The sequence below is a fragment of the Crassostrea angulata genome, chromosome 6 (genome assembly GCF_025612915.1).
Source record: "Crassostrea angulata isolate pt1a10 chromosome 6, ASM2561291v2, whole genome shotgun sequence".
NCBI classification, from domain to species: Eukaryota; Metazoa; Mollusca; class Bivalvia; order Ostreida; family Ostreidae; genus Magallana; species Magallana angulata.
The window spans coordinates 60295810-60427384 of NC_069116.1; the positions used below are offsets into that span (position 1 = coordinate 60295810).

The 131575-nt window shown below is 35.0% G+C and overlaps 6 protein-coding genes across 13 annotated transcripts; 3 read left to right on the top strand and 3 right to left on the bottom strand.

Annotated features, from left to right (window-relative positions):
• Positions 1-10753: 10753 nt before the first annotated feature.
• LOC128189292 (uncharacterized) lies at positions 10754-15369 on the bottom strand. The gene is made up of 4 exons (XM_052860841.1): positions 15247-15369; positions 14218-14374; positions 12919-14018; positions 10754-12739 (listed from the first exon to the last, which is right to left on the bottom strand). Exons 1-4 carry the CDS (start codon positions 15313-15315, stop codon positions 12494-12496), a joined length of 1572 nt encoding a protein of 523 aa, XP_052716801.1. The 5' UTR covers positions 15316-15369; the 3' UTR covers positions 10754-12493.
• A 12966-nt stretch (positions 15370-28335) lies between these two features.
• Positions 28336-63690, top strand: LOC128187837 (PH domain leucine-rich repeat-containing protein phosphatase 2-like). 2 transcript variants are annotated; one of them, XM_052858462.1, is made up of 18 exons: positions 28336-28788; positions 29975-30077; positions 47896-48554; positions 53168-53302; positions 54057-54238; positions 54513-54688; positions 56077-56223; positions 56675-57126; positions 57491-57551; positions 57664-57759; positions 58080-58238; positions 58807-59001; positions 59277-59439; positions 59688-59818; positions 60125-60259; positions 60477-60671; positions 61011-61230; positions 61552-63690. In XM_052858462.1, exons 2-18 carry the CDS (start codon positions 30037-30039, stop codon positions 63526-63528), a joined length of 5124 nt encoding a protein of 1707 aa, XP_052714422.1. In that variant the 5' UTR covers positions 28336-28788; positions 29975-30036; the 3' UTR covers positions 63529-63690. The 2 variants fall into 2 exon arrangements, with proteins under 2 accessions (XP_052714422.1, XP_052714421.1); XM_052858461.1 differs by lacking the exons at positions 28336-28788; positions 29975-30077 and adding an exon at positions 44300-45813.
• Positions 63691-72605: 8915 nt separating this feature from the next.
• LOC128190910 (adhesion G-protein coupled receptor D1-like) lies at positions 72606-81932 on the bottom strand. 3 transcript variants are annotated; one of them, XM_052863154.1, is made up of 11 exons: positions 81837-81932; positions 80587-80670; positions 79963-80066; positions 79775-79874; positions 78930-79022; positions 77569-77699; positions 76483-76549; positions 76306-76391; positions 76005-76131; positions 75237-75412; positions 72606-74964 (listed from the first exon to the last, which is right to left on the bottom strand). In XM_052863154.1, the coding sequence occupies exons 2-11, from the start codon at positions 80626-80628 to the stop codon at positions 74829-74831; spliced, it is 1062 nt and encodes a 353-aa protein (XP_052719114.1). In that variant the 5' UTR covers positions 80629-80670; positions 81837-81932; the 3' UTR covers positions 72606-74828. The 3 variants fall into 3 exon arrangements, with proteins under 3 accessions (XP_052719114.1, XP_052719115.1, XP_052719116.1); XM_052863156.1 differs by having other exon boundaries at positions 74827-74964; positions 75241-75412; XM_052863155.1 differs by lacking the exon at positions 81837-81932 and having other exon boundaries at positions 80587-80773.
• Positions 81933-101503: 19571 nt separating this feature from the next.
• On the top strand, positions 101504-109382 carry LOC128188677 (fibrinogen-like protein A). 2 transcript variants are annotated; one of them, XM_052859882.1, is made up of 4 exons: positions 101504-102312; positions 102538-102634; positions 107912-108076; positions 108571-109382. In XM_052859882.1, the coding sequence occupies exons 1-4, from the start codon at positions 101728-101730 to the stop codon at positions 108819-108821; spliced, it is 1098 nt and encodes a 365-aa protein (XP_052715842.1). In that variant the 5' UTR covers positions 101504-101727; the 3' UTR covers positions 108822-109382. The 2 variants fall into 2 exon arrangements, with proteins under 2 accessions (XP_052715842.1, XP_052715843.1); XM_052859883.1 differs by lacking the exon at positions 108571-109382 and adding an exon at positions 108327-108495.
• A 3379-nt stretch (positions 109383-112761) lies between these two features.
• On the bottom strand, positions 112762-125941 carry LOC128188675 (ileal sodium/bile acid cotransporter-like). Of its 2 annotated transcripts, XM_052859879.1 has the most exons (4): positions 125774-125941; positions 124186-125560; positions 114967-115138; positions 112762-114762 (listed from the first exon to the last, which is right to left on the bottom strand). In XM_052859879.1, exons 2-4 carry the CDS (start codon positions 124456-124458, stop codon positions 114065-114067), a joined length of 1143 nt encoding a protein of 380 aa, XP_052715839.1. In that variant the 5' UTR covers positions 124459-125560; positions 125774-125941; the 3' UTR covers positions 112762-114064. The 2 variants fall into 2 exon arrangements, with proteins under 2 accessions (XP_052715839.1, XP_052715838.1); XM_052859878.1 differs by lacking the exons at positions 124186-125560; positions 125774-125941 and adding an exon at positions 117093-117978.
• On the top strand, positions 118222-128378 carry LOC128188681 (RING finger protein 151-like). 3 transcript variants are annotated; one of them, XR_008244181.1, is made up of 2 exons: positions 118222-118711; positions 119871-120200. XR_008244181.1 is itself a non-coding variant. In XM_052859886.1 (2 exons), the coding sequence occupies exon 2, from the start codon at positions 126935-126937 to the stop codon at positions 127751-127753; it is 819 nt and encodes a 272-aa protein (XP_052715846.1). In that variant the 5' UTR covers positions 118257-118711; positions 126933-126934; the 3' UTR covers positions 127754-128378. The 3 variants fall into 3 exon arrangements, 2 of the variants coding, with proteins under 2 accessions (XP_052715846.1, XP_052715848.1); XM_052859886.1 differs by lacking the exon at positions 119871-120200 and adding an exon at positions 126933-128378 and having other exon boundaries at positions 118257-118711; XM_052859888.1 differs by lacking the exons at positions 118222-118711; positions 119871-120200 and adding exons at positions 125612-125632; positions 126933-128378.
• The last annotated feature ends 3197 nt before the right edge of the window (positions 128379-131575 follow it).

Sequence of the window (131575 nt, forward strand, 5' to 3'; positions counted from 1 at the left end):
ATTTGAGTACAATGTGGGTTCATTAAGGTTGGGCATGATCAAATCCAAAGGGCTTTACGATAGATTTGATCACATGCCCTGACCGTACCGAACCCCTCATAATATTCAAAGAATGATTCTCTTTTACTTATTTTTATATAATTTTCAGCAATTGTTATTGAAGTGTGAAATTATTGACATTTTTATATAATTTTCACTTTGTATAATCATGCAAATACCGCTTGCGTTCCACAGTAACGTCATTTGCATCACTGATGAAATGTATTGTACAAATTTGATTCGTAGTGTTTTCACAGACTAGGGCATGGAAAATGTTTGTTCTTTAATTGACAGAAACATCTCATGTTCAGTTGAGGTGAAAATAAGAGTTTTTAAAGACTTGAACAAACTTAATATTGCACCACCCTAGGATGCTTTTACACAAATTCAGTTTTCCTGCTTAAACGATTTTTGATAGGATTTTTTTTATTTTAGATGCCAACAATTTTTCAATGAATCTTAATTATTTCACTTTGAAAGAGTGTGTGGTCCTTCATTTTAATAAAATTGAGTTTCCTTCACCTTAGGATGCTTCAGGCCAAGATTAGTTGAAATTAACCCAGCAGTTCTGAAGAAAAAGAGAAAAACATGAACAGTTTAAAAACGGCGGACAGACGGACGATAGACAAAAATTGATCGGAAAAGATTATTTGGTTTTTCAGGTGAGATAAAAAAGTTGTTCAATGCTGATTACGTTGTTTAGATTATTCTCTCTACCTAACCTGACATTCGCCTTAAAACTATGAAATTACTTATTCCTCACTGTAGAATCTCAGTTATCTAGTTTCTATGCTTAAAACATAAGGATTGTAAGGTTTTAAGTTTGCTTGAAGTTCAATTCTAATACTGACAACTTTACTTGTATAAACAATATATTTTAGGAGTAAGGAATCATTCTTGAGTATAATTGAAATTTGAACAATAACAAGAATATTTCATGCTCAGGTGTTTTGTTAGATGACGGGCCCTTTGTAGCTCTCCTGAGCTGAAAGCTCAAGTGAGCTTTTCAGATCACTTTTTGTCCGTCTGTCCGTCCGTCTGTCTGTCTGTAGACTTTTTACATTTTCGACTTCTTCTCCAGAACCACAGGGCCAATTTCAACTAAACTTGGCACAAAGCAGCATTGGGTAAAGGGAATTCAAGTTTGTTTAAATGAAGGGTCATGGTCTTTTTCAAGGAGAGATAACTAGGATTTATTGAAAATTTGTTGATATTTTTCAAAAGTCTTCTTCTCAGAAACCATATTGCCAGAAAAGATAATGTAGATTCAAATTTGTTCAAATCATTGTCCTCGGGGGTAAGGTGGGGCCACAATGGGGACTCAAAGTTTTACATAGAATATATAGAGAGAAGGCTCTGGAATGCTTTAAGGTCTGCTGGGGTAATAATTGTAAAGCGCTTTGAGAAATGGTTCGCCAATTTTAAAAGCGCTATATAAAAACTTGCAATTATTATTATTATTTATCTTTAAAAATCTTCTTCTCAAAGCAAACCGAACAATCAGCAAGGAATGCTGAAACTTGTTTGGAAGCTTCCTCATGTAGTGTAGATTTAAAGCTGTGAAAATCATTGTCCCCGAGGTTAAGATGGGGCCACAATGGGGGTCAAAGATTTACATTGGAATATAAAGAGTATAAATTTAAAAATCTTTTTCTCAGAAACTAATAAACCAGGAAAGCGGAAACTTTGGTGGAAGCATCCTTATGTAGTGTAGATACAAATTTGGGCAAATCATGACTCCTAGGGAGGGTGAAGCCACAATGAGAGGGTCAAACTTTTACATAGGAATATAGTATAAATCTTTAAAATCTTTATCTCAGAAACTAATCAGCCAGGAAAGCTGAAACTTGTGTGGAACATCATTATAGTGTAGATACAAAGCTGTGAAAATCATGACCCCCATGAAACTAATCAGCCAGGAAAGCTGAAACTTGTGTGAAAGCATTCTCAGGTAGGGTAGATTCAAGTTGTTCGAATCTTGGTCCCCGGGTCCGGGGGGGGGGGGGGGGGGGGGGGTCGCAAAAATTTACATAATATAAATAGAACAAATTTAAAATATCTCTTTCTAAAAACCATTTGCCCAGAAAAGCTGTAAACTTATTGAAAGCAACCTCAGATAATGTTGATTTAAATTCTTTCAAATCAAAATCTTGAGGTGTATGGTGGGGCCACATTAAGATTCCGATTTTATGAAGGAAAATATTTTAATTATTCACAGAAAATGAAATGTTATGATATATGGTTTTACTTATATGCAAGCGTCTTGACATATTGCTGATTCCCTCCAATTGATAAGACGTTGGCCCCTGGACGATTCTTGGGCCTCACAAGGGGTTCAGAGTTTGATGTATGTTTATATCCTTTATATAAACATTTGTTTAGGATCTTTTTAAGAATTACAATGCTCAACAGGTGATATGACTATAAAATCATCCTTTTAGAAAAGGGACTTGATTATAAACATAAGAATATCCAGGTAAAAAATGGACTCTTATACAGGATCTACATGTATTATACTACATTGCCAAGATAGTTTGAATTATGACTCTGTTATGCTGATTTTACCATACCTATTGTTGTTCAGGTGAGCGATGTGGCCCATGGGCCTCTTGTTTTTTAGGTGACCCTTTTTCAATGTTTTTTTGAACTGCTTTAATTTATTATAATAAAAACCATGATATAATTATTGATATATTAAATTTTTAATTTAAAAAAACATCTAATCTAAATACTAATGAATTGATAGTTAACATAAAAAGAAACATCAAAGTGATATCACTAATTACGTGTATGCCTAAGTATTTACATTCAAATTACATCAGTATATTAGTCGCTTATAATTACATAAGGGGGACCGATGGAAAAGACTATAACTAATGGATCAAAATTGCCCAGAAAAGACAAACGTTAATTTCATTTGTAGCCCAAAAACCTGAGGTGTTGAATAAATGATCAGATGTTTCGATTTTTTGTATTTTTTTACGAGAAATCAACAGAGAAAAGTTTAGTTTATGATCGTCGTTAGCGAGCGATAGTCAAGTACTCGAATACTCATTGACACCCCTAATTATATATTTAACTAAACCTTGTATGGAAAAGGCTACCAACATTTTTCCGAATGTCATTTTCATATTGTAAAAATTTAACGCAGTTTCAGTTTTAAACCATGTTAGGCGCCAATTGTAACAGGTGGTGAAAAGCCAAGTCTCAATCTAGACTCGAACCCAGGACCTCTGGCATACCTCTGATGTAACCACTGAACCACTGCTACCAGTGATTGATAGTCGAACACCAATCTGATATTTAAACTGACCAATACCTATAAAGCTATATTTCAGAGGCAAAAATTGAATTGTGACAATTAAAAGCCATTAGTAGATAAATGTTTATAGTTTTTCCTCAAAAGGGTTTGACAGTCGTGGCTATTTCAGACTATATTAATTAAGGTGGAATAACACATCATCACAAAATGGCTGACCGCTGATCGAAACGACATTTCGTTTTATTAAAAGGATTTTATGGACTGAAACATGTAACTTTCTCCATAGCCGAGTGGAGAAAGTGTCGGACTTGTGATCCGTACATCCCGAGTTCGAATACCATCGGGACTTTTGTTGTTACTTTCTGGAGTAATTATTTTAGATATTCATTTTTATCCCCAAACTGCAAATTTTTCGCTTATTTGACATTTGTACAGTTTATTTATCATTATATCTTTCATTATCAAAAAAATTCCTATTAATTTGAGTGACTTTTTCCAGGTGTGTGTTATTCCACCTTAAATAAGAAGAGCTCTGAATAAGATATCGGAAATCTTTTAATTTTTTAACAGAGTATTTATGGAATTTTTCTTTACAAGATAAAAAAGTTTATAGTTTATAAAAAAAAATCATATATGATAATTTAAGGTAGATCTGATGGTTAATTGGTTGACCGTCCAGTCTCCTTAGGAAAACGGTGTAAACATAGAGAATGGCTTTGTATAGAGAACTTACCAATACCTGTACAGCTGTCTGTAGGGGTAAACATTTAACAATGTGGGCTTCAGGAGACAAGCCTTCATTGTTTTCCCTAAGAGAAACAGTAATATTGTGCTTAGGAGAAAATGACTTTTTGTAAGAATTTAAAAACAAAACCTGTTAAATGATTATCACGCTGTTTAGAATTTTTTTCCCCCTGACCTGCTATTTACCTTTATAACTAGGATTAGAAAAATTTAATAACATTGACGAAACTGATTTCTAACTGTGAAATATCACAGTTTTCTACAATTATAACATAGGGATTGTTGGTCCGTTAAGGGTGGGTGTTTTTTTTTTTTATTTTCATGGAAGTTCAATTCTAAAACTCCGCAGCTTAACTGGTTCGAACAGGAATTTCATGTATCAAGAAATTATAATGCACTTGTAATCTGAAATGAAATGAATCTGTTTAAAATAACTTTTTGCTAGGCTGTATGGTAGATGTACTTTTTTTTAAAATGCATAACCATTATATAATATAATTTGTGTTGTACCATGATAAAAATTATGGTGCTCTAAATGATAATTAAATAGAAGACAAAAAACTATACATTTATTTTTTTTAATTCTGTGTGTAGAAACATATATGTACTTGTTCATATAAAAAGTTCTGTTTGAGCTCACTTTGTTATCTGTCCTTCTGTAATATACATACAAATAGGAATTATATAATATAAGGGATTTGGGAAAGAAATTATGTTAGTGTCTCAAAAAGTCTCTACCCCCAAACCATTTGTGTATAAAATTCCAAGAATTATGCAGTCTCTTCAGTTATATCTGATAGCAAAAAATTAATTTATACGGAGTGAATTCAACTAGCAACATGTATATACCCAATTTATACTCATAAAAGCTGGGTTAAAGGAATTTACGCCTTTTTATAAACCGCTTCTCGTTTCATAAAGCGTAAACTGTCAATAATCAGTTTATGCTCGTATAAATTGTGTAAATTTTGATTTCATTCCTAAAATGGTCTGCTTGTTCGTAGGTCCGAGGTCGAATACAGCATAGCCTATTGTATTTATGAATAGCAATATATTCTCTAAAGTTGAAGTTTTCATCAATTTTATTCCTGGCAATTTTAGGTCGAACGCATGCTAGAATTCCATTAAATTTTTTCTCACAGTTAAAAAAAAACCTCAATTATAGTGTGAAATTTTGAGGGATATTTTTGAAAGAACTTTATGTATAATATGATTTTAAATTTTGCTCCCATAATTCGCCATTTTTAATAGTGTTTCGGGTACAATAAAATGTTGTGTTATTTTTTAGAAGAGTTTATATAAAATATATATTTTACTTATTTATTTGATTTATTTGCACTCACTTGCAATATATGACGTCAGAAGTGACGCTATTTCTTCAATACAATCAAAATCGGTCAACAATTTACATTTTTCTTATCTTTTTACGAATGGGAAATAAAGAGCGCATGCTTGAACAAGGAAAACTTTTTTGTCACTTATTAGTCTTGGCTAGACATATCTCTGACTAAAATAATTTGTTCAAGCATGCGCTCTATGTTTTCTGAGAGACGACTATGTTCATTTTAGGGGGCCATTTTAGGCCCATATCATATATAGTCCTTTTCAAAATATATTCAATGGCCAGAATTTCAAAAAGTAGTTCATTGACCTAGTTTATCAGAAGTAAAAACTAATGCTACAATCAAAGCTTTATGTCATACAATAGATGGTTTAAGAAAACGGTATAAACATAGAGAATGGCTTTGGATAGAGAACTGACCAATACCCGTAGAGCTGTCTGTAGGGGTAAACACTAAACAATGTGGGCTTCAGGAGACAAACATTTATTAGTTTCCCTAAAAGAAACAGTAATATTGTGCTTAGGATAAAATGACTTATTGCAAGAATTTACGGTGTAATATCCCTCTGCTATTAATTTTACCATATCTTTTTTAGAAAATTTCATATTGATTTTCATGAAAGTCAATATCAATAGATTCAGATGAAACAAAGTTGAAGTAATGAAGCGCTGCTAGATTTTTCAAAAATTGATAATGTGTCTAATCATGATATAAAGAAAACTAGACATAGTGTACAGAAAAGGCAAACTTTTATCATCGAAGCATAAAATTAAAAATATTAACTGTATATGAAAATAATATATAGTTATATACACTGCCAATTCATATTAGGAAACATAATGAAGCGCTGCTTTTTAGTTCAGAATAGCACTTTGTTGCATGGGTTTGTAACAAAAAATGCTTCAATTAGCTTGAGTTATTACTCATTATGATAGATTATTGAAGGTTTAACATACATGTTTTACATACAGTACATGATAAATTGCCACAGATTCTAATTAATCAGAAAGGTTTTTTTTGTTTTGAAAATTTTGATAAGATGATAGTACATGTAACTGGATCCATATGTTTTAGAAAAGCTAAAAATGTAAACAAGTCGTAAGAGCATTTTGTTATAACAAAAAAGGGGATCAAATGAATGATCTTCCAGTAATTGATATGATTGTAATATATATGAATCGCTTCTTGCATTTTTTTTTTTGGTAAAAGTTTCCTTTACTTTTTTTCACTTGCCAAATGTTTGGGTTCAGTTCGTTTCGTTCATCTTTTTTTTACAATTGAACATTAAATAAATGTCGCCTTCCAACATAAATTAGGGCCCAGCACTGCTTCCCTTAATGCCTTAATAATTGTAAGTTAAAAGAAACAAAGCGAGATTATTTTCTACAGAAGTTATCTCTCTTATCAGAGGGACATTCAACCTTAAAAAACAACAAGAGGCCCATGCGCCACATCGCTCACCTGAACAGCAGTTCCTTGTAACATTACATTTCGTAGCATATGCTTTTTCTATTTTAAACATTGAACCCCTTTCTGGGGACCCAGTTATGGTCCGAGGTTTATGGTTGGCTTGAACAACATAAATAGTAACATAGGAATGAAAATGTGTAGCACTGCGGTGGGACCGCACGTACACAACCTGAAAAACTGAACGTAGAAGAGTTCCACTTCAAGAGGAATAACTCTCAGACTGTACAGAACATCAAGAAAGATAACTCTTGGTTCCACTACATTAGAGTTTACACAATTTGAGGATCCTTGCATTGTAATCTCACAAACTGTAGCATTATAGTTCTCGAGAAAAACTTTTTAAAAACATTTTCAATATATCTTTCTATGTTAAACTTTGAACCCCTCTTGGGGCCACAGTATTAGTCCAGTGCTAAAGTTTTAATTATTTGGAATCTACACTATTTAAGGATGCTTGCATAGTTATCTCACAAGCTGAAGCATTATAGTTCCCTAGAAAAAGATTTTTCAACATTTTCCCTCTATATTTCTATGCTAAACTTTGAACACCTCTTGGGGCCCCAGTATTAGATTGAGGTCACGGCTTTTATAATTTCGAATCTACACTATTTGAGGGTGCTTACATAGTTATCTGACAAATTGATGCATTGTAGTTTTCGAAAAGAAGATTTTTAAACATTTTCCATATATACCGGTACTTCTACATTTAACTTTTAACCCATCTTGGGTCCCTAGTATTAGTCCAGGGGTCACTATTTTAAAACTGTCGAACCTTCATTATCCAAGGTTGTATGCATGATAGTAATCTCACAAATTGAAGCATTGTAGTTCTCGAGAAGAAGATTTTTTAACATGTTACCTTTATATTTCTATAATAAACTTTGACCCCATCTTGGGGCCCCAGTATTGGTCCGGGGGTCACGATTTTACCAATTAGGAATCTACATAAGCGAAAGATGCATGCACAGAAATTCCACAAACTAAAACATTGTAGTTCTTGAGAAGAAAATTTTTAAACTTTACCTTTATGTTTTTTAAAATGTTTAAAATTTGAACCCCTCTTGGTGCCCATCAATTGTCCGGGAGTTACAATTTTTTGAATCTACATTATTTAAGGATGTACATGTATGCATAATAATATCCCAAACAGTTGCACTATAGTTCTGGAGAAGATTTTAAAACATTTTCCTATATATGTTAAAATCTAAACCCCTACTGGGGCCCCACTTTTTGTTCGGGGGTCACGATTTTTACAATCTTCACTATATATACAACCTTTTGTGTAAATATTGGCATTTCTGGTGCAGTGGTTCTTGAGAAGAAGATTTTTTAAACATTTTCCTATGTATTTCTATGTTAAACTTTGAACCCCGCTTGGGGCCCCAGTTTGGTCCGAGGGTCACAATTTTTACAATTTAGAATCTTCACTATATATACAAGCTTTTGTGTAAATATTGGCATTTATGGTGCAGTGGTTCTTGAGAAGAAGATTTTTTAAACATTTTCCTATGTATTTCTATGTTAAACTTTGAACCCCGCTTGGGGCCCCAGTTTTGGTCCGAGGGTCACGATTTTTACAATTTAGAATCTTCACTATATATACAAGCTTTTGTGTAAATATTGGCATTTCTGGTGCAGTGGTTCTTGAGAAGAAGATTTTTAAAACATTTTCCTATGTATTTCTATGTTAAACTTTGAACCCCGCTTGGGGCCCCAGTTTTGGTCCGAGGGTCACGATTTTTACAATTTAGAATCTTCACTATATATACAAGCTTTTGTGTAAATATTGGCATTTCTGGTGCAGTGGTTCTTGAGAAGAAGATTTTTAAAACATTTTCCTATGTATTTCTATGTTAAACTTTGAACCCCGCCTGGGGCCCCAGTTTTGGTCCGAGGGTCACGATTTTTACAATTTAAAATCTTCACTATATATACAAGCTTTTGTGTAAATATTGGCATTTCTGGTGCAGTGGTTCTTGAGAAGAAGATTTTTTAAACATTTTCCTATGTATTTCTATGTTAAACTTTGAACCCCGCTTGGGGCCCCAGTTTTGGTCCGAGGGTCACAATTTTTACAATTTAGAATCTTCACTATATATACAAGCTTTTGTGTAAATATTGGCATTTCTGGTGCAGTGGTTCTTGAGAAGAAGATTTTTAAAACATTTTCCTATGTATTTCTATGTTAAACTTTGAACCCCGCCTGGGGCCCCAGTTTTGGTCCGAGGGTCACGATTTTTACAATTTAGAATCTTCACTATATATACAAGCTTTTGTGTAAATATTGGCATTCTGGTGCAGTGGTTCTTGAAAAGAAGATTTTTAAAACATTTTCCTATGTATTTCTATGTTAAACTTTGAACCCCGCCTGGGGCCCCAGTTTTGGTCCGAGGGTCACGATTTTTACAATTTTGAATCTTCACTATATATACAAGCTTTTGTGTAAATATTGGCATTTCTGGTGCAGTGGCTCTTGAAAAGAAGATTTTTAAAACATTTTCCTATGTATTTCTATGTTAAACTTTGAACCCCGCCTGGGGCCCCAGTTTTGGTCCGAGGGTCACGATTTTTACAATTTAGAATCTTCACTATATATACAAGCTTTTGTGTAAATATTGGCATTTCTGGTGCAGTGGTTCTTGAGAAGAAGATTTTTTAAACATTTTCCTATGTATTTCTATGTTAAACTTTGAACCCCGCTTGGGGCCCCAGTTTGGTCCGAGGGTCACAAATTTTACAATGTAGAATCTTCACTATATATACAAGCTTTTGTGTAAATATTGGCATTTCTGGTGCAGTGGTTCTTGAGAAGAAGATTTTTTAAACATTTTCCTATGTATTTCTATGTTAAACTTTGAACCCCGCTTGGGGCCCCAGTTTGGTCCGAGGGTCACAAATTTTACAATGTAGAATCTTCACTATATATACAAGCTTTTGTGTAAATATTGGCATTTCTGGTGCAGTGGTTCTTGAGAAGAAGATTTTTTAAACATTTTCCTATGTATTTCTATGTTAAACTTTGAACCCCGCCTGGGGCCCCAGTTTTAGTCCGAGGGTCACGATTTTTACAATTTAGAATCTTCACTATATATACAAGCTTTTGTGTAAATATTGGCATTTCTGGTGCAGTGGTTCTTGAGAAGAAGATTTTTTAAACATTTTCCTATGTATTTCTATGTTAAACTTTGAACCCCGCTTGGGGCCCCAGTTTTGGTCCGAGGGTCACGATTTTTACAATTTAGAATCTTCACTATATATACAAGCTTTTGTGTAAATATTGGCATTTCTGGTGCAGTGGTTCTTGAGAAGAAGATTTTTAAAGACATGCACCCTATACTTACTGTTTGTAATTATCTCCCTTTTGAAAAGGGCTGTGCCCTTTATTTTAACAATTTATAATCCCCCTCCATAAGGATGCTTTGTACCAAATTTGGTTAAATTTGGCCCAGTGGTTTTTGAGAAGAAGTTGAAAATGTGAAAAGTTTACAGACGGACGGACAGACAGACAGACGGACGGACGGACGACGGACAACGGGTGATCAGAAAAGCTCACTTGAACCTTCGGTTCAGGTGAGCTAAAAACTGTTCAATGATTATCACGCTGTTTAGAATTTTCTTTTCTCTAACCTGTTATTCACCTTTATAACTATGACATTAACGGAAGATCAGAAAAATCAAACAACACTGGAGATATTAGCTGGCCACAGGATCATGAAAAAAAGTAGACTTAAGTCAAAATTTGTAAACTGTCTTGATATCTCTTGATTGAAAACACTGACAAAATTGAAATGCTATTTAAAAGTGTCTTAATATAATGTTCTCAATTTCCATTGTCATTTTATGAGAAACCATTATTTTATGACAGGTTATGACTGGTTGAAATTTTGACTTAACGAGGCCGAGTACAGAACGAGTACGCACGCTTTCGCGCAGCGTTTCATTTGTATTGTGACGTCATCTTTTTGCTTGTTTGACGCCATGGCGTGATAGTTTTATCTGCAGATATTTAGCGAAATTTGTTGAAAATGGCTCGTTTAATGCGTAAAATTAATGTTATATTGTGGAATAAACATAACTGTTTCGAAGTATAAGCTATATTTGGGCTCGGGTCGAAAAAATGAAGAGGGTTCAGCAGGCCAAACCCTCTGTCACGTTTTCTTAACTCGCCTAAATATAGCTTAATTCATATATTTCAAGACAGTAACCATGTATTTTATATTAATGACCCTTAATATGTGATGTTATATATTTTTTTATTACTTAAATATGTCTGAAGGCTTTAATAATACTATAAAGATCACCTTTTCCGCCTTTGTCAAATAAAAAATAGCCATTACCTGACAAATCTGGGAAATTGGGCACACAAAAATCAACTTTGATAAGACCCCTGGAACAAACCAGGAGGTAAAGGGTTTTTATTTATTTGACCATTTGATGCCTTTTAGCAATAACTTTAACATGTAGAACAGAAAAAGAAATCCCTAGGGCAGAAGTTTAAAAAAATGTGCAAAATTGATACATTTCAAGCGAAATCCCATAGGGTCCTATGTTAAAGATTAACAAACTTTGAGATGACCCCCTAAACAAACGGTGTGGTAAATGTCTTATTTTTTAATCTTAAAACAATAATTATATCAGTAGAAATTCAGGTAAAAAATTTCATTAAAAAATCTAGGGCAGAACTAATTAGACCCGGCCTCGTTAAGCCTGAAATTGCTTCATGATCCTGAGGCCTGATTTCTAACTGAAATCGCACAGTTTTCTACAATTATAACATAGGGATTGCTGGGTCGTTAAGGTGGATTGGCTATTTTATATATTTTCTTGGAAGTTCAGTTCTAATACTGGTGGCTTTACCGGTGTTGCAGAGCAGTTTTACCCCCATAGTAGCATTGAAAACCTGCTTTATAGTAGCCTTTCCCCGAAGGGTGGGACGAAGGGGCCGGGGTACTATATAGTAGTTTTCCCCCATAGTAAGGTTTATAAAAGTCATTAATGAAAACCCAGTAAGGATTAAAATCAATGTTTGTACACCCCCATGTTGCATATACCTGTATTCATCTGTACAGGTTGAGTTTCGTTTTGCCGATTATTATTTGTTATACATGTAGACATTGTTGAAAATTGAACATACGTATTATTGAATACATAGAACTTAATTTAGGTAAATATTTGATAAATTACCTAGTTTGACAAGATGTACACTCAAGTGCATAACGATGTGTTCTGAATTTGTAAATGAACAAATGTTCGAGAACTTTTAAATAAAATAACAGTCAGACTATCTGTATGTGCAATTTTGTCCATACTAAACCTTTGTTTTAGAGAATCTTTGTAGGAACTGAAGGATCGCTTATGCCGTAGTAGTTTGTTTTTTAAAAGACCTTAACCAATTTTTATCGAGGCAAGATGATTGATATTATTCTAAAGTATGTATCTCTTTCAAATAGCAAAAGAAATGAATTTTATGAATTCGTTTGATTTATGATTAAGTTTACTCTACTGGCCTGAGACCTATTCACACCAAGAACCTAATGTATTATCGACACCACACTACTTAGCATGTTAAATTATGCAGTAGTGAGAACTAGTACTTGACGAGAATTGGTTCTAAGCCAGTCAAGGGGTTAGCATGTTATCGATGGACGTAATGTGTGTTGTGGTATCCATATTCATCGCGGACAGTACAAAAGTAATCAAATGGCCGCACGGCTTCCGGCGGATATCGGTACGTAAGCGTCACTTCCTTCCGGTGTAATGTTGTTGTGGTCGGCTGCTCCGATTTCTCTGCCTTGTTAATCAGGACCATGTGATCTGGGACCGGAACATGACAAGATACCACCATCTGTCCATTGCCTTCCACCACCAGACGAAGTGCCAGCTACAGCAAGAGAGGACACTCTTCAGTGCTTATCATTTAAACAACAGTTCTCTGTTTTATACCCACATTTTCATTTCTACATTTATACTGTATTTCATGTTTGACGAGGATATGAATAGCTAAATATACATGTAGGTTACATGTCTCTTTAAAATAGGGTAAAAGTATCATTAACTTACCTCCCCTGGAGTCTGTTCTGTCATCCTGGTCTGATCTTCTAGGAAGATTGGTCTCGTTAAGACGGAGAAATCACTGAGCTTGACGTCACCTTGTGGGTTGTCATAGAAACAGCTGTATTGACCGTCTGCTTCTCTGTTAACCAAACTTTTCTTTACGAAGGTGACGTAAGAGGTAGAAAACAGAGGTGACCTTATCTCCTGAACAGAAATATTCTCAGTCTTTGTAACTGTTTTGCCGTTCTTGGTTATGCTCACCTTAGGTGGGTTGTTCCCGAAGGCTTGGCAGTTCACGACGGAAGGCTGTGGAAAGGTTTTACCCCCGTCCTTCTGTAGGTATACCCCAGAAGGTAAGTCTTTGCTGATCGGAACTTTCTGTACGAACGAAAATACCATTGCAAGACCTATGCGAAGAGGGGCATCAAGGGTGGTCTCCAGAAACACAACATTCTCTTTAAGAAAGGTGCTTGAAAAATCGAGTTCTGCCCATGGTGTTGCCCCAATGGTTATTGTTGCTAGCTCGTGCTGGAGAGACAATGTATTTTCAGTCAAAGCGGTATTTCTTGAAGGAGTTAACCCTCTTGGCGACGGCCTTGTGTCTTCGCCGGGAAATGCCATAGTGTCCTCGCCGGGAATTCTCTCGTCGGAGGGAAATCTTCTCAAGCTTCTGGGTGTTCTTGAAAGTAATAGATCACCTCTTTTGTCGCGGATTTCTTCTTCAAGAGGTTTATAATAAACAGTGTTTGCGCTGTCGTTAAATAAGTACAATCCAAACTTCATATTCCAGTACACCCGGGGGTAGTTGTAATAATTTGCAGAAAATGGCGGGTTGCATTTGAAGTCTACACGCATTGTTTGTTGGTCGGGGACTTGTGAATTCCCCAGTGTTGCTGTGGACGAACATTTGCTGAAGCGTATCGGAAAGGAAGAAGGGCTTGGGTAGTCCTCGGACCAATCAAAGGACTCGAAGCGGATGCTGCTGGACCTGTCCGCCATCCTTGTGGTGAAGAAGACCTGTCTGACGTACGATGTATCCGCCACCAGGAAGTAGGTGGTCTGTGTCCCACTTCTGGTCAGGGATGTTCCAAACGAAGCTTCATCCACTGGTGACACACAAAATCAAAGTATAATTAATAAATATATACATTGTTTATAATCCCAATGAAGATTCATCCACTGTTTATAATAAAAGCTCTATTCAGATATTGATAAGACTGTGCATATTTTTTAAATGATTCATGCAGGTATAAAGGTAGCGAGCATTGCAGAAAGAATACATAAACCGCGTGTAATGTTGCTCACCCCCTACCACGCCCTCGTTGACTTGCCAGTACACGGCGAGGGTGGGGCCCGACTCGGGGACGTCCACCAGTACAGACAGGTGAACCAGCCTACTGCTCTTGTCGTACCGCTTACTGTATGACGTCACATAGTTCACGCCGAAGTCCATTTCCTGTCCCTTATAAGAAAAAAAAATTATTTTAACATTTACATTAAATTCTTTTTTGGCATGTGTCTTTTGGCATGCAAGAATTTTTTTTTTTTTGCATTAAATCTTCCTTGAGATTGTGACCATATATTAAGGTACCATACTACATTAATACTTTTTAAGACACTTTGTCACAAGACGGGGATTGAAATGTTTTGTTAGATTGTTTGTATCAATCCAACTGGTTGCATATCATCTGGGCTCAGTGGTTACAGTATCATGCTTGTGAACCGCAGATCATTAGTTCGAATTCGCCTTTGGCTTTTGTTCATATTTACTGGATAAGTTTTTTGAAATTCATATTTTTTTTTATCCAAAATTGCATATTATTTCGCCTATTTGACTTATTTTTTTCTTATGCGTCACGCTATCTTCTATCATAATGAAGTAATATTTTGGCTGATTTGAGAAACTAGTTGTAGTGAACCACCATAAATGATCGCTGTATGTAAAGGCAATAAGGACCAGGCCATAGCATAGGAGTGTTGCACTCTCCATTCATTGAGGACTTTGGGTAGTTGTGTCAAACAGCAATATGACGTAGGACTGTCTATTTCATTGCTGGCTACTCAGTCATGGCTCTTTGAAATCAACAAGTTTTGTCTGGCTTTTGATCTAAGACTACGCAATCTGTGTATTTTTCATTTGAAACCAGCGTCATTTAAACTTATTTTGACGCAAGAAATAGATATATAGTTACGTCCTATCGAAAGTCCAAGGTCTTGTTAAAATGGTTCCTCAATCATCAGAGCAAGTTCGCCTCATTAGCAACGTAGTTCTTTTTAACAAATCTGTATTTTTCTGGCTTTTCATGTAATTAGAAGCATGATATATAAGTTTACCTTTATCGTGTTGATAATCACCAAAATCGGCAAAAATTGGAGAAACATCCATGAGTTATTTGAACTCATCTTCCAAATAGCTGTTTATCTTCAGTTGGTGCTTGCTTGCAACTGAAGTGCTATATATATATAGGGACTCTGGTATATATATTGGTACACTGATGTATATATATATGGCCACTGATGTATTGTTGGGACTCCCATAGCCAAAGGAGCAGCATCCGTCATGTTGGTAAACATCTATATAGGCCACATCTGGTACGGTTTCTGTTTTTGATGAATTATATTATTGAAGCTATTCATTATGAAATGACACATTTGAACTTTATAATGTTTTTTCTGAACTCTGTGTCGACAGTGAATTCAATTCCTCGTTTCGTTGCCAGGTGGGTATAGCCTCATCGGACATGTATGTACCCCACCTGTGGCACTTACGATGACGTAAAAAACAGTTCTCTTCAAGGATAAATATTTCTCCGAACTATGATTAATCAAAGATATATATATATATATATATATATATATATATATATATATATATATATATATATATATATATATATATATATATATATATATATATATATATATATATATATATATATATATATATATATATATATATGCTCACAGACATAGTAAATAATCCTCCATACTACATGTACAATATTTACATTTCCCAGTGTCCACTACCAATCAATTTTGTACTGTATGGTCCAGTACATTTCATAAATGACTATATTTTAATACGACGCAAAATCGTACAATTGCTAAAAATTACATAAATATAAGTCATAAGGAATTATTCTTTAAATATTATGAGGTGATCAAATTTATTATAAAGCACTTCGGGCTTAATTGGATTTGATCACCCCCGACCGTGTTTGATCACCTCATAATACTCAAAGAATGATTCCTTATTCCTTAAATAAATCATACAGTAAAAAAATATATGATCTTAAAATTTAACCTCCTCAAAAATCTCTGTGAATGTATTGCCATACTATAATACGAATTGACTATCGACTCTTGTAAAAAAATAATTAACCTTGTTTGTGACGAATAGAATTAAGGAATAAGGAATCATTCTTTGAGTATTATGAGATAATAATTTTGGTCGGGGCGTGATCAAATCCAATAAAGCCCGAAGGGCTTTATGATAGTTGTGATCATATAAATTTTTCAGCAATTGTACTACTAGTATTAAATATTTGAATTTAAATAAGCAAACCCCGCTTGCGCCCCCATTATACGCCATTTGAATTTATTGGACTGTACAGTACAAAATCGACACATAGTGTTATCACAGGCAAAGACACTGGCAAATGTAAATATATGTACATAAACACCTCAGGCACCTGACGTTATTTATTTTTCTCATAATAAAAAATATATATACCATCTTATATTAGGTAAATGGTATATATTTTTATTATGAGAAAAATATATATCGTCAGCATCGAGGTGCCTGTGATAAACCGTACACACCTGTAAAATGTTTGTTAAAACTTGACTACTTTGAGTACAAACACCCCCAGCTAATTGGCCGTTCCTTGCTACTCCCTGTATTCAGGCTTACGTATTTGCTTATTATATGTTTACACTGTGATATATCAACTTAAGTGTTCTTTGTATACAGTAATCTGAAAATTTTGTATTGCATTGAATGTGGCATTGTTCATTAAAAATTTTCAATTTATGTAAAATTCAAGATCATTGTAAAAAGTATAGACATTTCTTTTCATATTTTTATTTTAAAAAAGTGATCACATTGATCGAATTACACAAACACTTTCAAAATATTCATAGATGATGCTTTTTAACCAATTTATGTGCCTTATATTCTGTAAAAAGTGTACGAATTCTTTGATTTTTAAAAAAAATATATATATATTCGTGGACAATCAAATTAACGTTCGTGGAATTCGTGGATACTCGTTACTAACGAATGTAAGGTTAAGGAACAATAATTCACAACGGTGTTTATACACGGTCATTTTTGTTCACTAGCAAATCAACATTCACTGAACATGCTGATGAATCTTTACAAGAAAAAAAAAGTTAATTTTGATCGTTCTTTACACTAAGGTTACAGTGACCTTTCGAAGAGAATTGTTGCCACTAAATTTAAAACTGAATAAAATACGACGGAGAAATATGAAATATTAAAAGATTATTAATAAGAATTCGGTTTATTAAGATGTGATTTTCTATAGTCTTAGAACTCATTGATTTTATGTCGTTATGCGTATTTTTGACTTTTGAGTTACATGTTAAATAAATGCACTTTTTGGTTCCGTAACAGTTGAGGAAGATTGATGGGGGAACAATCTAAAACAACTTGTATTTAAAACATAATTAAACGAACGATTTACATCCCAAACAAGTTTCTAAATTACAAGAATAAATAAATTCAAAATTAGATTTAAGAAAAAAATAAAAATCTGTTGATGATCGTAAAAAGATCGGGCACGAGAAACAACAATAGCACTTGGAGATGGCGGTAAATTCTAACAGCGGCAGCCTATTCAGATTCTCCAATGCTTGCCCCTGGTGTGTTAAAACTGAAAATTCCAATTACTAACATTTTACAAGGTAAGTCTGTATTTGCACACTACTAGGAAGCCCCAACTAATTCTGATACAATGTAATGATGATGCATGGTATCTGTTGTACCACAGCCGAATTTATCAATTTGTTGTAAATAAATGAGAAACAGGCAAAATCCAGTGAGCTTCGCGAGCAAAGCGAAGCTCACTGGTAGGATTTTGCCCGTTTCTCATTTATTTACAACAAATTGATAAAATCGCCGACTCCTGCAGTGGTTATACCCTACACTCAGAAGTGTTTCTGAAGCATGCCGTTTCTTTCTTACAGACTGTAATAGATCTACAATGTTTCGCTTTATCAGTACTTTCACCATTATTTCAAAACCTTCTTTTATCCTCAGTGACTTCACGGTAGCTTGAGGACAGGACCGACCTCCCCCTTCCATTCCCCACCCCTAAGTGTCTAGACCCACCGATACTTATTTACTTCTTTTTTCATTAAGTTATCATTTTATAACAAATTTATAAACTAATTTATACACTCATCGCACAAAATTACTTAAAACAAAGATTTTTAACAAATCAGACCCCCTCGCTCTCGCTCGCTCTCTCTCTCTCTCTCTCTCTCTATATATATATATATATAATACATAGAGAGGGTCTGATTAAAAAAAAATGTGTTTGTTTTAAGTAATTTTGTGCAATGAATGTATAAATTATTTTATGAATATGTCATAAAAGGAAAGATAATTAAATGAAAAAAGGAGTAAAGTCTCGGGGGAGGGGGGGGGGGGTCTAATCTCAGCGAGATTCGTCGAGACTGAAAAATTTTTGACGGACGTCTCTTCAGAAGAGACGTCCGTCAAAAATTTTTCAGTCTCGACGAATCTCACTGAGATTAGGGGGGGTCTAGATACTTGGGGGGAGGGGGGGGGGGGGAGTGGACAGTGCAGCACTGTCCTCAAGCACCTGTGACTTTGTTAAGGTCAACATCTATTAGATGGTATATTAGTAAGAGTGTCTCTTTGATGCTGTATTAGTTTATCAAAATTATTATCTTTGTTTCAATAAATAATCCTTAGAGGATCAGAAAGACTTACAAGTCACTTATTATGATATACAGCCTACTCCCTACTCCGGATATACATGTATTGAAATTCAGGGGACCATGCAAATTATTTCAATATATCCGTATTTCAATATAAGCAAAATTGACTAACGTGAAGCCGCCATTATTGAAAGTTCAATCCCAATGTCAGCATAGAAAACCAAACCCGAACAAATTATTTGGTCACCATTTATCTATTACAGTGGTCAGATTATATGGATATTTGTCCTTGAAAGTTTGATGAAAATTATATCCATATTTTAAGTAAGTTTCATTTTGTTACTACATGTATCTTAAACCTCATCATAATCTCCGATCGCATTCTTTTTCATTTTATAGAGAAAAATCACTACTTCAAATACTGCTGTTCACTGCTTGTATATCATCGTAAGTGTACTCGCGATAATCTCAAAATCCTTAGCTATTTCGTATTCAGGCTTTGTTCTTTTATCAATAGCCATAACTAGTTCGTATTTAGTGTCCGAAGATAAGGTTTTTTCTTTTCCGTTGAGTGTTCATATTACGTCTAGCCTCAATACATCCGTATGCATAAAAACAAAAAATTCAACAGTGAATAAATTTTACTTTTTAAAGGAAGTATAAAAACACATGATGAGAACTTATCAATTCACACCTTTGTATATCAACAGGTCAGTCTGGCATAATTACCGTCACCATCCGTGACGACAGCCGCCAGGGAGTACTTCAATATAACCGTTATAAAAACAACTATATATCCCCTATGGGGACCGATCAGTGGCTTCAACATAAGCGATATTTCAAAATAGCCAATTTCATTATATCCGTTAAATCAATGCAAAGAAAATGAGAGGCAAAAACTGGGGATTTATTTCTATTTCAAAATAAGCGGAATTTCAAAATAAACGATTTCAATATAAGTGGAGTAAGCTGTAAATTACCGGTACATAGACCATAACCAACTTTTTCATTGGCTTATCTTGGTGCTGTGAACTTCGAGAAATTCTTAACAATTAAACATGTTAAAAGCACATCACTTATAATATGTTCAAAGTTATTGTTCCCATCACATTTGGATGAATTTTAAGTACAATTGACTTGTTGGCAGAACCTGAGACAATGGACATTATCAAATTAACTCAAGGTTTAATTGAGACTTAGCGCCATATGTATCATTCTTCAATATCTGCACCAGCATTTGAGCCAGAAGTATCAAGTGTTACCATATCGTTGATTGAGAATCCTCATATATTAGTTATATTTCATGTGAAACAGAATGGATGAAATAATGACGTACAAGATGGGGATTCAATTCTGGATTGAAACCCTGGTCCCCGGAATCTCTCAGTATACAAATAAAAGCCACCCGGCACCAAGTGTGCCGACAGATGAGGACTTAATACCTGAATCGGTGTTTCTAGCACATGTAGGAGATATTCTAGGGTCTGCCCCTCATCAGAGGTCTAACCCGGGTTTTTGTTTTTAATTTAACATAGTAAAATGTACTGTACATCAGTCCAAACCGATCGGTATAAGAACTGAGGATAATGTTTTATGTATTATCAAGTAATACAACATGTTCATAAAAGGTTCTGTGAGTAAAACAATATATTTTGTCTAAGAGAGATAACATTTTCTAATGTGCGAGTATTTGCTTGTCATGTTTTGTATCACGTACGAGTTGACCTGAGCAGCCTTTTTATAGAACTACCATATGTAGGCGGGGTGAGACGTCACATCAGCACACTCGAGGAGTAGTTTGCGCTCTTGGTGTAGGAAGATATTGTTAGTGCTCAGTATGAAGCTCCCTATAATCTTAGATACTGTAATTCATGGATACCTGTTGCCAATAATATCTATACTTGCTTGAATTTCCTGCTTTAAAAAAATACTTGATAATACAGTTTGAGCACAGTTATCTCTCTTTGTTTGAGTTCCCCTCAAAAATCATTTTTCATGCAGTTTTATTTGATTCTCTTTATAAATAAAATTTTAAGGAACCAATTACTTGGAATCTATGGTGGGATACAAAAAATCGTATCATTTGCTGTGATTTGCAGAGTCATATATAGGGCAGAAGTGTGGTTAATTTGACATTTGATGAAAAATGTCAAATGGTCTACAGAATTAGTGGAGATGTTTGACATTTCTGTGAGATCAATCAAATTGGGAATAATTAAGTCTGCATGCACTCATAACTTTGTTCCCAGCTTTCACAGTTGCCTCTGAATCTCACTCTGAAATTTGAAATGTTTGCCAGCCATATAGTTTGTTCCCTTTTATCAAGTGACATGTACAGTCATGAAGTTTCTACAAGTAGACCTATAAATTCTTCTTTTTGATATATAATAGAGATATTTCAGCGATAATTTGTGGGTATGCAATTGCCTATTTGTAATGAACTTTAGGGTAGGGTATCCCATAGGATTTTTAAAGCATACGTAACTCAAGAAAACCCGGCCCATGTTGCAACTCCAGGGTCACTCAGCACTCAATTAGTGAGGCCATCCTTCTGTTTAACTTAAACCCAATGAGTCTGGCAGATGGTTGATATATCAACTATTTGACTGTCTCATTGTACTTTGTAGTTTTTTTCATTGGTTCTTTTTCTTTCAACTTGTTAAAATATTTAGTGGATATAGCCTACAGGTGTTAAGTGTGGTAAGTCGGCTAGGTGGTAAACATGGGGAATCGGTCCTCACTAATAACCTGTATTCACACCATTATAGCAATTTGGCAAAGGTTTTTATACCCCATACAACAAGCTGCAAGGGTTACATAATGTTTTTGACCCGGCCGTCACTCAGTCAGTCTGTCCATCATTCCGGATCCTCCTTTTTTTGTAGGCGCAACTCCTCGTAAACCGCTGCATGGAATTTCAAGAAACTGTAGATAAAAGAACACAATGTTTAGATATGCATATTACCAGAAAAATCTTATCATTCCATTATTTTTCTGGAAATTTGGCCTTTTAAAGTTAGAATTCTGGCCATAAATTGAATATAGTTGTAGTAGGAAAGGAGGGATGAGTAAATAAATACAATGAAAACATATGCTGGACTGGGAATCGAACCCGGAACCCCTGCAACTCTAGTCAGGAGCTCTACCACTGAGCTACCCAGGCCGATATCCACGGTCCATATAGCCCCAACTACTACATAGTAATGAACAGTTTGTAAGTGCATTTCCTCTTAAACATTTTTCTGGAAATTTTGGCACTTTCGACATAAGAATTTTGTTTGCTGTTAAAGACAAAAGTTTAGATGTGCATTTTTGGGAGTTATGCCCTATTTAAAAGGCTGTTTTGTGCATTTAATGCACACTGTGCCATTTATTATGTATATCATTTTCAAATCAAATTAATCATTAATGGATCTGTAAACTACTTCATTTAAAATAAGAAGCAGTTAATACTGTCTCATTATGTTTATTATATAAATATCCAAATCTGGTTACTTTTTCAGCGTGAGGTATAGACAAGGAGTGATCGGCATGTGATATCAGTTGTCAGCATGAAATGTTTTTATGTTTAATATGCCAAAAGTATATCATGCATTAAATAAGATAAATCGTGTTGTTTGTTAATTGCTTTCCAAAATAGCAAGGAACGAATTGACTTTATTTTTAGTAGGCGAGGTGTACTTCCTAACAAAAAGAAAAAACATGATTTAATCATTATGTAACTGTAAAAATGGTCAAATCTCAAGTCAAATACATCAAAATAATATTTCTTAGTTATAAAACTATTAATTAAAAATATACATGAAGCTGTCACTGCATATAAGTAACAAAGTAGTGCGAAGCGTAATGTGTGCGCAAATAGTGTAGTTTGCCACATGCCTCATATGGACACAACTGTGATCAGCTGAAGGCCTGAAGCTGATCACAAAAATAAACAATTTTAAAAAAACAAACCACATACACTTACTGTATTCATGTTTATTTCTCTATGAAATAAAATAAAAATGAATTTAATTAATTATACCCCCCGCAAACAAAGTTTGGGGGGGTATATGAATCACCTTGTCCGTCCGTCCGTCTGTCTGTCCGTCTGTCTGTGCAATCGTGTCTGGTCCATATCTTTCTTATGGAGAAACATTGGAAGTTCTTACTTCACACAAAGATTGCTTATGACCTAAGGGTGTGTCATGACCTTGACCCAAGGTCATTCGGGCAAGGTCAAGGTCACTGGCAGAAAAAGTGCAAAATTTGTGTCCGGTCCATATCTTTCTTATGGAGAAACATAAGAAGTTCTTACTTCACACAAAGATTGCTTATGACATAAGGGTGTGTCATGACCTTGACCCAAGGTCATTCGGGCAAGGTCAAGGTCACTGGCAGAAAAAGTGCAAAATTCGTGTCTGGTCCATATCTTTCTTATATATGGGGAAACATTGGAAGTTCTTTCTTCACACAGAGATTGCTTATGACCTAAGGGTGTGTCATGACCTTGACCCAAAGTCATTCGGGCAAGGGCAAGGTCACTGGCAGAAAAAATGCAAAATTCGTGTCCGGTCCATATCTTTCTTATGGGAAACATTGAAAGTTCTTACTTCACACAAAGATTGCTTATGATTAAAGGGTGTGTCATGACCTTGACCCAAGGTCAATTGAGAAAGTTCAAGGTCATTGTTTCAAAAAAGCTAAATTCTGTCTGTGTCATGTCTTGTATTAATGGAAATATTAGAAGCTAAAATTTAACAGTTTTCAAAAATAAAGCAGTTGTTATTTATAGAAAATGGACAGTGAAATAGATTCATCCAATATTTTCTATAATAGCAAAAATACACGCGTTATGATTTTTTTTTCTTAGCAGGGGGTATCAATTGTGAGCTTGCTCACAGTACCTCTAGTTTTTTATTGTATTAAATAATGCATATTTTGTAATTCTATCTTCTTGATAGATCATACATGTAAGTACATCTTGCAAGTATTTTTCAACAGATTTGTCAGCAACTGACTACAATAAAGTAAGAAAGGACATTGGTCTGAACCCCCCCCCCCCCCCCTTCCCCAAACAAATGCACGTAGAGATGAATGTGACATTTTAATGACAAACAGCATTAACCTGTAGATGGACCATCAAGTCTGACAGGTGTGTAGGTGACCGCTTAGAATATGCATAACTAATGAGGCCTGCACATCTAATGAAGAAAGGTGTAGAGTGATTAATTTTGACAGAATGGGGGTTTATTACTGGAAATCTTCACTCACTAGGTCCAGTTCTTGCTCTCCTTGTTGTTTTTTTGCTTTTTTTCAATCCATTAATTGTGAGTTAATTGCATAGCATATTTCAAATAAGGAAATGTGGGGTAAATTGCAACATTTTGTTTTTGTTTTTAACCAGGACAAATATACTTTACCTTGGTGATACAGAAATAAAACATTTTATGAGAAAAAGAACAAATAAAAGAGCTGAATGTAGACAGGTGTCTGGTCGAGACTGGCTACAGAGTCTAAATATAGCTTTACAGTCTACAACTTTATGAGGGACAGCTTTTTTATTTGTAAACAAAGCTCTTAGATAGGAAGTATATTCTAATGCCTGGGTGTAATGTGTTTTTTAGCTCACATGGATTGATGGAGTTGGAGATATGTATGAGACATGGATATAGTTACCGGTCAATGGAGGAGCTGCTTAAGATAGCTCACTACATCAAGGCTATACTTTTTATGACACAACTTTTCAAGATGGTGATTTAAATAATTTTGAAATTGTTTGTATTGATCAATTGTTTGGATATCATCATGGCTCAGTGGGTAAATTATTGAGTTTTTGAACCGCAGATCCTGATTGAGGCTTTTGTTCATATTTGCTGAATTAAATTTAAAAAAAAATCATACCCCTCCCCCCCCCCCCCCCCCCACAATTACTTGGTTTTTTTTATACTTGTATTTCATTTATATACTTGTGTCATGCAGCTAGCTGTCTTTGATAATTCATTTTCTGCTGGTTTAAGGAACTATTTCAAGGTATAGCAAGCCACCTTAAGGCAAATCTGAGGTGTCATAAGTTATGTTTGTTTAGCTATTTAAGTCATTGCCTTGTTAAATAAAACTTAAGTGAGGTCAGACCGTCACTTTTGATCTCAGTCTCACTTTTCCACTATATTTATTCCTGAGACTGAGATCAAAAGTGAGATCATCTAAAGTTTATGACACTGAAGGTACACTTGTATATATAAAAAGAAGTAAATTGTGTTATGACCACATAGAGTCAACAGATGAGTGCATCTAAGTGGTTAGTTAATCAGCAGATTTTCCCTGGACCAGTGTCAATTACATTTATTAACCGTTACACCTTATTTGTGTTAGTAAACCTTAGTGATGCATCAATGTCATATAAAACTGTGAAACAATTCCACATGTTTATTCAGTTCCAGGGCTTACTTTTATCAGGAGAAAAGCAACACAAGTTATCTGGGATTCTAATCTGTGAAAACTGTGTTGTTTGGTTTGGCTTGGCTTATATTTACATCTACTGAGTAATTTCTCCTCTGTTTCTCAAGATAACTGATTGTGATTCATATATTAGCTAGGACAGCTGGGCTGAAATCTACAGATCCAGTTTTAACCGGTTTATTGGTTCATCTAAACCTATTATTCAGCAGCCTCAGAAAAATCATGGACTGTGCAAAATCAGACTCAAATTCCTATATACGACGATCATTTGGCTATTTCTGTTTAAATACCGATGTACATTTAGTTACTTTTACTTACTCTTTATGATCAATTCATTTATAATTAGTTATAAGAAAGATTTTCTCTATTATATTTCTATATACTTATATTTCTATATTTTCTTCATATCATGAACACCAAAGAAAGCTTTTCATTGTTGAATTGTTTCTCATCAACAAAACTTTGAAGATTACACAGAATCTAGCTAATACTGTGTTTTTATAATAGTAAAAAAATTGAATCATATCAAATTAATTAACAAACTTTCAAACCAGAAATCAAATTCCTTAATTTAATGACCTTGGCAACTGTTTAATTCATCATCTGAATTAAATGCTAAAATTTAAATACAGAAAATGTGCCTTTGATGATTATTATCTCTATAAATAATCAGAATTAGTAAAAATTAAATCATTTTGGAATCATTATGTTCATTATATAGAAAAAAAAAAGATCCAAGGTATATTGACAAGTCAAAGCCATGATTGATATAGACTATGTTTGGGGTTCAGAGGAGAGACTCAAATTTGACAGAGATGTTTTTTAGCTCACCTGAACCGAAGGTTCAAGTGAGCTTTTCTGATCACCCGTTGTCCGTCGTCCGTCCGTCCGTCCGTCCGTCCGTCTGTCTGTCTGTCCGTCCGTCTGTAAACTTTTCACATTTTCAACTTCTTCTCAAAAACCACTGGGCCAAATTTAACCAAATTTGGTACAAAGCATCCTTATGGAAAGGGGGTTATAAATTGTTAAAATAAAGGGCACAGCCCTTTTAAAAAGGGAGATAATTGCGAAACAGTAAGTATAGGGTGCATGTTTTTAAAAATCTTCTTCTCAAGAACCACTGCACCAGAAATGCCAATATTTACACAAAAGCTTGTATATATAGTGAAGATTCTAAATTGTAAAAATCGTGACCCTCGGACCAAAACTGGGGCCCCAGGCGGGGTTCAAAGTTTAACATAGAAATACATAGGAAAATGTTTAAAAAATCTTCTTCTCAAGAACCACTGCACCAGAAATGCCAAAATTTACACAAAAGCTTTTATATATAGTGAAGATTCTAAATTGTAAAAATAGTGACCCTCGGACCAAAACTGGGGCCCCAGGCGGGGTTCAAAGTTTAACATAGAAATACATAGGAAAATGTTTAAAAAATCTTTTTCTCAAGAACCACTGCACCAGAAATGCCAATATTTACACAAAAGCTTTTATATATAGTGAAGATTCTAAATTGTAAAAATAGTGACCCTCGGACCAAAACTGGGGCCCCAGGCGGGGTTTAAAGTTTAACATAGAACTATATATGAAATTCTCAAGAAATGTAATGTTACAAGGAACTGCTGTTCAGGTGAGCGATGTGGCCCATGGGCCTCTTGTATATATATATATATATATACCTGAAGACTCCCTATTTCTTAGCCCCCCCCCCACCCACCCACAGTGTAAATAAACATAGTCTAAAACCCCACAAACGTCCCTTCCCTTTAACCCACCCCCTCCTTTTTGAGTCCAATTGATGCGACAATGTAAGTAGTTTTAATAGAGACTATTTGTATTTCTCTGACCTGTTAGTGCATAGTTTTTTGATAGTCTTTAGAAACAAGTGACTGGCCGTCCTTATCTATCTGTGTTTTTCAGTGGGTTTAAATACAGTCCATACATGTACATCTTATATATATATCTCAGGTTTCTCTGTGGGTTCCTATGTCCTAGCTCTAGCCTCCCCCTCTTACAGCTCATACATGTACATCTTATATATATATCTCGGGTTTCTCTTTGGGTTCCTATGTCCTAGCTCTAGCCTCCCCCTCTTACAGCTCATACATGTACATTATATATATATATCTCAGGTTTCTCTGTGGGTTCCTATGTCCTAGCTCTAGCCTCCGCCTCTTACAGCCCATACATGTACATTATATATATATATCTCAGGTTTCTCTGTGGGTTCCTATGTCCTAGCTCTAGCCTCCCCCTCTTACAGCCCATACATGTACATCTTATATACCGGTATATATCTGAGGTTTCTCTGTGGGTTCCTATGTCCTAGCTCTAGCCTCCACCGCTTACAGCTCATACATGTACATTATATATATATCTGAGGTTTCTCTGTGGGTTTCTATGTCCTAGCTCTAGCCTCCACCGCTTACAGCTCATACATGTACATTATATATATATATCTCAGGTTTCTCTGTGGGTTCCTATGTCCTAGCTCTAGCCTCCACCTCTTACAGCCTGCCACAACAATTCCCGGATCGTACAGTTGGGTTTTACGTCTCTCACTTGGGCCATTAACTAATGGGCGATGATTCTAATAAATTAAGGCAACAGGTAGCAACAAACAGTTGTTTGGGTGTCAATATAGGCATGTTTTGTTTGATAAGACTCGTATGTTGTCTAAACTTTACTATTGCATTTATATACTTATATAGTAGGCTATAAGCACAAAATATGCACACTTCAGAACAATATATGGAGAGTTGTAAAAATACTTAATAAATTACATATTACCAGGAATACTAGTATTTTACATCGACAATTACCAGTAATTAACATTATTAATGACTGTTTATGACCAACACTGCAGATGCATGTTTTTCCATAGAACCTGCATGTGCATCTATTTCTAGAGAACATGTAATTTCAACTCCCTGTACAAACAGTTTACATTAATGGTGAATTAACTGTGGAACTTTATTTTAATCTAATCAAGGTTCAATAGTTGTTACAAAATGTTACTGGAGATGACAGTTGATCCTTTAATACATTATCTAACATTCCATGGGATAAGTGGATGAGCTATAGGGCATCCGTTTTATCTGTTGTAATATTTTTCCATTTTCAGACACGTTATTGAGTGTGGTCACACCTGAGTGAATGTGATACCTTCATCCAGTCACCTGTGTCATACTTGATATTGCAGTGTAAATGGAGAAATATATGAATCGGTGTGGTGCGGAAACCCAGAAAAAAATCTATTGTATTGCCATGGAATTTAAATGAAATCTTTTGTGATGTTGACTTAAAGCGAACAGGATTTTAGTGGAAAATAAATACAAAAGTTGAAAGTTTTTCGTTTAAAGTTTTTGCTGAACTTCTTGCTGTGGCTTCTTTTAATAGTCACCAATATTCTTAGGAATGGATTAAAGTTTGATTCCTTAACCTCACATGAGTGTGTGACTTCAGAACTTATCTGCCAGTGTTTGACTAACCAAACAGTACCTACAAGTAAGTACCTGCAATTTATACTAATTAAGTACAACACAATAGTTGAAAACATTGCTGTGTAAATGTTTAACAGTTCAACAATGATGTCTGTATATAGCTGACAAAATGATTGTTGAGATAAAGACATAAAAAGTGGATTTTGAAAAAGGAAAATTAATATAAAGTTTGAAATCATGCGCTTTTATGTGAAGTGAAGCACATATCTCATGCACTTTGTGAATGCTTAATTGACTGTGTGCATTGTGAAGGCAATAGTGAAAAGAAGTAAATGTCTTCATGATACTTGCAGAAACTCCTTTATTTTCTTTATTGGTCTATTGATTCAAAGATGCAATGATGCATGCAGTTATTCGCACATATCAGTTTTATGCCTATAATAGTGATACTATATTTTATGTTTTTCTGTCCTATTTTTCCAAACAGTCAGAGAATGTTCTACTACTATAGGTTAATGAATCTGTTGTGCTGCTTCCTTTATAATGCTTATTACGTGAGAAAGAGCTCGTCATTTTTAGGGATGCCAACCAGTGTCATTCAATCACCTTGAGAAAATGGGTGAGAAAAAACATACTGAAGAGTCAGATTACCAAGTTTGTTTTATCAGAATGACATTGATAAGCTAGTGGGTTGGGGATATAGTCTCCTGATGCATCTACAATATTGTAGGATCTTTTATAGAATTTTTGTTAAATCCAAAAGGTTGGGACCTATGACATTTTTGTATAGAGTGTGTCTTGCATGATTACAACATCCCTAAAGCCGTGAGACAAAAAAAAATCTCTGCGCTTTATATGGACTCTATAAACAAGGCTGGGAAATTAAACTGTCTGCAAGCTAGGCCACATAAATTATAATGTAAGGATTATCTTATGATTTCCCTCAAATTATACAGATGTGCCCTAGGTAAATCAACTTCTTGTGATTTTAGAAAAAACCTTTGTACGAGTAGATGCTGGTCTTTCAGTCTAGTCAGGGATGACTTGTTATTGTACTGTGCCGATAATCTGTAATCTAATGCACCGATCTATTGAAGTCATGTAAGCTTGGGGAACACTTTCATTTGCAGGCACGATTATTTCCATCCTCATTTTAAATGTATGATGGATTTATAAAGATGATCCGTGTAGATAAGTGTAGAATTTCAAAGTTTTGGAGACTGATCTGTGAGTCACTTGTTTTGTTGCAGGACGTTAACCAGTATCCAGCATTCCATGGCAACGAGTGCAAGATTGTCCTGATAGACCCAATATGGCTGATGAGGAAATGAGATCCGAGTCGACCATTGAACTGTATGTAGGCCTTGATATGCATAAAAAGTTAAATTAACATATCAGACTCTATAATCTAACAGTAATTTATTTAACAGACTTTATGAACCTGTAACCTTAAAAGTGCATATCTTCTCCATCTTTCAATGGGGCATCTTTGAAAACCCACTGTCAGATTTACTTGCAGTTTGACTTCCACTGACTGTATGCCAACTTGCTGAATTTTAGTTCGACATGCTGATGTACATGATTGTATATTTATTGTAGTTTATTAGTGAGACAGTGGAGGTATGAAAACAAAGATAATGTGAGAACATTGCAGTTGTTTAAAGATGCTTGTGTAAGCGTTAATGTGATTGTTGAGATTTCCTTCACAAAAGTGTGAAGGAGCCAATCAGAATAGGGTATGAATTATTCATTTGTTATAAAGAACAAGACTAATTTAGTGAGTTGGCCCTGGAGTGACAGTAAGCATATGGGAGGTTGGTTCCAATGGGGTAGATAAGAAGTGATCATTCCGTACAGTCTGACAAAGATTGTACACAGGGGGATGATGGTACCTTATATCCCAAGCAGGAATAATTTAATCCTATATATGATAATGCACCCAATTTCGGTGTACTTTGCAGCCTGAGATTACAATTTGAGAAAATTCACATCTTAAATGAGCAATTTATGAAGGAATGGTACAGTAAGAGTTATTTCTCATGGCACGGAGTTAATGTACATATTGTTCCTTTAATTAGAATTAACCAGTATTTATGATTTCTAACAAAGTGCTTTTTTCTTGAATAGTGATTGATTTGAGAACAAGTGAGGTTCCTCTGATTGAGGGTTTATATCTAGCCATCCGCATTGTACATGTATCTGTATAAAGTAAAGATTGGGCGTTGTATCCAGCCAACTATCTGAAAGTTTTATGGGGTTAGAGTTGATCAAGATGCCAAAGTGGATCAGTTTCACTGAAGTGGGTTCCTGTAAAGTTGTTAATTGAGGAAGGCTAAATTTACTGGATTTAAGTATCATTAAATTGCTTTTAGCTTTGATTGTCTGCTTTGCTGACCAGGTCAAACAGGTAAGAGATAAGTGGACTGGTCTCCCAGAGAGTCTCTACATCGGGTGGGTGGGAGCTCAGTCACTGTAATGATAATGACTGCAACACATACTAGTATCTTGGAGTTTAGACTGTTTGCTGCAAGTGGTGGTTTGATTAACACTTAAGACTAGTTCAGTTCAGCTCAGTTTATTTTCACTCAGCACCATATAATGGTACACGAGGTACATGAAGAATACATACATGTAACATATTTACTTAATATATACAGTGTACAATATAGTTGTAAAGGCCAAGAAAGTAAATGGGGTGAACAAACAGTTTGATTAATTTTGAAGTAGAGAAACACAATTTTCTTAATGTAATATAGTTATTTGGAGACATGATTTCATAGAAGTTTTTAATGTTAGGAGAAGAAGAACAGTAATATGTAGCTAAGAACTGACTTTGAATTTATTTAATGCCTTGCAACAAGTGTCTGCCCCTTTTGTCTGTAAGGCTTTCTCTCTGTCAAGGTGCTTAACGGTCCCTATCTCATTGAAAAAAGTTTGAAGGTGTGTTAAATAGCCTTTAGTACAGAAAGAAAATTCTTGTTGTGTAATATAAGTTTGAAACATTTTTGTTTTGTTCAACTGCGAAAAACTTATAATTGTTGACTGTTGATAATTTTGATATTGTAATACACTTCAAAGTGAACAGTCAATATCTTTGGGAAATGTCTTGTGTAAAGAATGTTTTTTTTGTGCAGTTACATCAATTTATTGCATTGTTTATCAAACGTACTCGCCATCTCATGTCAATAGGAAATGTTACACAAAACATTTTAATCTACATGCGTTGAACTAGCATTAAAGCTACTAAGTCTTCTTTCCTTTGAAGCATACAATATACTGTAGTATCTGATAGACTCTTCATACTGGGGGAAATCAAATGTTGGTTTAACTTTTATTTCATGAATCCCCTGAAAGATAGAAACTCTGACACAGTAGTTTCTGCAAGGTAAATCCTTTTTTTGATGTTTGAATCTTAATACTTTCTCGAAATTTCAGGAAAGACTATTATTAATCTGAAATTTGCCAGAAACTGTGGTTGCCTCCAATGGAGACGACTGGGGGGAGGGGCTTAGACTGCTTCCTGTATAGAGCTGTGCCATCCTTTAACTTCTTCATACGAATTTTGAATTGAATTACTGTAAATCACATAAAATCCATCACTGTTCTCTCAAGAACATTGGTTGACAATTTCAGTTTGTTGTCTGTTGAGGCCAACTATAACAGGTACTTGTCCTCTGAGGTTCCCTGGTCTACCTGTGTTCTACAGTATATAACAGGTACTTGTCCTCTGAGGTGTCCTGGTCTACCTGTGTTCTACAGTATATAACAGGTACTTGTCCTCTGAGGTTCCCTGGTCTACCTGTGTTCTACAGTATATAACAGGTATTTGTACTCTGAGATTCCCTGGTCTACCTGTGTTCTACAGTATATAACAGGTACTTGTACTCTGAGGTTCCCTGGTCTACCTGTGTTCTACAGTATATAACAGGTACTTGTCCTCTGAGGTTCCCTGGTCTACCTGTGTTCTACAGTATATAACAGGTACTTGTCCTCTGAGGTTCTCTGGTCTACCTGTGTTCTACAGTATATAACAGGTACTTGCCCGCCGAGGTGTCCTGGTCTACCTGTGTTCTACAGTATATAACAGGTACTTGTCCTCTGAGGTTCTCTGGTCTACCTGTGTTCTACAGTATATAACAGCTACTTGTCCTCTGAGGTTCCCTGGTCTACCTGTGTTCTACAGTATATAACAGGTACTTGTCCTCTGAGGTTCCCTGGTCTACCTGTGTTCTACAGTATATAACATGTACTTGTCCTCTGAGGTTCCCTGGTCTACCTGTGTTCTACAGTATATAACAGGTACTTGTCCTCTGAGGTTCCCTGGTCTACCTGTGTTCTACAGTATATAACAGGTACTTGTCCTCTGAGGTGTCCTGGTCTACCTGTGTTCTACAGTATATAACATGTACTTGTCCTCTGAGGTTCCCTGGTCTACCTGTGTTCTACAGTATATAACAGGTACTTGTACTCTGAGATTCCCTGGTCTACCTGTGTTCTACAGTATATAACAGGTACTTGTCCTCTGAGGTGTCCTGGTCTACCTGTGTTCTACAGTATATAACAGGTAATTGTCCCCTGAGGTTCCCTGGTCTACCTGTGTTCTACAGTATATAACAGGTACTTGTCCCCTGAGGTTCCCTGGTCTACCTGTGTTCTACAGTATATAACAGGTACTTGTACTCTGAGGTTCCCTGGTCTACCTGTGTTCTACAGTATATAACATGTACTTGTCCTCTGAGGTTCCCTGGTCTACCTGTGTTCTACAGTATATAACAGGTACTTGTCCTCTGAGATTCCCTGGTCTACCTGTGTTCTACAGTATATAACAGGTACTTGTCCCCTGAGGTTCCCTGGTCTACCTGTGATCTACAGTATATAACAGGTACTTGTACTCTGAGGTTCCCTGGTCTACCTGTGTTCTACAGTATATAACATGTACTTGTCCTCTGAGGTTCCCTGGTCTACCTCTGTTCTACAGTATATAACAGGTACTTGTCCTCTGAGATTCCCTGGTCTACCTGTGTTCTACAGTATATAACATGTACTTGTCCTCTGAGGTTCCCTGGTCTACCTGTGTTCTACAGTATATAACATGTACTTGTACTCTGAGATTCCCTGGTCTACCTGTGTTCTACAGTATATAACAGGTACTTGTCCTCTGAGGTTCCCTGGTCTACCTGTGTTCTACAGTATATAACAGGTATTTGTACTCTGAGATTCCCTGGTCTACCTGTGTTCTACAGTATATAACAGGTACTTGTCCTCTGAGGTTCCCTGGTCTACCTGTGTTCTACAGTATATAACAGGTATTTGTACTCTGAGATTCCCTGGTCTACCTGTGTTCTACAGTATATAACATGTACTTGTCCTCTGAGGTTCCCTGGTCTACCTGTGTTCTACAGTATATAACAGGTACTTGTCCTCTGAGGTTCCCTGGTCTACCTGTGTTCTACAGTATATAACAGGTACTTGTCCTCTGAGGTGTCCTGGTCTACCTGTGTTCTACAGTATATAACAGGTACTTGTCCTCTGAGGTTCCCTGGTCTACCTGTGTTCTACAGTATATAACAGGTACTTGTCCTCTGAGGTTCCCTGGTCTACCTGTGTTCTACAGTATATAACAGGTACTTGTCCTCTGAGGTTCTCTGGTCTACCTGTGTTCTACAGTATATAACATGTACTTGTCCTCTGAGGTTCCCTGGTCTACCTGTGTTCTACAGTATATAACATGTACTTGTCCCTTGAGGTTCCCTGGTCTACCTGTGTTCTACAGTATATAACAGGTACTTGTCCTCTGAGGTTCCCTGGTCTACCTGTGTTCTACAGTATATAACAGGTACTTGTCCCCTGAGGTTCCCTGGTCTACCTGTGTTCTACAGTATATAACAGGTACTTGTCCTCTGAGGTTCCCTGGTCTACCTGTGTTCTACAGAGCCATTTACTGATGCCTTTTACCATAATGTAGTTTTAATGAAATCAATTATATATTTTCTATCTGAACATGCATGCTTCAAAATACACAAATTGAAACTGATTTTTCCATATTTTTTAAGCCACAGTCTGACAGATATCTCTGACATAATTTACAGATACTGTATTAAGAATTATCACTCTACTTAAAGGATCGATAACTTTTTCTAGAAATTCACCAGTATGGTTTATTCTGTGAATTGGTTTGGTCTTAAGGGAACTAACAACTACATGTATTTTAAAGGGGTTTAAAAAAAGATAGATTCTGTTGGCAACTGAACTGTAGTGTATTAAAGTGAGACTGAAATGTGATGGGAATGTTATACGAGATGAAAGGGAGATAACTGCTGATCACGAAGTACATTCAGGGTGGTACATTATATTAATGGAACACCTCAAAACATTAATGTAGATGAGAGTTTTTTGTGACTATCAATGAAGTTGGGTGTGTGGCTGTGTCACTTTTCATTTAAAAATCCTGACGTTTTGACACTTAAACTTTAGATAAGTTTTAAAAGCAGTGAATTGCATATGTTTTAAAAGTCGGATTCAGACAATCTAAATGGACAACATCCTGAAGGAAATTAGTTTTAAATCCCACGTATAATTAGTCCTCACACAGATCTTAGCAAATAAGTCCTCACGCGTACAGATCTATTAAGCAAATTTTCTTCATATTCTGAACTTTATGCCAACTTTCAGATTTAATAATTATTAGCAGATCATACCTATATATACCCACAATGCATCATGCATATTGATATGACATCTGAGATATAATTAGTTCAAATGTTATTTAATAATGACGTACATGTATACACCTTACCTACCCTTTGCTCTGGTAATGAATCAGCAGCAGTAATAGACCACTCTCTCTCATTTCTATTTGTCTCATTCTTCTCCACTTCTCTCTCTCTCTCTTTCTATATCAGCTATGTCTCATTCCTTTTTCCACTTCTCTCTCTCTCTCCTATCTCTCTTTTTTTCTCTCTCTCTGTCTCTCTATTCTATGCCTCATTCTCTCTCATCTTTCTTTCTTTCTCATATATGCCTTATTCCTCCTTCTACATTCAATTCTATGCTTCTCTCTCTCTCATTCTCTCTCTCTCTCTCTCTCTCTCTCTCTCTCTCTCTGTGTGCATGTTTTTTTTTATTAAATAACTTTAATTGATGTTTAAAAATGAATGCTTATATGCATAAAGCCAAAGGAATTACTAGTACATTAATGTGTAGCCACAGATCTTATAAATAAGATTGTCCTTTGAATATTTAGAGGAGGAGAGATTATTAGATTGTTTAATAACTGGTCCGTTTTATATGGACTGTACAGTGAGTTAGGGAAGGGGGGGGGGGGGGGTGGCAACGTCCCCTAGCAGTATGTTGAAAATGAGTTAAATAAACGTTTGATTTGTCTATTATAATAACATAAATGCAGTTTTTCAAAGTTTTTCCCTATGATATATAAGAAATAATATCTACTTCCAATCTGGCATATTTTAATATCTTGCTGATAATTTTCTGACAGCTGTGAATTGTATGAAGCATTAAGGCGTATTAAATATTTGACATTTGCATTTTTGTATTTTCGCAAATTGAATACTAAATGACCGAATTGTGGAATCAGTATCGTGCCGTCATGTGTTTCCGATAGTTGATTTCTGCCGCATGAGTTCATTCCAAAATGACATCACTTTTTCATTTACATGTGAAACCGAACGTACAAAATCTTCTTTCGCCTTTATACATATGTACCCGGTACTACCAAGGTTATGCTGCGTGAAATGGTTAAAATCACACAATTTCTAAAGGGACTCATAAAAAACTAATTTTTACGACATGTACTACTTGAATTAAAGTCCCTTAAATTGCCCAAAATCCTAACTGTAATATCACAGTATCTAAAATTACTAATCGTCCGGCCAAATAGACCTCTGATGACGTATTTACATGCTTGAATTATCATATGACTTAGTATAGTTTTTCTATTAATTTCTTTTTCTATCTGGATGCCATAGCGGTAGAAACAAACAGAAGACCAGGGCTGCGTTTTACAAAAGAACTTACGACAGAGTCGTAAATATTTTCAGTCTAATGGAGCAGTCTTTGATGAACAGAATTTATATCAACCATTCATTTACATCCATTTTGATTTCCATAATTATATTTTACAACTATTACAATAAAATATTGATTAGTTTGTGATTAATAAACATTCATTAATTTGGTCGTAAGTCGTAAGTTCTTTTGTAAAACGCAGCCCAGGAGTTTGGGCAAAACCATGATTTATTAGGCACACAGGGTTTTCGTATTTTGCAATCCTAGGAGCGCTTAATTAAGCTTCTTCTGAAATAAAACGTATCATGCAAACATAAGATGGTATTGTAATCATCATAAGTGATAAAATGCAGTTATGGGGAAAATTAAATATTAATTTAGAAAATTAAAGTTAATTGAAATAAAAGGCTTAGAAAACAGTTGAAAATATTATAGAATATATTCAAAAGGTAATGTCACATTTATGGTAAGTATTATTTAAAAAAAAAATGTTGATTATTAATACTATTGGAAACACATGACGCCCATTTTCATTGGTCAAATGCGGCATCCAGTTTATTTTTAACTAGAAATTGCATATGATGAAGACTAACTTTGATTTTGTATCGGCGATTTTGGATGCTATGTCTGAGGTTGGAAATGATGTAGTTACAAAATAGTTAACTAAAGAGACAATCAGTAGGGGTAGCGTTTAGTGTACGACTATCGGAAACCCATGGCGCCAGGATACACATGTGTAAAGGAGGGATCTTCTGTAATTGAAAGCCACCTAGGACAGGCACAAAAAAGGGTGACTTACGTGGAAAAGGTTAATAATAAATCAGTGTTTTCACTTCATGTCAAGTTTGCAGTGTGTCATATTGACTGATAACAATATTGCATGTCATTTTAGCCCTCTGAGAAATTAAATTGCAACTTTATTGTATATATTTACACTATCAATAATCTTCTAAAATATTTCATTACCTCAGACTTTTTAAATTAAAGTGGGGTGAATAATATAATGACAAAAAAATACAGCAATGTTCCAACGTGGACAGCTAGAAAATGGTTTGGGGCAACAAATTGGAGAGTTTTAAATTCAATATTTACACTTGCACATTGTTTAGACATGAAGTCATGTGGAATTTGATTGGAATGTTATCTTCAGGATTTGACAGATGTATTATAAATGCCAGTCTTTGCACAACTCAACTTAAAGAAATGTTTGAAGGTTAAAGATAAAATGAAGTTTGAAATGTCCTTTATTTTGAGTAGAGAATATATTGATGAATTCTTGTGTTGAAATGATAAGTACAAATTGAGAGCTCTGGAGGGCCACTGATGATTAATTTGTTTGCCAACAACACCTTGAAACGACAATGTCTTTGTGGCAACTGTTTCAAAGAGTGGCCCTTGATTCAAGTTGTGTGATGAGAGCCGGTAAGATCAACAGTAGCCAATAGGACAGTATAAACAGGGTTACCTGTAACGGTGTAACACTGGTCAGGTTCCAAGCTTCATCACTCTTCTAATTACAGGCCGGCTCTACCTGTGTAACACAGGTGTATAATACAGGTGTATAATACAGTCCACCCCGATGTCCACTGCTGCTTATTGTGTGTAGGAAATAGGAACAGAACTGGAGCGTGAATTTTGACTGCTCGTTGATTACATTTGGCTATTTTTCTCATTTACGACTGATACTCAACCAATATAGATGGATTTTGTTCAGGTGTGCTTCATCATTGCAGGTAAAAATCTTGTTTGCTAGTAGTCTCCCTTTGAACGGAGTGGCATTTTATTAAAGGTTCTAATAAGTCTGCTTAGTTTATATATTTTGGAAGTTTCTTTAAGAAAAAAACCTTTTCTTGTGCTTCTAGAGCCTAAACCTATTGTGGTATTGTAATGAGCTATTTGTGTCCATGTAAACATGGGTACAAGTAATACAGATTAATTTAGAATTTATTGATACACATCTTGGAAAAAATAGAACAAAGTTCCAATTTTTTTTTTATTTACAGTGATATTAATATTATATATTAATACCCTGTAGGTTGAAGAACAAATATGAGTTTATACCCATAAGTTAAAATAGGTTTTCCACAGCAAAAAGGCGGCGTCTATTGGAATTGTACTTTCATTGATCCTTTCTAATCATGCAGAATCTAAGGGAAATTAAATGTCAATTTTGAGCTGATAAAAAAAAATCCATAATTTTTATTTGGAAAGAGAGTAAAATTTCACATTAAGGTTACATACTTTAAAATTGAAATAATTTTGACAATGTAGAAACTAATATTGAGTGTTGAGGTGACACAATATTGAATTTTTCATGCTGAAATTGAGACTTATTAATAAAATAAGTTGTGTACATTTGCTTAATATCACAGGAACTTGGTATTAAGTTAGAATTTGTACCAAGTGATCTTGGATCCAGTGTATAAATTGTAGAAACATCCAATCTTAAGCCTACTCAATATTGAAATATCTCAGAGCTATTAAAATACCTGGGCAATTTCAAGCGATTCAAATATTTTGATAAAAGAACAATCAATTTTCATTTTCCTTAGAAGAAGGCTGCCGATGTTTGGCTGAGGTTTAACACTGACACAGGGCAAACATATAAATGAGCAGTTTCAACAACCACTTGTTGACCCACAGACGGTTAGCGGATAAAATCCGTAATCCATGAGCCAGCTAAATCAGGGGGCTGACTTTTCGACATAAAAAGAAAATGCCTTAGTCAATGAAAACTGTCTTTTGTGTACAGATTAGAATCGAGAGATTATGTCAGAAAAAGTTGATCTTTGGATTACATGAGTAATTTAGTATTACTCCATTTATTATTATAGGTAAGCGAGCATTTATCTGGTTTTCACTTATTGTCTTAGATCGGCATAAGGCGGTTAATTATGACAAAGATCCACGCTAAAGGCAATAACTATGTGATTAAATAACTATCAATAATCAGGATTTCTAGTGATCAAAGGGAGGTAAGTTAAGATAATTGATTTGTATAAATTGTACTCTACAGAACTCTGATATACATACTTATATATTTTATGTACAGCATTTTTAAAGTCCTGATTTGTGAGAATACAGAATTATAGTGACTTTGGAATAGCTGAGGCAATGAATAGAACATAATTTAAAAACTTTATAGTGAAAAAAAAATTATGGAAGATTTATATTTAATATTTAAATTTTTGTGAATTTTGAATAAATACATTGCATCTAAGCATCCTGGCCACTTTTCTTAAATTTGAAAAAAAAAATCAGTTAGTTACGAGGATTTTTGTTTGTTGTTTATTTAATTAATTAATCCTTTGTAAAGCCCTTAAAAGGCATAGTGAAGTACAGGTACACGGTTTTTCACAAACTTAAAATTAGAAAAGAAAAAAACTGAACATGAAAGAAATCTGTCTAATACTCCAGGGTTGCCATTCTTCTTTCACTATTTGACAACTTTGATGTGCAAATTATCTAATGGAACCTTTCCACTCAGAAGACATACACTCAATAATGGTCACTTTTATCACTAGGAACACACTGTTTAATTAAATGGGTGGAGTTTATCAGAGCATCTCAATGTCTGGAGACATTTTTTAAATGGGGCTTTCTACAGATTTTTTTGTACAGACTTTGTTTTTGATGACAGCTAGGCTTTGTACAGTCTTTTTACAGATAATGTACATAGATTTTTATTGGATGTGAGAGTTTTATTGAAAACAAATTTGGTGACTTGGATTAGTTCAGAAAACAGCACTCTCTTGGATAGAATCTGAATATCCAAGGATCCAGACGTACTCAGGTCCCCGCGGCCCACTCCTTATGTTGATGTACCGTTTAATCGCGATGGATAACTTCGTTGTAACCAAGATGAAAAGTACTTACTAGTTTTTTGTTTCTTAAATTTTTTATTATGTAATAATGATGCAGTTCTTTAGGGTGTATCTAGAATTAATGTAAGAATTTGAAATAATGTTGGACTCGATACAAACTATTTGTGGAGTACAAGTATATGTAGTAGATAGTCTGTATTCCATTTACCAAGCAGGCTGACATAACCTGAATCTGATTATATTTTTAATAACTTATATCAGCTATACAGCTTATTCAAGCTTATCAGAGAAGCTTAATTAAGAATGCTAATTTCTATGCAGTTTTGCACAAAAAATCAAAGTGTTCAAAATTGCAACTTTTCATTTATGGGGTAATTATGAAACTGCAATAAAGTACAACACTTTTATACATTGAGGTGAGGATAAGTATATATATAGCTTATGTGGCTAACACTAATGTTTTCTTAAAAATTGTAAAGCAGAGGTTGTCTGATGTTTTTATACAGGAAAGAGACGCATTCTAGTCATCCTCTAAATGTTTATTGTACAGGTATCTGCCGGACACTTTTTCTTACAATTTTATTTGCATAAAAATATTCCGGAAAACCTTGTACTTTTAACAAATAATAGACTGTCATTGCTTATGCTTTTGATAGAGCAAGGCCATAATAATGGAACTGTCAGATCGATGCGTATCTGCAAATATGGTAATTTAGTCGAGGATGAATTCCATTTTATACTTATCTGTCCTTTTTATAAATGTCTACGTGTATTGTATTTACAAAAATATTACTGGACTCGTCCTTCAATGTTAAAGTTAGTTCAACTCCTTGCCATTCATATGCCATTCATAATCGCAAACATGTGCCATGTCGCAATGTATCTGCGTGAGGCTGGTAAAAAACGGGAATGTCAAACTTCGCATATCCAATTAATGTGTTACCATAACTATTATTATTAACATAACTTTGATTTATTGATTTATAGGGTCTCTCCTCCTATGAATGTGCAGTTATGAATAATATTTTTTGTACAATATTGTATAACCTTTTTACTAGTAATGACGTGTGCTTTTGCTTTATTGAGATAGAGTGTATGGATATGTTTATAATTATGTACATACCGGGTACGTTACAACTGCTTATAAATCATATGAATTTTAGCAAGTAAACAATACAATACGTACAGCATATGAATCAAGATATTGTGCTGGACCTGATAATGGCAAGTGATAAGTATCGTACAGAATATTAATCAATATAATAATGCCTGCTGGGGAGGTGTTAGAACTGTCCTCTTTGAATAATATATGAATTCTATATATCGTCCAAAGGATAACGATAGATAGGAATATAATTTTATGATTTGTAGGTAATAAACTATGGGTTCTACATTATAAGCATAAAAAGAATATAGTCTGCACAGTGTTTATAAATCAAGAAAATTGATACCAAGTTGAAATTTGTATTTTCATTTTAATTTCAAGATCAGATCAATTTTGGGATGGATTTTTTTTATTAAAAGAAAAAAAAATCCCTCATTGTACTGCATTTGTATAATATTTGTACAATATTTTTGTTTATTTTTTGAAAAGCAATTAATTGCACAGTTTGGCTTGGAGAAAAGTAATTTTATCTGATTTTTGAGATCATTTAAATTGCATAGAATATAGACAACCCATATGCATTATATTATAAGGAAGTCTCAATGAGTGATTTAATGAAATTACTAGAACACAGTCTTCTGTGTTTCTAATTTTGTGTGTCTCTGAAACAAAGCAGTGTATTGCACACAGTAAGGCACCTTAAATATCGGAATAAATCTCCGGGGATTTAATATTTCCTAAATGTAAGCTTAAATTTCTTGATGTTTTAAAGGTCATTACACCCCACTTGTTGTAATCTCCCCGTAAATTCTGGTAAGGTGAGAAATCTCCAGATCTGATCTTGCCTTGAAACTTAATAGTTACAACTTTAGTCTATCTAAAGCAGTTTTTCCCAAGGATTCTACGCATTGTGTTAATATTTAAAGCCAAGGGGCCTTTTGATACATAACTGTCACCCATAATTATAACTGGATCAATTCCGCTCAATTATAATCATAGCACTTCAGTCCGGTCTCAAGCTTGCATGATCCCATTACTTAAGCCAACCAGTTTGGATAAGTGATTTTTTGAACGGTATGGAGAGATGTATCTCCAGGTTATGAACTGTCAAATCAAACTTGGTTTTGTTTAAATCTGGACTCAATACATGTAGGAATATAAAGGCTGTCATGTACCTGATACAATCATCCAATGTTTCTGGGTCAGTTGACTGAGAGGAGGGCAGAGTATTTATAAATTCCTGACCACCCCAATCAAGACAAAATATAACATTAATTACTTCAGGTGGGAGAAAGGCAAAATCATAAAGTAACCAGCAACTTTTTTTTGATTGGGAGTTACAGGTAAATTTAATCATTGCTAACTTTCATCTTTATTACATATTTTGCAGCATGTTTGTGTAATAATTAAGTTAATTTAGTTCAAGAATATCATTTAGATAAGTGCAGACATTTTGTAGGTTCAGAAGTTTTTGAGTAGTTTTATGGTAACAGGTGTGCATACTGGGAAAGTAACCCTGTGATTTAATGCAGACCTATCTTGTGTCATGGTATTCATCCTGATGAACTAGGGGTGGGGGAATATACAATGGATGTATGTAGATCACATACCTTCACTGAATACAGCCTGGAATGTTATACATATCACAGACTGTCAAAGAATATTATACTCCTTGTGGTCCTCTCTATTCCAATGTAAACCTGGTAAAAAGATGAATCAGTACAGAGTCTGAGTCAGATTGATATGCTCCCTGCCATGATCTTTGATGTGGTTTATGTGCATTCAGTATGTATGTCACAATATTATATCAAAATGAAATTATAAGCACTTTGCATTGTAGATGATGCAAATTAATATCTGGTTTAATTTTTCAAGAGAAGTACATTGGGTGAAAACCTGTAAAGTATGAACTAAAGGTTTCTAAACTGAACTCTTTGGATATTTGTTACAGCTAATGGCAATTAGTATGATTTATAGTTTTACAAGAAAAATACATCGGGTGAAAACCTTTACTACTTAATGTGACAAAACTCTATGCCAGATATTTGTTACAGCTAATGTTCATTTGAATTCAGCAGTATTTAGTTTTGTTGACTTTGGAAAGGTTGATTATGGTCAACCAGTCCTTCCATTGATGGTCCTCCTGTCTCCCTGTATATACAGTACTGTTAGTGTGTATATGTGAAATATATAAAACAAACGTTGTTAGAAAAGAGAGGAAAATAGTCTATTGAAACAAAATAAAGAATTAGAATGTACTATGAAATAATTACGTATATATATTAATATATATTAGAAAATAACATAAAATGTTGTTTAGCCCGTTTGGTAAATATTACAGTATTAAGTGGTAGACCATGTATTTATAAGTTATTTATATATAAGGTTAAAAACATGAACATTTCCCAGGTTTTTTTTCCCAATTCTTTCCCTTGGACCCAAGACTAATAGAGGGTGACAAAATTATCAGCCATAATGGGTCTCTAATTGCACTGAATGGCCAGCTATTCTCTGGTAGTTGACAATAGGAGATTGGTCTAAGTGTGGCTCCTGGCAATGAGATTTATCGCCATGTTGACAACTTTTCTAGACCAGAGATGAAGTATAGTCACAATTGAATGTTCTTGTATAGCTCCTGTGGTTTCTTGCCTGGCATTGATCTGTTTTGTATGCACAACAAAATTGTTATTGTGCATGTGAAAAAAAGTAAAGGCTGGCTATGTAGATTCTTCGGTCTGCATTAAAATGGGTTCCTGGTTATAACCTTTTTTTTTAAGTGTGAGAAACTAGACGATAATTGGCTTTAAATGCCCGGACTATTCCTTGTGGAGCCAAGTTACATAAAGTGAATGGATCTGCGAACAAATTAGAAAGGACCGTGTTGACAATTCCTTTATATCAGGGGATAATGCAATCAATAAGCATGCATCACTGGTTCCTATTGACAGTGATATGGAGAGAGAGGGATGAATAAACCTCTCGTTAGCTGCATGTTGAGGATTTTGTCTACATGTCTAAATGTTGAACACCTGTCGGGTCCTATGGATAGAGATACTTAATTTACTGTTATGTGGTTTACCTGTGGGATTGGCCATTGCTTACTGAAGTGAAGTCAAACTTAAACAGATTCACAAAGATGTCATACTCTAGTACTTCTAAGCACTCTCTGTGAAGTCGGCTGGAACATTTGAATATTTCTGTGATTTGGAGTGAACGTGTGTTTTTTTATTCCCTAAATACTGTGGACTCATTGAGTGGGATTTGCTGGGTGATTGTAGTCGGTGGGAGTCTTTGGAGCCCTCTGTACCTGACAGTTGGCTGCTCCATCCACACAATGAATCGCCGTCCCTGATGACTGAAGTGTACAGTGTACACCTATTCCACCACTGCTGAAGTCTGGGGCCAGAATCTCATTTATTGGTGGCCAAAGTCCGGGGCAAGAATCTCTCAGAATCTGACCAGCCCTTGCTATAGTCTGGGGACAGAATCTCACTCCCCAGTCGCCGGCAGTCAGCCAGGATAAACAAAACTTTTAGTGTTGATGTAAGGAGATAATTCGTGACTGATTATCCTCGGGTTGATTGGCCTGTAGGTAGGCCGGCTTTGTGAGAGGTTGTGTATATTTTGGTCAGGTCTTTAGATACAGTGTCAGACTTTTGATAAGACTTTAGGACACCTACGTTATGTATTGGTGACGCCCTGATCCCATTGTACCTGCTGATCAGCGGATTAGGATTACTGTAAAAACAGCCATACACTATCGGACACTGGCTGCCTGACCACGTCATAAATAGAGCCACAGTCAGCGAGATGAAGGTCTCCTGAATGAAGACAGTGATTCAGTGACTACCGTTGGGATAGTATCTACTATTCGGTGAATACAGACACTGAGTTTATGACTGTAGTCTGAAAGTAGTAGCGACAATTTGGTGAATGAAAGTTAAGGTTAGTAAGTGAATTTTTTCATGGAGGAGTGTTGGTGACATTTTCCGGTCAGTAAGTGAGCGTTCTCTGGGAGAGACATGAGTGAGGATACAGACACGGTCCGCCTGGTGGAGGTGGGACTGGAGGACTCATCCTACGAGGCCCCCACCCAGGCCCCACAGTTCTCGAAAATCGTGTTCCCCTTCCCAAAGTAAGTATTCTCCCTGTTGATCAAACTACAGTACATCCATTTGTGATGGTATGGATAGCACTCTCTCTCTAAATCTAAAGTAGTTGCGGTTACTTGTGTCTTTTGATTGCTGTCACAAGATGATCTTTTGCCTTACATGATTTTGTATGTTTTGTTTTGCTGAAACGTTTGGATATTAATGGCTGAATGTAATGATTGGTCATGGTTTAACGTTGTGGTTCGTTATGAACAACTGTATTAGTACCCGATAGTCTGTGATCGGTGTACTTGAATGTTGTTAAGTTTTTTGATGGGGAAAGTGATCCTGGTTTCTAGATCTATTTCATTTGCAAAACAATTTTTCTTCCTGCAGTCCTCTGATTACATGTTTTTTAATAGAAGAGAGTTAAACAGTTTAAAACTTATAAAGTAAGATTTTTTTGGCACAGTATGCATGACATGTAATTCTCTCTGTTAAGGACCCGCAAAGACATTTGATTTATGTTGGTGCAAGTTATTCCATCCCGTCATGTTAGAACAGTATACCTTTTTATTTTGAATTTCTAATTATCTATTAACAATATAATACCTCTTCTGAGTTTGATTTTCTTTTGTGTTAAACCTTAGGCATGTAAACATAGTGGAAGGGAAGTCCATTCAGTCTTAGTAGTCTAGAAGTTCATTGAAGGGGCAGAGACAGAGAGAGTGTCGAGTTTCTTGTTGTGGATTCATTGTGTTTAAAGATTTCTCCTGATATGTGCGGAGAGACCTGGAGTAGGAAGTATCAAGTTTTAAACTCGCCTGTCACAGTTTGTCAACATGATTACTAAGCTATTGGCCTTCTTAGGAACAGAATAGACTGTTCAATACACATTTTGAGTCTGTTGAAAAAGACTCAATATATTTCGACTTAACGTACTTACATTGGGTACAATCCCTATCTTCAATTTTAATAAGATTTTCTCTCAGACTGACAAAGAAAGTGTTGCAGTGAATTAATACTCAGCTGTTTTCATTATATATTTACAAGCTTTCAAGATGAATTAATGTTTAAAGTATCGATATAGAGACATTTATCAAAGGGGTATTATTGAAATATTTCGTCACATTAAATATTGAGGCCTTGGTGGTAAATAAGTTGCAATTTTCTCTGAAGAATGATATTGTTTATTCAGGGTATATCTAAAAGTCTTCTGCGGTGTCTTTAGGAGTTTATGAGGCGTTGAATGAACATGAATCCATATCACAAAAGAAACTTTTTAATAGAGTCTGAAAAAATGAGTCACGCTCTTTCGCCTGCTGTTTTAATGGTAGTCATATACATGTACATAGCCATATATCATAATTTCAAAGAAAATGAGAAGTCATATTTTGTAGAATTATTAAAACTGATGGATTGGACCGGGATTACTTTTATATGGCAATTATAAAGTTAGCATTGAAATATTTGTTGGGGAAAAATGTAAAAAATGTGACATCGATTGTCCTGCCCCAGATCCTTTAAAAGTAAATGTTCAGTTGATTTTCATTTCATACTAAAGAATGTAAATGATGTGTAATATGTTAACTTTATTACTGAATATATAGAGATTCGTTTGCCATGTAGAAATTAATATAGAATAAAGTCTTAAGCATGAACTGTTAAAATCTTTAAAAAAACAGAGCAATTGATTCAGAATTTGAGAAAGAACTTTTGTTATCATTTGTTTTGTAATTTGTGACTGTTCCGGTTACTGAAGCTAATTCTTGATGAATCTTTTCCTCTGGTGAGACAAATTGAAGTTTTTTTTTGTAAACAAACGAGGCAGAAAGATCATTTTGACAGAAAACGAATATATCAACAATTTTTCTGGTCGTAGCTTCCTGGTGAAATCTGTGGAAAGTACGGGTTCTGTATAATGTGCGCACAATGCATAGAAATGTGCAGTGGTACAGGCCGTAACTCCTCCTTAATGAACGATCAGTTCACGGCTTTCTGTCAGCGGAGTAAATCGTCAACCGACAATTCATTACTCTGTCATTGTAGTGGTATGATTGATTGACGTCCTATTGTTGTTTCTCTCCAGGTAAAAGTAATCTTTTTATCTCCATTTTGGATTTCAGAACTAATGTCATGCTGGAGATGCCTCCCGACAACCAGCCATTGACAGGGCACCAGAGTCTCAACTCGATCTCCAGCAACAGCACAGCTCAGACTCAGCCACAGAGTGAGTCAGGCTCGAGTTTGTACGGGACTCAGTATCACGGAGCGGAGGCTTGGTGGAGTATGGGCGAGTTCCTCCACCAGGGGCTCACTCACCAGAGTGTCGGATTATCCATCCACGGCAAGAACGATGACGACACATGGGACCTGAGTGACTCGATCGCTGATCTGTACATGGAGGTCTCGGAGAGGGAGGAACAGGAGAGGGACAAGTCCAAGGGCCAGCTACGCGAGTCAAAGACCGAGGTGGACAGGAAGTGGCTGGAGAAGGACACCAGTAATGGATTCGTGCGAGTGTTTCAGCCGGACTCGGAGGTGTCTAAAGTGTTCCCCTGTACTCTGTCAACCTCCGCCCACAAACTCTGCCTACAGTGCGGGCGACCCCCCAACTCCATGCACATTCAGTTAAATGGGGACATTATTCGGAGGCTGGAGCCGTTTGACTGCCCGCTGGCCATTCAGAATGAATACCTTCAGAACGTGGGCTACAAGGACACCAAGAAGATTCAGCAGATGGGGCTGTGTCCCGACCTCTCCTGGCTTGTCAAGTTCTATGCAGGTAAGACGATGATTCAGTCTGTTAGGTTATTTGACAGGTGCTCATAACATTATATGAGATCATCCTGGGTGTTTTTAAGTTAAGATTTCAGGTTTTAAGTGGTTATGCAGGTTACCAAACATACAGAAATCCTGTTATTCCGGGTTGCACTTTATTATCGTTCTTAAAATCAAACATTAAGAGGACATGGTAATTTTACAGTACAGCAATAATTAAGCTGTTTACATTGAATTGATGTCTGTCAGGATGCGTCAGTTTCACACTTCAGTGAAGAGGACTACCTTTAATTAGGGGCGCTTGTTTTTTTTGTCTATGTTGATTTTTCCAAATACATGTATGGACTGGGACTTTATAAGCTAAGAGTGAAAATACAGGGTCATGAATAAATTGCATGTCTGTCAGGATGCGTCAGTTTCACACTTCAGTGAAGAGGACTACCTTTAATTAGGGGCGCTTGTTTTTTTTGTCTATGTTGATTTTTCCAAATACATGTATGGACTGGGACTTTATAAGCTAAGAGTGAAAATACAGGGTCATGAATAAATTGATTCATCCCACATCAGCCAATCAGCCCGGTCCTGTCACAATCAGTTTGTGTTTATAACAGTAAGCTAGGGCTTCTCCAACGGACAACAGTAAATATAAAGAGCTCCTCTATCAGGCTCTGTATGAGTAAACCGAAGGCTTCTTTAACAGACGACAGTAGATAGTGGTCCTCCATTAGTCTACATATGAGTAAAGACTTCTTTAACAGACAACAGTAGATAGTGGTCCTCCATAACGCAGTCAGATCTCGCTCCAATCTCTGAACTAAGAGCTATACATTAAAAGCATCAGCGGGACAAATATTCGAGTCCAGATAAGGCTGGGGCTGGCCACTTTGTGCGCTGGTTGATGGGTTTTAGAGTAGAGGAAGTGTCCTGTTAGGTATAGGGGTGTTCCAGCGGAGCCCTGGCACCATCCATATCTAGATCAACTACATGCCATTCCAGGGTCGTTAGACAGATAAAACATCTCATAAAAAATGTCCTCAATGAGGCCTGATTGGTAAGAAAATGCAACATAAATAAAATGGACCCTCGTAAATATGGTCTGTTTATCTCTTGTTTGTAAACTATTTCTGAATCAGTAGTTTTGGTAGCGCTAAAAAATAAACAGGTATTTAGTGATAGGGAAGACCTTCAACAACTATAGAATTATTCTTAAGAAATATTTTGTGCTCCCTGTGTATTTTAGGATGGGGGGGGGGGGGGCATTGTTTCTAATGTCCATGACAATAAAGCATTCCACTGATTTGCTTAAAATGAAATTAGATACCAAAAAAGAAATGAATGAATTTATCGATATATTAACAAATAATTGATTAAAATACCCTTGTAACTTGCTCAAGATATATTATGCAATGTAACGATATATTTTGTGAGTGACGATTGTGAAATACTTACAGATATATATCTTAATCATGTCCCAATTCTTTTGTGATGAACAATTTGTTATGAGTACCACAGTGACAAGACAAATAAGTGAACATAAACCCTGAATGATTGGACAATTTATTACAATGTTCAAAATTCATGTAAACCAAACTTGTTCCGATCCATCTAAATTATGTCTCAGTCTATTAAAGTATTTGTTGTAATTGGATATACGAACACCGATTTATCATTGGGACCTTAACGCACGGGTCAACTCTGTACATAGAAATTGTGAACTACATTTCATTGAATTTCTCATGACACTTCAGCCTTCTTTATGAAACAAGATATTTTTCTCAACAATAAAATATGAGGTGTTGTGAGACCATGCATGTCTCTTTGCTTTTACAACTAAGAAGAAATAACGAAGGAGCTATTTTAAAAATGTTGACTTTTTATAGTTGCATTAGAATTAAATGTGATCATAAAAAGCAGTTGAGCAGAATAATTGATGTGGTTATGTTGAACTTTAATATGATAGTTATTATCACTATTCACAAGGAGGATTACTCCAGAAATACCTTGGAAAAGATGGATTCCCCCCTCGCATAGTAATTTGTACATGTATAACAAACCAAATTGAGGGAAATCCCTAACCTAGTAATATGTAATAAGTAAAAACAGATTGAGGGGTACCCCTAGCCTAGCAATTTGTACAGTTTGAGGGATATCCTTAACCTAGTAGTGTGTTATTTATAAAACAACTACCGATAGTTTGAAATGATTTATAAGTCCTCACTTGTACACTATCAAGTATGTGTTGATTTCAGCTTAAGCACTTCTTGACCTCAATCATCAGATGATAATTACAATGTCAACCATTAGTGATATGACACAGGGACCTGATGTACTGTTACAATTACTATAACACCAGTACATGTACTGTGTAATGTTGTAACACAGGGACCCCTTATGTACCGTTACAACTACTGTACACCAGTACATGTACTGTGTAATGTTGTAGCCTAGCTGTTATCAGATAACTGCTCAGCACTTACAATGATGTTGGTATAATGTTATAGGTATATGTAGAGTACTGGGTCTTTAATTATCGGTGATTATCTGGGCGTGAGTGATATTGTCAGTAGCTGTAGGCTATGTTTTTTTTAATTTACGTGTTAGTTTACGTGTCATCAATAAGATATAGCCACTGATTTTATCTATGAAAGAATGCAATTTCATTCCATTTCTATTATGTAATAATTATTGTAATTTGATATGTAATTAATTGTACGTTTGCTTTAGATCTGGTTAAAATGGCGGTTATATATCTGCTTCAAATGGGTTGGGGTCGTAATTTATAGTTGTGTGCATGTTTAAAGTTTAATGAACAGTTACTGGGTATACGTACAGTTTATTTATTCTCAACCTGTTATTAACTTGATCTTATCATGACTTTATCAGACTTTGTGAATCTGTCTTGTTCTAAAGGAAATATTACTTTTACATTATTTTCCCAAATTGTATACTAACATAAATAATACAACATTTCATCTGAAATAAATCAACCTAGTACGCTCATTTCATAACATCCATTGATGGAATTAATTAAATGCAATAAGCATATATATATATGTAAACCTACGTACAAATGTAGGAAATAAATTCACCCCATGGGCTTGAAATTTCATAAATTATTCTGTCTTTCAAACCACAAAATGAACGGCCTGTTTTTCAGGGGACTAGGGTGAACCAGTTTATTTACCTGATGAGTATGTGTAATTAATTAGCTGTCATTGTGACGTTAATTATTGATAAACGTTACACTTATTTACTTTTACATTGCTCTACAAAGATTGCATCCAATGTTTAATTTCATTAATAATGGTAATTAACTTGTAATTATATGAACAATCTATTTGTCACAGTTTTTACAGCTAGCACAATAAATCTACTGGGTAATATACAAAAAACATGGCAGATATATAAACTATATGCTATGCATCTTTATGGAAAATGCTAAGATGTTGTTTTCTGTTAAATTTGTGTTGATGGTTAGGATGGAAAAATTCAATCTAGACCACCTTTTTTTATAAACATATAAATTGCTTTTTTGTGTGTGTTGGTTTTCAACTGAATTCATTGTTGACAACACTTGTCTAGTCTCGCCATCAGGCTTAAATATCAGTAAATGTGATCCTAAACTAAATTCAATATTTGACCTAAAATCATATATTCTTTTTAATTATCTGTACAGACTTAATTTACAATTAGACAAAACCAATGCTTATATAAATTATATTAATTGTCAGACTTCTATCTGTGTGCTTTAATTTTAAGACTTTCGAACTGATTCATTTTCTCTTTATATTTTTTAATTTTGATGAACTTTAATTTTCCAAACTTTAATGACCTTTTATTGCCCCAGATTTTAATACCAGTTTTTTGACTGACCAAATTTTATTGACCTTTTATTAACCCAGATTTTAATAACCAAAGGACTATGTGCGGTATGATCAAATATCTGCCCCCGATTTCAACCAATTTTTAAATAGTATCGTATAAAAATGAAATCTTCACAAATCATTGTAAAGAGGATGCCTATAACTTTTATCTTGATTTTAGTCATCATTGCTCACTCGCTATTTATCTATGACATCACCTAAATGACCTCATTCCCGCAAATTTGCAAACAAATGAAGATATTCTCATTTTTGCTCTATAATTTGCATTTGAAAGTATAGAGTGCAGGTCTGCTCAAGTGCAATTTTAACATATGTTTTCCTTCAGATAGTTATACATATTATACTAAAAAATGGTACTTGAGCAAGCCTGCGCTCGATGTTTCCCAGTCGAAAAACCATCGGAAAACACCCATATTTTGCTACAAAACATCAATTTATCAAAATAATGCAATATTCATGACGTCATTTCTATGTTATGACGTCACTGTGGTGATAACCTTTTACACCTACATTTCCAATATGATTTTAACTATCTTTCATCTTATTTTAAAGCTCTTTCTAAAACTTTGATTTTGGGGGGCAAAAATTGCATAAAACCGCACTTAGTCCTTTTATTGACCTTTTACATGTATTAACCCAGCCGATTTTAATATCAGTTTTTTGAAATACAAATATCAATTACCTTTTAGTTTGTCCAGTTTTCAACTACCTTTTAATTGTTTAAATATTCCAGGCAAGCCGATGTCAGACGGTACGTACTCCCGGAACCAGCTGACGAGGTACGCATACGTACGAAAGGGGAAGCTACTCCACCAGTGGGTCAGACGACTGTGTGTGGTGTCGGGGACACGCCTACTTATATACAGAGGTCAGAGTCACTGCTGTACTTGTCTTGGGGAGGGGGAGGAGTCAGGGTGGGGGGGGGGGAGGGGGTATCTATGATATTATTTGATGTATATATAGCATAATGGCATCTGTAGCATTACCAGAATGTGTTTACATGGGCTATAGAATGTCCAGTACTATGAGATGGAGGTGTCATCTATAACAATTTAAAAGTAGAGAAGACTTAGTATCATAGTATTATCAAAGAATTAAGGATGTCTGGGTCACCAGAGCAAAGAATTAGTACATATACTATGATGATTTAAGATTTTAAAATATCTAGTATTTACCGGTATATTAAAAGGCAAAGAGTATCTATACATATCTCTATATTTTCATAAGAAAGTGAGAATATCTCGATAGCAACATCTAATATAGTACTGTAACACATGTATCTACAATAAAAGCTTTAGAGAGAGAAATTTGATTTAACTGTCAATGATAAAGATGACCAAGTCAAAGAAAAAACACTTAAAAGAATATCAAAGACTTATTTTCAGGTTAAATACATAGTCAAAAAAAAGATCAAGATAGATAATTATATTAACTTGTCTTAAATTATAAGCTCAAAATAACTATATATAAAAATCTGGGATATAAATTGCTGACCTAAGAGGTTTTACATTTACTGTGGAGTACTGTGATTTTGGGGGGCTTTTGATCCCTACAATTGATGTTGTAGCTCCATAACAAGCTTTTTAATGCACCACGCCTGACTCGATTTCTTTGTTCTGCAGACAAAAGCAAGAGTACCAAGCCGACGGTGGTCCAGCTCGCGAAGGGTGAGGTGGAGGAGGTCACGGTCAAAGGTCACGACCGCTGTCTGAAGGTCACCTCCACCCAGCAGGGTGACCGCTCTGTTTACCTGTCCTTCGACAGTGACACAGACTACTCCAAGTGGCTCCGCAAAACCAAAAAGGTCAGAGCCGAAACTTGAGTAACGCTTGCTTCTATTGTTAGTAGAGTTACATTCTATTATTATTAGTACAGTAGATTCCTTTTAAACTGATACATGTAATACATTTATTATAAGAAAATTATCAGATTCAATGTCATTTCATTCATGGGAACCATTTTCTGTTTTGTTGTTGTCTGAATGATGTTTTTATTTTCGTCCACCTCTTTGGTTGTAGGTGGTTTAATGGACATGTGGTTCAATGAATTGATCATTTTGTTTCACCTTTAATCTATAGGCTACAGCAAAGCTCCCCTCTAAGGCGGATCTGTCCAACTGTCACCTGGAGTTCTTGCCGGAGACAGTGTTCATTAATGAGGACCTGAAGTGTCTGAACCTGCGACACAACGCCCTCAAGGAGCGTCCTATTGAGGAGGACATCTACACCATCGGGTGGCTGGACGACCTACCAAAGTAACTAACTGACACCGTCTCTGGTCCTATACACACTATATTATAATACCTATACACACTATATTATAATACCTATACACACTATATTATAATACCTATACACACTATATTATAATACCTATACACACTATATTATAATACCTATACACACTATATTATAATACTTATACACACTATATTATAATACTTATACACACTATATTATAATACCTATACACACTATATTATAATACCTATACACACTATATTATAATACCTATACACACTATATTATAATACCTATACACACTATATTATAATACCTATACACACTATATTATAATACCTATACACACTATATTATAATACTTATACACACTATATTATAATACCTATACACACTATATTATAATACCTATGCACACTATATTATAATACTTATACACACTATATTATAATACCTATACACACTATATTATAATACCTATACACACTATATTATAATACCTATACACACTACATTATAATACCTATACACACTATATTATAATACTTATACACACTATATTATAATACCTATACACACTATATTATAATACCTATACACACTATATTATAATACCTATACACACTATATTATAATACCTATACACACTATATTATAATACCTATACACACTATATTATAATACTTATACACACTATATTATAATACCTATACACACTATATTATAATACCTATACACACTATATTATAATACCTATACACACTATATTATAATACCTATACACACTATATTATAATACTTATACACACTATATTATAATACCTATACACACTATATTATAATACCTATACACACTATATTATAATACCTATACACACTATATTATAATACTTATACACACTATATTATAATACCTATACACACTAGTTCCTCAGAGTATTCTGTATCAGTAGACACATTTACTACTCCATGTACTGTATATATGTATCATAGAGTCCAAGTCACTACCTCACACTATTCAGTATCATACAAACTCTTCGGTTACTTCAAATAAATCATTCACGGTAATCAAATCTTCATTTACTTTAAATACTGTTCAAACCTGTAGAAGTACATGTACTGAAGAAATGGATTGGAGCAAATATTTCAAATATTTAGGGAAGGTGTAATTTCATGGAATCTAACAATAAATAGATAGCATGCATCATGATTTGTTAGGTAAGGATGTAACAGTAAATAAGCGGGGAAGAGGTATCAAACAAGTACAGGCGCCGCCACAATTTATAGATATTCCACAGGACTAATAATAGTAATTACTAATACTTAGTAATACTAATGATGCCTCTGTCAATAAATGTGTTTGGTTTCTTTTGATTTCTGACATTTTCCTTGTCTGCTGTAGATTCCACAGTCTGTGTAGCCTGAATCTAGCAGACAATAACCTGTCTAACTTCCCAAATGCCATCTGCCAGATGAAGACGCTCACCGAACTCAACATAGCCTCCAACAAAATCAGAGAGATCCCTTCCGAAATAGTCCACATGTCCAGGTAAGAAATTCATAGACTCAATGAAATATTCCACTTGTCCAGATATGATAGACTCAATGGAATATTCCACTTGTCCAGATATGATAGACTCAATGGAATATTCCACTTGTCCAGATATGACAGACTCGGTGAGATAGTCCAGGTATATTAAATACATGTAGACTCCATGCAAATTCTGAACAGAAAAATTGTGACTCTTGTTTCAGTTTGTTCTCTCTAATGCAGTATCATGCTGAGGGTACAGTGGTACACTTGTTTTCTGCTATTTACTTGATACAGCTATCATATCCAAGTGGCTTTGCAATATTTGGTTAAGTTGACTATGTACTTAATCTAGTACATTTTCTGTATGACATAGAAATGGTTGTACCTGAAATCTATATATGCTGATCAATCTCCTTATTTCACATGTTCATCGTATATATAATCTTGTATTATTTTTGATTTTCAGCCTGCAGATGTTACACATCCACAACAATCACCTGAACTCACTACCCACAGAAATGAGTGAGATGAGCTCGCTCAAGATCCTGGTTCTTGCCTTTAACCACTTTACCACAATCCCAGAGGTCCTCCTCCAATCTCAGAATTCCAAATCTAATTTGGACAGCATTATCATGGCAGGGAACAGGGTGGAGAAATTACCACACGAGGTGTTGTGTAGGATGCAGCACATCAAGAAGATCGACCTCAGAATGAACAGCCTCTCCTTACTACCGAGTGAGACGGCCAAGTTCCACTTCCTGGAACTGGTGACCCACTTAGACGTGAGGGACAACCAGATTAAGGACCTGGACGTCCGGTCCCTGAAGTCTCTGGAATACCTGAACTGTGAGAGGAACGGCATGCAGAGTCTGCAGGTCAACGGCTCCTCCCTCAAAAACCTGTACGCCACCGATAACGGTAAGACACATGTACAGTACGACTGGGTAATAACGCTTAGGTGTTCACAATTTGATATTCTCACAAAACAAAATATCTTGAATCCCAGAAATAAGGAGTCAAGGTAAATTACTAAGAATCTTATACACCACTGTCCCGGTAAGATGTGTTTACATATGGGTAGTTACATTTTAAAAGTGTTCACAATTTAAATATATATTCATGATTCGATACAAAAGGAAACACAGAATTAAGAACAAAAATTAAAATTTGGAATCTTCAATATAAGACTATCCAAAAGTCTTCTGTTTGTCCTTTAACCGCCATGTTCTACAAATGTTATGATTGGTAATCAAGTACAATATTTTGTTTTCCTTCTTTACAGTGTTGGAAACATTTTCAGTCAATCCAAAACCTGAGTGGCTTGTCAATCTGGACATCTCAAGGTGAGAGAGAAGCTTACAATGTATTTTATGATGAAATGTTTGAAATGTGATATATATTGAGACATCTTTGACTTTGAATCTTGGTGTGTAAACAACAATGTTACTTTGACAGAAACAAGCTGCCCTGTCTCCCCTCTTGGGCCTCCGAGTGCTTCTTTATGGTCAAACTCGATGCTAGTCATAATGTGATAACAGATCTTCCTCCAAGGTGAGTCGGAGTTGTCCCCCTTAAAGTGTGATTTATTTTATGGTTCCACAAAAGAGAATCTGCTTTTAAAGTTTGATTTGAAAGTCTTTGTATTATCAACCACAATTATAAAAGGTTTTCTTTTAGATAGTAGAGTATTTTTTACATTTTATTTTGATAAGTAAGGAATCGTTAATTTATGTACATTGCTGATGTTTTTGACATTTAAGAAAATTAGTTGCTGTAAGATGTATTTTTTAAAATTATTTTTTAAAGTTTTCAAGGAACAAGAGAATAAGTTGCTGTATTTGTGGGTGTATATTTGTGGGTGTATATTTCAGGTTGTTCTGTGACGCCCGTAAGCTAAAGGTGCTGAACCTAAGTCACAATAAGATCTCTGAGGTCCCCTCGGACCTCCAGAACTGTGTGTTGGAGGACCTCCACTTGGAGCACAACTGTCTGACTCTGTTACCTGGCCACCTCATGCTGCAGGCCAGCAAGTAAGTTAGCCCTTCAGATCCACTTAAAAAGGACAACTTTAATTATTTGAATTCATAACATGCAAATGTTGATCCTAAAATTCAGAAACATAAAAATTCTAAATCAGTTCGAAAATCAACTTTGAAGAGAATAGTAAGAAGCAAAAAAGAATTTCAAAATAAGCTCAAACCCATTAATCAAAGAGCAAGAAACAACTTTTAACCACCAGACCCAAAATTAAGAACTTACAAATATAAATCATTTTGAACTCATCCCTTGAGGGGGAAATTCATACAGATCAAAACCAACTTAAAAATATGAAATCTTTACAACTTGCAACAATCAGTCCCAAAATTAAGAACCCAAACAATGGAAATTATTAAATAATGTGAAATCAACTCTGAAGATAAAGATAGAAATTTAAACAAACCAAGGCTAATTATAACACCGCCTTAAACCCAAGAATTTCACAATTCAAACCAATCAAGAATTCCACAAATTAAACCAATTCAAAATCAGAGCTTTAGATATGAGCCCTCTAGTCATACACTGGCAGTCTTCATGAGTTTTCTTTCTGTTGTTTTGCAGGTTGAAGTATTTGAACCTGACAGGAAATGACCTCCAGTCTGTCCCACAATTCAGTTTTACCCACAGTTCCCGGCTGCATGAGCTGTACCTCTCTGACAACAGATTGGAGGATGACTCGATCCCCTTCCTGTGTACCTTCACCAAGCTCAGAACTCTACACATCGCTCACAACAGAATCACAGAAATCAAAAACAGGTAAAGATACTTCCTACCATTTATTGGTTGTAGTCAGAATCAATTTATTTTGATGACATCATGCTGTGAATTATTAAACACCTTGTTATCTGCTCTGAAGTTTCTTTAAAACATTATCTTTACTACTTGTACTTATACTAGGTTAAATAAAATCTGCCTTTCAGTTCACAAAATCTAATTGCTTTAAATCTTTAAAATGAAGTTAGGGTCTTACATGTACAGTAAAGTGAACTATAGCTTTAGCATCTATCTTTACTGTGACCTTTCTTTTTCAGAGACATAGTGAAGCTGGAGAACTTGCAAGAGATCAATTTATCAGGGAATGACCTTCGAACTCTGCCCTCTAACCTGGGGAAACACCCCAAGCTCCAGATCATCAGGGCCAATGGTAACCACCTGAAGGAACTCCCCGACTTCAAACGGGCCAACAACCTCAAGGTGGGTACCACGGCAACATCAGAACAATAGAAGGGGCTAATATAAAGACTTGTAGAGGCAAAATTTAGACACTCCCAAGGTCTGTTCAGCAGAGCAGGTGCCAACAGGAGCTCAACAATTTTTATTGGATGGAACTTTGGCCAGCAGTGTGAGTGCCATGCCACTCTACTGAACAGTCCTTAGGTGTGGCTGGTGGTGTTAGTGTTACATAGTTCTACCTCTGACAGGTGTTTGTTGTTCTTCCACAGGTGCTTGAGGTTGGATCCAACCGTCTGTCGGATGTGTCGGTCACCAATCTTATGGGGTCACAGGTGAAGCTGCTGGACATCTCAGGAAACCCAGACATCATGGTCAAAAGTAGTGAACTGAGGGGGCTCAGGTAATGATATCACTGACCAAGCTAGCTCTGTGTGTGTGCAGAAACAGTAGTTCACACATACTGGAAATTTGGAAGTAGCCTCTGATCTCTAATATTTTTTCATCAGACACAAATGCAAAAGCATTTTGAGAAATAAAAAAATGGACTATTTATTCATAGATTCTAATCAATGTAGATGATTTCTATAACTTGTTGTAAAAAAAAGGTGTAGTGTAATATTCGGTATACACTATTGATTAGAACAGTTGTCTGGTGTGTTTGTGGGTCATGGTTCTGTGTCTACAGTGTGTTCTGATTGTTTTTCAGCTCTGTGAAGAAGATCTGTACAGTGGACATGCGGGGACAGAACCGGTCACTGTTGGACCTTAGACAGGCGCCATTTGAGAGCGGGGGGTGTCCCTGGCAGACAGGACTGTCCCTGACCTCAGGGATGAGAAACAAGTAGGTTACACCGTCCTAGAAACATTGTTATAGGGCTTAATATTGCACAGATGGCAGACTACGTCATTGCGCAGCATATGTCAAGTTTAAACAAAATTTGACATGTACATGTATTTTATTCATCAGAGTAAAACTTTTCTGTACATGTTTGTTTCCACTGTAAATTAGCATGGGATTTTATCTGTTTCTTGGTTTTGATTGTGATTTTTTTTTATAGACTTGGTGTTTCCATCCTGAACAAACCCCAGTTCACCAACGAGGTGGAGGGTCTGTTTGGAGTGTTTGATGGAGGTCGTAATGATGAGGTCATCAAGATCATTGATGATGTAATCAGTGACACAGTGCTGGAGGAGGCCAGGCAGGGCTCAGCCAATCAGAACAGTCTGAAGTATGCCATGCTGTCCATTCACAGGTTAGAACAGTTTTCATGTGTATATTTTTTGCTTGCTTTACTGTTTAAGTGTTCGTCTGATTATATTCCTGATAAAAGTCAGTAATCTTTCTGTTAACTACACTGCTACAAGTTTTCTTTTACTTTTCAGTTTAAACATAAAGCTAAAAGAATCTTTAAAATATTATTGCTCTTTTAAAAAGAGGAATAACTCAATTTCTTTCTTTTTTCTTTTTTTCTCAATATTTCTTGAATTAGTTCTGGCCCTGAACCAGTGAATGGTCCGTTTTATGCAGTCCATATTTACAATAAGAAATGTGTAGCTCTCAGTCCTTTCAGTACTTTGATCTGTTTTTGTAGCAAGCTTCAGTCTACCGGACAGAAGGTAGGAGCGGCGGCGGCTGTGTGTCACCTTAAGAAGGAGGACAACCACTACAGCCTCAGTATGGCTAACGTCGGAGATGTTGAGGTGGTGGTTTGTCGCCGTGGTGAGGTGGTGCCTATCTCCAGGAGGTTCCTTGTCCAGAGTGACCACCAGGAGTGCAACCGCATCTGCAAGTCTGATGGAATTATCACCGAGGTAGGTTTCCAAACTTGGTTTTTAATCTTGTGTGTCTCAGAGAAATTAAGACGCTGCTACATGGATTAACTTTACATTGGTGTTACAGCATATAAAAAACAGAAGTAACCCAATTACTAAAAAAAAAAAAAGCGAGAAATTGAGTTGCGTGGTTTAATTTTTTGAAAACTTGTAATAATATAAAATAATATAGCTTTATACATTATACAAATACAATTTTCTGCCTCAGGAACAAAAGCTTCTTTTTAGGACCTATTGAAGATTTTGAATACATGAGCAATACTGATAAGCAATGAATAAAGAATGGGGTTGTAATTTCAGGATGGGCGAGTGTATGGGGTGACCTTCCAGACCCGTCTCCTAGGGAGCAGCTTTCTGTACCCCCACGTGATTCCTGACCCCCACCTAGTCCAGATGACTCTTCACCATGATGACCAGTTCATCATCATAGCCAATCATGGCCTCTGGAAATACATCACCTACGAGGACGCAGTCAGTCAAATAAAGAACATTCCTGATCCAGTCATTGCTGCCAAACGTTTACAGGACCTTGCACAGGGATACGGATCAAAGGAAAGCATTGGAATTCTTGTGATCAGACTGTTGCTGTCCGAGAAAGAAAGAAACAAAATGAAGACAATTTTACAGAAGCAGTTTCAGGCTGAGCAAGAATTGCTGGCAGTTCTAAAAGAAAGGGATGTGGTTCGAGATGAAGAAAAGAGAAAAAAGAAGGAGGAAATTGCACAAGAAGACGAGAGCGTTCCCATGGACATTCTAAAACTGAGGAAACACGCTAAGAAGAGAATGCAGGCATTCGATGTGTTCCATGAAGAGGGCGGTGATTATGTAAGTCTGGCATTGAGTGCCGCTAGATCCGGGGAGAACTGGGAAGAGGTTCTACAGAAGCGCCTGGCAGAAGAAGTAAAAAACAAAGAGCTCAGGCATCTGTTTGATGACCCAAGCAAAGAAACGGATGCCATGAACGCAGCATTTGAGATGGGCTACAATGGAGTAGAATCAAACTGGAACACAGACGATAAAAACAAGAAATACAAGAAGAGGTTTCATGCACCTGATCCTAATGTGAACATCATCAGTCCGGTGAACTATCAGCCCAATGCGTTGATCAATGCCAGTCCTTCCCTGGAGTCTGTAGAGTTTACAAAGGATTATGCTGGTTCTTCCAATGTGGACAGGGACGCTGTGCTGTTTCATCAAATGCAGATAGCGCGCTCCAAAAGCAGGAGCACAGACAGCATGGATTCCATACAGTCTGTCCCAAATAGCTCCTCCTACAAGGATGTTCCCGTGGCAACCAAGAGTTCCTCCCACAGCATAGAGGTCCTCATTCACAAGCCTCACCATGGTTCATGGGAGGAGCGCCTAGGAGGGTCTCAGCCAAGTTACTTACCCACCCACCAACGCAATCTGTCCCTCCAAGACTTTGACTGGGAAGTGCCCCACTCGTGTCCTAACACCAAGTCCATAGAAACAGACCAGGTGACCATTCAAGCACTGGACAGGAAGATGGATGCTTCAATGAACAATTTATTCGAGACTGAAGATCAAACTAAGAGTGATTCCCAGGAACGTCTGCTACCTTCTAATGAGGGTGAGGATGAGAGAGAGTCTTCAGAAATGTTTGTGGATGATACCATTGTGAGTGGGTATAAAACGGCTCCAACACTCAAAGACAAAAAACAGAGAGCTCCCCCACCCCCTCCCCTCCCCCCTCGTGTGTCCCTGGAGGATTTGTATGCCAAACCACAGAAGAAGGAACGAAGGGCTCCACCCCCACCCCCTTCCCATGACTTATACCAAAGGGAGAGAACCCAAAGCAAGGAAGATGAGGACAGAGTTACGATACAAATTGTGAAACCAGTTGTTCCACCCAGAACCTATCTGTCCAAGTCAGAGTCGGTCGACAGTGCTCAGTGTGGGAGGAAGCCGACCGATTCCCTCCTGGCTCTACATAGAGGGAACGTGTTGAATATCCGTGCCAAGTTTGAAAGTGACAACAGTTCGACCTCAAACAAATCCGAAAACAATGTGGACTATATACTGACTCCAGAAGTAGTGGACACTCAGGCGAACGAGAATAAAGGCTACTTGAAGCACGAGCCAGATGTGAATTCGAACTCTCTCACTAGCCTACAGAACTTTTACTTCGCTCTACAGAACGGGACAAGCTCCAATGGTTACCATGACAACTCAGATGGTCCATTCAACACGCCCTCCCTGGAGTCCCTCCTACACAAGTCGCTGAGTCAGCAAAGTGTCATTGAGACCTACTTATAGCACAAAAGAAAGAATGGATGCCTAACAAACTGCAAATTTAAGATGTGTTGATAAAACATTTTCCTTTTATATCTTTTTTTAAAATTTATTTTTAACCATTTCATATGTGCAATATGTGATTATGTGAAAAAAGTCATTTATTAAAACACTAAAAAATCCTAATTTTATTTTTATTTGTACATAAATTGAAAGGGAGTCAACTCCTCATGATTTTTTACAGTGAGTGTATCACTTGATCACATAAGAGATAGCTAGGGTGCTTCAGAATGTTGTATGGGCTAACTATTTTTCAAAAGATTAGAAAGAACTTAATCAAAGTATTCAAAGCTGTTTTTGGCTTCTGTTAATTTCCCCAACGACCTTCAAAAATATCCCAATCCTGATGTCAAATTAAATAACATACTGGACCTCTGTATAACGTCCTATTCATGTCCGCCCGCCAGAAGTAATGTCTTTTAAATGTGTTGAACTGTCACCCTTTGTCTGTTGTGTTCACTTGGCTTGCTACGGTTTTAAACCAATTGTTTTTCGTCTTAATTTAACCATTGATTCCAAAAATAGGTGCATGTTTACAATAACAGCTGTCAAAGTGATGATAAAACCCGACTTATTCTCACAACGCGATGATAACTCGCTAATGAAACGCACAAATTAAGTAGTGTAAAACTGAAAAATGCTAAAATGAAGACCAAAAACTTCGGAAAAGATATGATTAGGCCAACAGGGAACTTAGGATCCGTGAAGTCTTTGAAAAATTCCCCGAGAAAACCAAATCCAGTGGAAAACAGTCCTACTGAAACCCAAAGTTCCAATGTGCTGAGATACGTAAGGCGCCCGCGCCCTAACTCGGCGACCACTCAGCGCTGCTCCGGTCTGGAGTACAGTTACAACGTCCACCAGGGGGCGCTAGACCGGAGGTTCTCGCTGATCCCCTCGTTTCCGGACACGGAGTGGGAGCTACAGTCTTGCCTCCAGTGCTCCGAACAGACAGACACGGCCGACCAGAAGCATGACGGGATGAGCGGTGAGCATCTGCGACCATTGTTGTCCCTGTGGAAGTTTGCAGGGGAGCCGCCCAAAAACAAGGTCGAGAAGGGTTCTGTCAGACACAGCATCCAGAGGCAGTGTGGTTGTGTAGTGCGGACCTCACGGAAAACCGATCTCACATAGATTAGAGCGTTTTCGTTGGGAACGCCATTGACAGTGTATTGCGAAACTCATGGAAAACCAGCTTCATTTGGACGTCATTGTTTGTGTGTAGTGCGGACCTCTCAGAACGCTGATCTCATATAGAATGTCTGATTGTTTAGAACGTCATTTTAGGTGTATATTAGTGCGGACCTCACGGAAATCTACTATTAATTAGAGCGTCTTCGTTTTTGTGTTGTGCGGACTTCACGAGAAACTGTCTCATTTAGAGGTTTTCAAGGTTGAGAAAGCGGACCTCAATGAAAACGGTTCCCAATTAACCGATCTATTTTTAGGTTCTCTGATCCTCAGTGAAGTTCGATAACTCTTAAATGTTTGGAAAAGTGGTTTTTTTTTTAATTCTGCCATGATATCGTTTTTAACATTGCCACTCGTAAATATAAGTGGTATCAGAGAAAACCAATATGATAGACGTGGAAAGAAATAGCAAAATGAGCTGCTATTTTCATGCTGAAATTTTTTTACGAAAATGTTATTTTCTACTAAAATGACAAAAAATATCATGGTTTTAATTTCTGTTAACCTTATTTTTGTGGGGAAAGCCGTTAAGAAGCCTTAAAATTGAACTGCTATATATTCCTAAGAAGATAAATCTTTCTTTTGACAAAAATTAATGAATTTTTCAAATCTTATTAAATAAAACGTTTAAGTTACGTACAGACTTAGCATACTATCAGGTTTTAGCAGCAAAATAAAATTCTAGAAAATACAGCTCATATTGTTTTAAGAAATACTGGTGCATTTTGTGCCTTGTCGAAAGTTTTACAATTTATTTACACTCAACACAATAGTTTTTTTTTTTATTACATCCCCGCTGGATACACGTGTTAACCTCGTAAAAAGCCTCTATAGTCCATTGTTTAAATTAGATCTCATTTTGTGATGTATAAATTGTGAACTAAGTACGCAGCAAGCCCGATATTTTATGTTAATAAACGTAGTATGCCGAGAGATGACTGACAAGAAGTTTAAAAGACACTGCTTTAAATCAAATTGGTGGATTTATTGAGCTGACTTGAGACTGCTTTATCAACATGTACTATCCTTACTGTGAATTTAAATACTGCAAATGGTTCTAGTGAATAAAACACGAAGGGAATAGTACATCATGTTTTTATTTGTAATTATAGGGCCTAAATTGTTTGTTTTTATCTATTAATTATAATCCCAATAACCTAAACAATTTTAGTAAACCGTGTATATTTATTGTACATGTTCCTTTGAATACACGGTATATTACAGTTTCGTTTTTTGGGAGTTGATTTTTAATCAACTCTCCTATGCAGTCACGCGGACAAACCGAAAGTGAAACAGTGTTTGGACCTCAGCACAAATCATTGCTCCTGACAAGACTTAGTTCTTGAAAATAATTGATGAATTCGATGTAATGTATGTTAAAGCATTTTTTTTAAACGAAAATTATTTACAAATACCTTAAAAATAGTCAGATTTTAAATGGTACGAACAATTTAAATATTTTTTGTAGTCGTATGTATTCCTACGCCAGAGTTCAATATAGTCTCGTTCAACTCGACGCTCGGCTGTCTCCGTAAACCCTTGTCGGGGATTTACGGTGTCAGCCGAGCGTTTGGTTGAACTAGACTAGAGTTCAATATAAAATAATTGCTTGGATCCATACAATTTTCGAGAAATATTTCTACCACTGATACATAGTTTGATTGAATTAATTTTATCTTTAAATATTATTTAACATGATTCATATGGAAGTTTCTCGACATTCTAGTCGAAAAAGTTCAAAAATTCATATTATAAAAATATGCGTAATTCAAATTAGAAACTACGTATACATGTACATGTCATGCCAAATAACATATCATTGATTTTAAAATAAATAAACATCGACAAAATCAACTCCCGTCAGTTCTTCAGTACTTTGATTTTTTAATGTAGCTACATGTATAAGAGGTTAAAACTTTTCAAGGAGAGAATGATGTAAATTTTAAGTTAATTTATCTAATTACTGTAAAAGTGTTCAAGTTACGCAATTAAACCGCGTATTATTCCCCCGCGCATATGATAAAAATACAGTCAAATAATTAGTCCGGTTAATCACGCATATCCTATTCAATACTCATGCGTATTGTTTGACTAAAGAAAATGCGTTCTTTACCACCAGCGTATTTATCTACCTCTACAGCTACACAAACACACGGTGACAGAGAGGTCGTTTGGAAGTCTTAAGCGTTTTGTACACATTCAAATACTGAAAATTTGTTTCAAGTTTAATTTTAACGACCCTCGACAACCCCGTAACTTCTACTTTTAATGATAGTACGTCATAGCATGACGATTTTAACGAATTGTGAAATTGTTCTTGTTGGCTATCTCTGTAGCGCAATGGGTGTATCTCTGTAGCGCAATGGGTGTATCTCTGTAGCGCAATGGGTGTATCTCTGTAGCGCAATGGGTGTATCTCTGTAGCGCAATGGGTGTAGCCTCGATCTACAAGTCCGCAGGTACTGCAGGCACTTTTGTTTTTATGAATAGCATAAAATTTAAAAAATTGACACCCCCCCCCCCTAAAAAAAAGAAATGATTTTCCCCCTGTCTTTTTCAAGTCAAAGACTTGCTAAAAATCCACATCTTTGAGTGATACATTGTATATGAAGAAGTTTGGGCTTGTAGGCAGAAATTTTCCTTGATAAGGTGTGGAGGACCCTCAACACTGACTCAAGTACTGGATGAAAACGTTCATCCCCATATGTCGTGATTTGTAATAAAATACATGTAAAGACATTAATATTTATTAACTATAAGTTTTTTTTGTAAGATTGCGTGTCTCAAGTTGTTTCCTATGTATACAGCGCTTTTTCTCTGTCAGGTTTTATAAGCTTTTTTTTTTCTTCATAATTTTATTTTGGTGCCACTTATTTAGAATGCTACACAATTTTATTTCATGGGTCGTTAAAGTATATTTTTGAGGATGATTTCCTTCTTTAAAAAAAGTATGCTCTTTATTTTTAACGGTATCTTGAGTTGGAGTGGGGTGCTGGTTAATTTTTTGTTTTAGATTTTTTTTAAATAAATACATGCCAAATATCGAAAGGATTTTTTATGAAAACAAAAAAAAATTGTAAAGTTTATCATTACCGGACCGCAGGCGCTCGAAGTTAAATCACTTCTTTTGATAGGCAGATTATTACCGTCTTCCTTGGAAGACGGTATAAAGAGTTGAAATAATTTACAGTCTCCGGGTTGTGCACTTCCTTTCCTTTGTGATTGGTTGAAAATACATGATGTGAAAACTTACATTTATTTCATTGGTTGAAATACTTTTCGGCGCAAGGGAGATAATTTTCTGATGATCTTTTTCACGTACGACGTAACAAATTTCGTAGATTTCAAATCTTAAAAAGTGAGAAAACGAAAAAGCAATACAAATTGCTATGAATGAAATTCAGCCTTTGGTTTTCGGGTCCAACTAGTTGAAAGTAACATTCTACAATATCTATTGAAATTATTTGTTTTTCTTTAAGCATTGTTTATTCAAATATGTATACCAAAATGTAAAAAAAATTAAAAATTGATGCGGTATTTCTAATATCGGTAAAGTTATTTGCACCTTATATAGATAAATGCAGTGGTATAACTTTGATTTTATCAAAATAATACGAGTCTACGACCCTACCTAAGATCTCTTTCACCCTATAGTCGATCTCAACTTACAAGCTCGGGTACACAGTTCTCAATTTTAGACACGCAGGCTTAAACGACACATGACACAAAAATGTTCGGATAAATCCACTCGCCATGCTATGTAGAGGAAGGTGACATTTATATATAAAAAGAATTAAACTGTCTTTGATAACTAATTGCTGTTTAGGGTTTGTTCTAAAGACGATAAGCTTTTTAAAAAAAGCTAAACTTGTTTTTCATTACCGTCAAGGAAGACGGTGTAAAGAGTTGAAATAATATACAGTCTTCGGGTTGTGCACTTCCTCTTCTTTGTGATTGGTAGAAAATGCATGATGTAAAAATTTACATTTATTTCATTGGTTCACTGTTCAGCGCAAGAGAGATAATTTTTAGTCTTGTCCCATGATCTCAAAGAGCAGGGGATCATGTGACAGGACTAGATAATCTGATGATTTTTGTTCACGTACGACTTAACAAATTTCGTGGATTTCAAATCTTAAAAAGGGAGAAAACGAAAAAGCAATACAAATTGCTATGAATGAAATTCAGCCTTTGATTTTCAGGTCCAACTAGTTGAAAGCAATATTCTATAATATCTATTGAAATTATTTGCTTTTCTTTTATTATTTTTATTCAAATACAAAAATGTTTAAAAAAATGATGCGGTATGGCTTATATAGGTAAAGGTGTATGCACCTTAGATAGTTAAAAATAATATTAGTTAAACAAGATGCTGAATGTAACGGTATATAACTTTGATTTTATCAAAAACATACGAGTCTACGACACTTCCTAAGATCTCTTTTACCCTACTATAATACTCGATCTCCACTTACAAGCTTGGGTACACATTTCTCAATTTTATAGACACGCACTGGCTTTGATAACTAATTGCCGTTTAGGGTTTGCTCTAAAGACGGTAAGCCTTTTCTGAAAAGCTTAAATCATTGTACTGTGATAAACATTCCACCTTTGTATTTTAATGTATGAACGCATGCGCCTGGCCTGTCCAAGACGAGTTCTGTATAGATACAAATAGATTGAGCGGGTTTTCCCAGTAACCAATGCCTTGATTGACCCATAAATCCCAGGGTCTCAATTATAACATATATAGAAGTATCATCTTATATTGCTTATTAATCTGAATAGAGGTTGGATGATCAACAAATTAACCATAACATCTACTTAAACCTTGGAGATACGATTTGTTTGGCTTTGAAGTATATTTTTTATACGAATATCTTTATATATATGTAGCTCCTCTAAAGGAGATCAATACAGTCCTATAATTATATGAAATACATGCAACGATGTATTGTACATACTTTTACATTCAAACAATCTATAACTTTAGTTAATAAAAAGACGACTGGTCTGTAAAATTTATGTTAATTAAATAAACTCCGAAAATCACAAAAAAACCCAACATTTAATTTTTTACGATATTCCCACCGAAGAACAATGAAAACAACACGAAAGCTTTGTGTAATACTAGCATATGTTTTTAATTCGACTAAAGATAAAAAAACACACCAAATAAATGGTTAGTAAATTATGAGGCTTTGGTGACTTACAGAGTCTGATTTCATAGCACTCCAGAATCAATGACAATCAATCCATTGCACTTAAAAAAGTCTTAATCATTCTTTTGAAACAAACTGAATGCACATGAAGCGAAATGAAGAATTCTCTGATCATTTTTGTCATCGTTTCCTTTAGAAGAAATTGAATGCACACGAAGCGTTGTGATTAATTTTTGATCATTGTTTCGCCATAGTTTCTTTTGAAGCAAATGGAATGCGTATGAAGCGATATGAATAGTTTTTGATCATTTTTCCGTCATCTACGATGTTTCTGCTCTTGTTTGTCTATATGATCGTCTGTTCTCTGTCCACCTGCTCGGACGTTCGGCGCCAACGCCAGGAAAAGAAGCAGAAACCAAATAAAGTCCATGAATGGAGCGGAAGCTGTGTTCTTTAACTTTTCTGTGTTTTCAACACAAATGAGTCGGATGATGATGACGTAATGACTGACGTCAGATCGTCGCTTTGTACAACTCCTCATACAGGCACAGCCATTTTTCTGTGGTCTCCACGATTTTCATGGTGGAGTGTTCCCCGTTCACGGGTTTAACCTGAGCCTCGATATGGCGCCTCCAATGTGGCACCCGCGAGTGGATCTGGTGGGTCTTCAGGCCGTAAAACTGACTTAGGTGGCTCCCAGACAAGTATCTTGGGTGTTCTGTTGGAGACAGGGGACCTTCGTCGTCCACGAAATCAAGCATTGAGACGCCTTCGCCATCCCCATCCCCATTGGATGTCATCAAAAAATTGGTCTCAATTTTATAGAAAGATGTTTCTGGACGCTTTGGCAGATCTACATGGAGTTCCTGGGGGTTGGACGAACCTATCACAGAGAAAGGCCGAACTGGCGCCGCCATCTTCTTGCTTCGCTGTTTGCGAGATTTTCCTTTCTTCCACATTGGTGACACAAAGTCACTAACACTATCACACCTTTCAGTAATTTCCATATGCATGTCGTCTTTTCCCATTTTAATTTTTTTCTTATTTGATGACTGACTGCGAGGCAAGTGTTGCTTCTCTGAAGATTCCAAATGTTGTGTCGGCCAACTGGTGATACATAAGACTATACCCAGAGTCCTCGCCGTGCATATCATCTATGTAACAGCTATCTGGTCCAAGCTCATAATGCATCATCATGCTTCTAGAACAAATGATTGTTGGCTCGTGTGTAAGATTGTGACAAGATAAGCACCCGGGTAGGGGTTCGTCGACATCCATTTATCTCCCAGGAGCTTTATATGGCCACTGAACCGACACCATAACACGATCAGATAGAGCCTCAGACCCCGGATATCAGTTACCGATCACCTTAGGTCGTTTCATCGTAAAGTAACCGGAGGACTTCCAATACCCTATCATGTATTGTGTGGTGACGATGCGCCAGATAGCGGCCTGTAAGACGTGTGCCAATCTCCAGCCTATGTTGTGTCTTTTCTTACTGCTCTGTGCCATTGCACTTCTGGGTTTGACCCTTTAGACAATGGGACGGATTCTACACACTTATTACAGGGTACATATTACAGGGTACATATTACGTCGCCGATATACCGGTCTTGGCAATGTATACATGAAATTGCGTCAAACACGACAATGGCATTCATATTATATTAATAAATAGCCCAAATCCTGATTTAAGGACTTTTTTAAAGATCTTTTAGCCAACTCTACTGCAGTGCGATATTGTTTAAGTTAGCATTCTGCCATAGTGCCTCTCTGTGTCTCTAAATCGTCACTGTTTATCAATTGACGAATCAACATGCTTGCCGAAAGAATACCAATAATACGACGAGAAAGGCCCCGTTACCATTTTCCTGAAGCACCTTGTGACTTTGTATCTTTTGTCTAATCTCGGAAATATCTATTGTTTGCATACTCTTTACAAAAACCCCATGAAATATATCTTTATCTGGTACACTATAACATTGTTTGTTTATAACTTCTTTTCTTCTGTTTTGAACGTATGTAAGTTTTTCTATGTTTTTTTTCCTTCTTGCACATGTTGAACTGAAAAGGTTAATATAGATTTACATTAACAAATTATTATTAAACATCAGATTGCATCATCCTAAATTGAAATTAAAATATTAATTTCATAGAGCTTTAATTCATGAAATTAAATAAATGTTTAAGAATAGAAAACGTATATGTTTGTAAAGCATGTGTTCACAAAAGCACTATTTTTTAATTTGAAATTAATTTTAATTTAATTTTTAATTTAAAAATTTGGTAAAATTAACCCATGGAATTATTTATTGTTAAAATTTGCGCTCTAATCCGGGTACGAGGATACCTATATAGCTTAAAGTGTTACACCAGTAGCACCCATTGTAGTGCAAGAATTAAAGTCTCTCTTACGCAAATTATTAAATTCAAACTCTCCTGTCAATTAGCTAAATATCCTATTAGCTACATCCTAGGCACCTGATCCTACCTCTATCTATTTGGAGGTCCGTGTTGATCTGCTTTGAATTTGACTTTCGGTTTATGGATTTTTGAGATGGTTAACGGTTTGTTATTGTCATTTTTTTTTCAAAGTCTCTTTGATTTAAATTAAGTAAACCTTTCTTCAGACAATGAGAAGAAAAAAAAATAGCATTATTACATGTATTTATTCAAAGAAAAATAATATTATAAAGAAACTAACTATGCCTGATTTATTTTTATGATTTTATTTTCAAAATTTATGACAAAATTCCATATATCTTCGTTTATTAACAAAAACAAATACACGTGTAATAAACTCAAACATTTAAAAGGACCCGCTTTTTTTTCTTCAATTTTATTGTATATTGTATTTATTATTTATTTTGAACACAATATATCCATTGGCATCTTATACACATTCGAAAAAACACACAGGCCAAATAAATCAGAAAAAAGTTATGTCACTAAATATTCTATAATTGACCAGTAATCGTAAAACTTCCATTTTCCGAGCCTAGTTTTACTTGGCATCGTTTCATAATTGCATGTACGATTGCAGTTTCTCGCTTGTATTGTCTCATTAGGATATTGATAGAAAAAAATTATCTACACAATATAAAATGCAATGACAAAGAAGGTTACATTTATAACACACAAATATACACACACTCTATGTTCAAAATATTAAATTTCTTTAAAAGAGAACCATTCAATATAACAGTATTTACAAATATCCAAAAAGCACATACATGTATTAAAAGATCAATGTATAAACGGTTAACAGTATTCTCTCGATTACACTTCACAACATGTTTTACAATATCATCATGGCAGAAATGTCATTATTATATCAGTACATTTCTAATCAAAACAATTCTCATAGTCGAAAATTTATATAGATCATGCGCAGATCTAGACATATTTTTCCGGGGGGAGGGGGGGGGGAGGGATAATTGTTTTGGCCGGGGGAGGAGGGGGCAGTCAGGGGCCTATTTCGCTAATTATTCTCAATGTAAATTTCATTTATTTGAAATTTCCAGGGGGAGTTTGAGTTTTCCCCACCCCTCTCTAGATCCGCGCACGAAGATTTCGATCTACAGTCATGAATGTTAGATAGAAAAGACGCAAGGAGTATACATAAAACAACTCAAAATATTTGATATTCACGTACATATTGTTTATAGAATAAAATGTGTGAATCTTCATTGATTGTACAATCTACGCTCAATCAGAGGAACAGTTCTCCCAAGAAATGCTGTACAGAAAATTCAGCGGTCTTTACCTCTCCAATTTCTCCCCATATAAAAAAAAGGATATCGGTGAGTTGAATTTAGCCCCGAATTAGCAGAGATATGTTCCTTGACTTTAATTGACTATATATGCAGAGGGATTGTCACATGTACATGTACTTAAGACTTTAAATTTGCTAGAAGTTTTGTTACTTTAGACTTTGTAGAGGTAAGTGTCTTTAGAGAACATCAGATGTATGTTTCTTCAGACTATGCTGGGAGTATGTATACTTTGACGGGAATGTAACTTTAGACTTGGGTATGTTACTTAAGACTATGCTAGGGTATGTTACTTTAGACTATGCTAGAGTATGTTACTTTAGACTATGCTAGGAGTATGCTACTTTACACAATGTCGGGAATGTGACTTTGGACTATGCCTGGGGTATGTTACTTAAGACTCTGCCGGGGATATGTTACTTATTCAGACTATGCCGGGGTATATCACTTAGGACTTTGCTGGGGTATGTTACTTAAGACTATGCAGAGAGGTATTTTACTTTATACTTTGCCGAAGTGTGTTACTTAAGACTATGCCAGGGTTTGTTACTTTAGACTATGCTAGGGTATGTTACTTAAGACTATGCCAGGGTATGTTACTTAAGACTATGCCGGGAACGGTACTTTGGACTATGTCGGGAATGTAACTGTAGACTATGCCGGGGAACATCACTATTGACTATGCCATAGGCGTGTTACTTTAGGCCATGCTGTTGGTATTTTACTTACCAGTATGTCGGGATGTATTAACATTAGAATACGGCGGTCGGTATTTACTTTAGATTATGCTGAGAGGTATATATTCACTTAAAGGGGCATGGTCACGATTTTAGTCAATTTTTATCTGTTTTTATTATTTACAATGCTTAAGGGGTGCATTTCTAATAATAAATTGAAATTTAAGAGTCAGTCGCAGAGTTATAAGTAAGATACAGGGCTCACAATTATTTGTCATGTAAACAACGCTCGTGCCATGTGCTTGTTTACATACGTTCAATATACCAGTAAAAATCTTTTACTTTGGTCAAAATAAATTTTGACCAAAATCGTGACCATGCCCGTTTAAGACAATACCAAGGGTATATTACTTTAGACTTTGTCGAGGGTATGTTACTTTAGACTATATGCTGAGAGACATTTACTTTAGACTATGCCGTGGGGTGCGGAGCCGACATTTTCCCTCGGGGACATTCAGCAGGTTCCGGGAGGTGACCTGTGTCTCCGCTATAGACTGGCTTCTCTCTTTCTCCTTGTCTTTCTCACCAGAACTTACACTACAAGACAGACATATGCTTCGTCATTCCGTCATCTACCTCTTGTGGTCGTGCATTTTCAATAAAAAATTTTTTTGAAAATCCTTTGCATCATAGTTATAACAAAAATGTCTTCCGAAGATAAAATTAATATTTTCCTTAAAAAGTTAAATTAATGAAATAAGAAATCAGTACAAAATGGACATCACTAAGACTTTTTTCATTATAAGAAGCAGTATATATTTTTTACATGTATCATTTCTAATACTACACCTCTGATGCCAAATACCTACCCACCTCTTGGCAATTCCACCATTTCAGAAATCTGGGACACGTTTGTGACGTCATTGCTGATGCCGTTAGTTATGGAAGCTTCCTCTTCATTATCATTCTCAGGCTTCATCTTGACGCATAGCAACTTTCTCACGTGACCATTGGTCATCACGTGACCAAGAAATATACACATACCCTATTTTATAAAGAGAAAGTTCATATTCCAACTAAAAGAAAAAACAAAAAAAATTATTTTTTTATGCGCAATGATGATATAACTCAGCATGCAGTATTGACCTGTCGCTGTGTACATGTTCCTATAATGTACGTGTGCGTTGCTAAATCATCAATGATAGCTGTATGGAAAATGACTGCGATTTCTTACGAGTTCTTACTGTTCTTATGATAGCCTTTGATTTCAGAAATGAAACACCTAGACAAATTAATATTCAGCAAAACTATAATCTCTGCTCGTATATATGAACGAAATTTTAGGATCCGCTTCCCTTTGCACAGTGCACAAGAATATCTTAGCTATTACCAAAACTTTTTATTACACGATTTTACTGTTACATATATATTGAAAGAATCTATATTCTTCTCTCCATCAATCATGACCGAAGACTAGATAAAACAGATGTATTAAAAACAAGCGTAGAATAATAACCCTTTGGACCTTGGTGCAGACTTCACAACTATTATTTCTCGACAGTATAAACATATTTAACCTGAGTGGAACAGAAGACCACAAGCATAGACAGACTAAGCGACAGTATGGACTTATTTACCTGTGTGGAACAGAAGGCCACAAACATGTACTGGACAGACTTGGCGACGCCAAAGGTGGTGGCCAAACCCAGAGTCCACATTAGCCCAAGGACCGGAACCAGAGACACAGCGGTCAACAACTGATTCCTGAAAGATGTTAGACATGTCAACACTCTCAATTTACTGCTAAAATCTTAGATGTGTTAATTCTTGTATTCTCTTCATTCTCTTTGTATGTGCATTTTGTTAGAATTTCGTGTATAAAGGAAGGATTTTTCAACATCAGAAACTACATTACAGTGTGTTGATTGACATAGTTACTTTAAAACACGCCGAAGTTTGTAATCTCGTTTGACGTCCATTGCAAATCTCGTGGCCATGATTAATCCAAATATGCTGAGATTCACCTGAAATTTAAAAGCAGAGTTCGCATAAAACGCATGCATACAAAGTATTCTAGTTGGAAACACGCATCAAGCACAGTTGAATAGTACTCACTAGTTGTATGGCCAGAGTGGGGCCAACAAAGGCCCATCGGGTTCCCTGCTCAGGGGTCAACCAGCAGCTACAGAGTCATAGAAAAATAACAAAAACTAGGATAAAATCATAGTAGCAAAGGTGTTGGAAGCTAATTAAAGTGAGGGGGGGGGGGGAGGCTAGACTTATCAAAGATCTTGACAAACAATTTTTTTAAAAAAAAATAGCCACCCCCCCCCTTCCCGGTTCATGAGCATTCTTGTTTTTTCTTTAATTTCATTTATGATTATCGTACATTGGTCTACAGGGTGACAGAAGTTTACATAGAGACGCGTTTTATGTGCAAGGGTGGGGTTTACATAGAGAGAGACGCAATGTACATGGTGGGGTTGATTTAACATAAATACAATAAGTGAACAGATTTGGTGAGTTACAAAGAAATTTAGATGATTTATATGATGGTTGAAGTTTACACAGCTAACAACACGTGATTGATGGATGTAGTCTTCAGGCATATACGTGAATAGAGCTTACAGGATGAATGGAGTTTACTATGGTGGATGAGGTTTACAGGATATTTGTGGAGTTTACTTAAGGAATGAATTCAATATTTATTTGTTTTATACGATATAACATGGTTTGGGGGCAGTTAACGCCTTATAAACCGCGAAGCGGTTTATAAAAAAGCGTAAACTGTTTCAAACCATTTTATATCGTATAAAACTAATAAATATTGAATTCATTGCTTATAATTTTATTTGTTTACTCTTCATTGTAGATAAAAACGGCCATTTTCCTTTACAATGACGTAAAATTGTACAAAATTCACACGTAACGTCAGAGGCGTGTTCAGCAGAGAGAGCGCCCGCGAGCGCTCGCCAAAATTTGTGTTGCGGGTATAGGGAATTTTGGCGAGCGCTCGCGAGCACCCGCTCTGTTGAACAGGCCTCAGGTGTATTGATACGTTTTTTTGACGTTAGGCTTACTATGAAGTAGGCTACATTCTTTATACGATATAAAATAATTTTTCAGCCAATCAGAAAGCGCGTTACAACCAGAATTAATTATAAAATATTTGTGGAGTTTACAGAGTAAATGGAGACCTACAGAGACCCCGATCCGTAGCTGTCGCCCCTCAGGGTTGCTGTCAGACCGACCACCACCATAGCGGGCACCCAACACACCGCCAGCACCACCACCCGCCTGTGGAACCGCTCCAGAATGGTCACCGATCTCAGCTGTAAATAAACAGCACAATCCGATTACTTTGTAAGTCTGGTAACTCCGTGTCGTGACTCCAGATGCGTTACATTTGGTTTTATCATCCGATCAAAGTGCGCAATACAACGCAACCTAAGCCGTGAATACGATAATCCGATGTATAATGAAGTAAGGTCTTAATGAGGGGATAATCACTATGAATACAGAACATCAGAGACAATGATATGTAGAAGACTTATAACAGTTCATGTCTAAAAATAAGCATAACTAATGTATAATGAAGTAGCTAGGTCTTAAGGAGGCTCACAGGTTAACAAATCATCCACCAGATCTATCTCAAGGTTCTAGATATGCCAAGCTATAAAGTATTATATAGTTTTTAAAAATATCTACCTTAAGTTATTTGGGAGTTGATTTTAATCAACTCTCCTATGCAGTTACTCAGACAAACCGAAAGTGAAACAGTGTTTGGACCTCATCACAAATCATTGCTGCTGACAAGAATTAGTTCTTGAAAATAATTAATAAATTCGATGTAATGCATGCTAAAGCATTGTTTTTCAAGGAAACTTATTTATGAATACCTTGAAAATATTCAGATTTTAAATGGTACGAACAATTTAAATATTTTTTGAAGTCGTATGTATTCCTACGCCAGAGTTCAATATAGTCTCGTTCAACTCGACTCTCGGCTGTCTCCGTAAATCCTTGTCGGAAGTTTACGGTGTCAGCCGAGCGTTTGGTTGAACGAGACTAGAGTTCAGTATTGTTTGGATCCATACAATTTTCGAGAAATATTTCTATTACTAGTTTGATTGAGTTAATTTTATCTTTAAATATTATTTAACATGATTCATATGGGTGTTTCTCGACATTCTTGTCGAAAAAGTCCAAAAGTTCATATTATAAAAATGTGCGTAATTCAAATTAGAAACTACATGTACTTGTCATGCAAAATAACATATCATTGATTTTAAAATAAATAAACATTGATAAAATCAACTCCCGTCAGTTCTTCAGTACTTCGATTGATATATGGTTTCTTAAGCAATACTCTATTATTTGGTAAAATTATTTATTTTAAGTTTGAGTATTTGAATTTATAATATTGGACATCGGGGCCTCTTAATGTCATTGTTTTAATAATTCGCAATACTGACTATATAAAAAGATTTATAACATGTTCATGTCTGAGAGGAAACATCACCGTAAAATCAAAGGCCGTGTGAGTACGATATATACTGTACCTTTGACAGGAGATGAAGTCCAAAGGAGAGCGAGCAGAACTGGAGCGTCAGAAAGAAGTAATGGATGACGGCCGTGGCTGTTCTACACACAAGCTGTTGGTGAAATTGTACTCAGAGGAAAAATACATAGAGGAATTATACAATGAGGAAAATATACATAGAGGAAATAAACGTAGGGGAATTATACAGTCATAGAGGAATTATACATAGAGGAAATATACAAAGAGGAAATATAGTCATAGAGGAATTATACATAAAGCTTCTTGCGTAGATCTTTTTCTCTTTTAAAAATAACCACTTTTTAATGAGAAATCTTAAACATTTTTTTGGAAAGTACAATGCTCGTGTATCTAAAGCAAGTAAATCAAAATTAGAAATTAAAATAACCTCAAAAGAAAAAACATGTTTACTTTCAACTTTATAACATATTTGTCAATGGTCAGACAATCTTAATACGCATATCTAGGAAAAGATGAGGTTTTTTTAATCTAAAAATTACAAATAATTAAATATATGAAAAAAAAATGATAAAATGACAGTATCTATTATTGACCACTGTCACCACACAACTATAAATAAACAGTTCTCTGGCAGGTTCCCTCTTTCGAAAACTTCACTGAACTTTCAAAAAAAACATGGTGCAAAAGACCAGAGCAAAACCCATTCAAAATGATGCTCAACTATCTTGGCCGATCGCCTCTCCAGTTTAGTATTTATAAACACCTAAGTCTAACAATTGTCTTAGAAGAAAACCAAAATCCATGGTAGAAAAAATCGGTATACATTATGCGTTTCAATAATAAAAAGACACGTGGGTTTTATGCAGTAAAAGATATAATGCTTACTCTGCTCTCAAATGAATTTTCCGCTCCGATCAGTGCTAGCTGTGCTCCAATGAGCGAAATATTCAAATTGATCAGAATGAACATCCCATCGGATGTGACTCTGAAATTTCAGAAAAAGAAGGTATAATGCATAATTGAAGGCTATCAAATTCAGTTTTTAAAATCTCTGTAAAATGCCTCCCACTTACGGCAAAAAACATATAAGACAAAGGGACAGCATGGTTCCGACCAATGAAAATCCACTTCCGGTTACAGAAAGTTTTACCATGGAGGCAACCTCTGACTCCGTGAGCTAAAATGGAGTAGTAGCGACTAAATTCATATACTTTACATGTATTAATAGTATACAAAAAATTGTTACGTTTTACAACTCGCGAATGATTCATATACTGTATATATGTTATTCTTTTGATATACATTATTGGTATATTACACATGAATATCTACGTATATTCTGTAAATAATTTTCTTTTGAAATAAAAGTGATTGACATGATTGATTATTCTTTAATATATATATATATATATATATATATATATATATATATATATATATATATATATATATATATATATATATATATATATATATATATATATATATGTAGATAAATAAAGCCTTGGTACAGCAAAAAATACTTAAATAAATAAAACAGAATGCGACAGTCCAAATTAAATAAATTGTTTACTGTTAGCGCTTTCAGCCATGTCGGCTCTTCAGACAGTTATACAAAATTAAAAATTAAAAACGTTGTTTGTAAGCAACAACGTTTTTAATTTTGTATAACTGTAGATTTTTTAACAGGAACAAACCGTAGCATTGCCGACGTCCATTAGAAATGTATAACTCGCCATATTGGTGGATATGACGTCACTTCCTCTGTCGGATAACCACTTCTGTTGGGGATATATACAATTTGTAGAATATGTATAGAAATATGATTCAAAGTAACATTTTCATTTATTTCTTTTTTCTTAAATCCGTTATCTGTGTGTTTAAAAAAAATAATAAATCAGTTCACATTGTACACTTAAAAAATTCTGAAAACTTAAAATTAGTTGTGTTGTCCATGAAATGCATTTCATTTAATATGATTACACTGCACAAACGTAAATGAATGGAAGCGTATACATGTATAAACAACTGTAACTATACGGGAACTTATGTTATGAAATATGATTATTAATTCGATTTCATTATAAGGTATAATGTAGTAGGTATAACATAAAATTACATCCCCTTTCTAAACTTTGTGACATGAATGAAAAATCTATCAAAATGGGCTCATAATTAATATATTCAATTATAAAAATCCTCACTTTTGTGCTTTAATTGGCCAGGGGGTCATCTTGGATGGAATATACAAAAGTATTCCCAGACTGACAAAGGTTTTTATTTTGTATATATACTGTTTATGTTTAATGTGCAAGATTACAGCCGTTGTTGTATAGATCGTCACTTCCGGTCCTGTGTTTGCTATCGGGATATAAAGCATTGCTCCAATCATATTAGTGTGAAGCCGGGGATTGAATCACAATTCAAGGGATGACTTACTTATTGTTCTGGGAATATTTTGCATGTGACAATACAGAAAGGCAGTCATCTTGATTCCTTATTTATTAATAGAACGGCAATGTTCACCAATCGATTAAAGACTGTTTAATAGAATAGTCAAAACATATAATATTTTTTTTGTACCTCCTTTTCCTGTTTTATGAAAACTTTCATATACCAACTTTTTTTTATTTTTTTTTTATTTTAACAAATATTAAAACATCCTAATAATAACGCACAATGACACACCTAAACCCCATTATGGCAGCAAATATATTATTTAAAGGCAGAATATTATCTATCTTCTTCAATATCATTATCCTGAATTCGCCTGGTAAATTTTAAAACTAAATTTAAAGTTTATTTTGGTTACTGAAATTTCACATTTCGGAAAAAGCATACCAGATAACTTTATAAATGCAAAGCGTACATTCCTTATGTTACTTTGATTTATACATTCGACATTTAAATAAAATGTAAAAGTACGTATTTTCTAAAGTTTAAATACCTGAGATTCAGAATATCAGCGTCTCTTTCCTGGTACGTTACTTTTTCACACCTTTGGACTACCACAACTTTCCTCAGCGCATCCCCAGTATCTGTAACATCCGTTTTATTGCAGAAAGTTGCCCTCAACCGCCTGCATGTTGTGAACTTTGACCTTCTGTGGCGGTAAGCTGATTGTCTGGGTGTGGACCTTAACTACATCAATACTTAATTACGATACACGCTAACCTCCGTAAGATACCCTTAATTACCAATAAGTCTCTCTGTTTTAGCGGAGAAGTTTTATTTCTGTATCATGGTCAGCATTTTATAGATTCATCTCCAAGAGCCGTTTTTAAACCTGGAGGGATAAATGTTCGAGCAAAGACGGCGTCAACTGAGAGTTATGTGAAGCGGATTGATGATGTAATAATTATTAATAAGATTTTTGACATATTGGTAAAAGGAGGTCAAACATTATTCATAACAACATGGAAAACATATGACAGCAGGGTAAGACTAATGGAGCACTCATCATAAGAAGTCAGCACAAATACAGAAAAATCGTTATGCCTTTTGTTTTTTAATCAATAGAATAGTTGTTTAAACCACATCTTGTCTGTGTCTTTTTATTTGGGGGACGAAGGGGGGGGGGGTAATAAATTTTGTTTACATGATAATTCTACGTGCTTGGCTTTGACTGTGTTTTATTTTACTATGCATCCATTTCAAATCCAGCAATGCGTAATGGGTGGGTTGAGGGTCGAGAGAGAATCTGTTTTAAGCCTATCGTATAAATGTTATATCAACTATAAACCAATACGTATATTATTCAATGCTGTATACATTTATTGAATGATGTTCAGGGCGATATACTTTATCCCCCCCCCCCCAGCTCACAACACAATCATAATTAATTACTGTTCCACGGTTGTTATCTACAGAATTATGATAATGAAGTATGGTATACTATGTCCTATAGTTCTAATCATTTTTTGCTTTAAATTTCGAAAATCTGTTTTCAATCAAACTGCATGAGCAAGAAAAACTTAAGTATCAGATGTTTATGTTTATTCAGATACACCCGTTCTTTTAGTCAATTAGGACGTAACTTAAAGGTATATGTGGCGTGGCGTATTGTAGTGAATAACAATAATAAGATCTGATTATTTGCTATATTTCTTTACTTAAGTTATGACTTTCACACAAATTACGCTTTATAAGTCAATTGCATAACAAAGATACAAGACATTAACAAAATATTTTTAGTTTTTTACCGGGATGGTAAAAAATACGAAAGATTTGAATAACCCCGCCTTAAATGGGTCACATGACACCCATCTCGGTCTATCAACAGCAATGGTAACAACGAGAAAGATAGGCATACCGTTAAGTTTGACAGATTAGGCAATGAAAGAAAAAAGAGACTGACTGACAAAGATAGGGACAAGGGAAAATTGTCATCGAAGACCATGAACATTGATGGAATAGGAATTAAAGCCAAATTAAACTTTCCTGAAGTTTCCATTATGAAGTTATAGGGGTTTTGCTAGTCAGGTTCGTGCTCCATGTGTTCCGTGTCTTAATTTATAAGGTATAAACCACAGGTGGATTTTTGTTTTGAAGAAATTTTGAATAGAGAATAAATAAACACTCTCAGTACAGGCATCCCTCAGGGAGAGGGGTATTTACTCCGTTTACCGTGTCGATGATGCTAAAATCGTGTTTCATTTTTATTACACATAATTAATAATTAATATAGTTCTACATTAATGAATATCGGAATAATAATGCTTCGAGTATCACCTGAATTAAGAATTATATTTAAGACATGAAAAACGTGATCATTTTAATTTGTAAACGAACTGTTCTTCCATCATGTTTTCAATGCTAGGTTTTCCCGCACTCACGCACAGTAATAAATGAATGGCGGACTACAGTAATATTCATCAGACGTGTAGCAAAGTTTAGAGACAAATAACTAAGGACAGAACATGTTTTATGGGCCAAAAATTTGTGAAACGTCTAATTATAAGAAGCATGATGTTTATTTTTACTCAAACTCATGTAAAAAAAAAAACACGCCACAAATACCTTTAAGATATTAAGTTTACAGAAATTTTGAATTATCTAGAAAGAAAAAAATTGCGAGTATTACACTTATTCCATAATGTTATGAATGGACCAGTGTGGAATGTAGATTTTTCTGTCACAAATCTTCTTATAGTGTCTGTTTCTTTATTGTCAATATCCATCCACTAGTATAAAGAAAAGGCGTATTTTTAAAAACCTGATATTTGTTTTTCTGGCATGGGAACACGTTTTGATTATAAACATGTTAGCGTTGTTTGATAAAAAAAAAAGTAAAATAAAATATAAAACCTTTAAACAACTATTAAACAAAACCAAACGACCCCCCCCCCATAAAAAAAACAAACAAAAAACAAAAACCACCCTACCCCCTAAGAACCCATTAATAAACTCAGAAAAAAACTTGAGTAGTTAAACAATGCAAGTGCTAATGTCATATGAAGTCCTGACAGTTTGACAAGACACATATAGCCACCACTCTAAGATAGATAACTCCAGCAGAAAAAAAATTAATCACCAAAGCAACCGACCATCAACCTTTTCGTTTTGAAAAAAAAATTCTCAGGCGAGCCTGACAAGCAAAAATTGACACATATTCTTTTAAAAGACCTGAGAGATTGCGATTAATAAACATACACTTTGGTTTTGTTGGTTTTTAACATTTTACGTTTTTAGCTCACCTGAGCTGAAAGCTCAAGTGAGCTATTTTGATCACATTTTGTCCGTTGTCCGTCTGTCCGTCCGTCTGTAAACTTTTTACATTTTGAACTTCTTCTCTAAAACCGCTTATCCAATTTCAACCAAATTTGGCACAAAGCATCCTTATGGGAGGGCGAATATAAATTGCAGAAAATCCGATATGTATTAAAAGCGGAGAAAACCTTGAAACTGTAGAAAAAGGGGGGTGCATTTTTAAAAATCTTCTTCTCAAGAACTACCGAGGCAAATTCAACGTAGTTTAGCATAAATAATCCTTATGGGAAGGAAAATATAAATTGCAAAAATTAAGGTAGTCCATCCATAACTAAGGTGAATTTAACAATTTTGATTGATCTATACTACATCAAATACGTATTTTGAAGCTATTATGAAGCTGACATAAACCAAACTTGGGTGTATATATATAGTCCAATAAATGAACTTTTTGCACTTAAAACTTTTTAAAGAGTGTCTGCCCTTTAGGAAAATTAAAAAAATCATTTTCTGAAAATATGTATGGTAAACTATTAATTATTTTAGCATATTCGAAGACAGAGAAAGCTTTTGCAACTTATTACCAAGAGAAACGTGTACTAAAGAAATATATTAAAAAATGCATTTTTCCCATAGACTTCAATGTTAACTTCAACATATGATAAAAGCAAAATTAATTTTTTTAAACTTTTCAAAGGTGAAACTTTATTATTTAATAAACTCCTTAAAACCACACTAGGATTTTAGTGATCAAACTTGCAATCTATTAGATATGAAATATGATAGTTATGGATGGACTACCTTAAGGGGTAATTCTGTTTCAAATCTGAGTTATTACGAAAATAATAATAAAGGAAAGGCGTGTTTCAATCAGTTTAATAGCTTCGGGTTCGGCATCCAGTATGGGTAGGCAAGACTTGGCCTGGGCAAAACAAAAGATTGGCAGTTATTAATCTGCAAATCTCATTAAAATTTCAGGATATTTGATGGACTAGTATATTTGTATTTGCTGTAAATATTGCTGCAAAATAATGCGTATTTGGAATTGACGATTGCCGATCTGCCCCGGCTTTTATTTTGCCACGGCCCGGGTTTGCATCAATCTCTCACCAGAGGGCGTATTACGCTGCGCTACAACACCTCTGTTGACGTCTAAATGCCAAGAATCTTGGCAAAACCCATTCTCAATCATGATATTATAAATTATAGTTTTATATGTATTCAGTCTACATTTCGATGTTAAAGCCTCGCTAAAAATATTGAAATAAAAAGATTTTTAGTGGTAAATCACGGTAACAAACAAAGAACTATTTCTCGGAGTAATACTCCATTACCAATGTTTTCGTGGCAATACTTTTTAGACGTTAACAGAGGTATAAGTGGAGCGAAGCAGGAACGATAACTCTGGGTAGAGATTGGGTTTGCATACCCATTTTACCAAGACTCGTATTCCATACTTCTAAAACGAAGTTCTTTGTTTAAAGCAGCCATGACATTATACGAAAAAGGGTCGATCTGACTATGATGGATTTGCTTGTTGTGCAACAGTTCGCGTATGAAGGGAATTTTGAAACATGCAAAATATTTTGGTGCCGATTTGTGAAGTAAATTGAGGCTAAATATTTAAATGCGTTGACAGTGAACTGTTAACCTGCGCAAATTATGCAAAATCTGATGTAGGGGTACTGAATATTTGTTTTACATGTAGTGCATGTTTCTTGTGTTTAATTGTTTACAATTTCTATTTACTAACCATATTTGAGTGTTAAGCTTCGAATTATAAGCAAGATACAGAGATTTGCTCACAATTCTATGTTTGTACACAGATCGTAAAAACTAAAGATTAAAAAAGTAAAAATTTGTCAATATTTATTAAGAAAATTTTCAAAGTCTGTTCTTCCAGAAACCAACTTTAACAACATATTGTATTGTAAACTTAACCTGAGGTTGGGGCCACAATGGGGTTCGAAGTTTAACAAATGAATATATAGAGTAAATCTTTAAATATCTTCTTCTCAGAAACTAATCAGCCAGGAAAGCTGACACTTGTGTGAAAGCATCATCAGGTAGTGAAGATTCAAAGTTGTGAAAATCATGACCCCCCGTAGGTAGGGTGGGGCCACAATGGGGGGGGGGGGGTCGAAGTTTAACATATGAATATATAAAGTAAATCTTTAAAAATCTTCTTCTCAGAAACTAATCGGTCAGGAAAGCTGACACTTGTGTGGAAGCATCCTCAGGTAGTGTAGATTCAAAGTTGTGAAAATCATGACCCCCGGGGTAGGATGGGGCCACAATCCATCGTATAAATCCATTGTAGCATATGACACAAGTGTAAGCAGTGAACACATAAACACGAGACTGAGTACGTAATAATATAGGGTTAAAGATTTTGTATCCTGACGCTGTCATTATTAATATACATCCACATTTTATCATAACTAGTATATGACTTCAGTGACAGATTTGCGAACTTATTTTAGTCACGCTACTCTGTGACTATTAAACTGCCTTTGAGTGCATGCTAAATAAACTAGCTAGTGTTTAAACGACCCTTCCATGTTTATTATAATACAGCTGGCCTGGTTATCTTTGTACAATTTGATTTAGTTTTCCCATACAGAATCTCAAGAAACCGGGAGCTTCAGGGGGTTTGCCCCTGGCCCCCACCAAGGCTATTGACCCACTTTGGCCGCTTTGACGCCCCAGATCTCCTGCGTGCAACTTGTGCCTTTAACGTCAAATCCTGGATCTGACTCTAGAATTAACTTATACCTACTGTTTATTATAATGGATAAATGTGTTACTGTACAGTAAATGTTTTGGAACATGATCACGTGGGTGTCAATAATCGATTACAATGAACAAAATAGACAAAAAAATTTAAAAAGCGCTCAAAGATAGTCAGGAAACGCCGCATGTCAAGTAGAGGCTTCCGTGCATCACAGAAACGTAGAAAATCACTTCCGTGTCAATAGCAAGACGAGTTTACACACGTCAGTCTTGTAAGATGTCACGTGATGTGTGTCTCCAGATTTTCAGAGAACTACAGAATCCTCTACACATATAGGCAATAGACAAAGTTAAAGTAGGTTAAAAAAAAAGATTAAACAGGTTTTCATAAATATTTCAGACAAAGTAGGCTCATAGTAGTTATGAAAACGCGTCGTTGGTTCGATGAATAAAGCATGTACAACATTTCACCTCTAGGATCGGTTGATCAGATTCCATATAAGTGTTACTATTTTGATACTTCTCTTGATAAACATTTCGTTGAAACAGGAAGAAAGCTTTCAAAATGTATCAGTCAAACACATCTTTTGAACACTTATATTAACCCGGACGAAAACTACCCTTAAAACAACCTGGAGGAAAACCCAATTATTCACACTTTATTTGGATACTTGTTTTCGCTGAAGAGCTTTAGCACGTGCTTCAAAAACTCTTCAGACGAAATTTAATTCGAAGAAACCTAATTTCAAATGTCAATTTAAAATTTGTCAAAACACATCGTGTAAGGTTATATTCATAGCAAGCGTAAAATATTTACTTAAAAAGGCTCGAGGGTCACCAAGTTCTCCCGCAGACCGTCCTTAAAATTAACGATATGTTATTATAAACATAAAATGACATTTATTACAATAAGTTTTAAATCTTTTAAATTGTCATCTTATGTCTTTATATAGAGGTCTTCTTTCCAAGAAAACTGATATAGTCTATTAACAACGACCACGGTGACACAATTCTCTGAGTAAGATAATAAGATTACACGATTTTCAATTTAACCCCAACCTGTTTCTAAGTAGAGCGATAGATGTATATTTTCTCTGGAAGCAAAAATTGATAAACCAGTAACAATTATTCTAGCAGCAGTTAGTTGTATTTGTTCAAGCTTTTCTGTGTCTGCAAGAGAACGTCCTCCCCAAACTTCTGGGGCCCGTTTCTCAAAAGGGCCTACGTCCAGGCGTAAGCTTAGTCCGGACTAAATCAGGGACTAAACCTCAAAACCAGACTAAGTTGCGTTTCACAAAAAGGCGGAAACTTAGTCGGGACTAAATTTGGGTTTAAATCTACGTCTGCTAATGGGTAGGCGTAAGTCCTTAGTCTGTGCACAAAAATGGCGAGTGTTTTGTTTCTAAGGCAAAATAAACATAGATTATCAATTTTATTTTTTGGTTATTTTTCGTATTATTAAGGAAAACATTCACATTTATTGAATATTTGTACATATATATACGTATACGTATAACTTAAAAAATACATATATTGTTCGATATATTTCTAAATACAATTTGATGAATAATGGGCTGACCTTATTAAACGTAATATTCATTACTTCTCGTTAATGAAATTTACCTAAAGTATGAAGAATAATGAAAGATGGGTATACCCGATAACTGATATAAACACACTAATTAAAAAGTTGTTATAATTCTAAATTAAACATGTATTCCCCAACAAGATAGATGTATATAAGTACGAATAGATTATTGGTTTTTAAATCAATACTCAGTAAGCATAGACTAGAATTTAATGTTTCTAATCACTAATCAAATTTGAACCTATGAAACAAAACTGATTTCAAAATATTGAGAATACTCCTTTGAATAGGATAAACTAAAAACGTTTACAGTTGTAGCTTGTCCTTGTGTATGGTTCTTTGTGTTTGTTCTTTACGCATATTACTTACATCTTAACAACAGGTATACATTCTCATTTTCATTATTTTACTCATAGTATCTTTACAAAACCGTATGAAAGCTGCATGTATTTTGAATGTTTATGAACTCGCATTTACATATAATCAGTTTTTGTTTTGTTAAAATATTACTTAAAAGTATGTTTTAGAAGCGTGCAGATTGTGCATCAATTTTAGATCTATTGACAAGCGTTTGTCAAGGTTCTTGAAGATTCTAAAATTTCACATGCACATCTCCTTGAATTTTTGGAAAACAAATTCATGAATCTTATTAATTCAAGGATGAAGTGATCAATTGCGTTCATATTTAACACCGATCGTAATTCTTTTAAAATAGGTATGGTTTACATATACTATCAATGATCTTCGTGCATATGCATATGTATTGTTTATTTGTACTCATTTAACTTAATTGATCTTTAATTACTTGAATTCATGATAGTTTTGTTTCATCATATTTAAGATGTATGTATATCAAGGGATGTTTTTTTTATTTCGAAGTTGTCGACTTGCAATACAAAAGCGTTGTTTTAGCAGATTTACAACAGTGTGCATTATTTACTAATTTGACTAGCTTGCATTTGTCATACTTAATAGATAACCAATTATTGTATACACCCCACCCCAATAACCTAAAGCAGAAAGGGAAAAAACTCAAATGCACTTGTTCAAACCGCAAAGATGCAAAATGCCTTATGGGGGGGGGGGGTTGGATGCATTTTCCATTAAACTTTTAAAAACCTTTTATTTATAAAACTTTCTTTTATATTTTTATTTTAATCAAGATACTGTATACAGGGTTATTTTCGTCCCGTGTAATTTCCGCCCTTCTACACTTGCAAATAGTTTCGCTATGTCGCGAATTCGCCCAGTCACAGTTGTTATTTAAGTTATTTAAAATTATAGAGATTGAAAATCAACAAGTCGTAAATTCGCCCGCTGAAAACGAGGGTGAAATGATTGAAAATTAAACGGGGGCGAATTATTCCCTGTATGTAGTATATATAACTTTAACGCACCCCCCCCCCCTCCCGAAAAAAACCCAAAACAAAACAATCAATCTCAATCGATTAAACCAAAAACAGAAAAGGGTGTTGGGGAGATCCCGGCCTCAAATGTTGATAATTCTTGTCTTGTTAATTGTTGAAAATATCTTTCAAAACTATTATCATTTGAATTGCAGAAAATCAAGCCTCGTTTCTATGTCATTGTCTACATTCTTTCAATATCGGAACAGAGAATGGAACGTTTCTTCCTTCTGTAGACATGGACAAGGCTCATGTTATGTTATTTATACAGTAGATATTTTCGATTTCAGTTGGTTGCTGTTAAACTCATGGTCATTTTATTTTCTATAAATAATATAGTGAATTGATAAAAAAGAATCAAGCTTTATCCCAGTATTTGAAAGTGTTTAAATATCTATATGAAGCATACTTATCATTCTGCAGACGTATGCGGGCATATCTACTGTACTCTGTCCCTGGGTTCTATAAATATTTGAAGTTTACACGAACATTGAAGTTAAATGCTACGTATTGTTTCGTTCAATTTATATGTACGATTGTGCCTCAATATCATCTACAATGCATTTAATTGTCACATATTTGGTTTTTCTGAAACCTCTTATATAATATGCCGCTTTCATATCAACTGTTTTTTCTCTAAAATTTCATTATGTTAAGAAGTGTATAAGCATTTGTTCTACTTTCATTAATATAAAATGTTATGAACAACTTGAACTATGCACATTCAGTGGTAAAGTATAACATGCGTACTTTCAAGTACATGCACTATGAGTTGGAAAATTGATCCACCACATATAATCAAAGCCTCAAAGCAAAACAAAATACGATATGCGCATGCTTAGTACTCAGCGGAGATGTCTTAGTTCTTCGACATTTAAACCCTAACTTACACCTCTTTCAGAAACGCAACTTAGACCCGACTAAATATTGGCGTAACTTTGTTAGTCGGACTAACTTAGGCCCAAATTTACGCCTTTTTGAGAAACGGGCCCCTGAAGCTTATTCCAAATGTGGCCTAACGAAAGATGTGTACATAAGCGATCAAGATGAAGGATTTAATTTATATTTTAGTTTTTTTATTAGAATTATTCTTTTGTGTGCCTTTGCTATTGTATTATCAATATATGCTGTCCATCTGAGATTTTCGGAAAAAGTTAATCCTAAGTGTTTATGGCTTAACACGTACTCAATGTTACAATTTTGAAAATTTAGAGATGGATATTTAAAAACATTTCTGTGTTAAAATACATAGCTTTTGTTTTTGTACAAAGCTATGTTATATTCATAAATGAATATCGGAATAAGGATGCTTCTAGTATCATCTGATATAAGAATTATAATTAAGACATGAAAAACGTGATTCTAATTTGTAAACAAACTGTTTTTCCATCGTGTTTTCATTGCTAGGTTTTCACTCACTCATGCGCAGTGGCGTTATAATTGAATGGCGGACCACATTAATATTCATCAGACGTGTTGCAAAGTTTAGAGACAATTTACTAAAGACAGAACATGTTTTATGGGCCAAGATTTTGTGAAACGTATAATTAATAGACGCATGATGTTTATTTTTACTCAAACTCATGAAAATGTTTTACTCAAAACACGCCACAAATACCTTTAAGATATTTAGTTTACAGAAATTTTGAATTATCTAGAAAGAAAGAAATGTGCGAGTATTACAGTTATTCCATACTGTTATGAATGGACCAGTGGGGAATGTAGATTTTTCTGTCACAAATCTTCTTATAGTGTCTGTTTCTTTATTGTCAATATCCATCCACTAATATAAAGAAAGGGCGCCATTCATTTATAACGCCACTGCAAATGAGTGCGGGAAAACCTAGCAATGAAAACACGATGGAAAAACAGTTTGTTTACAAATTAGAATCACGTTTTTCATGTCTTAATCATAATTCTTATATCAGATGATACTCTAAGCATCATTATTCCGATATTCATTTATGACTATAACATAACTTTGTACAAAAACAAAAGCTATGTATTTTAACACGTTTTGTTTAGAAAATGTTTGAGTTATTTGATTAAAATAAAAAGAAAAAAGTAAAAAAAAAATATAACATCATTAAACAAACTATCAAACAAATGAAAACGACCCCTCCCCCCCCCCCCCCCCAAAAAAAAAAACAAAAACAAAACAAAAACCCACCCTACCCCTTAAGAATCCATTAAAAAACTTTTTAAAAAAATCAATCACCAAAAATCAACTTTTCTCAACAAATTTGAAGCAACCGACCATCAACTTTTCCGTTATGAAAAAGTTTGTTCAAAAGCAACTTCTTAGACATTTCTCACAATAATTGCGTTATTTGATTAAAATAAAAAAAAAGTAAAATAAAAATATAACACCATTAAACAAACTATCAAACAAAAGAAAACGACCACCCCCCCCCACCCGAAAAAAAAAACAAAAAAACCCAAAAACCCACCCTCCCCTTAAGAATCCATTAAAAAACTTTACAAAAAAAACAATCACCAAAAATCAACTTCTCTCAACAAATTTGAAGCAACCGACCATCAATTTTTCCGTTATGAAAAACTTTGTTCAATAGCGACTTCTCAGACATTTCTCACAAGCAAAAAATGAGACATATTTATTGAAAGACCGGAGAGATTGCGATTGATAAACTTATACTTTGGTTTCGTAGGTTTAAACATTTTACCTTTTTTCTAAACACCAGTTCCAAAAACTAAACTACTGATTGTAAGCAAATTAAATGTATTAACTTGGGAATATTATCGAATTAAATGAAAAATTTGAAAGATGGATCGAATACAACTTTTTTTTATATATTCTTGGAGACCCTGTTATGTATTGTCCTTTACAAATATTTAGATTATTAAGAAAGTAATAATAAAGTTCGAATATTGAAATCAAAAGTACATGACAGTTTTCTCATTTCAAACTTTGGACCGTATGCTTTAATATGAATATCTTATTTATTGCAGTTCGGCCACGTGTTTTAATATCTGAAAGAGATAAGAAAAAAATGTGTTATAAAATTTAAATTCTACTAGTATTACTATCTTTATATAATGAATTTCGTTGTTTATGTTATACTAGAAATGTCTGCGAAATTTCACACTTTGTCAAATCCATTGTAGCATATGACACAAGCGTAAGCAGTGAACACATAAACACCAGATTAAGTACGTTATGATATAGGGTTAAAGATTTTGTATCCTGACGCTGTCATTCTTGATATACATCCACTTTTAACCATAACTAGTATATGATTTCAGTGACGGAATTGAGAACTCATTTTAGTCACGCTACTCGTAGTTAATTGTGACTATTAAACTGCCTTTGAGTACATTCTTAATAAACTAGCTAGTGTTTAAACGACTCTTCAATGTCTATTATAATACAAGCTGGCCCGGTTATCTTTGTACAATTAAATTTTCCCATACAAAATCTCAAGAAACCAGGAGCTACAGGGGGTTTGCCCCTGGCTCCCACCAAGGCAAAATGAATGACCCACTTGGGCCGCTTTGACGCCCCAGATCCCATGAGTACAACTTGTGCCTTTAACGTCAAATCCTTGATCTGAATCTGGAATTAACTTATACCTAATGTATAATGATAATAATGGATAAATGTGATACTGTACAGTAAATGTTTTGGCACATGGTCACGTGGGTGTCAATAATCAATTACAATGAACAAATTGGACAAAAACAAATTTAAAAAGCGCTCAAAGATAGTCAGGAAACGCCGCATGTCAAGAAGAGGCTACTGTGCATCACAGAAAACGTAGTTAAATGCAGAAAAAAATCAATTCCGTGTCAATAACAAGACGTGCACACACACGTCAGTCTTCTAAGAGGTCACGTGATGTGTCTCCAGATTCAAAGAGAACTACAGAATCCTCTACACATACAGGCAATAGACAAAGTTAAAGTAGGTTTAAAAAAGAAGAAGATTAAACAGGTTTTATAAATATTTCAGACAAAGTAGGCTCATAGTAGTTATGAAAACGCGTCGTTGGTTCGATGAATAAAGCATTTACAACATTTCACATCTAGGACTGGTCGATCAGATTCCTGATAAGTGTTACTATTTCGATACTTCTCTTGATAAACATTTCGTTGAAACAGGAAAAAACCTTTCAAAATGTATCAGTCAAACACATCTTTTGAACCCGGACGAAAACTACCCTAAAAACAACCCAGAGGAAAACCCAGTTATTCACACTTTATTTGGTTGCTTGTTTTCACTGAAGAGCTTTAGCACGTGCTTCATAAACTCTGCAGGTGCAATTTAAAGTAGTCCGAGTATTGCACTACGTCATAATACGGATTTTACAATATTGGTTCGACTTTTACAAAGCGTTTTTGATACCTGGTATTGATTTTGCTCTACATCGCTGTTGTAAACAATGGCAATAATAAGCAATTAAAACTGTAATATATGTATTCTATGAGAGATAGAAATAATTAATGTTGAGAAACTCGATTCCGTTAAAGTAAAATGAAAAACGAAGTTTCTGATTAACCAGGATCTCAGGTATGCTTATATCTTCTTTGTTTTGCCCCCCCCCCCCCGAATTTTTCTTTTTCTTTTACTAAAACCGGTTTAAATTTAGAGACAGAAGCTATTTCGAATTCATTCAATCGTCAATTAATTAATGTTTAAATGATATCTAACATTGTTGACAGATCTAGGCAGAAAACTGTAGCAAAATGTGATTTTTACGGATTTTTTCGTCATGGTCTACTTGGTTTAGAGCTTATAGCGTGAAAAGTAATCCGTCAACATATAATTTATTTTACCAAATCTTTTTTCTAAGATGTCAATCTATAGAATAAACACCATGAATTTAAGTTTGAGTCCATAAAATAGTAAAAAAAATTACCAAACGCGATACTAGCATTGCATTTTTTGTATTCTATTTTGATACATCAGGTCCATAAAGCGTACTTACTTACAAAAATTTGCGCAATTTTATTGATGAGATATGGCTTAAATAAATATTTATACTCTATTTTGTATGTTCAGTTCTAATTTTCCCAAAATTGGTAATTATTTTTAGGAAAAACGGACGTCTGGCAAATTTAATAATTGTCAATAATTTTCGCAAGGGGGTACACCCGTCTGAGAGGTGATAACAAACAAACTAGCATGTAAACATACATATTTTCTTTTGTATATGTATTGCTAGAATGTATATTTATCATTTAAAGCTAAGCTTTTAATGATTGAGCCCATTTAGTGCCGAGTATAGGACTACCTTAATTCGAAGAAACCTAATTTCAAATGTCAATTTAAAATTGATCAAAACACATCGTGTAAGGTTATATTCATAGCAAGCGTAACATATTTTCTTAAAAAGGCTCGATGGTCACCAAGCTCTCCCGCAGACCGTCCTTAGAAATTAACGAGGCCGAGTACAGATCGAGTACGCACGCTTTCGCGCAGCATTTCTTTTGTATTGTGACGTCATCTGTTTGCTTGGTTGACGCCATGGCGTGATAGTTCCAACTGCAGATATTCAGCAAAATTTGTTGAAAATAGCTCACTTGATGGGTAAAATTGATATTATATTGTGGAATAAACATAAATGTCTCGAAGTATAAGCTATACGCAGCACAGTTAAGGCTGTCAATAAACTCCGTTCAGACAAAAAGTACGGGAAATGTGCATTATGACATCACAGTATATTACAAACCTCGAAAGTACTTATTAATCTATTTATTAGTAAAATTAACTTATACTAATCTTTTAATTAAAAACAACAAATGCTATTACTTACAATTTTGATGTCCGTTATATTGTACACACTGAAAAATAAGCGAGATGTCGTTCTCGCTGTACTACAAAATATGACGTCATATCCTTCAAAATGACGCATTAAGTTAAATCATTGAAGGCTATCGTGCAGTTTTATAGCGAAGAAAAATAAATGTCATACATTAACAGAAAAGTATAAATGAATATTTTGTTTAAAATTATTATTAGTAGAATGCTACCTATATAGTCTTATTTTTATTTTGTTAAAAGTATGCATCGTATAAAGAAGCCACCTCGGTTTTGTATAAAATATCATATATCTAAAATCTGAGTACCTAAATAAATCACTTAATTGCAAGGGCATACACTTACCTGATCCCGACAAACTTTTACATGTGAATTTGAAATATGCTATGTAACTTAAAAACTTCTACGATCCTTGTAAAATCTTACAAATTAATTATTTTTTAATGAAATTAACCCCGTGACCTTCAAAATTATTCAACATATGCATTATAAATTACGGTTTCTACTAACAAATATTATTATCTTAAAAAGTTCGCACCGTTTTTCAAAATCTACGATATAACATCAAGTTATTTCATAATTCAGTTGTGAATTTTGACATGATTATGCCCTTGCAATATTGAATTTTTTAAATGACCTCAAAACCACAAATACATCTGCTTGTACCATGCGACTGCCATATCACGTGACCACTATGAACATAAAATATTGTACTGTTATATATATATTTTAGAAATATATTGCATTTGAGTGACTGTTATTGATTTTAAAAAGGACATGGCAGTTTAACTAAAGTATACGTGTTTTCATCACAAACATTTGCCCATATTTTTATTGACCGCCTTAACTGTACTGCGTATTTGTGCTCGGGTCGAAAATGTGAAGAGGGTTCAGCAAGCCTGCCCTCTGTCACGTTTTCGTAACCCGCTTAAATATAGATTAATTCCAGTATTTCAAGACAGTAACCATGTATTTTATATTAATAGTTTTAAAAAATGTAAAAAATGTGCAAAATTGATACATTTTAAGCAAAATCCCATAGGATCTTATGTTAAAAATTAACAAACTTTGAGATGACCCCTTAAACCAAAGGTGTGGTAAATGTCTTATTTTTTATATTAAAAAACTAATTATGTATCAGTAGAAATTCATGTGAAAAATTTCATTAAAAAATCTAGGGAAGAACAAATTAGACCCGGCCTCGTTAAGATGTTAAGATGTTATTTTAGACATAAAACGACATTTATTAATTTCTTATATCTTTATATAGAGCTCTTCTTTCCAAATATTAAGTCTACTAACAACGACCTGTCACCACGTAACACAATCCTCTTAGTCAGAAAATAAGTATGGTGGCATAGATCTGCCACCACTTGTCAGATAATTATGTCGACTTGTCAGATCTTAATGTCGACTTGTCAGATAATTATGTTCACCTGTCAGTTCTTTAAGTCGACTTGTTACTTATTCACGTGTTTAAGAATTCAAGATTTTAACCTTTCCACGCCCAATTTGTGCCATCCATTTGAAATAATTTTTTCGACAAGTCGACATAAGGGTCTGACAAGTCGACATAATCATCTTTTAAGTCGATATAATTATTTGACAAGTCGACCTAATTATTTGACAAGACAACATAACATCTGACAAGTCAACATCATTATGACAAGTCGACTTACAATATGAATGATAATTTTCTTTAAACTAGTGGCCATATTATTTTTTCTGTCAGATACTTATGTTAACTTGTCAGATCCTTATGTCGACTTGACAGATAATTATGTTAACTTGTCAGATCTTTATGTCGACCTGTCAAATAATTATTTTAACTTATAAGATCTTTATGTCGACTTGTCAGATATTATGATGACAAGTTGATGGCAGTTAGTGGCACTAACACGCTTTAACAACAAAAATTGAGTTTCTAGTAAATGTGGTTATTTTCTGACAAGTCAACATAAAGATCTGACAAGTTGACATAAATATCTGACAAGTCGACATAATCATCTGACAAGTCGACATAACTATCTGACAAGTGGTGGCAGATCTATGCCACCATAAATAAGATTACACGGTTCCCCCCCCCACCAAAAAAAGAACCACCCCAAAAACTCATGCTCATTTTGCGTGAGGACTACTTTTGAGTTTTATATATCAATTTATTGCTAACCTGTATTCTTACAAGCATAAAATATTTTCTTAAAATGCTCGATGGTTACCAAATTCTCCCGCAAACCGTCCTTAAAATTTACGATATGTTATTTTTAATTTTAAAAAAACAAAACCCAAAACTCATGTTCATCCGTCTGTGTGTGGACTACTTTTGTATTTTGAATATCAATATATAGCTAACCTGCATTCCATTCTTACAAAAAGAAACCTAATTACAATGACTTTTAATATAAAGCAATGTAGCCCCCCCCCCCCCCCCAAAAAAAAAAAACAAATAAAAAAAATAAAAAAAAACAAACAAACAAAACCAAAACAAAACAAAACAAAAAAACCTTCCACTAAAATAAAAACAAGAAACAAACATTTTTTCCCATACTAGCCTTGCCCAGAAGAAATGTAAATTTTGTTTGATATTCAATTGAAAGTGGGAATCAAATATCAGAGATATATAATCTAACAAGCTAGTCTTAGCATACTTTAAAAAAGGTATCAATAAAGTCAATGTTACAAAATTAAAAAAAAATATAAAATACGATTACTGGACAAATGTTTTAAAAATTTGACCCTAATTGGTCCGTAAAAGCAGGTTATAGGGTCTTATATATTAAAATGAAAAATAGATTTTAAAAATATAGAAAAAAGGGCATGGGGCAAGCAGACATAAGTTTCCAAAAAGTTGCAAACTTAATGCAGAAGTGAAGGAGTGATCCACTCCCGCAACACTTTTTGCACAATTCATAGATGAGTGACAATAATCATTTGCATTTCCTACCTGAACTCACATGAGGCAGTAGCTGTGTAGGACATAAATTAATCTAGCTGCAAATGCTGGTACGAACTTATGAATATAAAAGATCTTTATTGATATTTTAGTAAACTACTGTAGATTCCTAATTAAACGCGAGAAATTATTATCCGCGTAAAATCGCGAGGAGCACCCTTCGCGAATTTTAAAATCTCGCCATTATTTTTTGAGAGTTGAGAACTATGAGAAATATGGATAAAAGTTCCGCGTTCGCGATTTTATATATTCTCGCGATTTGATACAAAACAGCGGGATCGCGGAATTAAGTACTCGCGTAATATAAGGAATTTACAGTATAATATTATTTTAAATTATGATTTTCAATTTTTTGAATTATACATGAAACTGTAAAATTTTGTAGTGGATTAATGATTTTCATTTATTTCGGGGGATAATTGTCTATACATATTTAAAATTGGTCCAATATAAATCATTTGAACATGCCTCATGAAACTCATATGTACGAAAAGTATTGGAATGGACAACTCATACGTTAACAACTAAATGATACAAAAAGACACCAAATGGACAAATCATAGGTATGACAACTAAATGATACAAGTCATCAGTTCGAAAACCCATAGGTATGACAACTAAATGATACAACAAGTCAATTATACTCAGAGACACTCATCGAAACGTTTTGAAACAATTAGCGGAATAATAGGTTTTGCTTTTATTTTCAAAGACAAAATTGATGCTCTAATAAAGATGTTATACGTCAAGCATCTACGGCTATTCATATATTATATTACGATTAATTTTGGTCTAAATAAATCTGAATAGCATAGATCACACAAACAAATGTGTAAATCTTTTTTGGTTTTTGGATTTTTTGTTTTAATACCTTCAAAGAAAGGCATAATGGGTTTTTTTATCGCACTATGGGATTTGAAATTATTTGGAAAAACCTGCTTACAGAAAACCCTCAAGTCAAGTAGGCGAAATCTATATGTTATTGAGTTCACCCCCCCCCCCCCCCCTCTCAAAAAAAACCCAGAGCTCTAATCGACTGTTTGAGAGTGATAGCAGTGTTTATTTCCTTGTTAATTGACCTTTAGCGATACTCAAGATGTAAACCGATTGGAAATTTTTTTGGCACCAAAATTAGATACAATACGTTGCAGGACGGAATATGACATATATCAAGATAAACTTTGTCAGATGTTTTCAAAACTGATGACTTAAAAAAAAATGTTATGCATCAAGCATCCAATAATAATTACACGTACACTAGGCAAAATTGCTACCGCACCACTTACTATTTATTGTTTTAGATCTAAACTTAACAAAGATGAAATAGTATATTATTTTCATAGTTTATAATAATGCAGAAAATAAAACATCATGTGTTGCAAACTTATTGACCAGTTGCTTTGAGTACTGTTTATGAAACATTGGTACCCCCATTGTTTGATTCACATATCAATATCGGGCGTTGCTTCATTTGCTCGGATAAATGCGATATGTCCGTCTTTGTCGCTAAGGAATTACGCGGCGATTTGAAATTCTTGCTCGGTCCCTCGCACTTGCGGTTTGTACAAATTTCCGGTACAACCTTGCAATTGACGTGTGATGCCTATTACACACTGTGGTTACCTAAAGAAGACATTTTTTATTAGATAAGCATGCTGCATCATTTTTTAGCCAATTTTACGGGTAATCGTTAAATTATTAAAAAACAATTCTAACCTCTCCAAACGAGCACCCTGCAGAGACCATACCAACTGCCCTGCCACGCTCTTCTGTGGTCAAACGCGGCAAACCCTGTCGTTTTTTGTGAGTTTTTAGTAACACATGTATCAATTATAAGAACACAAAAAAGAAAGTAAAGATTTATATTTCCAAAAAAGTGTGAGCACGCTTTGAGCATTTCTAAAGAATAGTTACGCTACAGTTAACATCGTATCCATTTATCTGTTTGGGCATTTAAATGTCTTACTTATGATTAAAGTCAACTATTTAAACATTGAATTCATCTTTATAAAAATTTAGGATGTAAATATCATTTTACTTTAAATGGTGCGTTAGCAATTTTGTCTAGTGCATTGAACATATTAAAATAAATCTTGGTCGAAATAAATCTGAAATAGCATAGCTTACACAAACGCGTGTGTTGATCTGAATTAGTGGATAATTCATTTTGGATCACTTGGCTTTTTCATTTTATTAACTTTAAAGAACGCCATGATATATTCTATCTCAAAATGGAATTAATCATTTAGGAAAACCTGCTTACAGTAAACTATTAAGTCAAAAGGACCAAATCGATATAAGTTCATCCTATAAAACCCCGAGTTTGTCAACATTTCTTAGAGCTCTAATCGACTGTTTGAGGGTGTTTTTACTTCCTTGTCAATTGACCTTTAGTGACACTCAAGATGAATTTTGTGAATTTTGCATCGAAATTAGATATCCGGACGAAATATGAAATATAATCAAGATAAACCTTGTCAGATATAAAGGGTGGTCTTGCCAGTGTAGCTTCAGTGACATGGTCATTCTTAGTTAGATCAAGTTGGATCTCTTCCGAAAATATTGAAACAACTACCAAACTAACATCAATTTGTTTTACAACACCTTATGGTTTTATGACTTGATATCGGTTTCACTGCATCGTAAGCGGATCTGACGGATAACTCGGCAATGGGTAGACTGTTTGGAATTCTGATTTTGACTTCATTGCTTGTATCACTTAATGGACAGGTGTTGTTCGATGATATGGGAGACAGACAGAGGTCAGCAGATTTGGCGTTACAATGCATGAGAACGGAGCTTCAGCAATTTAGTCAAGGTATAGAAAGGATGGTGATGAAAAAACTTGAGGGTATCGAAAACATCATCGAGGAAAAGTTGTCTAATTTTCAGATCGAGCAGCGACTCTTGAGGCAGGAAATGGTGTCTCTCGTGACCAGAGTTGATACTCTGTTGAACAATAGCGAGACCAATAATTTGATAAAAAGCGAGAACGTTCTTGACGACATAAGAAATGCTAGTTTGTATGTGGTCGAACAGCTTTCTTCAGGGGAAGCTATACATATGCTTAGAAATGTGGAAAGGTTAAGCCAATTTCTTTCAAAGACATATTACATAGCCGGTTCTGATTGTGCGGACATTTTGGAAAAATATCCGAACACCAGATGGAAGAACGGCGTGTATAATGTTACAGCTTCATCAGATAGATCAAAGGCCGTATTCTGTGATATGACCACTGACAACGGAGGATGGACAGTAATCTCTTTCTCTCTCTCTCTCTCTCTCTCTCTCTCTCTCTCTCTCTCTCTCTCTCTCTCTCTCTCTCTCTCTCTCTCTCTGAAAAAAGTAATAGCTTTTTTCCAAAGATGAACTCATTTTAAGTCAGATCGAAAATGGTGTCATTGTTTATGCACAAAAAATATTTTAAATGATGCTTTCAATGAATAGATGTTTGTTTTATGTTGTCTTAATTCGGAACAGGTGATTCAGCGGAGAGTTAATGGTTTGGTGAACTTTTACCGTAACTGGACGGAATACAAGAACGGATTTGGATATGCTTATAACGAGTATTGGATAGGTATAAATTCTCTCTCTCTCTCTCTCTCTCTCTCTCTCTCTCTCTCTCTCTCTCTCTCTCTCTCTCTCTTAAAAACAACACACATACAAGCTGTTTTAAGGTACATTTGAATAGAAAATTACAAAACTATTTATCTTTGAAATATTTCTAAATACCCTTAAGTAGATCATTGATGCGAAATAAGGACACTGCTATGATGTTTTCTGGGTGCAGTGCGATTGTATTTGTGGTGTATAGGCACTGCCATTAGTTATAATGAAAGTGAGCTTTTGGCGTGTGAATATATACTAGTAAAATGCGGACAGAATTCATTCAGTTGTCATATTGACCTTCATTTTATTAGCAAGGTAAACACTTTTGGTTGAAAAAAATCAAGGACACTGGTTTTATTCTGTTTTGCAGGTGAAGGTAATTGTATGAAAATTATCACATAGATGTAGTAAGTTACATGTGTGTTAAAGAGTGTAGTACAAGTAAGTGCCGATGTGGGGACATAAAATGCGGACAGGATTCATACATGTACAATTTGTCATGCTAACCCTCACTTTATTCTGTTTCTCATAAATGAAACTTTCTGAGCGGAGCGGATCGCAAATCCGTGGGAAGCGAAGATACATATATATAATATGTAAATTATCTATTTTTCAATGTACTTTCAGTGTATAATTTAATCATGGTCGTATTTTTAATGTCCTTCCACAGCGTCCATCAGCAAAGGCAATATTCTGTCCTTTTTGGGTTTATAGCTATTATGCCCCGCATATGCTAAAAACCAAATCACTGAGGCTACGTGCGAGCATGTGCCAACAGTTTTAGAACCTATAGGACACTGGCAATACCATCTAGCACAACCTTTTCTGCTATATATTCCTTTTGTTAAAGTGAGACTGAGATCAAAAGTGAGCTTGTCTAAGTTTTATGGCCCCAGGGCAAGATGTCGTACTGTTTAGCTGAAGTTTGCCGAGATTTCATCTGTGAAGCGGTACCATGTATGTACTAATCTATATATATAGGATGCTGCTTGGCGGACCTGATGTATACCGAACGTTAGTGCTCGTATCATTATGTCATCCTCCGTCATCATAGAGAAGTCATATAGACAGTTATTCAAGTCCTGAAGTGGGAACCATGATTTGGATCTATAAAGTAGTGCATTTTCACCTATAACTCGTTTCTGTACAAGGTTTTCTAGACTTGCCATCTTCAACATTTTCTAGGCAGTTTCACAGTCTGCATTAAAAATTTTTATGAAGAGAGGGACGATAGCAACTGCACAAAGCAGCAACAATCTGCAAATAATCTGTAACATGCATTATGATTTTATCCTACCATTAATGCACTCTTCGGCCCAACGTATTTCTGTGCCTAGTCGTGAGTGATCAGCGTCGTTGGTTAAAAAATATTTAGAAGATTTTAGGAGGACTGAGGGGTATTCAGTGTAAAATCCTCCGTTTTCTAAAAGTTCAAGAACAGATCGAAACCCTCTTTAACCAATCATTAATTTCATCAACGTTTGTGTTTATCATGTTTATCATCGAAACCCTCTTTAACCAATCATTATTTTCATCAACGTTTGTGTTTATCATGTTTATCATCGAAACCCTCTTTAACCAATCATTAATTTCATCAACGTTTGTGTTTATCATGTTTATCATTATTGCTGCATCATTGTTTTATTTCATAAGCAAAAAACAGCCCAACAACTGATAAGATGTACCCTGTCGTGGTAACCACAACCATTGGTTTGATAAGCGGACGGTGCTTATGCATGCTATAACATTTTCTCTGAACGTTACATTTTTAGGGCTTTTTTGGATGTAAGTTACATCAAGAATTAGAATGGCAGAGTCGGACAAAATATTGCTGAAAATGGAATCAGCGACTCTGATGTGTGATTTTTTAATACATCGTCTCTACTTATCGCATTAAACCCGACGTAACTTTGAACAAAGTGCTAAGAAAGCGCTTTCTTTCCTCTCTGGATCATCCTCGAGACTTGGTATCGTTTTAATGAACCACACAAAATCCCTATTAATCTGAAATATAGCAATATACATGTACATGCATAGAATTTGGAAATATGGTTAAAAAAACACTTTTGTTACACCACTGCAACTCTGTTCTTAGATTAAATTATGACAATGTCAATCTAATTAAAATTAGATGTTTGATCCGCTCGCTTACTCGCTACACAAACGTTTGTGTAGCGAGTAAGCGAGCGGATCAAACATCTAATTTTAATTAGATTGTGACAATGTACACCAGAAATATATTAAATAAAAACAGCATTGGACTCCGCTTTAAGCAAAATAAGCTGGATTTTGGAAACTAAATCATACAGAGAGACTGATGGATAGATACTAGATAGACGGATGAATAGATAGATAGACGAGTAAATAAATGGATGGAAAAATGATTGGGCAGATAGATAGATATTAGATAGATAGATAGATAGATAGATAGATAGATAGATAGATAGATAGATAGATAGATAGATAGATAGATAGATAGATAGATGGATAGATACTGACACCGATTTAGGGAATAAAAAATAGGGGACCCTAATATGACAGTTCTAAATAGTTCGAAGTTGATACTGAGTACCTTGAAATATATGTTACACTTACAAATAAATCAGTCTTTGGGATGTTCATTTGTCGATGATTAACATAATTTTTTAACATGTTTAAATCAGTATATTTGGAGTAATGTTAAATGTTTTTATTTACAAGTGTGACATGTAGAATAACGTACCTTAAAGAAAGACCAGTTCGGAGTTTTAAAAGAAGCGTATCATTTTCTTAGGGCTTCCAATGCTTCGTTTTGTTGGTTTAAAATCTGCTCTGAGTACAAGGTCTGCAAAATTGAGAGTTTTAAGTCCTGTCAAATTAAAGAGATCTTCGTCGGTAAAGGATGATTCCTCATCAAAACTGAGACGCTTGTTGTCTGTACCAGACATAACATGGTGTACATCCTTTAAAATGCCAACGAGGTCAGCAGCCAGTATCCGTTTACATGGTATTGTTTGTGCATTAGCCTTTTCATCAGGTTTCAGTTTTTTATTTTGCAAATGTGATTTGCAACAATGCATACCTAGCGAAATCAAAACGCCCCATCGCAAGAAAATTTCCACCCTGGCGTCCGCTGGTACAAAAGCCAGTTTGTTTATATTTACATAAAAAACAATTTGATTTTGACTTTCGAGCGCGTGGAAATGGGAAAGCAATCAAATGTTCACATTTGACCCTTTTTAGTTCAAATGTTGATATTCCTTTCGACTGTATTGATTTTATGTCTCTATAGTATTTAGATTAACACTTGGAACACGTGTGTCCATCAAGATTTACATTCGCCGATTGCTTCTTTGCCCACTCGTACTGGTTAACAGTTATTTTTCTCTTTTGCCTTTTGCTTTAAATGGCCTGCATATGTCGCATAGTGTCTTTGTAAACGACATGATTTTTCAAAGAAGATACACTCACTTTTTTGATAATTATAGATGCATGGTACTTGTACGTTGTGTTGAAGTCCACTTTAGTATGTGATAGATTTATATGTGGACAGTTCATTCATGTACGTATACGTCGGGTACATTGCACAGGAAGTACATGTATGAGATCAGATGCAGGAACGAACAAATTAATTTAACCGTACTCTAAAATTTTTATTTCAAAATCGATATTATTCATTTTAGATTTTTAAAATGTTGTTTCCTTTGTCAAAACGTAGTAAAAAAATCATTCATAAAATTATTACCAAACACATCAGGATTCGAACCTAAACAAAAAGTTCTCACGCTTAACCACTATAGACCAAAGTCGACATCTCAATTGTAAATTAGCATACCGCTTTTGCATTTTAAGAGTAGAAATATTTTTTTCTTAAAATTCATTTTTTTCTTAAAAATATACCTGTTTGAAACAAAATTCGAAAATAGTAGTTTTTAAGAAAATACATGGTTCTTAATGATAATATTAGAATAATTTTGGTTCAAGAGGCAGTTTTTCAAAACAATAGAGGATTCTCCTCTTAAAATGCATGAAATCTGTTACATTTGTCTGTATGATCATTTTCATATTTATTTCATGGTCTCCTAAAAGTTACTACAAACTTTCCAAATAAAATTCTACACTGCTTTATGTAATACGTTGCATGCAATAAAAGATTTACATCGAAGTCTGTAAATTTAATTTTTCTACTTTATCTGCAACTCCTTTAGGGGGAAATAGCATAAGAACTGCAACACCTTCGTTCACAAGACATTGTTTTGAATCCGTTTTGAAAGTGAAAGTAACTAAATATATTTTTTAACATAGATGAAGTACTACTCGGTAGCTGTAAATATTAATGAATGAACGTAATTATTTTGACAAGAATTAGCAAACACACATTTTTAATTACATTAAGTAAAATGGTTACTATCATTAGACATTGAATTTCTTTCTCAAGAGATTATTGTAATCGGCTAGATGTTAAAAAATATGCAGCATGCACGGATCTAATGGGAGGGGCCAGGGGTAGGTAAGGTACGGACTCTCCAAACATATAAAACATGTAGAGTCAAAAAAAATAAACTCACACAGTCCTCACCATGGACTTCCTAACACAGTCTTCACCATGGACTTCCTCACACAGTTCTCACAATGGACTTCCTCACACAGTCTTCACCATGGACTTCCTCACACAGTTCTCACCATGGACTTCCTCACACAGTCTTCACCATGGACTTCCTCACACAGTCCTCACCATGGACTTCCTCACACAGTCCTCACCATGGACTTCCTCACACAGTTCTCACCATGGACTTCCTCACACAGTCTTCACCATGGACTTCCTCACCAAGTCCTCACCATGGACTTCCTCACACAGTCTTCACCATGGACTTCCTCACCCAGTCCTCACCATGGACTTCCTCACATAGTCCACACCATGGACTTCCTCTCACAGTCCTCACCATGGACTTCCTCTCACCATGGACTTCCTCGCACAGTCCTCACCATGGACTTCCTCGCACAGTCCTCACCATGGACTTCCTCACACAGTCCTCACCATGGACTTCCTCACACAGTACTCACCATGGACTTCCTCACACAGTACTCACCATGGACTTCCTCCCCCTTTGGAAAAATTTCTCAGAGTCGGTGTACTGTCCATTAGCAATTTTCCTTTGCGCATGAGCAGATTAAGATTCATGATGTTTGATTAAATAAATATACAGAGATAAAAGTTTGACGGTACTAAGAAAATAATCATGTAATACATATTTCATTTTTAAAGGAAATGACATGCTACATAAATTGACATCAATGAACCCCCAAGAACTGCGAGTAGATATGGAGAGATTTAATGGAGAGAAAGCCTATGCTATATACTCTAACTTTTCTGTCGGGGACGAGGCCAGTAAATATCAGCTACAGGTGACTGGATACAGTGGGAATGCAGGTAACAATTATACAGCGTGTCTATCGTTCAGAACTTTAATATTTTTCTGCTCATTGACTGACAAAGTAACATTAAAACAAAATAAGTCGGCATTTTTCATTAGTCATTCTCTTTAGCAATTCAAATTGTCAAGTATAGCTATTGATGACAACTATTTTCATTTGAGATCAATGAATAAGTTTTATGATGACATTTTTAAATTGATAATTCTATTGACATAAATCACGCATCATAACCAGTGTAACTGTAGGGGATAGCCTGGATTACAACAATAACAGCTGTCATAATAACGACAATGATCAGTAATGGTTCGATTCGATATTGAGATTATTTTCTTAAATCATACAAAGTGTTAGAGAAGAGTGTTTGTTAAACAAAACTTCAATATGATATACTAGTATACATCTATTTATAAGTATTTTAATACCATTCATATTGATTGTTCTATTTATTGAAATAATTCACACAGTGATGTACAACCAATGTGATTGTAGGGGATAGCCTGTCATACAGCAACAACATGAAGTTCTCTACACTGGACCAGGATAATGACGGGTACAGCAGCAGTAACTGTGCCACCGAGTGGAGATCGGCAGGGTGGTTCTACAGATGTTACTGGGCTAACCCTAATGGACAGTACGCCGACTCTGAGAAAACTGGTTCTGGATACATTTCATGGTATGACTGGAAAAACTCGATGATATCTCTGAAATCAATACAGCTGATGATCCGTCCTCGGGCCTGACACCGAGATGTAACTTTATCCTCATTATGTTGCCAAATGTAGCAGTTTTCTCTCTCTGTGTATTTACTTTATTTACCAGCATGTTTTTGTTTGTCAATTGACTGTCAGATACTTTTGCACCACATGTAAATATTTAAACTACTGCTTATTATTTATACATAATTATATGTATTTTAAATTAATTGTATTTTGCTTTGATTTATAATTATCATGATGTAAAAGAAATGTTTGAATCATTTCGTTTAGTTTGTATATATTATTGAACATTACGATGACACTTCTAATATTGAATGTTACCGGATTTTTTTTTTTTGCAAAATTACGAACAAATTTAGCACTAATCAGAGTATTTATATTCATTTGAAATTAGAGATCACTTTTGTACAAACAATTGCAAATAAAATAGACAGTTTTCCATATTTAGGTTGAATCTGATAATACATATTCGACAATCCCCTTCATATTTTTTTTAATTTAGGTTCAATGTCTTTAACCGTAATTTGCTTCTTCGTGTATTCTGGCATAAATCTTTGTCCAGTAATAAACTGTTTGTTAATATTACTTCGTGTTTGAGTTACTCTACTCATTACCAGAATGGTTGTCTGCTATAGTTTATGTTTATTTCAAAACTTATACCACACAATATTTAAATATTTTGTTGAAATCTACTGTAAGATTTTGCTGACATTTCTTATCATATTTACATACAGTAACTAGTTATAATAATGTAGCACTGAGCAAGTATTCATGATATATTGAGATGCTCACTTTAGATTTAACTCGGGGCCGAGTTTCACAAAAAATCTTAATATATCGTATAATATAATTAGTATTAATTATATCTAAAGATTTTCCTATGATGAAACATGTACAAAATTTGAATACGAACATCCAAGCTTAACAGAACAGAGATGGGTCTTTTAAGTTAACTTTAATAAAAAAAAACGTGTTTTGTACAATAGTTGACCTGAAAAAAATATCACAAACAAATGAATTTCAGATGATACAGGCAAACAATAGCAATAGGCGATAAAATGGATTCAAAATGCAATGGAGGATCCAGGATTTTTTTTCCGGAAACAGAGATGTTCATCACTAGCCCCCCCCCCCCCCCCCCCCCCATCCCCATTAAAAAAAACGACCCTTTTCTTCAATAATACACAACATCTTATTTTTCTTTTAAAAACCCATATATTGTTGAAGGATAAGGGAGATCATTCAGTCATTTTATTATTGAGGAGTCATTACCTATTCACTTTTTATTTACTTAAGAAAAGGATCCCTTGATTCTCAGGCAGTTCAATGTCTATAAAAAAATCACACAGGGTGTTAGCTAGATATGTATGACTATGACAGACCTGATAAGCGCATGATCGAAAGTAAATAAAACATGAGGATGTCCAAGTACATGTAGAATAGTGGACAGTTCACTAACTTCTCAACGATACATGTAGAAAAGTGGACAATTCACCCGCTACTCAATAATACATGTAGAAAAGTGGACAATTCACTCGCTTCTCAACAATACATGTAGAAAAGTGGACAATTCACCCGCTTCTCAATAATACATGTAGAAAAGTGGACAATTCACCCGCTTCTCAACAATACATGTAGAAAAGTGGACAATTCACTCGCTTCTCAACAATACATGTAGAAAAGTGGACAATTCACTCACTTCTCAACAATACATGTAGAATAGTGGAAAATACGGTATTAAGGCATAAAAAGAGGCCCATAGGTCACATCGCTCACCTGAGCAACAATAGACATAATCAAATCAACTTTCTGGAGAAATATATACAAAATATCTAAACAATGTAGTATAATGGATCCTATATATATATATATAAATCCCGTTCATATTTTTATGTTTATCATTGCGCCCCTGTAAAGGATGATTTTACATTTCATATCACAAATTGAGCAATGTAGTTCTCGAGAAGATCTTAAACAACTGTTTATATATGGGTTATAAACCTACATCAAACTTTGAACCCCTTGTGAGGCCTAAGAATTGTCCAGAGTCCAGAGTCTAAGCAATTTTGAAGAATCAACAACATGTCAAAATGCCTGCATATAAGTAAAACCACACATATAAAATAACTCTTGAGTTTTTAGAAATAATTTAAATGTTTTTCTTAGTAAAACTGGATCCCCGATGTGGCCCCAACCTACTCTTCAAGATTTTGATTTGAACGACGAATCTGAATCTACTTTATCTGAGGTTGCCTACAGCTTTTCTAGACAATTGGCTTTCTCAGAAGGAGATGCTTCCCCAAAGTTTCAGCTTTCCCGGCTGATTAGTTCCTAAGAAGATTTACTCTATATATTTCTAGGTAAATATTTGAACCCCATTTTGGCCTCACCATTCGCCGTGGGTCTTTATTTTCACAGCATTGAATCTACCCTTCCTGAGAATCTACCCTTCCTGAGAATCTACCCTACCTGAGAATCTACCCTACCTGAGAATGCTTTTATACAAGTTCCAGCTTTCCCGGCTGACCAGTTTCTGAGAAGATTTTTAAAGAATTACTACATGTAGATATTCCTATGTAAAAATTCGATCCCCCATTATGGCCCTATCCTATCCATGTGGGCCATGCTTTTCAAACCTTTAAATCTACACTACGTCATGATGCTACTACACACATTTTAGCTTTCCTGGCATGTTAGTTTTTGACAAGATTTTTAGAGATTCCCTCTATATATTCTTATGTAAACATTTGAATCCCTATTGTGACCCCACCGGTAGGAGTGTCATGAATTTCCCAACTTAAATCTACCCTACCTGATGATGCATCAACACAAGTTTCAGCTTTTCTGGTAATTATTTGGTGAGAAGAAGATTTTTGAAGGATTTTCTCTATATTATATTCTTTTTTTTAAAATTTTTACTCCCAAATTGTGCCCCCACCCTACCCCCGGGGATCATGTTTTTCACAACTTTGAATTTAAACTACCTGGCAAATTAGTTTCTGGGAAAACATTTTTTTTAGTTTTCTTCTATGTATTTCTATGCAAAAAGTCGACCCCCCCCTCCCCCACAATGTGGCACCACCATAGCCCCAAAGGTCGTGATTTTCCCAACTTTGAATCTACACTACATGAGGATACTTAAAAATAATAATAATTATTATGTCTTTTATTTATACATGATAGCACAATTAGTTTTCAAAACTAGTTCACATTGTGGTCCTGAAAACGAATTTACAGACAGCAACTTTATACAGAAACTGTTAAAGCATACAAACCATGTATTTCTGAGAGATAAATAAATATACATTATATGTGATTTAAACTAAATGTAATTGCCTAAAAATAAGTTTTAGCTTTTCCTGGTCATATGGCTCTTGAGAAGATTTTTGAAAATTTCTCAAATTTTTTTCAATAATTCCTAATTATTTCCCCTTGAAATCGGGTGTGATCCCTAGTTTTCACAACTTTGAGACATCCTTGCCTAAGGGTGCTTTATGCCATGTTTGGTTGAAATTGTCTCTGGAAAAGATGTTAAAAAGTAAAAAGTTTACAGATAGAAAGCTCACATGAGCTTTTAGTTCAGATGAGCTAAAAACAAGTCCATAATTTTATTGGTGAAAATGTAAAATGAATTTGTACCTATCTATCTACCGTATGTCTTAAACCAGCTATAATATTGTATTAAGTGGGAACAAAATTACTTGTAGCTCTAGTAATTTGGAAATAGACAACTGGAACCACGACGATTCAGTACAGGTACAGGTTACTTCTACCTGTCAGACAGGTAAATGTACGAGTCTCCTGTGGCAGAACCATGCAGTGTTTGACACATACCTCTAATTATAAAATCAAGGAAGAAAGTCCTTATTAATAACCAAAAGTTTGTTTACGTAGGTACAAGTCAGTGTCCATTTATACATAATGTCCAATTAAATATAAGTAAATGAAGACAAAATTACTGGGATCTAGATACAAACATATATATTTTGTTTATACAAAACATGTTTAGACATGAACAGGTATTAAAAATATGTCATATTGAACATACATTTTTAGAATCAATTACAGATAACAATAACAACTGCCTGCTAGATTCCAATTTACATTTTATTTAAACTTGACTACAAGATGTGACTAGAATATAATAAAACACTCCATCTTAAACAAAATCTACTGGTCAACAAAATACAGCAAGCAAATAATGACTTGTCATTCAAATGCAATCTTCACCGATGCTGATAAACTGATATACATATAATATCATTGCTTTTGACACAGAAAAATCAATTCAGGAAATACTTTCACCAACACAGGTTGTTTAAGGTGTCTCACTACACCTTGAAAAAGTTTCTCAAATCAGCAGACAATTACTTGATTATGATAGAAAGCATGATGGATAAGAAGTATATATATCAAATAGGCGAAAAAATGTGCAACTTTAGATAAAAAATAGTATTTTCAAAAATTTCTTACAGTAAACATAAACAAAAGCCCCAGGTGGATTCGAACTCATGACCTACGGTTCACAAGCCTGATATTTTAACCACTGAGCTTTGATGATCTACATCTAAATCAATTGATACAAACAGTTTCACAAAACATTTAAATCGCCATCTTGTGACATAGTGTCTTAAAAAGTATAAGTCTCGGTGTAGTGAAGTACCTTAAGGCAATACATGATTGAATGATTTAAAACATTCCAGCAATCAGTTTGTATATATACCAGTAATTCTATATAAAAATAATATGGCATTGTCATTATACTAATAAAATCTAAAACAAAGACATATAAAAGGTTACATCAAGTATGCTCTAATTAAATTTTCTTTAAAGAAAGATGAATAAACTTAAAATAAAAAAATTAATATTCTACAGATATAAATTTGGTATAAAATTCTTAACATATCTTAAAGGTAGAAAATACAAAAACATGTGTAAAACTTGATCAGCAATGAAACTGTTTAAGAATAAAACAATTAAACATTTGAGCACTCTCAAGATGCAAACTTTTCATGGAATATCAAATATATATTGCGAGGAACATCAACTTTTACATATTCATATTTGAGCATAGATACATGTATAAGTATTCATGATGATATTTCACATAAAAAATGTCATTTCCATTTTCGCATTATTAAAAAACATGGCAGAGAGTATCAGAGTTTTCCAATTTCAACTTCGCAAGCCGTACTGACTAGCAAATGAAAACCTCAAATAATATGTTAAGTAGACGTCCATGGCAACCCCTCTTTTCATAAAACTTTCTAAATGCCTTTCTTTTCATGTTTTTTACAAGTCTCTGTTTCAGAGTCACTCCCTTTCTCACTAACCGGCTGGTAAGATAAACCCTCCACCCCCAATTTCTCTGACTTCTCTCCCCCATCTAGTCCTTTTAATTTCTCACCAGTGGCAACCTCCTTCTTCTTAAAGCACCGCTTCTTTATTTCATATGCAGTAATGGCAATCACCATGGGAATAGGAGTAAAAATGGAACACACAATGGGAGCCACCATTCCAATGTCGGAATCCGGAGTCGGAAGTGACAACTGGAGCATGACAATGGATATACCAGTGTTCTGGATACCAGTCTCTATGGCAATTGTCAGGATTCTCTGTCTGTCATGTTTTGTTATGAAGGCTACAAGAGCACCAAAAGCAAACCCACAATAAGGAATTAAAGCCCCAGCTAGTAAAGTAAGAGGGGTCAGGAGTTCAAACACATACAGATTGGCGTATACACCAATGGTGAAGACCAAGATGATGAATAGCACAGTGATTGGGCGCACCAACTTCTCTATAAACCGGGCCCAGTTGGGTTTCTTGATTTGTATCAGGATCCCGATGCCCACAGGAATGATCAGGCCGACTAGAGATGTGATGATATTTACGAAGGGAATAGAAATCTCTATGTCTTTGTAGATCACATTAATACCCACACTGTAGATCCATGCTGGAATCAGAGCTACAACATAGCACACAGATATATTGAAAAGTTGTGAATGTGTACATTGCAAAGGTTAATCAAATTATAGCTACAGGTCTAACACAAGAGGACTCCCAACAAACCTAAATAAATACACCCCCCCCTTTAAATAGTGGCACTTTCATAACATACATACTTAGTGATGATAAGTTTATAATAATAAATATGTCATGACCTACATACCTAGCGAAGCCAAAGTACTGATGAAGGTCATGGTCACACTGAGGGATACATCGCCGTCCAATAGATAACAGTAGATGTTGCTGGCAGCTCCTCCTGGAGAGGAACCCATGGCAAAGAAACCAAACCACAGCGCTGCATCCAGGCCCAGAAAGTAACCAACTCCCAGGGATATCTACAATAGAGAAAGGCAACCGATATAAGCAAGTCAATATGTAAACATTGGATGATTCAATGCATCCAATATAAGCAAGTCAATATGAAAACATTGGATGATTCAATGCATCCAATATAAGCAAATCAATATGTAAACATTGGATGATTCAATGCATCCAATATAATCAAGTCAATATGAAAACATTGGATGATTCAATGCATCCAATATAAGCAAATCAATATGTAAACAGTGGATGATTCAATGCATCCAATACAAGCAAGTCAATATGTAAACAGTGGATGATTCAATGCATCCAATATAAGCAAATCAATATGTAAACAGTGGATGATTCAATGTATCCAATATAGTCAATATGTAAATATTGGAAAGGATATTCAACATGATCGAACATTTGATCAACAGAGAACATTTAATTTAACATTTATATGAGCAACAGAAGGTGTATTGAATGTGAACAATTGATTACATAATTAACAGAAATAATTTGAATATATATAAACAAGTAACAAGAACAGTGGAAGGTGTAATTCAGTATGGACAACAGATCAACTGTAAACTCTTGATGTAACTCAGCATGGACAACAGATCAACTGTAAACTCTTGATGTAACTCAGCATGACTGTAAACACTTGATGTAACTCAGCATGGACAACAGATCAACTGTAAACTCTTGATGTAACTCAGCATGGACAACAGATCAACTGTAAACTCTTGATGTAACTCAGCATGGACAACAGATCAACTGCAAACACTTGATGTAACTCAGCATGGACAACAGATCAACTGTAAACTCTTGATGTAACTCAGCATGGACAACAGATCAACTGTAAACTCTTGATATAACACAAACAAGTTAGAAGAGAAGATCAAATACTAGTATATTTGTCATTTCTTTCCAATTTGGGTGTATTTTTTTCAACAGTGCCACATTTCAGTCATAGGTAGCTGTGCTGAATATTAACAATATAAATTCCTCCTGTGCACAACCTGAAATTCCTTATTGCTATGGCGACATAACTGTCAAAAAAAGCCCAGGAATATGCAACAAAAGTTTACAATTCAATTATGAAGTATCAACTTGACATCTTTGATTTAGCGACCAGGGCTGCATTCTACAAAAGAACTTATGACAGAGTCATAAATATTTTTAGTCTCGTGGAATGATATTTAAAGAACAAATCTTAGACAGAACCATATTTATAAAACTACTCTGATAATTTTATCTTGAGCATCGTGGATTAAGTCAGCTAAGAAATGATCACATATCCCTTTAATCCCTAAGGCTTGTAATTATAGGTATAGGACTACAGGTTTTTATTAATTAGGGAGAAGTGGAATTTGGTAAATTCATGTAGTAAATCAAATAACAGACATGAACATGCACAGATCAAGGAGATGGGACCCCCTAAAAAATTCAAACTAACTTCACAGTTAAATAACCAAAATAGTCTAAGACCCCCGCCCCCCCCCCCCCCCCCCCCCCCATCTTGAGAAAACAAATTATCCCTCGGATCCCCTCACCCTCAAATAAAATTTCTGGATCCACACATTAATGAATCAACATAAAAATGATAAATACCTACATGTACTAGTTCTTAAGTTTTTGTGATCACACCTAATTTGTCAGGACTGAGGTGCCTTTAATCCTATTTGGGATCATCCTAACAATTTCAGGGCTACTGGGTCAACTCGTGGCCACAAACTCGTGGCAGTGGCCACGAGTGGACTCACGACCCGACATTGTGAGGATTACTTGGATATTATACCTAAAATAGGCTATCAAATAATCTATTTGGGTGATTGCATGGTTCCAACCTGTATATTTACCTTACATATGTGTGGTACAAGTAAGTAACATGATGTGTAAGTGTGTTTCTGCTTGTCTGTGAATGTCTGTATGAGTGTGTGTGTCTGTGTGTGTGCTGGTCTGGACATTGCTGTATTTTCGTACCAGTGGCATGAGGGTGAACTGGGAGACCAGACCAGTGATCGGAGCCACGGGTCTCTTCAAAGTTCGCTTCACCTCCTTCAGATCAGTCTTACAACCCATGGCGATGTTAGCCAGGCACACCAGTACTATCACAATGGACGTGAACACTGTCGACAGGGGACTCTCCGCTCGCTTCACCACCACGTCCACCGGATTCTCAGTGATGTACCAGCTTTCATTATCGGACGCACCTTGTATTGCATTGCTGAGTTGCGTCCCTTTGAAGAGTTTGTTTACAAACACATGCACTTCGGCACGTCCTAAAAACTCCCCGCGAATATAAGCGGTGAAATTTCCGGACTCTCCGTTGGTAAAATTATGGCGAGAACCCTCTATAACACTAAAGATAAAAGTATCTGAACTTCTAACGATTATTTTCACTGGCCTATCAGTCTCTGTGAAATTGAAAGTCACTGTCTTGACCTCATTCTCTGTTATCTCCATCCTCGCTCCAATCGATGACTCAAGCGGCGAGGAATGCACGAAATAGACACAGAAGAAGAGAGAAGCGAGAGTCCGTAGCATCTCCATACTGACAGCGTGATTGCTTCCTAGTGCCCTGCTCTCATGACAATAATATTCTCGTCACTTTGTTGTATAAATTTCTTAAAATGGTTGACTTGTCCGTTGACGTGCTTGATTCCAAGTACCAAGCTCTTCGGAATCCCTCTTGCCGAGCCGATAAAATACCAAAGGGCGCGGATCTGTCATTGACATCTGCTTATAAATCACTCCGAAAATGTTTCTTTTCTTGATTGTTGCTTTGATAAACATGATTTATAAAAAAAAATTAATGCATTCATATATCTTTCTTGTGTAGCTTTTGTTTCAAGTCTGAGAAATGTTATACTGATATGTGAGTGCTATTTGGTTCTCTGATACTGCATGGCTACTGTATAGGCCTAATTAATTAAATGATTAAAAATAACCTCGCTTCGAAAAGTTTTATTGATCAATTTTTTTATATGGTGCCTTTATGACAAAAATATTTGCTATGATATTTAGCTTTTAGCAATGTCTTACAATTAATTCTCAATGAAGTATTCATTTGAAACACAAAGATAAAAACTTTTCAAGTAGACATTTGGAATAACATTGAAGTTGTCTTGAGTAATATATTCTCGATCTGTTCTGTTTTCTACAAATTTGAAATTAAACACATCCAAGTAAGATAGAATTCACTCATTACGTGTATGGAAATGTGATCGGTATCAGTTGTCTTTGATGTGTTTCGATAGCGGTATACACACAATGTTAAAGTATTCATATTGACCTGGCACATGTCCCAGTCTTTGTATACATACACAGCCAGCCAAGGCCAGTGTTTATGACTAGGAACATTTAATAAAGTCACGGAGTGTAGCCCGCTTTGTTTATAAATCAAATCTGGGTGCTTGGAGAAATCAGTCTGTAATATCATTACGATCGATCAACTTTCCCAGAGAGAAGTTGGTGATTTTTACGGAAAGAAATATTTAAAGTGATACAATAATAAGGACATTGAGACTGGTTCCGGGACTATCCCAAGCACGCGGACGGATACAGATGACAAGAGGCCAAAAACAAACCTTCTTAATCTGGTAAGAACGTCTATAATTACATTGGATTCGTCTCAGATCAATGTACTTGTGTAGTGAAGTGGTGTATTATATGTTGAACTTTTGTCCTCAACACTCAATGAGTCAATCATTTCTCCCTCTTTTAGAGAGAGAGAGAGAGAGAGAGAGAGAGAGAGAGAGAGAGAGAGAGAGAACGAACGAAAGAGACAGAGGGCAGAAAAAGATCTTTTGGAGCAGTCAATGTTTATTTCTTCACGGAGAAAGTTTAACACTCAAGAAGAAAAAGGAGAAATACGATACAAACTCAACACAGTATATGAAATGTTGTACTACCCCCCCCCCCCCCCCCCCGCATCCCGCATCCCGTACCGCTCTATCTGCGTGAAACTTTAAAGTGAACTTAATAATGAAGAGATGAAATTTAATGCAAAGATATTCAATATATTTGATAAATATTGCATATTTTATAAAACTACTACTAGTGATACACAGAGAATTATGCATAACCTTTTCCATATCACAGTTGGTATCAGCCCGAGACTCCAATATCAGCCCAAAGGGATGACATTGGTCTAGGGCTAATACAGGCTGTGAAATGGAAAAAGGGTATCTATTATTATATATATTACATACTTAGTAATAAAATTTAATAAAAAAAAAAAACATCAACTTGAACAAATTGATTTTAAATACTTAGTATTATTTGAAATTATTTTGTACGTGTAATATTTAAAAATATGAAATCTTATTGTTTTACCAGAGACATAAATGTTATGTCTCTGGTTAATTTAACCAAACATAAAGTTACAGAACCGGAATTTCCTCAGCTTTTAAAATTTACTGCTTCAAAACATTAACTAACATTTAAAGTTTTCAACTGCACTTAAAATTGTCAACTGTAACAATTTTTTTTATTTTTTCGTCTGTAAACACGCACAAATACCGAAAAGAAAAAAGCAAGGGATGTGATACGCCCCGGAGGTCGATATGAGTTTTGTGAAGTCATCTGTATCACACATGCAAAAAATCTGTATTTATTACTAAGCATGTAATAAATACATGCATTCTGATATTACACGCGCAAGAAAGTGACAAAAATCTCCAGTAACAATATTATGAATAGATTATAGATAGACTACTTCGTAGAAAAAAGCAATTTTCTGTGACTTCTCTCTTACAGGTTCCATATGTATGTCACACACTGGTTTTTACCGTCGTGACTAATTGTTTGGGGAAATTAGTTCAAGGATCAACCTGTGTCTAAATGCAAGCAACTTGCTTCCACAGCACCTGAATGAATCAGAATAAAATCCGTAAATTTAAGTAAAACTGTCTTTATTGAATTGCCGCAAGATGGAAAGTGTAAGAAAATAAATGAAATACACAAATAATAAAAGCATGTTATAGAATCAAAGAAATAACAAAAGTTCCGAAACACAATAAACAGATCAACAAAATATAGACATAAAAAGAAATCAAAACAAGATCAAGCACACGGCTTACCTATAAAATGTTTCCTTTGTAATAACATGATGGATCGAAAATGAATTATCGAAAGAATAAAATAATTACTAAGATTTTAACATGTTTTAGAATTTAGCGGATAAAATTTCTATTTTCGTTTTGTATACGTTAACTTGTTTATCTCCTCGCACAGAAGAGTTCTATCTAGCAAGGCGCGGTAAAGTTTAAATGGCCAAAAAGTTAAATCTTAAGGGAATAAATTTTAAAGTAGAAATTATACGCAATAAGTATAATTTAAAGTGTAGATTAAAAAGATTACAAAATTATTTAATTAAGGCGGCAATTTTTAGCAAATAACAATTTAACATTGAAGTCATGAAAGAAATTTAAAAACTATCTAATTAATTGGATTAAGGTATAAAAAACTATTTCAAAAATATCCTTAATTTAAAAATAAGTAATAAAAACCTTAAATGAAATTCAGCTTAAATAATAAAAAGAATAAAACAGTAATTTCAAGCTTACCTGAATGAATCAGAATAAAATCCGTAAATTTAAGTAAAACTGTCTTTATTGAATTGCCGCAAGATGGAAAGTGACTTTGTAAAAGTCACTTACCATTGCGGTCAATCCACGGACTTTAGTTTTGACCAATCAGGTAACTTGTTTAAAAAAAGTTTACGCCCAATTTCGGCAAAATTTCTTTGATGCTTGACACTATTAGCTGAGCCAAAGAAGGTGTTATAACAATTACTCGTATTTCCGCGGAGAAGGCCTGTAACAAAGACAGGATTAACTCGAAGCCGAAACAAAGTAAATAAGTTTATCTATGTGGAATTTCGAAGTGTCAAGCCAAAAGCGCAAAGGAATTTACCTCCAAAGAAACCGAAATAAGAATGTTTTTCTTAGTATCTAACAGCTGGGAATGTCATCCTAAGTTTACAAAAGATGTGCGAATGAATTAGCTAACAAAGAGAATTTCCGAAAAATACTTAAAGGAAATTGTGCGAAATAGTAGATATTATTAAACTAAAATAAAATAAAATTTACTCATACCTGAGGAAAATCCTAATTGAATATTAGAATTAATCCAAAATATAAAATCAAAAATATCATGAATTATAAATTGTCATCTACTGGTAGATTTGACTTCACTCTTCTTTGAAACCAATGATAAAGTACACCGTTACAAAGATCAAAGTATTTAGAAGTTTGAATGACCTTAGTTTGTGATTTTTCATCATCTGGTAAAGTTTCATTTTCTAGATAAGCAAAGATATCTTTAAAGTCTGGGCACTCGCGCTGCAATTTTGAAATATTGGATAGATTAGAAAGATCAGGATTTTGAAAACTGATTTCTATTTCTGGTTCTAGAGCAAAGATACCTTCATTTGGATCATCCTTGTGATAGAAAAGTGTAACCTGAGTGGGTTCTGGATTTGATTCAACTAGAGTAGACTCAACAGAAACAGGTTCAATAGAATCGGGTTCAGGAGTAGATAGAGAAGAGTCCTTTTGATTGTCAGTACTATCGGACTGATTTGCTATGATTGAAGCAATTGTGGGCTCATGCATTTCGTCTTCGTATTGTCGTCTGCTCAAGGCATCAGCTACTTGGTTGGATTTACCAGGTTTGTGAATAATTTCAAATTGGTATCCTTGTATTTCCATAGCCCAACGTGCTAAACGACCTGTAGATCGTTTCTGATCCATGACATACTTCAAAGCTTTGTGATCGGTATAGATGGTAAACTTTTTATCAGAAAGATAGATTCTATAAGCACGTATTCCTTCTAAGATTGCAAGCATTTCTTGTTCAGAAGTAGACCATTTTCTTTCGCAAGGAGAGAGACTTCTACCTCCAAAAGCAATCACATGTTCTTTACCAGAACTGTCTAACTGACCAAGCACAAATCCAATAGCTGAAGATGAGGCATCACATGTGAGAATGAAACTTTTGCTAAGATCTGGATATGCTAAAATTGGAGAAGAGATTAAAGACTGTTTGAGAGTTTCAAAAGATGACTGACATTCTTCTGTCCAATGAAATTTGGTATCCTTTCTTAAGAGATTGTTTAGAGGAGATGAGAGCTTAGCATAGTCCTTGACAAATTTGCGGTAGTAATTACACATACCAAGAAATGATCTCACATCTTTTTGAGTTTTAGGCACCGGAAAAGTACTGACAGCTTGAGTTTTCTTGGGGTCTGTTCTAATACCATGTTTAGATATAATGTGACCAAGATATTTAATCTGTTTGGCAGCAAAGTCACATTTACTTGGTTTCAACTTTAAGTTTGCCTGGCGTAAACGAGAAAAGATTTGTTCAAGATGAGTGAGATGGTCATCAAATGTTTCAGAAAAGACTAAAATGTCGTCAAGATAGATTAAACATTGACGCCAAGTTAACCCTCTAAGAACTTGAGTCATGACCATCTGGAAAGAAACAGGAGCATTCATCAAACCATAAGGCATACGTTTGTACTCATAAATGCCATTCTGAGTAATAAAAGCAGACTTATGTTGAGAGTCAGGGTGCATAGCTATTTGTAAGAAGGCACTGTGTAGGTCGAGACTTGTGAAGAACTGAGCTTTACTTTGGCCAATGGTATCAAAGACACATTCTAACCTTGGCAGAGGAAATGACATTGGTTTGGTAATTTTGTTTAATTTTCGAAAGTCAGTTACAAGTCTGAATTCACCAGAAGATTTCTTTACTAACAAACAAGGAGAATGCCAATCACTATTTGATTCCTTAATGATGTCATTTTTCAACCAATCTTCAACTTGTCTATTGATTTCTGCGTGATGTGCAGGTGTTGTGCGGTAAAAAGGCATTTTGACAGGTTTTGCATTAGGATCTGTTTCAATCTTGTGCATGTATGTATTGCATTTCCCAAGATCATGTGTTCCTGTTGCAAAGATGTCTTTATGTTTGTGTAACAATTTTGTCATGATCTCCCTTTGATGTGTATTCAGGTCTGAGTTAGTGAGGTCAAATGAGATGTCAGATGATTTGTTTGTTTGTGTATTGGCAGTTGTTTGTTTGTTTGTGTCTGTATGAACCATGTGAATGGATTCAGTTTCATTTGTTGTTGGTTGTGTATCAAGATTGTAAACCATGCATTCATCTTGGTCAAAATTTGAAACCGTAGCTACTATTTTACCTTTACCTAAACGAATTTTCTGGTTGGTTGGATTTAGCACTTTAAGACATGACTGACTATTGTTGAGTTTGATTAAGCATTTTGAACCCAAAAGATGTGTATTGTGCAATTCATTATCTAATGGTTCTAACAAAACTGTTTCTCCAGACTTTCTATTTGAAATTTTAACACACAAAATTGTCTCTGAATGAGGTGGTAAGATTGTTGATTTTGCAACTCTTGCTATTCCACTGTTTGACTTTAGCATGAAAACATTAGCAGCATCATTGAGAAAGGACATTGTGTTGTTTGCTAAGTTTATGGTCACCTTGTGTTTTTTCATGAAATCTAGACCAATAATTAAAGAATGTGGCAACTTTTCAACAACATGCACAGGGAAATTGAATGTAGCACCTTGAAATGATAAGGGGAGGTCAAGTTTACCCATAACATTCAACCTACCACCAACTCCGTTTACAAAATAAAAATCTGGTTTCATAAGCACAGCATTTGCATAAGATGTTTTGTTCAAAAATAGAGCACTAACTACAGTAATTGACGCACCAGTGTCAACAAGAGCATTTGTTCTTTTCTTATTGATAGAAATATCAACAGTATTCTTTATCATATTTGTAGCTAAATTTAAATCAGCTGATTTTGCACTTTGATTTTGACATTTTTCGAGGCGCCTACCCATACAATGGATAGGCTTGAATCCCTATTGGTTAGAATCAAAACTTGTTAGCTTTCTATATAATGGACTAGCAGGGTTAGAAAAACATGCAATTTGAAAATGATTGACCCCATGACAATAAAAACAATGTTTGCCAAAAGCAATACAATTAATCTGATCACAATTGTCCATAAAACAATTTGGGCACTTACTGGGACTAGGATGACGTTGATTCTGGGCTGGACGGTAACCATGCTGTCTGGACGGAGGAGTGGGCCGAGGAAAGCGGTTTCCTTGGTTGCGAGGTCCGTATTGAGAGGCATTGTTGGAGAATTGTGGTCTGTCTCTGCTTTCACTTTTAAAATGTCTCTGGGAACGGAAATCATGTCCTCGGGGTCTTCCATGGTTGCTGGTGTGCACGTTAGTATGAGGATTGTTCTGTTGATCAGATGAAGCATAACGGTCACGCACTTCTGCAGGAGCATATTGGTCTCGGCGGTCTAAAGCCATAACAGTCGTTTCCAGTTGTTTTGAAAGTTTCGTCATCAGGCGATCTTCCATGCCTTCAATGGATGCAATCAGGCTGTCATTTTTACGAATTTTCACAGTTGATTCTGCCCTTTTTGCGAATTTAAATAGGTCCTCAAATGTTTGGGGATCTTTATCTAACACCTTTTCAGAAATATCCGGTTGAAATCCTTTGGCGATGAGACTAATTAACATCAGGCTTGGTATTTCATCATCACATGCCATCTGTTGAATTCTGGTGATGTACTCTTCGCAGGTTTCGTCAATTTGTTGCTTAATATCTAGGACATCAAGGTTGAAGGAAGATTGTTTTCCAAATCGGGAAAAGAACGCTGATTTTAAACTTTGGAGAGTACTCCGAGATGTTTCAGGAAGTGATAAATACCACTGCTGCGCCATGTCGGCTAAATGGAAGACGATGCGTCCCAGGATTTGTTGTTCTGTGAATGAGTGAAGGGAACACCACTGAATGAAGAGGGTCCACCATTGTGTGGCACTAACTTTTCCACTTTTTCCTGTGAATTTAGCTAGTTGAACACCATTATCTCTCTGCATAATGGTTGTTGGAGAGCTGTCACTTGTTATTGTTGCTGTTGGTATACTGGCTGTTGTTGTTGATGAACTTGCTGTTGTTGTTGTTGAGGAATTCACACTTGATGTATTGGCTGTTGTTGTTATTGAACTTGCTGCTGTTGTTGTTGTTGATGAGGAATTGACACTTAATGTATTCACTGCTGTTGTTGGTGATCTTGCTGTTGTTGTTGTGGTAGCTGTTTGCGTTGGAGTTGTTGTTGTAATTGTTTGGGTAGCGGTCTGAGAAGTTGAGTCACCACATTGCATTTGGCGGTCTCTTAAATTGTAATGGTATGTTAAATATTTGTTGGCACTGTCCTCTGGCATCACAATACACAATTCTGGCTAGCGAGAGGTACGTAGGATTGAATTGATTCTGTCCACCACTTGTCACACACTGGTTTTTACCGTCGTGACTAATTGTTTGGGGAAATTAGTTCAAGGATCAACCTGTGTCTAAATGCAAGCAACTTGCTTCCACAGCACCTGAATGAATCAGAATAAAATCCGTAAATTTAAGTAAAACTGTCTTTATTGAATTGCCGCAAGATGGAAAGTGTAAGAAAATAAATGAAATACACAAATAATAAAAGCATGTTATAGAATCAAAGAAATAACAAAAGTTCCGAAACACAATAAACAGATCAACAAAATATAGACATAAAAAGAAATCAAAACAAGATCAAGCACACGGCTTACCTATAAAATGTTTCCTTTGTAATAACATGATGGATCGAAAATGAATTATCGAAAGAATAAAATAATTACTAAGATTTTAACATGTTTTAGAATTTAGCGGATAAAATTTCTATTTTCGTTTTGTATACGTTAACTTGTTTATCTCCTCGCACAGAAGAGTTTTATCTAGCAAGGCGCGGTAAAGTTTAAATGGCCAAAAAGTTAAATCTTAAGGGAATAAATTTTAAAGTAGAAATTATACGCAATAAGTATAATTTAAAGTGTAGATTAAAAAGATTACAAAATTATTTAATTAAGGCGGCAATTTTTAGCAAATAACAATTTAACATTGAAGTCATGAAAGAAATTTAAAAACTATCTAATTAATTGGATTAAGGTATAAAAAACTATTTCAAAAATATCCTTAATTTAAAAATAAGTAATAAAAACCTTAAATGAAATTCAGCTTAAATAATAAAAAGAATAAAACAGTAATTTCAAGCTTACCTGAATGAATCAGAATAAAATCCGTAAATTTAAGTAAAACTGTCTTTATTGAATTGCCGCAAGATGGAAAGTGACTTTGTAAAAGTCACTTACCATTGCGGTCAATCCACGGACTTTAGTTTTGACCAATCAGGTAACTTGTTTAAAAAAAGTTTACGCCCAATTTCGGCAAAATTTCTTTGATGCTTGACACTATTAGCTGAGCCAAAGAAGGTGTTATAACAATTACTCGTATTTCCGCGGAGAAGGCCTGTAACAAAGACAGGATTAACTCGAAGCCGAAACAAAGTAAATAAGTTTATCTATGTGGAATTCCGAAGTGTCAAGCCAAAAGCGCAAAGGAATTTACCTCCAAAGAAACCGAAATAAGAATGTTTTTCTTAGTATCTAACAGCTGGGAATGTCATCCTAAGTTTACAAAAGATGTGCGAATGAATTAGCTAACAAAGAGAATTTCCGAAAAATACTTAAAGGAAATTGTGCGAAATAGTAGATATTATTAAACTAAAATAAAATAAAATTTACTCATACCTGAGGAAAATCCTAATTGAATATTAGAATTAATCCAAAATATAAAATCAAAAATATCATGAATTATAAATTCATGTTAATCATAACACTGTTATAGTTAAGTTTAAATTGATAAATTTTAAACTTTTAATGTAACATGTAGGAATGGGATTCGACCTCGGGCGCTTCCTAGGGGAGGTTAACGACGGTCTTCTGTGTTGTATTTGCCGCGATGTCCTAGAAGACCCAGTCCAAGCACCTTGCGAGCATGCATACTGTCGAAGGTGCATCGAAGGATGGCTTGCAAACGAAACAAGGTGCCCGGAAGACAGGAAGAACCTGTCGCTTTCGAACCTTAAACCTTTGTTCCGTTATATGAAGAACGATCTGGACAACCTACAAATTCGTTGTATTAATGTGACTCGCGGCTGCAGTCACGTTAGTTCGCTTGAGTTCCTTGCGACCCACGAGTCGGAGTGCCCCCGTGGTTCGGTTGAGTGCCCAAATGGTAACTGTCCTCTCTCTGTGTCAAGAGAAGACCTGGCCAAGCATTTAGAGGACTGTGGGTTTCGCGCCAAGGAATGTCCGAAAGGCTGCGGCATACTGATGGTCACACGGGACGACAATGAACACAACTGTATCTACGAGCTGAAAACCGCCATGGATATCCTGCGCTCTGAGATGTTCTGTAAGATCGACGAACAGAAGCGTGAAATGGAACTGAGGCTGAACACTCAAAGGTGTCACATGGTACAGAAAGAGTCCTCCATGCAGGCTCAGGTGGATGAGTTAAAGACCGAGGTTTCTAGACTTTCTCAAAAAATAAAGCTTCTAATGGAACTGGAGGTCAAGCGCCGACAAGACACAGAGAGATTGGAACTTGAAAAGCGTGAGTTGATGGACTTACTTCGCCGGAACCAGAACGAGACTAGAAATACTTCCGGTGACAAGCGACCTTCAACTAGGAAAGTAACCGCACTGTAAATGGATATGTTTTCCGTACTGTCTTATTTTAATGTGTGGTGTCTTGATAAACACAAGTCCGAAGGATTTTATAGTGATACATGTAGCATGACACATGTATTTCGTGTTATCAAAGTTGAAATACATGTACTATATGTCCAATCAATATTAATAACTGTATCAACATTGTTTACATAGCTTAGAAATATATTAATCATGTTTTATACATGTTGCGTGAAATCATACCTGAACATGCCATTTAATAAACACCAAAACATGAACCTATAAAGTAAGAAAGAAAGTGGGCGCTTAAGATATAGATTCGGCAGGAATCTGGGCGCACAAGGAGAGTGGAAATTTCATCAAATAATTTTGCACATTTTTCGAATTATATTAACCGCTATTTGGTTTTTGTTGGACGTGGAATGGGTATAGAAAACATGTTTGTAATGCAAACGGTTGGTGGCATAGATCTGCCACCACTTGTCAGATAGTTATGTCGACTTGGCAGATGATTATGTCGACTTGTCAGATATTTATGTCAACTTGTCAGATCTTTATGTTGACTTGTCAGAAAATAACCATATTGACTAGAAACTCAATATTTTGTTGTTAAAGCGTGTTAGTGCCACTAACTGCCATTAACTTGTCATAATAATATCTGACGAGTCGACAAAAAGATCTGACAAGTTAATATGGCCACTAGTTTAAAGAAATTTATCATTCATATTATAAGCCAAGGTATCAGATAATGATGTTGACATGTCAGATATTAGGTCGTCTTGTCAAATAATTATTTCGACTTGTCAAGTAATTATGTCGACTTGTCAGATAATTATGTCGACTTGTCAGATAATTATGTCGACTTAAAACATGCTAATGTCGATTTGTCAGATCCTTATGTCGAATTGCCAGAAAATATTATTTCAACTTAATGGCACAAATTGGGCGTGGAAAGGTTAAAGTGTTAAATTTTTAAACACGTGGATAAGTGACAAGTCGACTTAATAACTGATAAGTTGACATAATTATCTGGAAATCCACATAATTATCTGACAAGTGGACATCAAGATCTGACAAGTCGACATAATTATCAGAGAAGTGATGGCAGATCTATTCCACCATAGGTTTTATTATAGTATGGGTCTAAATATATCAACACGATGCAATTCATGCAAAATCCTACTTATTTATATCTATTTTTAAATGATTTTATTGTCTCTGGGTCCTCTCTCCACAAACTTGAAACGTGCACAGATGCAATATTTTAACAGTGAAAATGTTGCTTTAAAAAAAAGATGGAGTGATGACCCAGAGATGACTATTTATGTACTATTCCAAAAAAAATTTGGAGGATAAAAACAATTAAAGTCCATTGATATGGCAATGTTGTTTCAAAACACTTTATACCGCACATTAATTGTGAAGTCACGCATGGCTCAATGGTTTTGTCCTGGATTAGTGAATACAAACATGCAGTGTTTGGGGTTCAAATCCTATTGTTGACTACTTTTTTATTTTTGTTAAAAACTTTTTTGTTTTTAAATGTATGTTGAATGTAACATTATGTTAAATTATGGAATACCGGTATATTTGAATTTCCCTTTATTGGTTTTTGCCGTATTCATGAACACTATTTTCTGTTCTTATAACTAGTTTAATAAGATGTACGATATAAGTGAATTAAAATACATTAATTAACATTTCCAACATAACTAATTATATCGGTTTACCCTCTCATTGACATTTTTAGAAAGTTTGTGAGGTTTTTCTTTATAGCCGGAATGGCCATGTACATCAACTTTCAAGTTTGAGTAATTAATTTTTGTTCAAACTTTCGAGGTTATAGACATTTAAATCATTATTGATTCGTGTCGATGATTCCTGCAAACTTATAATCTTGTGCGCCCAGTTTCTTTTAAAATCCATGACACGGGATTTGCAGTTACTGTTATCTTTACGGTTCAAAAGTTATAGAGTTGTATTTGACAACAGAGAAAATGTTGTAAGCGTGAGCGCGATTGTTCTTATGCTGTGTTTACTTAAGGTGGCTCTATACACCCACAGTTTATTCCAATTTTCAATAGAAGACCACAAAACATATACTTATCAAATATTAAAACAATTATATTGATACTATCGGTATTTTTAAATATTTTTAAAAATGTTTTTTCGTGTTTTTGTAAAATAATTTTTAATCAACAAATTGAACGATTTTTTTTGTCATATGATGGACATCTCCTTGAGACACATAAGAAAAAAATATTTCATTTCATAATATTCAAAAATTTTATGTTGCAAATAATTTAGTATTTCCCCAAAACATAATTGTTCATATCTTCTTACTCTGTTGAAAAATCATCTGAAAAAGCTGCTTGATGTTATAAGAAAATGTATTTCAATGAATGTGACATAAAAAATTGAATGAAAATTATTGCAAATAAACACACAAAAAATTTAAAATGTTATTTGGTATGAAAGTTCCTCAGGTAAGAGTTATCGTTCCTAAATCCCAAGGCCCAACTATTTTGGGGACTTTTCAATTTCTGAGATGAAGAAAATTTCCTAAATATTGTGTTGGAATGACAAATAAATACATATTTCATTATAGGCCTATATATAACTGAATATAATCTATATCAAATAAATAAAGGGAAAATAACTTACAGGATTTATGTATCTCAACCTGAGAGAAATTCAAAGCCACCCTCCAACCCCCTTAATTACGGTTGTATGGAACACCTGTCAATATTAATGTGGATTAAAGAACGTTATAATTAAAATACTTTTACTGGTTTAGAATTTCCTTACACAATATTTCACCAAAAAAATACGTTTTTTTTTTCCCTAAACTAAGATTGCTCTAGGTTGGTCCCTGTTAACACTACCAAAATTAGAAAATTTTGAAAAGGTAAAAATTTTACAAATCCCAACAGGATTCGAACTCCTGACATACAGGTCGGTAGAGAGCGCTCTAACCACTGCGCTAAGCTGTCAGATAATACTGTGGGGAAAGAAACTATTTATGAAATTATACTTGATTTATTGTTTATTTCGATGAATAATACGACACAACATGAAGTCCCTTCCACATTACATGTAAATAATGAATTTTCCTATATGTAGCTATAAGAAACGGCCAAATCGTCTTCTATGGGAATTTGTGTCTGACATTTAAATGATTATTTTGCGCAGTGATTTTTCTTATGTTGCTGAATGTTTTGACCTATCGATAAACGGGAAGATTTCAGTCCTGTCAGTTTCTACAGAGTTACGAATTACAATCATTTGCGTAAGAAATAGAGGGCGGTTGATCATGATACTTGGTTGATGTAAAATAATATATTGATTTATCAATATTAATGTTTAAAACTGCATTTAAATACAAGTTAAGCGTGTTTGGACGTACACATGTATACAGTACCCGCAACGTTATTTTTTTAAATCCTATCCTATCGTATCGTGTATCAATCCTATCGTATCGTGCGTGTATACTGTTTTATCGTGCGTTAATTCTATCCTATCGTGCGTGTATACTGTTCTATCGTGCGTTAATCCTATTATATCGTGCGTGAATCCTATCAGGTTTATCGTTTAATTTCAACAATTCTTCCGTTCATCCTATCGTGTTAATCGTTTCGTGCCTTTTCATAAGCAAGTAAATTTATTACTAAGTTGCAACTCGTTCGGTGCGCCGTATACGAATATTTATCGAACAAGAATTGTAAAACCCTATCCAACATTCCGTCAGGATACTAATTTTTATTTTTTTTAGATCAAAATTAACCAATATTATATGTAAATCATATCTGTTAACATTGAAAATGAAAAACGAAGTTCTTA

Excerpts from the sequence above, each read along its gene's own strand:
- LOC128188677 (XM_052859882.1), top strand. The coding sequence starts at position 101,728 with ATGGGTAGACTGTTTGGAATTCTGATTTTGACTTCATTGCTTGTATCA. Across the intron at positions 102,313-102,537 it reads CTGACAACGGAGGATGGACA|GTGATTCAGCGGAGAGTTAA; the intron begins GTAATCTCTTTC and ends AATTCGGAACAG. Across the intron at positions 108,077-108,570 it reads TGGATACAGTGGGAATGCAG|GGGATAGCCTGTCATACAGC; the intron begins GTAACAATTATA and ends ATGTGATTGTAG.
- LOC128190910 (XM_052863154.1), bottom strand. The coding sequence starts at position 80,628 with ATGGCGAGTTATACATTTCTAATGGACGTCGGCAATGCTACG. Across the intron at positions 79,875-79,962 it reads TGTCTTATATGTTTTTTGCC|AGTCACATCCGATGGGATGT; the intron begins GTAAGTGGGAGG and ends CTGAAATTTCAG. Across the intron at positions 74,965-75,236 it reads GTGGAATTGCCAAGAGGTGG|TGTAAGTTCTGGTGAGAAAG; the intron begins GTAGGTATTTGG and ends TCTGTCTTGTAG.
- LOC128188681 (XM_052859886.1), top strand. The coding sequence starts at position 126,935 with ATGGGATTCGACCTCGGGCGCTTCCTAGGGGAGGTTAACGACGGTCTT.
- LOC128189292 (XM_052860841.1), bottom strand. The coding sequence starts at position 15,315 with ATGAGTTCAAATAACTCATGGATGTTTCTCCAATTTTTGCCGATTTTG. Across the intron at positions 14,019-14,217 it reads CAACGAGGGCGTGGTAGGGG|TGGATGAAGCTTCGTTTGGA; the intron begins GTGAGCAACATT and ends GTGTGTCACCAG. Across the intron at positions 12,740-12,918 it reads CAGAACAGACTCCAGGGGAG|CTGGCACTTCGTCTGGTGGT; the intron begins GTAAGTTAATGA and ends CTCTTGCTGTAG.
- LOC128187837 (XM_052858461.1), top strand. The coding sequence starts at position 45,701 with ATGAGTGAGGATACAGACACGGTCCGCCTGGTGGAGGTGGGACTGGAG. Across the intron at positions 54,689-56,076 it reads TGGCTGGACGACCTACCAAA|ATTCCACAGTCTGTGTAGCC; the intron begins GTAACTAACTGA and ends TGTCTGCTGTAG. Across the intron at positions 61,231-61,551 it reads CTGATGGAATTATCACCGAG|GATGGGCGAGTGTATGGGGT; the intron begins GTAGGTTTCCAA and ends TTGTAATTTCAG.
- LOC128188675 (XM_052859878.1), bottom strand. The coding sequence starts at position 117,662 with ATGGAGATGCTACGGACTCTCGCTTCTCTCTTCTTCTGTGTCTATTTC. Across the intron at positions 115,139-117,092 it reads AGTTCACCCTCATGCCACTG|ATATCCCTGGGAGTTGGTTA; the intron begins GTACGAAAATAC and ends TCTCTATTGTAG. Across the intron at positions 114,763-114,966 it reads CAGTACTTTGGCTTCGCTAG|CTCTGATTCCAGCATGGATC; the intron begins GTATGTAGGTCA and ends GCTATGTTGTAG.